The sequence below is a fragment of the Phalangium opilio genome, unplaced genomic scaffold (genome assembly GCF_054372755.1).
Source record: "Phalangium opilio isolate 3A_F unplaced genomic scaffold, DU_Popi_V2 ptg000209l_1, whole genome shotgun sequence".
Taxonomy (NCBI): Eukaryota; Metazoa; Arthropoda; class Arachnida; order Opiliones; family Phalangiidae; genus Phalangium; species Phalangium opilio.
Window position 1 is genome coordinate 5,390,892 of NW_028324217.1, and position 117,373 is coordinate 5,508,264.

Consider the following 117,373-nt stretch of genomic DNA (forward strand, 5'->3'; position numbering starts at 1 on the left):
CATATTGCTATAAGTAAACTGGGTAATTAGTTTTTAATTAACTCAATTTCGCTTTTAAGAAACCTGTTCTTTAAACACTAAAATCGGTAAATGTACAGAACCACACCAATAATTGCCGTGCGAAAGATGGTGTTTGAATTGCTAGTTGTTAAATAACTATCATGTTATCTTCTTCCACAGTCACCTAATCTTTTAAGTAATTAACATTACTTTGGTTACCGTTTGATGTCCTTCAGTAAACACCCATATCTATATTATATCTAACGTCTTGGATCCATATACCTTATGTTCCGCGCTAAGAAGCAAGGTGTTTAAACGCTAGACTTTTGTTTCACTCCCTTCTTTTGAAATGTACTCTTAGTAATAGATCATTTCGGTAATTTGTGTGTTAGTTTCTCTGTATGCAGTTTCCGAAAGGGTCTATTAAAAATATATATTTCGAAATCCAACTTTCAAAAACCATCCAAACTGAAGGCATATAAAGGTCTTTTCAAGGTTACTTTAGATCAACTTGAAGTGGCTAAAGATCCTTCGCTCGAGATTTCCAAAACTTAAATTTACCAGGTCCAATGTGCATATAACAGTTTGCAAGGTCAAGTACAATGGCAACTTCTAACCCCGAGGGGCAGCGCGGTACGTCTATTGCTAAGAAAGATAAGTGGTTCTAGTGTCCGCTTTGTTCAAGTACTTGAACTTCGATAGTAAATACACAAACTCGGCTTTAGCGATAAATGTTGTTGAAAAGAATTGAAAATTATTTACAAACTATATAGGACCGTCATATATTTTCTTAGCGAAGTTGACTCAAGTCGCATGGTTATTTCTGCCACCACAGAATTCAGTTTGCGTTTTTGGAAGTAGTTTAAAATACTTTTAAGTTCGACACTAATAAAAGAGTGAAATGGATTCGGTATTTAATGTTCCATCACTGCAGCGATTATGCCAGTCTAATATCGCGCAAACATTATGGGCCGCTAATGGCGAAAAGGCAACCAAAACCCCGGAAAGTGAAGACAGCAATCCAAACCACGGTTTAGAGCTTCGCCATGACGCTGATGACTTCTTTGCTAAACTGGTTAACGATTTACCACTTCCGCCCGTGATGAAACCGTCAATCCTTGAGCTTGTCTTTGAAACGAAAATGAGTATTTTTAAATGGTTACGGTACTATTTGAGCTGCTACTTGGGGAAGAGGAATAAAGCTGATAGCGGTTTCAAGATTGAAAAATATTTCGGCAAATTCGTCTACAAATTAAATGGTGATGTGGATAAAGAGGCAATGGGAGCTTTGATGACCAAGGATGTAAGTCTGGATAAATTTCATCGATTTCGATTGGCCTGCTTTTGGAGCTTGACTGATGACATCGCTGAGCTGTGGAAAGAGTGTCGTCCTTGCCAATTTGGATCTAAAGAACTTGGAAAAGTTGTAGTGGAGGAATCATTGTTGGTCACCTACTGGATACATCGCATGGAAGGGAAAATACACGAGCTAGAACCAGTGAAAAACCGAAGTTCTGTGTATATACGAGTGTTTTCTGAAGTGCACGAAAACGAAAATTATGTTAATGTGTGTTTTTGTAAAGATAAGATAACTCCGGAACAATATGACACGATACTAAATGGTAGAGTAGCAATTCAAACACCTCCATTCGCGCGGCAATCAATGGAGAGGTTCGGTACGTCTACCGATTTTACAGTGTTAGAAAAAATCGATTTTACAGTGTTAAAAGTGAATCGTGGTTTCCAAGAAGTAAACTGTACGCGAAACAAAAATGAAGAAAAAACTGACTTCGCTGATTACATTAATCAATTTACGTGTGATCATTTTATTTAAAACATGAAATGTAAATTTTCAGCAAATATGTGTAATTTTATAATGATTTTACAGTGTTAAAATAGTCGCGTTTCCAATATGTAATTGAAATGAAAAATTTATGATTTTCTCTTTTTACATATTTCAAGTTTTGTGTTTATTTTATTTAAAGTAACAAATGATAACTCTAAGTAAAATAGAAAGAAAACCAAATATATGTATTTTGATCATGATATTTTAGTACGAGATAAAGTTAATAATATGTTTGAATTTACTTATTATCGATAGTCAAACAAATTTCATATCTGGCTAATGATATATTTTTTGAGTTTAAAATTATCACAGAGAACATTAGATATCAATGGGAATACCTCTGTGTTGGTTTCTCTGTATGTAGTTACCGAAATGGTCTTTTGTAAAAGATTTATTTCGAAATCCAACTTTCAAAAATAATCCCAAAGAAAGGCATATAAAAGGTCACTCTCAACCCCTTTTCAAGGTTACTTCAGATCAACTTGAAGTGGGTAAAGCCCCTTCGCTCTATGATTACCAATACTTAGAAAATTTACCAGGTCGAAGTCCAATGTGCATAGACCAGGTGTGCGAGGTCAAGTACAATGGCCGAGGGGCAGCGCGGTTCGTCTATTGTTAAGAGAGATAACCGGTTGTATTGTCCGCTTTGTTCAAGTACTTGAACTTTGATAGTAAACACACGAACTCGGCCTTAGCGATAAAGTAACAAACTATATCGGACCGTCATTTATTTTCTTTGCGAAGTTGACTCAAGTCGCATGGTTATTTTTTGCTCCACAGTATTCAGTTTGCGTTTTTAGAAGTAGTTTAAAATACCTTCAAGTTCGACACTAATAAAAGAGTGAAATGAATTCGGTAGTTAATTTTCCATCGCTGCAGAGATTATGCCAGTTTAACATCGCGCAAACATTGTGGGCCGCTAATGGCGAAAAGGCAATCAAAACCCTGGAAAGTGAAGACAGCGATTCAAACCACGGGTTTGAGCTTCGCCATGACGCTAGTGACTTCTTTGCTAAACTGGTTAACGATTTACCACTTCCGTCCCTGCTGAAACCGTCAATCCGTGAGCTTGTCTTTGAAACGAGAATGAGTATTTCCAAATGGTTACGGTACTATTTGAGCTGCTACTTGCGGAATAAAGCTGATAGAGGTTTCAAGATTGAAAAGTATTTCGGCAAATTCATCTACAAATTAAATGGTGATGTGGATAAGGAGGCAATGGGGGCTTTGATGACCAAGGATGTAAGTCTGGATAAATTTCATCGATTTCGTTTGGCCTGCTTTTGGAACTTGACTGATGACATCGCTGAACTGTGGAAAGAGTGTCGTCCATGCCAATTTGGATCAAAAGAACTTAGAAAAATTGAAGTGGAGGAATCATTGCTGGTCACCTACTGGATTCATCGCTTGGAAGGGAAGCTACACGAGCTGGAACAAGGGAAGAACCGAAGATCTCTGCATCTACGAGTGTTTGCTGAAGTGCGCGAAAACGGTAATAGTGTTAATGTCACTTATTTTAAAGATAAGTTAACCCCGGAACAACATGATATGATAGTTAATTGTCGAGTAGCAATTCAAACACCTTCATTCGCGCGGCAATTAATGGCGAGTTTCGGTACGTCTACCGATTTTACAGTGTTAAAAGTGAACCGGTTTCCTAGAAGTAAACTGTACGCGTAACAAAGATGAAGAAATAACTGATTTCGCTCATTACATTAAGCAATGTGTGTGTTCATTTTATTTAAAATATGAAATGAAGATTTTAAGCAAATATGCGCAATTTCATAATGATTTTACAGTGTTAAAATGATCGTGATTCCTAGATGTAATTGAAATGAAAAATTCATGATTTTCTCTTTTTACATATTTCAAGTTTTGTGTTTATTTTATTTAAAGTAACAAATGATAATTTTTAAGTAAAATAAAAAGAAAACCAAATATATGTTTTTTTATCATGAAATTAATAAATACGAGATAAAGTTAAATTTGTTTGAATTTATTTATTATTGATAGGCAAACTAATCTGGCTAATGATGTAGTTTTTGAGTTTAAAATTATCACAGAAAACATAAGATTTCAATGGGAATAAAATCAGTTTAGTCAACTTCAGTGTATTGGAGGCACCCATCTTACTTTTCAATAGGGACCAGGCAGTAAGTTATAAAAACAAAAATAAAACCCTCAGGGCCGGATTAAAGGGGGGGGCAAGGGGTCACTGGCCCCCGGGCGCAAGGCTTGTTGGGGGCGCGTTGAGTTATTCTATTCCCCCTCAGCAACATTTACTGTTCCTTTTTTCTCGGCTTAAGGGGGCGCTTACTATCTCGGCCCCCGGGTGCAAAATTGCTTAATCCGGCCCTGAAAACCCTCCTACAGAAGGTCAATCATCTTTATTCCCCCACTAGCGGAGTTGAGAAAATTACCACTAGAGTGGCCTTTGCGTTACCCTGCCTATTGGGGTACGTGGGACACTTTTGAAAACATTGGGACGGACAGACAGCTTCCAGGTTTATCACGCGATGGTGTTGCCATCCTCGAAGTCTAGATAAGAAATGTATAAATACATGTATTCTTGAAATCAGTCAAATTTCCAGCCTTTTCTTTTAGTTCCTGTTGTGTTATGAACTTTAACACCTTTAGATTTGTATAAAAACGTTAACTTTATTGCATTATTTATGCGCGTCTGTATTTGCCTCTACGGGACTTAAAGTAACAACTACAAAGATAATGGGAGGGTACGATATTTATATACTTCTTATCAATAGACTTTAACCCCTATTAAGCGGGCTGATCATAAGCTGATAACACATCCTCTCCCATAAGTTAAATTCCTACATTACAATTCAATATTTACAACTACTTTACAGTAATGATTTTAGCTAATTAATTACAAATTAAGTCTAACAGTTTGTTTCACTTGGCGGCCACTTCTGGTGTGTATTATTGCTGTGTGTTCGTTACTCCTGGCATCCGGAACTCTTGCAGGGTCAAGTTCTTCATTCTGACTAGTTGATGGTTCGGTCGGTAGATTATTCGTCAATGGATCTGGAATTGAATTCTGATCGCCGACTATCGTTGGTTCTGTATTAGTAGCTTCCGTTGAGATGGTTGGTTCTGTATTGGTAGCTTCCGTTGAGATGGTTGGTGCAACAGGATACTGAACAGCGTGGTTTAGGCACATCTCTTTAACTCCAGTGGGATGTGGTATGTGACGGGTTCCATCCTCCGGTTCTTTTGGCATTGGTACCAAGTGAAATCGATTTCTTCTTAGCAAACCATTGTGCGTTTGGATTAGGTATGATCGGGGCTCAGACGTTTGGTCTTGTACGGTCCCTTGTACTCTTAGATCTGTGACCCACACTCTCTCTCCTCTCGAAAGTGATTGCAATGGTTTCACCCGGTGACGGCGATCATAGTCTTCCTTCTCTCTCTGCCTACGTTTCTCTTCACGTTTGAGGACAATATGAAACGGCGGTATTTGTGGCAACAGCTCCTTGTTCGATATGGGTAGGGTTGTTGCCACTATTTGCCAGGGACGGTCTGGGAATTCGCTCGGAGAGAGTGGTTCATGTCGGTTTGTGATTTCTTTCGTGCATGCTGAACATTTCTTTACAGTTTCTTCTATTTGCTTCGAAAGTCCTGGCCACCAAACTGTAGATCTTGCTCTAGCTCGACATTTTGTTATGCCCTGATGGCCCTCGTGTATTCTATCCAAAACGTCGTGTTGCATTTCGCTTGGTATTATTATTCTGGATCCTTTCATCAGAATATCTTGCTGGACGGAGATCTCATCACGGTATGGATAATATTTAGTCAGCTCTTGTTTTAGTTCCCTCGGTTTTGGCCAACTCGATTCCGAATACTTCGTCAACGCTCTGCAGGTATCGTCTTGCTTTTGTGCTCTCCAGACTTCAGCCAATCTTTCGTCAGATACAGGAATGGAAGCCGTGACCAACTGAATGTGTGCTGCGATTTCTTCATCTAGCTCAGCATTACCGGTTTCTGGTAACGGGCCTCTTGATAAGACATCTGCTATGATTAAGTCTTTTCCTGGCGTATAATAAACAGTATAGTCATATCTCATTAGACGGATACGTAGTCGTTGTAGTCTAGGTGACAGATCGTCAAGTGCCTTGGTTTGCATTATGGCTACGAGTGGCTTATGATCGGTCTCGATCATAATCTGAAGTCCCAAGATGTAATCTTGAAATCGCTCGCAGGCCCATGCCATGGCTAAGGCCTCCTTCTCTATTTGGGCGTACCGTACCTCCGCTGGACTTAACGTCTTGGAAGCGTAGGCGACGACCTTCAATTGCTTGTTCTCTTGTTCTTGACGGAGAACGGCGCCGATGCCATATGATGATGCGTCCGCTGATACTATTGTTTTCAGTTTTGGATCATATAGTGACAACACAGGCTTCGATGCGAGGATGGTCTTAACTTCCTGGTAGGCGTTAGATTGTGAGACGCCCCAAAACCAGCTATTCTTCGTGCTTAAAAGTGCATTTAATGGTTGAATGATGTCGGCCATCCTTGGAATGAACTTCCCCAAATAGTTTGCAAGACCTAGGAATCTTCTTAGCTCCGTGGGATCCTTCGGTTCCGGAAAATTCGTAATTGCTTGAACCTTTTCCTCGTCCGGGCTGATTCCATTTTTGTCGATAACATGACCCACAAACTTGATACGATTTACAGAGAATTGGCATTTCTTCAAATTCAACGTGACGCCTGAGTTTTGCAGTCGTCCTAATACAGCACGAAGGTTTGTGTCATGGTCTTCCTGTCCTTTTCCAAAAGGTAGAATGTCGTCCAAGAGATTAACATTCCCGTTTACTCCCTCAAGGGCGGTGGAAATGAGACGCTGGTAATGTTCCGACGCTGACGTTAAACCAAATGGCAGACGATTAAAGTAGAAGCGTCCAAACGGGGTGATGAATGTTGTGAGTAACGCTGATTCTTTATGCAAAGGGACTTGCCAATATCCACTATTGGCGTCGAGTTTCGAGAAGATTGTTGCCCCGGCCAATTGTCCAAGCAAATGGTTTACGGTAGGCAGTTGAAATCTCTCACGTCGAATGAACTGGTTCAATTTGGTAAAGTCGACGCATATTCGTAGATCGCGTTTCCTCCTCAACGTTGTGTCGTTGTTTTCATTACCCTTGTATTCGATCTTCTTTTTGACAATTACCATCGGGGCACACCAGTCGGTAGGCTCCTCTACTTTTGAAATTACGCCTTTCTCGATCATGTGCTCCAGTTCCGCCTTAGTGTCGTCCAGTAGCGCAATTGGCACTCTTCTTGGGGTAGTTAATGCGAATGGAACAGCATTTGGCACCAACTGAATCTTGTAAGATGTTTTCATCTTTCCCAGGCCGTTGAAAAGTGCTGGGAATTCCTTGACGGGATTCACCGTTGATCTTGTCTCTGTTCCGATATCTTCAATCATTTGGATCAGTCTGAGATCCTCGCTTGCCGTTAACCCCAACAATGGAAGTTGTAGTTTCTCGATAACGTAGAGATATTCATCGATTCTTACACCGTGGTATTCCAGCTGAACTTGGATTCTGCCTTCCGTTTTCAACCGTGTTCTTCCCGGTCCATACAGCCTTTTGTCTGATGGTAAGAGCGTCATCTCAGTTTTTCTTGGTTCATACCAGTCCCAAGGTATGGCAGAAACTTCTGCTCCGGTATCCACTTTAAATTTGACCAACTCGCCGTTTACTTTGACTGGTACTATCCATTTCTTGTCCCGTTCCTCTGATACTGAATGGATGTACATGTCTTCTTGCTGCATAATCTTGCTAGCTGAGTTGTCTTCCTCACGAAATAGACTTTCCAGGTTGATATCCAACTCGTGGATTTCCATGTCGTCTATGGAAATGGCTCCTAGGAAGACATCTTCCATTTCGACTTGGTTAATAGTGGTTTTTCGGCAGTACTTCGCAAAATGTCCGACGGCGTGACATTCGTGGCATCTGCTGCTCTTCGCTGGACACTTGTCTCGGGAATGACTTGCTTGGCTGCCGCAACGAGGACATCCTTTACTGTTCTTCGTTGTGTTGAACGGTGGTTGCTTCTTCGTTATGTTGTCGTATGTGCGCTTCTTACGGTTTTTCCAATCCGACTTGTAGCTGCATGCACTTGCGCGTTTCTTGTTCGGTTGGGTTCCAATTCGGTCTACTTGGCTAGCTGGTTTGACTCCATTTAAATCCAGCTGTTCCCGTTTCCGATCCTCAGCGCTTCTGACCGTCTGTATAGCTTGGTCTAGTGTTAGCTTCGGATCGTCCTGTAGCCGCTCTGATAAGTTTTTGTTGCGTATTCCAACGACGATTCGGTCTCTTATCAGTTCGTCCCGTAGGGTACCGTACTCGCAATGTTCGGATAAAGCGTATACTGCGGTAATAAATTCATCCGCCGTCTCACCTTCTCGTTGTGTCCTTGTATTGAATCTTGCCCTCTCGTAAATGGTGTTTCTGCGTATTACGAAGTGTTTATCAAACTTGTCCAATACTACAGAGTATGTCTTCTTTTCCGCAGCCGTCAGTGTGAACGAAAGAAATATGTCATCTGCTTGATCTCCCATGAGATAAATTAACGCGTTGACCTGTTCTTCCTCCCCTTTTGAACTGAGACCAGAGGCATTACGGAAACGTTCGAAACGGCGGCTCCATTTTGGCCACTCGCTCGGGCAAGCAAAGGTGAAAGGATCCGGGGTTGAGACTTGAAACACGGGTGCAGAGGCTGGCACAGCGGTCATGTTGAGTTGTTTTTCTGTTTAAGTAGCAATAGGTAAGCGTTACAGTCTAGCGTCCGCAAACACGATGATAGAAGCTGGACCGCGACGGCACGAAACGCGTTACCGATACTCTGAGAAAATGAAAATTTAAAAAAAACTACGCGGTTATAGAGCGCTCGCGAAAGTTTCTTCTGACACCATGTTGTGTTATGAACTTTAACACCTTTAGATTTGTATAAAAACGTAAACTTTATTGCATTATTTATGCGCGTCTGTATTTGCCTCTACGGGACTTAAAGTAACAACTACAAAGATAATGGGAGGGTACGATATTTATATACTTCTTATCAATAGACTTTAACCCCTATTAAGCGGGCTGATCATAAGCTGATAACACAGTTCCCTTGGTTGCACCGGGATGGCGCCACAAGCGCGTGATATAGTTAATTGGGTCCTCCCGCCTTTTCTTTTAGTTCCCTTGGTTTGCACCGGGATGGCGCCACAAGCGCATGATATAGTTAATTGGGTCTTCCCGCCTTTTTTTAGTTCCCTTGGTTGCACTGGGATGGCGCCACAAGCGCGTGATATAGTTATATCCTAGCGGATGGAAGACCACTCTAGTGGTAATTTTCACAACGCTATGAGCGTACTATATCCAATCCTACTCCTTACATTAAACTTAGTGAACGTTAGGCCACACTTTCTGGGGATTAGTAAAGCTATCTAATACCGTTTTCCTTTGGGCCAATTTTGTGTTGCCGGCGCTGGCGGCAAAAAAACCAAATTTCGCGTAATGCTGTTACAGGATCAAACAAATTATCGACAACTTCAAATGTCAATGAAATATACCCATGACAGTAACATATTTAATCTTGTTTCAATGGAACACACTATTCGTTGGACTTTGGTACGAAATAGCTAGGTTCGGAAGAAGTCAGTTCTTATACTAGTACAAAGTGCGTATTCCATTGGTAGGGTGGAAAATGCCCCTTAAGAACCGATAAATGCAAGTTTGCCATGTAAATCCATTGGTGTTACGATCACGTGATCGTGACGATAAAATAAATGTTGTAATAAGCATATTCCATTGGAAAAATGTCACATTCCCATCGCCCTAATTGCCGGAACAAAAGCGTGAAAGCCGAATTTCTCTTCCGAAAAGTAGTTCAGTTCAGTTCTACTCAATTTAGAGCTTGCGCAGTGACATTCTTTGATCATTTTTGATGCACTTTACCACACCCACTTTGCTTTTCGACCTTTGGGATCTTTGCGGATATCCAACTGGGCCTTGGCTTTACCAACGACATCTACATTTTTTTCTAGGGACATGAATATGCCTGATAATTACACGATCGCTCCGCGTTCATTACATCACTAGTTTCACTACTTAGCACGCCGAGGTTCGAGCAGACGATAATTATGAAACGATAGCCCATGAAATCCTATTCCAATGAACTTTATAAGCGCCATGTTTCGAATTATTATTGCCGTGTTGGCAAGTCTGTAGTGCTGGCAAGGCATGGCGCTGGGAGTTCAAGGCTAATTTTACCAATGGAGCATGCACAGCGTCTCATCACTACTGAGCTTAAACCATTGGAATACGCAAAGGTTTTTCGAGCGCCTCCGGCAGTAAAAACACTGCCCAAAGGAAAACGCCATTAGAATCCCTAAAAACGTTTCCTCCATATAGATTCTTAGTATATGTGCTTATGTATTTGGTTTCCTCAATAAATAATTGAGGCTTAACAGAAAATTGACACTTATTCAGTTAGTATAATAGATGGTATTGGTAGATGAAGTCCATGGAACAGTTTCATAATTCCCGCCTTTAGAAACGTAAATGCTCTTTGCCGTCTGCTCTTGGCCTCGATCACCAGTTCTGCTCTGCTCCTGAAAATATGGTTTTTAGCACCATCGGCATTTCGGCGAATTATGAAACCGGCAGCACTGCAAGCACGCGGCACGTCGAACGCCATTTTCTCTTCCTCATAGGACAGCGGCCACGTTGTGTTCTGTGGCGTTAATTGCACTTCATATTCGGTTATAAAATCGAATTGATAATTAAACCATATAAAAATGAAAGCCAGCGGCTTGGTAAGTAATTAGATAATTTTTATATAAATATAAATCCTAATATTGTACAACTACTATAGTCCATACAGTCATTAACCTAACCCTAAACCCTGCTTTTACCCTAAGCCTTTGCTAAACAATGTGGCTTAATTAAGTTGAAACATTACTGTAGATTGTATTACATTTTTTAATGTGCCTATTGTTAAGTCTATGCCCAATTAAGCAAGCTTAAATGTTTTTGTAACGCTTCCTTAAGATTAAGGAGAAACAGGTAGGTTATTTTGTGGTCCTTTTAAATTCGAACCTCTCTTAGTTAATATTTCAATATGTGTATCGTAAACCTAACTGTTGCTTGCCATATAGTTAAAGCCTTTAGATTCTATAAATTATACGCATTATTTAGGCTAAAATTAGTTGAATTTTTCAGTTAAAAGAATGGAAGGTGATTGGTCGGGGTTTACCTTCGGAAAAGCTGAAGAACCCCCCAATGTACAGGATGAGAATCTTCGCTCCCGATAAGGTTACCGCTAAATCGCGTTTCTGGTATTTCACACGTAAACTGAAGAAGATTAAGAAGATGCACGGAGAAATTGTGGAAATCTCCCAGGTTCGTTGATTAAATTAATTAATTAATGTTGTTTAAATTTCAAGAAAGTCCGTCAAGGAATTAGTAATTAAGTAATTAGCTTCCTCTGGTTTTTAATACAGTACACATAAACATAACATAAAAAAAGCATATAAGGCCTACTTATGTGTGTTCATGACAAACTAATTGTTTAGCAAAGTTAATTAGAATCATTAACACTGTGCATATTCAACTTTGTTTTGGTGTTCCATTTATAGCACCAAGATTATAAACATATGCGAAAATAATCTGCATTTAGGTTCTTTGCTGAGTTTTCCTAACTTAGTAAGCTACAAATTGATGCAAACAGATTAACGAACACTTTAGAATGATTCCGGAAAGTTCTAATTATAAGGAATGTCTCTTGAAAAGGGCTACAGAAATATCTGTTGTAATTTTTTTCACTCTTAGTTCAGTTTAAATCAATTCCCAATCCGCTGTAGCTGCAAAGAGCAATGCTTTCATTAGTTATGTAAAAAATTAGAAATTTTAATGTGAAATTTGCTTTTCAATGCCTTTAAACTTTGTTCTTGCTCTGTTTCGAATTAGGAGAAATAGAAAGTCATGTTGTTAGTTATTTAGGTTAAATGTGCCTTTTTGCAGTGTTTCAAAACATTCACAATATGAAGTAATTTGGGGGTGAAATAATCATGTGAAAAACCACCGCTAGTCTTTCTTAGATCTATTAAAGGGAGTCTGAAGAGCCATATTTTGGGTGGGTCACCCCTAGGTGGCGCCATCATACCTGTTTTTTTACAGTATTTCAAAACATTGACAATGTAAAGTAATTTAGGCGTGAAATGACCATGTGAAAAACCCCCTGCTAATCTTTCTTAGATCTATACATAGTTTACAGGCGTGGAGGATTCCTACCACTAACACAAGGAGACCAAGCGACTTAGAGTGTAAAATCGTCTGCTATTTTACACTCTAAGTTGCCAGGTCTCCTTGTGCAAATGGTATGAATCCTCCACGCCTGTAAACTATGTATTAAAGGTTGTCTGAAGAGCCATATTTTGGGTGGGTCACCCCTAGTCGGGCGCCATCATACTTATTTTACAGTACTTCAAAACATTGACAATGTAAAGTAATTTAGGTGTGAAATAACCACCTCCTGTAATAACGCCGTATGTAACGCGTAAAAGAAGCACGACTACCCTTGTAAACGTGTAAACAATAACTGACTTTTTTATTATGTTACTACTGGCTTTTATACAACTTGAAACGTATTAATAAAAAACATATAAATCGATAAGGTGCAAAGGTTATCACACCTCCCTCCTAAATTGTTAATTTAAGATTGTCCAAAACATTCGGGTGGCCGTGATATTCTGGATGATCTTCTCGGTCCCTGAAGGGAGTATAATTAGCCATATTTTGGGTGGGTCACCCCTAGATGGCGCCATAATACCTTTATACATGCTAAACCTAGAGGTCGCTAGTTGCCTGCAAAATTTCACTTCCCAGCCAGTGATTATTTCCATCTGTATAAAATCTGATAACGCTAAACTTTAAAGTTCTGACAATTTTTGGTTGCAACTGTTGTTCCTAGATGTCACCACACTCAACCGAACAGAATCCCTAGAGATTTTACTAGAACATTTTAAGGTGAATCTATCAGGGTTGATAAAACTAAAATGATAAAGAATATCCCTTAAAGGCTGGCTTATTGAGAACAAGTTTTAGCCAGTTAACAATCTTATCTGTAAATGTATTCAAAATATATTTCCAAAATTTGATGTCTGTCTCTGACTTGGAATTTCCTGGTTATATAATAAAACGTATAATCAGGGAAAGGCCCCTAGATTAGAATTTCTTAAATTTATGCAGTCTGTGGACCCACAAACCAATTTTTGATACCCCATTTCTAACTCTACATCTTCACATTGAGAAAATAAAATGAAAGCAACGTTCATACAAACTTGTCATACAAAATGTCTGGGAAATTGGGAAATAGATTGACTAAGAATTCAGGGAAATTTGCAGTTTTAATTAAAATTTAGGAAAATCGGTAAATTTGAGAAGCTTGAGGAAGTTTGCTCAAACGAAATATAACCAAGCTTGTAGTTATTACTAAAAGAAAACCACTCCTGCAGTTATTAGATGGTCTTGCACCTGGATTTGGAAAAAAAAAACCTCTGAATGCCAGGGAAATCGGTTTTCCAAAAGTTGTATGAACCATGAAAAATACATATGTAGTTTTATAAATAACAAAATTGTTCCACAAATCGCAGTTTAAGAAGCACAGACAAATATTAAAATAAATATTAAACAAAATAAACTGAGCATGTGAAGACAATATTGATACACATTATAATAAAGTGACACTACTTCAATTTGCCATAATGCAAAATTTCTTAAGGTTTGTCCCCATGTGAAAATGGTATGGTCTACCTGTACCTATTTGCTCTGCCTCACCAGGTGTCATGTTTAAGGTCGAGCTAAAGCCAACTTGGGAAGGGGGGAGGGGGTTGCTCATATGCCTTTAGTTTCTGCTCATTTCCAAGCAAGTGTTTCAAATAAAAAATTTCAAGACTTTACAAACCGAAAGACAACATTTCAAAGATTACAACAAAATTGTGAAAAACTTTTATTTTTGAAATTACATTAAGTTAAATGACATTAAATTTAAAGTTACTAATTCCAATATATCTTGTCTTTCCTTCGTTTAAATTGCATAAAATTTTGCATACACGCGCATTTACACCTACGCTAGTGGTTAATCGAGACACCTTTGCAAAATGTCAATTATGTAACTAATTAAGCGAATAAATTAATTTAATTAGTGACTTAATTAGTTAAATAATTGACATTTTCCAAAACTGTCTCGATTAACCACTAGCGTAGGTGTAAATGCGCGTGTATGCAAAATTTTATGCAATTTAAACGACGGAAAGACAAGATATATTGGAATTAGTAACTTTAAATTTAATGTCATTTAACTTAATGTAATTTCAAAAATAAAAGTTTTTCACAATTTTGTTGTAATCTTTGAAATGTTGTCTTTCGGTTTGTAAAGTCTTGAAATTTTTTATTTGAAACACTTGCTTGGAAATGAGCAGAAACTAAAGGCATATGAACAACCCCCTCCCCCCTTCCCAAGTTGGCTTTAGCTCGACCTTAACTTAAAAATACACCTCCATTGAGTGTTATAGTTATTGCGCATTGATAGATAATTATTCTTAATATAAGGTATCAACTTTGTAATTGCAGGTTTTCGATAAATCTCCGCAAAAGGTGAAGAACTTTGGTATCTGGTTGAGGTACAACTCGCGTACCGGTACCCACAACATGTACAGGGAATACAGAGACATGACTGTAGCTGCTGCTGTAACACAGTGCTGTAAGTAAAAAGTTGATCGAAGGGCCATATGGGAAAAGGGGAATTTAATAAACATTGATTGCACTTCACTTGAGACTATTTCTCAAATATGAGAAATTGACTAGAAACATGGTGCATAGAATGAAGTTCAAGGTGCCTGTCGCCTCCTTTTGCTCTTTCATTGCATTTGCGAGTGAAACCAGGTTTCTACAGACTTAAAAGAGACTGGGTTAATACAAACCTGGAAGACCTGGAAAAATCAGGGAAATAAATAGTTGACAAAAACCTCAGGGGAAATTTAGAATTTTTAGTAAAATTCAGGGAAATCAGGGAAATTTGTGTCAAACAGGGGCTGAGTAATTAAGCAAAATGTTCGTGAACATTCCCTCCATAGGGTTAACATTACACTATACTTTGGAGGCTCACAACTCTTGTTATATTAGAGATACGGGGATGTCCTTTGAGTATGTTATAGTCCAATTTGCCCCCCATCCAACCATACTAAAAACTTGGGGCTACGACAAACAGGGGCCGAGTAATTAAGGAAAATGTTCGTGAACATTCTCTCCATAGGGTTAACATTACACTATACTTTGGAGGCTCATAACTCTGGTTATATTAGAGATACGTGGATGTCCTTTGAGTATGTTATAGTCCTATTTGCCCCCCATCCAACCATACTAAAAACTTGGGGCTACGACAAACAGGGGCCGAGTAATTAAGGAAAATGTTCGTGAACATACTCTCCATAGGATTAACATTACACTATACTTTGGAGGCTCGTAACTTTGGTTATATTAGAGATACGGGGATGTCCTTTGAGCATGTTATAGTCCAATTTGCCCCCCATCTAACCATACTAAAAACTTGGGGCTACGACAAACAGGGGCCGAGTAATTAAGCAAAATGTTCACATGAACATTCCCTCCATAGGGTTAACATCACACTATACTTTGGAGGCTCATAACTCTGGTTCTATTAGAGATACGTGCTCTGAGATTTAGCAACAGATTTTTTAAGGGATTCTTAAATTAATCCAATAGTGGTGTTTCATTTTGAGTTTGTTTCAAATTTTAGACCGTGATATGGGTGCTCGTCATCGTGCCAGAGCTGACTCTATCCAAATTATCCGTGTTGAGTCGGTTGCTTCATCCAAATGCAGAAGACCACATGTTAAACAATTTCACGTAAGTTTGAACTTCAATTTAGACCGTGCTAATTTCGTAACGCAGATAATTTTATAAGATGCCAGTTCTTAAATTACTTAGTAATTGGTTCTAACTTTATCTGCGAAAATTAACGAGAGCCTGTCGCCTCTTTTAGTTTAATTATACTAAATCGAGTGAACTCAGGTTTCAACAGTCAAGATTGTCACCTGAGAATATTTGGGTGCAATTTTTAGAATTTGTCTGAGAATATTTGGGTGCAATTTTTAGAATTTATCTGAGAATATTTGGTTTTGTTTGTTTGTTAACAGGATAGCAAGATCAAGTTTCCTTTGCCATCGAGAATCAGTCGCAGGTTCCATAAACCTCGTTTCACCACTGTACGACCAGTCGCCAAATTTTAGGGATCTTAAAGACTCTTTTGTTTGGTGTTTTTCAGTCGTTAAATAAAAAAAAAACGAATTCTATATGGAATTTTGTGTGTTGTGTTGATTTATTTTTATCATAATGTTAAGAAAAAACCTTTACATGATCATGACAATATTAAGCTTACAAAGGGTTCGCCTGTGTTGAGACAAGACAATATTAAGCTTCAAATGGGTTCACCTGTGTTGAAGACATGACAATATTAAGCTTGAAATGGGTTCACCTGTGTTAAAGACATGACAATATTAAGCTTAAAATGGGTTCACCTGTGTTGAAGGCATGACAATATTAAGCTTAAAATGGGTTCACCTGTGTTGAAGGCATGACAATATTAAGCTTAAAATGGGTTCACCTGTGTTGAAGGCATGACAATATTAAGCTTAAAATGGGTTCACCTGTGTTGAAGGCATGACAATATTAAGCTTAAAATGGGTTCACCTGTGTTGAAGACATGACAATATTAAGCTTAAAATTGGTTCACCTGTGTTGAAGACATGACAATATTAAGCTTAAATTGGGTTCACCTGTGTTGAAGACATGATAATATTAAGCTTAAAATGGGTTCACCTGTGTTCAAGACAAGACAATATTAAGCTTAAAATGGGTTCACCTGTGTTGAAGACATGACAATATTAAGCTTAAAATGGGTTCACCGGTGTTGAAGACATGACAATATTAAGCAGGGTTGACATAGATCAGGAAAAACCTGGAAAGTCAGGGAGTTTTACGGAATAGCTCGGCTTCAGTGGATCCCCTACAAGTTGACTTTCCTTACGAACTCCAGTTTTGGCTTGGCGAAGCTAGAGGAGTTTGTGGGCGGGATTTATACCTGCACTTATAAATCCCGCCCACAAGCCTTTGCCAAGCCAAAACCTGGAGTTCAGGAGGAAAGTCCCCTTGTAGGGGATCGACTGGAGCCGCGCTATGCTTTTAAGAATTTCAACAAATAAGGGGTTTAGATTTTAAACAGATTTCCTCACATGCATTCTTTATCCATTTAAATATTCATAAAATGCGATTTAAACGAAATTGTTTAGGCCTACTTGAAAGCAACCCTTATATTTAGAACAATAACAATTGGGTCTTAAAAACATCATGAAAAATCTATGAAAAGGTCTGAGAAAACGTAGAAAAGAAAGGGAATTTGAATTTCTAGTTTGGTGTTCGGAGGAAATAGAAGGGTGTATGATTTAACATGTTTGATGTCAAAAACCGCTTAGCAACGAATGGAAGGCGTACATTTCCAATGAAAAAATTTACCCAATTTTTTTGTAAAGCTTACTAAGCAATGACTGCCCGGCCTCTTTTATCATTTTAGGTTTTAAAGATAACCCCCAAGAAAGTGTTTATATATTCTTTTTGACGTATCGAAGTCTATTATCAGTTAAGTCTATCGACCCTCGCGTGGTACGCCAGCGTCATTACACAGAGAAAAAACAACCCTGATAACGAGAAAAATTTTCAAAAATTGCCCTTGGAAACAGTCAAGGTTATTTGTTTGACAATAGTTTACAAGTATTCGTAGTTCTAGCAAAAAGTTAGTAAATTATTTTAACATGAAAGCCACTGTTGGAATTGAAGTCCCGCTCCTTGTAAACCAAGATGCATATTCTATAAGAGGATCACGTAGCCTGAGCAATTTCCATGAGTAGTCATGGGATTTATGAGGAAATATTGTGGAAAGTATTTTATTCTGGGGGAACTTGTGAACAACTATGCAAAGAGTTTTTGAATAGGTGACAGATAGTATGTGAAGTTTTTTAAGTTTACGATTTTGACGCAATACGCCAATGTTTGAGGTATTTTACATGCAACATGATGTAATTAATCTACAAAAGATAACAAAAATGTCCCCAGCATCCTAAATTTACTGATTTGACTTAATAAACAATGTTTGCGTGGGCAAACAGATGACCATTCTGGTCAGGTGTATTGCAATTTTGCAAATGTTATTTTACAATTTCGGCAGTAGTCGTGTCATCATGAATAGTAACAAGGGGTTTTAAAAGTTCCACCGTAGAAAAAAATTATGGAGGGACTTTCAAACTACACATAAGTTTTTCATATTAAAGCTTTAATTTACTGATTTGATTTATCAAACAATGTTACGAAGTTTTATACTAAATTGTTGCAACAGATGACCATTCTGGTCAATTATATTGCATTGTTATTTTATAATTTAGGAAGTAGTGTCATGAACGGTAATGCGGGGCACTGCATGTAAGGGTTTTTTTAAACTTTCGAAGTTCGGCAATATAAAAAAGTTATGGAGGGACTTTCAAACTACCCACAAGTTTTTCATATAAAATCCTTAAAACGAAGGCGCAAACATAAATTTTGTTGCATGATTTTTGGTCTTAAATTTTAAGCATAATATCTCAAAAATAAAGAAAAAATTATTTCTTGTATGTCCTCTTTCAAAGTGCCTCTGATAGATACGCTTATCACAAAGTTCAAGGGCACTTGAGTTATTGGCCCCAACAGTACTTCAAAACTCCACTTAAAAGGGACTGAGCGCTGAAGATGAAAAGATTAATTGTACATTAAGGACGCTAGCGAGTGACAGGCGCTAGGGAGACCCTTTTAATTTATTATTTGTAATTAATTATAGCATTAAAATTAGACATATAGTTAACATAATCCATTAAAAAAGTTATCTACGATAGTTTGACCAATGGTTTACTGCATTTCTGAATGTGATCGGTTGCAACTTTGAAGGTCATTTATTATTCTATTCTATTGTCGTGGGATGCTCCAAAGACCTCCCTGAATTCAAGAGCGTCGTGAGAAAACTTGTGATAAAATAGCAAGAGATGGTACCAGATGAATTATAGATAATCAGTTCCAGTTTGACATCTGGAGCATTACAGATTCGACCAGTTAAATCAGGTTCTTGTTTTTAATAATTACACGTCTTGCGCCATTTTATAACGTACGTTTATAAATCTGGAAGCTTAGAGATGGTTAAATATGATAATGAATGATTCTAGACGGGAATTGACGTATGTAGGAATCTATACAATGGAGAGTTCGAGTTTGGTAGGCGTGTCTTCGAGACCGAATGAAAAGCCAGGATCTGAAATAGATAACCCATAATCTCTGAATATCACTCAGCCAAGTATATAAGAAATATCGCGGATCGAGTCTCCAGGCTCAATAGAAGCGAAGTTTTCCAAACTCTAACACTAACAGTCCAACACTACTCACGATGGCAGCTAAAAAAGTATGGAGCGAAGCTCTACTTCATGGTCGAACTGAATTTTAATGAACATTGCTGTTTCAGGGTTTATTGCAGAGACTAGACGAAGGCGTCGTTATTGGAGATGGTGGATTCGTTTTCGCCCTTGAGAAAAGAGGTTACGTGAAGGCAGGTCCATGGACTCCCGAAGCGGCTGTCGAACACCCAGAAGCTGTACGTCAACTTCACCGGGAGTTCTTGCGTGCTGGGTCCGACGTCATGCAAGCCTTCACTTTCTACGCTAGTGATGACAAACTCATCAACCGCGGTCATAACGCCAAGTCGACTTTTACCGTAAGTTAATTTGCAATGTCAAAGCGTGGGTGGCATTATTTTACTGATGGTCACTTGGGTTTCAGGGTGCCGATATCAATGAAGCCGCTTGCAGACTCGCCCGAGAAGTAGCCTCGGAAGGTGATGCCCTCGTTGCTGGAGGCATTAGCCAAACGCCAGCTTATCTTAGCCAGAAGAACAAGGCTGAAGTGCAAAAGGAGTTCGAGAATCAAGTCAAAGTTTTCGTCAACCAGAAAGTTGATTTCCTTATTTGTGAGGTAATTGGTATTTTTGAAATACGTAACCGCATCTTATTAGCGCAAATGGTTTAGTACAATCGCTATCTTTTGAAACTTTAGTATTTCGAACATGTCGAAGAAATGGAATGGGCTATTGAGGTCTGCAAGAAGGCTGCCCCACAATTCGCCGTTGCCGCTACTATGTGCATTGGTGTTGAGGGTGATATGCACGGAGTGTCCGCTGGAGAGTGCGCAGTCCGAATGGCGAAAGCTGGCGCTGAAGTTGTTGGACTCAACTGTCACTTCGACCCATTTCACTGCCTGAAGACCATCAAACTGATGAAGGATGCCTTGCACGAAGCTGGTCTGACTAAAACACATCTTATGACGCAACCTCTTGCTTTCCATACTCCTGACGCTGGAAAACAAGGCTTCATTGATTTACCCGAGTTTCCTTTCGGTAAGCGATGATCTACTATAGAGCTACCGAAATTGCGAAGGTCTAAGGTCTAACAATGTTTTGCTTGTCAAGCTTTGGAACCAAGAATCTGCACCAGGTGGGACATGCAGAGATACGCCCGTGAAGCTTACAAACTAGGAGTTCGTTACATTGGAGGATGTTGCGGGTTCGAACCCTACCATGTCCGAGCGTTATCCGAAGAATTGGCTCCAGAACGAAAGAGACAACCTAAAGGTTCAGAGAAACACGACGCTTGGGGTGAAGGATTGAAAATGCACACTAAACCTTGGGTTCGAGCTAGGTATGATAGTTTTATATCTATTTGAAACGTGTGCATGTTTTAACTCCAAATATTACAGAGCTGATCGCGGTTTCTGGGAAAACCTCCAACCCGCTTCCGGTCGTCCACTAAGTGGGGCGTTTTCTCAACCAGATAACTGGGGTGTCACTGTAGGATCCGAAGAGCTAAAGCAACACAAGGAGACTACCAGCAAGCAAGAAATTGAAAAGTTAAAGGCGTTTAAGAGAAATCCTACGTCAGCTTAAAATAGTTTAATAGATAAACATGAATATGCTTGACTAAAGCATAGTATTTTTAACACGATTAATATTTAATTGTGAGAATAAACATTTTTCTATCGAAATATTGGTTGTTTGTCAATGACTTTAGTGCCTTGCTTTTCAGCTCAAATTTCAAAGTGTTGTATCTTTCATTAACGACGCAAGATTAATAACAACAGAAAGACTTTATTAAACCCGTATAACTTTAACCCGTACATACGTAGTTAGCTTACATATTTTTCTGCCTACTCATCATAGTCTCATAGCTTCTGGCTATAAGTTACTCTATACAAAATTAGTACACTAGCGCCATCTAATATCAAGTCCACAACACTGCCTTTCCCCAGAAGAAAAGATAATTATAAGTCCAACAAAACGCGTGGCTTGGGTACTCTTTTTGATCTTCGCAAATTCGATGTGTTAGAAGGTTCTGGCGTGGACGGTGTACATGGCTGTGCCTGTTCAGTGTCAGGCGTTAGATCTGGAGCGTTTGGCGTTGAATGTTCCTGAGCTCCCAACTCTTGTATTTCTGGTTCTTGTGCCGTCGCTGAATGATTATGTGGACTGGTGTCATTCCTTAAAGGTATTCGTGGTCGTAATTGATGGTTGTGCCTTCTGACGTTGCCATGAGGTGTCGCGACGTCGAACATAACTTGGCCCTGGTTCCTGATTATTTCGCCGGTGAACCATTTGTCTCCTTGCCCAAAATTTCTAGCATAGACCGTATCGCCAGTTTGAAATTTGAAGGTTTCCTTCTCCGTATGTGGGTGGGGAACTCCGACTGTTGGGTTGATTAAATCCAGCCTGGTCCGGATGGAATATTTTAACATGAGGTCGGCAGGTGACAAACCCGTGGTCGTTATTGGTGTGCGGCGATAGTTCAACAGAACTCGACTTATCTGGGTTCGTAGGTCATGGTCGGATGACTTCGCTAGACCAGTCTTGACTGTTCGTACGGCCCGCTCCGCCAGTCCATTGGACGCCGGGTGATATGGTGGTGTAAAAAGTTGCTTGATTCCGTTCGCCTTCAGAAATTGAACTGTTTCTAGAGCGGTGAACGGTGTTCCATTGTCGGATACGACTAGTGATGGCAGGCCAAATCGAGCAAAGAGGTCCCGAAGCTCGATGATGGTGGCGGATGCAGTAGCAGAGTTTACCACTAGGGCCTCAATCCAATTAGTGTAAGCGTCAACCACGATTAATATCATTTTCCCATTGATCGGACCGGCATAGTCAATGTGGATTCTCTGCCATGGGGCAGTAGACGCTGGCCATGATTCGTACGATGTAGCCCGTGGCATTGGAGCATCCTGTTGTTCTCATGTGTCTCATCCCTGAGTATCGAACCCCTGTGTATATTAATGTATACTTGTTCTCCCATTCTAAGTATGTGGATATAGATTCTTGGTGTGGATACATTGTAAGAAATCGGATATTTAAGTTCCTAATAAATACTAGTTATGTTTGATTATAATTGAGTCAACCTATCATTATTAAACATCACAAATGGCGACGGAGCTTCCTCTTATCTTCGTGGGAATATCTGCCACATATTGCACTCCGCATCTCTTATAAGTTACCTAAAAATATCTTAATCATCGTCGACGACGCCAAGGCTTAGGTGTCTACCTTTGTTTACCGCCATTTTTCTACCTTTTATCTGCATCACCAATGGCATTATCTTTACCACCAGTTTTACCGTTTGACATCACCACCGATAACGATAACCTTCACGCCGCTTGGACAAAATGGTGTCAACGGTTTGAAAATTATCTCCTTGCATCTGGAGTCAAGGATGCAACTCGACAAAAAGCCCTTTTGCTTCACTGTGTGGGTAATTCAGTTCAAGACATCTTCTATGCTTTACCAGGAAATGAAATCACCAACGACTATCAAGACGCAAAAACCTTACTAACCAATCACTTTGCGCCTAAACAAAATGTTGATTACGAAATCTTTAAATTTCGAGACGCTAAACAATTAGAAACAGAAAACATTGATGCCTATCATGTTCGTCTCCGAGCTTTATCACAATTCTGTGCTTTTTCCGATCCTGCACTTGAAATCAAGAGGCATATCGTTCAAACTTGTCATTCAAAGAAGCTGAGACGTACCGCTTTACAAGATCCTTCACTTGATTTAGATAAGTTGATACAAATGGCTCGTCTTATGGAAATATCCGAAACCCAAGCAACAAATATCGAAAACACCACCAACCCATCAACCACAACTCGTACTATTTCTTATCTTCAGAAGTCTACCTCCAAACCACCTTCGAAGTTTGTTACACCTCAAGCTTCACCTCATCGTAACAACCACCAACCACAGACCAGTACCAAGTCTCAATGTGGACTATGCGGAGGTATTTATCCTCATCCAAACAATTGCCCAGCTAAAGGGAAAACCTGTAGTAACTGTGGAAGACTAAATCATTTCCGAAAAATGTGCCGATCATCTTCCAATCAGTATTATCAATCACAGAACGTGGCTAGTCAATCCTCTACCTGTCATCCAACCAAGAACTTCCCTAGTCAATCATCAAGGGTGAAACCCAAACACCAACCACATATTCGCGTGCTCCAAGACCAAAACGAGGATGAAACCGAATTCCTATTCACGTTGGACACACGAGAAGACAACTCTGTCTTACATAAACCTCTCCTTCAAGTTCAACTAGGAGAAGACTTGCTCATCCTTCTCATGGATTCTGGATCTGACGTAAATGTACTCAACTACTCTACTTACCAAGCGTTATCACACAAACCAATACTGCATCCGTCCAGTCGCTCAGTATTCACTTATGGATCTCAAACACCTTTAAAGTTCATTGGATCTTTTGAAGCAGAAATTCGTGTACCAAACCATAGCACTACAGAACGGTTTTATGTCACTAGTGACACAGGTCCTGTTACTCCATCATTGATTGGCTATCCAACACTAACCCGATTGCACATTCTACCATCACCTGAAGAATTACAATCACTTCATGTTCTAAATCAAGAAGATCTCATTGGCAAATATCCTACACTTTTCCAAGGTATTGGAAAATTCAAAGGTGTGAAAATCGACCTTGCTATTGATGAATCCGTCATACCGGTGGCACAGCCTCATCGACGAGTACCTTTTCATCTACGAAAGGCATTAGAGGAAGAGCTTGAGCGCCTTCTTGCTGATGATATTATTGAACCTGTATCTGGACCTACACCTTGGGTGTCACCAATAGTACTAGTCTTAAAAGGCAATAAAATTCGTTTATGCGTTGACATGCGAATACCCAATACCGCCATTATTCGAGAAAGACACATTATGCCAACCATAGAAGACATAATTCACAAACTAAATGGCGCCACCATATTTTCCAAGTTAGATTTAAACAAAGGTTATCATCAATTGGAAATTGCAGACAAATCCAGACCAATCACTACGTTCAGCACTCACCGAGGTCTTTATCGTTACAAAAGGCTAAGTTTTGGCATAAACTCAGCCGCCGAAGTCTTTCACCATATCGTATACTGTTTGATCCAAGACATTCCTGGTTCTGTAAATGCTTCCGATGATATCCTAATATATGGAGCAACTCAAAAGGACCATGACATAGCCTTGGAAGCAGTTTTACACCGTCTTCAAGACAACAATGTTACCCTCAATCGCCAAAAATGTCAGTTTCATCAAACCCATCTGGAATTCTACGGACATATTTTTGGACCCTCAGGCCTATCGCTTCAACAAAAGAAAATCCAGGCCTTGAATAACATCCAAACACCTACCACACCCGATGAAGTCAGAAGTCTTTTAGGTCTCGCCACATATTGTTCCCGATTCATACCTAACTTCTCGGATGTCACCTTACCATTGCGAGCACTCACAAAAAAAGATACTACCTGGAAGTGGGATAGCACACACGATACCGCGTTAGCTACCTTAAGGGACTTTCTCTCCAAGGAAATTACTCTTTCTTACTTCGATCCTACAAAACAAACGGTCATCTATGTGGATGCTAGTCCCACAGGGCTGGGCGCTATTCTATCGCAAGTGGACTCATCTGGAACTATATCTATCATCTCCTTTGCCAGCAAATCGCTCACTGAGGTGGAATCGCGATATTCACAAACAGAACGCGAAGCTCTCGCTGTCGTGTGGGGTTGTGAACATTACCATCTTTATATTTACGGTGCTACCTTTAAGGTTATAACGGACCATCTTCCGCTGCTGACATTATTGGGTAACCCAAAAGCTAAAACATCCGCACGTATTGAACGTTGGAATTTGCGACTCATGCCATATGACTTCTCACTGGAATATAAACCTGGCAAACTTAATCCAGCTGACTATTTGTCACGTCATCCTATTGCAGCCACCACCAAACCCACTGGATTATCACCAGCCACCGAGCGTCATTTATGCATGATACTTCAACACGCCATACCAAAAGCCATCACTTATGATGAGGTCGTCCAAGCATCCCACGCCGACTCTACTGTTCAACGTGTACTTCAATGTTTGCGTACCGATCAATGGAAACTGAACCCTTCTGAAGCTGACTATGACGTTCTAAAAGCTTTATCACTGGTGAAGAATGAATTATCCGTCGTTAACGGAGTTTTATTGAAAGATCATCGGATATATATCCCTGCATCTCTGCAAGATCGCGTTATCGCTCTTGCCCACGAGGGACATTTAGGTCTTGTAAAGACTAAACAATTACTACGCACCAAAGTCTGGTTTCCAAAAATGGATACACGCGTCGATTTTATCATCAAAGCCTGTATACCTTGCTTGGCTGTAACTCCAAACACATCAACCGAGCCCCTTCGAATGACTCCTTTGCCTAAAGGACCCTGGACTGAAGTAGCTGTGGATCATCTAGGACCTTTTAAAAATGGTCACTATCTATTGGTTATTATGGATGAATTTTCACGCTTTCCTCTCGCCGAGATTGTCTCCTCTACGTCTGTTGATGCTAATCTCCGCATTCTCGATCGTATCTTCGCTATTTTTGCGAATGGCACAGCGGAACGTTTTATGGCGTCACTATCAAAAGCTCTCCGTGCCGCTGACGTCTGTGGAGACGATTGGAAAGATGCGTTAACAACGTTTCTACGCGGATATCGTATGGCTCCTCATTGTTCAACAGGAATACCCCCATCGCATCTCATGTTTGGTCGGATCACCAAAAGCAAACTTCCGTCACTGTCTTCACCCGCTAAACCCGACTTTACTACTTTAGCTGCCAGAGACCAAGTCTCCAAAACTAAAATGAAACGCTACAGCGACAAACGTCACCAAGCCAAACCTCACTCATTGAAATTAGGAGACACCGTTATTGTGAAAAATGATCGTACCCACAAACTTTCACCTTATTTTAACCCGCTACAATATCGCGTCACCAATATCAGAGGCCCCACCGTTACTGTGGAACGCGACGGTCACTCAATTACTCGCAATGCTTCTCATTACAAACGCATTACAACTCTACCTGCTGAGGAACATACTGATACCTCAGACTCGACTGTCTCTCACGACCACTCATCCGAAGCGAGCCTATCCAAGGAGTTACCATCACCACTTGCATCTCCTACCCCAACCGCAACATCACCTCTTGCTCCTTCTACTCCTTGCAACGAACCGCGTTACAATATGCGCCAACGCCGCATCAAACCAAAACGGTTAATCGAGTTAATGTAGACATTCATTAATACCTTAAGTCATTTCTCAAGAAGAGGGAAATGTAATGTTCTCATGTGTCTCATCCCTGAGTATCGAACCCCTGTGTATATTAATGTATACTTGTTCTCCCATTCTAAGTATGTGGATATAGATTCTTGGTGTGGATACATTGTAAGAAATCGGATATTTAAGTTCCTAATAAATACTAGTTATGTTTGATTATAATTGAGTCAACCTATCATTATTAAACATCACACTCCGTATGTGGGTGGGGAACTCCGACTGTTGGGTTGATTAAATCCAGCCTGGTCCGGATGGAATATTTTAACATGAGGTCGGCAGGTGACAAACCCGTGGTCGTTATTGGTGTGCGGCGATAGTTCAACAGAACTCGACTTATCTGGGTTCGTAGGTCATGGTCGGATGACTTCGCTAGACCAGTCTTGACTGTTCGTACGGCCCGCTCCGCCAGTCCATTGGACGCCGGGTGATATGGTGGTGTAAAAAGTTGCTTGATTCCGTTCGCCTTCAGAAATTGAACTGTTTCTAGAGCGGTGAACGGTGTTCCATTGTCGGATACGACTAGTGATGGCAGGCCAAATCGAGCAAAGAGGTCCCGAAGCTCGATGATGGTGGCGGATGCAGTAGCAGAGTTTACCACTAGGGCCTCAATCCAATTAGTGTAAGCGTCAACCACGATTAATATCATTTTCCCATTGATCGGACCGGCATAGTCAATGTGGATTCTCTGCCATGGGGCAGTAGACGCTGGCCATGATTCGTACGATGTAGCCCGTGGCATTGGAGCATCCTGTTGACAGCGTTCACAAGCGCTAACGACGAACTCTATGGTCTTGTCTATTAACGGCCACCAAAATTTGTTTCGAGCGAGGCCTTTCAAGCGGGTCATACCCTGGTGAGTGCTGTGCAACTCGTCTAACATTGCACGCTGTAATGGTGGTGGTACAATAACCCGTGAGCCCCAGAGCAGCACTCCATCCACGCTCGTTATTTCCGCCCGCTTCATCCAATAAAAACGGAAACCGTCGTCAGCGAGACCCTTCGGTTGCTTTGTAGGCCACCCATGGTGAGTGTAATCGAGTACTCTGGCGAGTGTAGGGTCCTTGGCGGTTGCCACTCTGATGTCGTCAACAGATACTGGGGAAGTAGGGTCGGATAAGGAGCGTACAAGCAAAACTATATCTTGCGGTACAGGTGGGTCAACCTGCGCGGAGTCCACTGGAAGACGACTGAGGGCGTCGGCGTTATTATTTTGGGTACCTTTCCTGTATTTAATTACATAATGGTAGGCGGCCAACGTTAACGCCCACCGTTGGATCCGAGACGCCGCCGTGCGAGGAATTTGTTTCTTCTCAGATAGAAGTGAGACCAGAGGCTGGTGGTCAGTTAATAAGGTGAATCGGCGACCAAAAAGGTAATCACGATTCTTGGTGACGCCAAACACCAATGCTAGAGCTTCTCGCTCGATATGCGAATAGTTTCGCTCAGCGGGTGTGAGAGTTCTCGAGGCAAACGCGATAGGGCGATCGGTGTTCGCGGGCCCAGGATGTGAGAGAACGGCGCCTAGGCCGTATGGCGAGGCGTCGCAAGCCAAAATCAGTTCCTTTGTTTGGTCGTAATGAACCAGCACTGAAGAGTCCCGTAGGGTTTCCTTTGCTTTCAAGAATGCAGTTTCTTCGTCGTTCGACCAGTTCCAACTCGTATCTTTACGTAAAAGAGCGTACAAGGGTGCTAACAATGTTGCTTGGTTGGGGACAAACTTCCCATAGTATGAGAACAATCCAATGAACGACCGTAGTTGTTCCACGTTTGCAGGTCTTGGGGCCTGCATGATGGCATCCATTTTGGACTCAAGCGGATGTATTCCCATTTTGTCGATACGATGACCAAGTAATTCGATGGAGTCTTGGAAGAAACTACATTTGTCTGGCCTAAGTCGCAGGCCTGCATCTTGCATTCGCTTAAGTACTTCGTGAACAGATTGCAAATGTGTTGCGTCTGAAGTGCCTGTGATAGTGATGTCATCTTCGAAATTGGTTGCCCCCGGAATTCCTTGAATCAATTCCTCTAGCGCTCTTTGGAAAATAGCAGGCGAAGAGGCAGTGCCAAATGGTAGTCTGTTGACCCGAAATAACCCCTTGTGGGTGTTAATTACCGCCAACAGCTTGGATGCGTCATCCAACTCAATCTGGTTAAATGCTTCTCTAAGGTCCAACTTCGTAAACCTTTGGCCTCCAGACAATTTGGCAAAAATATCCTCCACCTTGGGAAGAGGGTACCGTTCAGTATCCAACTGTGGATTCAAGGTAACTTTATAGTCGCCGCAAATTCGTGGTTTGGAGTCTTTCTTTAGGACGGTTACAATGGGCGTGGCCCAATCTGAATGTCGTACCGGCTCAATAATTCCCAACTCCTGTAATCGGATCAGTTCCTCGCCCACAGCATCTCGTAAGGCATAGGGTACTGGTCGAGCGGCCATGAAGCGGGGCGTAGCGTCCGCTTTCAAGTCCAAGCGAGCCTTATAGTTCTTCAATAACCCCAGTCCGGGTTTGAAAACGTCAGAATATTCCGTAAATAGATTGGTCAGCTCTTTGTCGAGCGTCTGCTTGGGCAGGGTTCCGCCAACGAGTTGGTTGATACTGTTCCGATCCAGAATTCGTAACTCTGAGAAAATCCAACTGCGTCCGCAAACGTTTGGACAGTGTTCCTTGGCGACTAGTAGCTCCAAGGTTTCAGAACGGTTTTGGTAAGTAACTAGTACCTGTGCCGCGTCCAGATCTCCAATTGAGTGTCCGGTAAATGATTCCAATACCGGGTCTACAGGACGTAGAGCGCTGAGACTACCGCCAGATAAGGCGTTCCAAGTCTTACGTGAGATGATCGTGTATGCAGCGCCGGTATCCAATTCTAGTTCGACTGGTTTGCCATTAACCCGAAATGGAAGTATTACAGGCGTCGGTGCCGGTGGCAGCGATCGCAGATGAAACATGGTATATTCCGGATTAGAGTTGCATGCGGCTGTTGCTCCTACCGTGTTAACTTTTCCCCTCGCCCTGAATGTTTGGTTACTCTTGGCTGGCTTTTGATCGGCAAGACATTTCTTTGCGAGGTGCCCAACTTTCTGGCATTTTCCGCAAACGGCGGATATAAAAGGACAGTTGGGTGGTGGGTGATCAACTCTTCCACATCGGGAGCATTCGCTGTGATTCTTGGGTGTAGAATGAGAGTTGTTCTGTGGCTTTGCCTTGTGGTTGAATTTGCGGTAGTATCTTTTTCCAGCGGTAGGTTGTTGTGCTATGGTAGTTTTGTTTACCTGTGGGATAGCGTTACTTGCAGGAGCTCCAGTCACTTTTACCTCTTGAGTATAACGTGAGGCTGACTCCATAGCTTGAGCTATCGCTACAACCTTATCGAATGTCGGGGATTCTTCTTCAAATAGCCGTTGTTGTATCATCTCATCACGAACTCCTAAGACGAACTGGTCGCGAAGTTCCCGATCCAAAGCGGTCTGGAAGTTACATGTTCCAGCCAGTCGCCGTAATGTAGCGACGTACGTAGGAATAGGTTCGGCGGGTGATCGCATACAGCTACGAAACTTGAAACTCTCCAAAATTTCCGATGGTTTTGGGCAGAAATGTGCCTTCAATGCGTCGACTAATATTGTAAAGGTGTTACTTGCATCATCCGGAGAATTCGGGGCCAGCAAGTCGTGCAACAGATTGAATATTTTCGGACCCACCGTCGTTAAAAAGATAGATTTCTTTTTACCTTCGTCGGTAATATCGTTAGCGGCAAAATAGTGTTTCAGCCTAGAGGAGTACCTCTCAAATGTTTCTATCGATTCGTCAAAAGGAGCAATAGTCCCGTGGGACGGCATTTTGCACCGTAATTCCGATCGCGGGCGTACCCGTCGACAACGAAACAAAGAAAAACAACAAGGCCGAGGCCTAACCGAAACGAGCACGAACCGAAAAGTCCGAAAGAAACACGGGGAACCGAAACAACATACGACAACCCGCGGGAGCACGAGAAGATCCGTCGCCAATTTCTGTTGTATCTTTCATTAACGACGCAAGATTAATAACAACAGAAAGACTTTATTAAACCCGTATAACTTTAACCCGTACATACGTAGTTAGCTTACATATTTTTCTGCCTACTCATCATAGTCTCATAGCTTCTGGCTATAAGTTACTCTATACAAAATTAGTACACTAGCGCCATCTAATATCAAGTCCACAACACAAAGTTTCATCAAGTGACGTAAAAATTATTTGAAAAACGTCACAACGGGATCATATTAACTACATTTTCCGTTGATTATCCTGTACCATGCCTGTACTCATGTAGCACCTACTGTTCTAGAGTTTTTCAGTTTCATTTTCTCGAATGGAGCAATTTTCGAAGAATATATTTTAAATTAACCAGCTTATTGTGTCCCTTAATAAATAAATATAAGCCGGGTTCGGTGCATTCAATGCACTGGGAATCTGCGATTTGAATTTTGAATTTCGTAAGTGATCAACAATGATCACTGATCAGTGAAAGCGCCATCTAGAAATTCTTAAATATACGCAAACAAAACATTTTCTAGATAACAGAAATGGCGGACGACAGCAGTGCTTACAGTGGGACATGGAAAGTAAGTGTAAAATTAGTTTAAATATGATTGCATTAATTTACTAGAATGCAGATTAATTATTATGGTTTGTTTTATTATTGTTTTTTGTTTATAAACTAGATACACGTAAAATATTATTTGCAAATATCGATGTGTTGTTTTCATAACCAAGGCTTAGCGCGATTTAGGCGAGAGAACTGTCAGATTTGAGTTTTGAGTGTTGTGATTTAAAAGCCTAGGCCTAAATGCTTTAATGAAATCATTGAAGAAAATCAATTCCGATGAAAATTTGCATATATTTTTAAATGAGGGTCTGTTATTGCGTATTTTATAGGGCAAAATAAAATTTTTATGGTGGACTAAGCCAATTTATTTATGCTTTAGAGATTTTCCTGATGTAAACAAACATTAAATAACACCTTTTCTGATAGTGTTTTCCAAAATACACCCCAAGTGCAATTTGAGATTATTCCTGCAGATATTTAGTTTTTATTTAATGCAAATGCTCTCATTTTCTGTACTCCAAAATTGCACTTTCACAAAGATTATTATTTGGGGTATTTCAAAAATTATTTGCTTCTATCCCTACCCTGCTGTGGAGATTTGTGAGGTCACGCTAAAATTTCAGCGTGATCTCTATAGAGGGTTTCGGAAAATGCTATAAAGTATAATTTGGGTGGGAAACTAACAGGGGTTTCTTTGAAAACCATAGTTTATTATTATTATAGCTTAATTTTGTATCCATTGGTAAAAATTCAAGATCGTGTTATCATAGTTTTTAAACCCAGTGTTCAGAATATTTTGTCATAGACATATAAGCAGCAAACTGACCCCTAACCACTTCAAAAGTTGACCAGTAATCCCCTTTTAATCTGTGTTTAATTTAGGATTCTTTAGATATTGTCTGTTTTTGAATAAATTAAAAATGTTGTATTGGCTTTTTATTTATTTATTTATTATCATGTTATGTTACATGAATTCCATCCAATTAGCGGAGAAAGTACATTGTACTGCGTTTTCAATGATTTTTTAAGACATGATTAATTATTTTTCCTGTACAGATTGTTAAATGTATGTCCTTAGCAGATCGAGGATCAGATGCTTCTGATATTGAAGGGTGCGTTTTTATTGGCTTTCTAATTTAATAAATTCAAATTTATTACAATTTGAGGTTGAATTACAATTAGTAACATCACTTTAATTAATGTATTATATTCATTTTTTGAACTTCCCCATTAAAAAAATAAATAAATAAATTTTAGAACTGAATTTACTCTTGATGAAAGTGGAGATGTCACGTGGAAAGTGGCTGAAAATGCCGAAATTATGCCAATATTTAACTGTGAAACATACGAGGTTATTGAAAATTATTGAATTATCTTTAGAAGACATTCTAACGAAGGAAAATGTATATATTTAAATTTGAAAAGGTTTTTCTTGGTAATCCAAATTTTCTGAGATTTTTTGGTACCGTAACTGGTCACGTCATTGAGTTCAAAGTAGACTTGCCTAAAGAAGATTGTCTGCAATTGACTTATGAGGGGTGGTGTGTTTTACAGTGTGAAAAGGTCAGCACCGGTTAGGTGTTAAAAAAAGCTTGTTATTTTTGAATAGGCATAGATTAGGGTGTTTCTTTTTTATGTATTGAAGGTTTCCAGCAACGAAGCCAAACATGATCATCCATTTTCTTTCCTCTGTGCCTTAGAAGAAGGTTATTTCTCAGATATTACTGTAACTGCAGAAAATGGAAAAGAGGTATATACTTCCTTTAGATTTGTGGTTGGACATTTAGAACTTCATTACTCGGGTTGTTTAGGAATGCCTTGATCACATCTCGGGTTGTTTAGGAATACATTGATCACAGCTCGGGTTATTTAGAAATACATTGATCACTGCTCACGTTGTTTTGAAATACCTTGATCACTGCGCGGGACACCTAGAAATACCTTGATCACTGCGCGGGAAATTTAGAAATATCTTGATTACTGCTCGGGACATTTAGAAATATCATGATCAATGCTCGGGTTATTTAGAAATACATTGATCAGTGGACAGGTTGTTTAGAAATACATTGATCAGTGGTCAGGTTGTTTAGAAATAAATTTATCAGTGCTTCTAATATTTAGAAATACTTTGATCAGTGCTCGGAATATTTTGAATGCCTTGATCAGTGCTCGGAATATTTTGAATGCCTTGATCAGTGCTCGGAATATTTTGAATGCCTTGATCAGTGCTCGGAATATTTTGAATGCCTTGATCAGTGCTCGGAATATTTTGAATGCCTTGATCAGTGCTCGGAATATTTTGAATGCCTTGATCAGTGCTCGGAATATTTTGAATGCCTTGATCAGTGCTCGGAATATTTTGAATGCCTTGATCAGTGCTCGGAATATTTATGAATTATATTATCCATGCTCGGAATATTTATGAATTATATTATCCATGCTCGGATATTTATGAATTATATTATCCATGCTCGGATATTTATGAATTATATTATCCATGCTCGGATATTTATGAATTATATTATCCATGCTCGGATATTTCGGAATTCTATGATCATTGCTTCAGATTTTAGGAACTCCATCAGTAGTTGGCTCATATATTTAGGAATATCTTGATAAGGCATTCTTATATATTTCTCTAATAACTTATTCTATATAAAAGAGTTTTGGTGACATATTTTTATAACATTGTAGTTCAAAGCTCACAAGGTGATTTTAAACTTTGGAAACCCTGAAGTTGATTGGAACAAAAATCCAACACCGATGGAGGGTCTTCCGGATGACGTTATACAAACCCTTCTTCACTACATGTACAGCGAATGCTTACCCGAATCTTTAGAAGAAGAAACGGCGCGCAAATGCCTACTCACTTCTAAAGATATTCCTGGTTTTGAAAAGTTTACGGAACTATGCGAGTTCTTTCTTAAAAACACTGCCCTTAAACAATGTAGGCGAAAAGACCCAAAGATGTATAACGATTCTACCGAAGTTACAATGCCGTTAAAACTTTTTCTTGGCAGTGATAATTGGTCTGGTTACCGATATGCACAACAGGGGGAATCGTATTATCGATTACTTTAGTGGCAAAGCTTGCGAAGAAGATGATAATCCCGAGGCCAAAGAGATTGGTGTAACAAATCCGTTAAATAACGGACCTTTGACTAACGGAGATGGAGACAATTTAGCTACTAATCCCGCTAAATTGTGTTATGTTATAAAACAAGCTTTGAGAGAAGGCGCCATTAGTGAGTTTTCTTACTTTAAAGGGTTCCGAAAGTGGTTTGCGCTCTTTTGGTTTGCAAATAGTCCTCCAGGGTGGTAATCCCGGGCGGTCCCCAATTTGCCTTTTAGTTTGCAAATAATCCGCCAGGGTGGTAATCCCGGGCGGTCCCCCAAATTTGCCTTTTAGTTTGCAAATAATCCGCCAGGGTGGTAATCCCGGGCGGTCCCCCAATTTGCCTTTTAGTTTGCAAATAATCCGCCAGGGTGGTAATCCCGGGCGGTCCCCCAATTTGCCTTTTGGTTTGCAAATAATCCGCCAGGGTGGTAATCCCGGGCGGTCCCCCAATTTGCCTTTTAGTTTACAAATAATCCGCCAGGGTGGTAATCCCGGGCGGTCCCCCAATTTGCCTTTTAGTTTGCAAATAATCCGCCAGGGTGGTAATCCCGGGCGGTCCCCCAATTTGCCTTTTAGTTTGCAAATAATCCGCCAGGGTGGTAATCCCGGGCGGTCCCCCAAATTTGCCTTTTAGTTTGCAAATAATCCGCCAGGGTGGTAATCCCGGGCGGTCCCCCAATTTGCCTTTTAGTTTGCAAATAATCCGCCAGGGTGGTAATCCCGGGCGGTCCCCCAATTTGCCTTTTGGTTTGCAAATAATCCGCCAGGGTGGTAATCCCGGGCGGTCCCCCAATTTGCCTTTTAGTTTACAAATAATCCGCCAGGGTGGTAATCCCGGGCGGTCCCCCAATTTGCCTTTTAGTTTGCAAATAATCCGCCAGGGTGGTAATTCCGGCAAGCAACTTGAGGAACCCTTTGAACAGCTCGTTTTTGAAAGTCGACAACTGACATTTTCGAAATACATTTAGCTGGGACCAAACTAGTCATGTTGTGTGATATTTTTTCACGGAAAAAGAATGAACTTTCACGAGAAGAAAGACATGAAATTATGAAGTATTGTAAGTCAAGGTAAATTTGCGTATAATTGAAGCAAATTTGCTGATGCAATGAGTAATAATGGATTGACGTATCCGTTTGTAGATTACCGCATTTTTTAAACCAATTGCACAAATTGCTTGAAGTGATAAAACAGTCATTCAGTAACTTATCCGACAGAGAATGGCTTGAAATTGCTTCGTATCTTGAACCCGAAGTAAAGAATTTTTAATTAAAAAAATTAATTGCAGTTTTTGATAAATGAAATTTTTTAAATTAAGTTTGAAGCAACAGTCAGTTCCATGTCGCAATTTACGATGGAAGTGAAAGTTGCGGTGGAACAAATTATAAATCTTTCCAATGTTGGTATTGGTTCCGAGAAGAGTTTTGGTTCCTCCTCTTCTTTGGATCATTCGCAACGTGGCAATATTGCCGATCAGTTAAGCAGGTCGCTGAAAAAAGTGCGTCTGTTTTGTGTAGTGTCAAAATTAGAATTAATTAAGTACTTGATCATTAAAATTTTGCTGGTCGTGGTTTTAGGCACTACATATAAGGGAAATGATGAGGTTACGAAGTTTTCACGGAAATGTTATTAATATATTCTCCCAATTAGTCTACAGAAAGTAAGTGACATTGTGTCATACTACATTGAAGCAATGGCTACACAATGATTCCTATTGGCTACATTGACTATTTTGTAAGTGATACGTACAAATCAGGTTATGTTTACACTTAGGGATAGATTTGAACGCCAAACGTCTTATGAGAAAATAAGGTATATGGCCAGGAACTTCGAGGAGGTGATTGAAGAGGTAAGATCAACACCATGCAGTTGTCAGAATGTCTGTTAAAGGGACTGCAAAGAAGGCATCGGCGGGTGGGTAAAAATTATTTGAAATACGTCACAGACATCACGTGATGCCAAGATACAAAGACTCCTCATGGAGTGGAACTGGACATCTAGTACTTGTTTTTCGCGAGATTGCAGCGCCAATTCCATGAAGTGGTGGTTTTCGAAATAAAACGAACTAAGCTTCTTTGAACCACGCCTCTCCTTGGTCACGTGCCTCTGACGTATTTCAAATAATTTTTACCCACCCGCCGATGCCTTCTTTACACAAAAAGAGAATAGTACTAGAGATCCCCATTAAATTAATTCCACTTAGTTAATTATTCCAATTAATTAATTAATGTACTATGCGCTTTGCATAGATTCCATTATTAATTCTAAGGATAGAGGAGTTTAAAGCGGCGGTTGATGAAAAATTAAGTTGGAAAGAATGGAAATATCTTTTTAAACTTTGCACTTCCAAAGTGGTGAGTGCTGATCGAAGTTTCACGTAAACCAACTTTCCGTTAAATTATTTGTCGATTGTTTGTAATTTTGTCTTTAGGCTTGGGTATTGAGTAAACTGGTGCACCATCGTTCCATTCTTAGGAACATCATGAATAATATATGCGAATTTGTGAATCGAGAACAGTTCACTAAAAGTTTAGTTCAACTCGGTCTCTTGGATCCCCCTCCTCCACCGCCTACACCCCCGCCCCTTTCAACACCCGGTTCAGACGCGACTGGTTCAGTTAATGGTAAAACCCCTCCCTTATCCCCGAATCAAATCAGGAAATCATCGGTGGCAAATGGCGTAGATAAAGAAAGTTGCGCAATTGCCACACTGCCAGATATTGATGATATTTTTAAATCACCAGTTAAATCAGATATAACACCTCCAGTAAGAATATTATTGGCAGCTTTGGTTGGTGGTTTTTAACGTCGAGATTTGACGTGACGTTTTTGCTAATTGTTTTTTAGTTAGCAATGATAGAATCTCTTTGTCGGCCTCCTTTGTCGCGAGATAGTACTTTAGCCAAAAATTCAGTACAACTTCTCAGGAGTGGACAAGGAACAGATGTGAGCTTTGAAATTAGAACCATCAATGGTAAGTTTTAGGTGTAATTAAATATCTTAGGCACTCGTGTATTTGTCCGAACATTAGTCTTACTTAACGCGTGCGTGATTATGTACGAAAATTTTAGGCTGGAATACTATAAACGCTCGCATATTGGAAGCGATGGTTAGTCATAAGTCTATAGGGTCTTTGCGCGTGACGTCAAGTTACCTACCCCCTTTCCTCTCCCCTTGCCGGCTGCCCGCTCTGGCCACGTTAGGACGCCATGTTGACATCCCCTGAAAACCGGTTTTCGCCCCCTATTTCTTCTCCCTTTTTACTCTCGCGGAAACACCTTATACACCTGTAGTTCTGATGTTGGATTCAATCCAATCTGGTTGGACTCATGCTTTTGTCCTCATGCTATAATAATGCATGTACACGCGCAGTTCAATACGTACAACCAAGAGAAAGCATACGCGCTTAAATACGTACAACTATAATAATAATGCTTATGTCCTTCAATGCGTACAACTATAATACTGCGTATACGCGCCTCAATACATACAAATGTTACAATACATACAACTATAATAATGCGTATACGGGCTTCGATACTTACAAATGTAACAATACCTACAACTATAATAATGCGTATACGCGCTTCGATACATACAAATGTAACAATACCTACAACTATAATAATGCGCATACGCGCTGAAATACGTACAACTATAATAATAATGCTTATGTCCTTCAATGCGTACAACTATAATACTGCGTATACGCGCCTCAATACATACAAATGTAACAATACCTACAACTATAATAATGCGTATACGAGCTTCGATACTTACAAATGTAACAATACCTACAACTATAATAATGCGTATACGCGCTTCAATACATACAAATGTAACAATACTACAACCATAATAATGCGTGTATAAACTCACAACTTTAATAATGCGTATACGCGCTTCAATACGTACAACTTTAATAATGCGTGTACGCGCTTCAATACGTACAACTTTAATAATGCGTGTAGACGCTACAATACGTACAACTATAATAATGCGTGTACGCGCTTCAATACGTACAACTTTAATAATGCGTGTAGGCGCTTCAATACGTACAACTATAATAATGCGTGTACGCGCTTCAATACGTACAACTATAATAATGCGTGTAGGCGCTTCAATACGTACAACTTTAATAATGCGTGTAGGCGCTTCAATACGTACAACTTTAATAATGCGTGTACGCGCTTCAATACGTACAACTTTAATAATGCGTGTAGGCGCTACAATACGTACAACTATAATAATCCTTGAATACGCGTTTCTATTGTTACAACTGCAATACCGCGTACGTGGTAATATAAATGCTCGCTTGCAGTACGAATTAATACAATAATGCGTGGTGCACGCTTTCAGTAGGCACGACTACAATAATACAAATGCGCGCTTGCAATACGTTCGACTACAATAATGCGTGTACACGCTTTCAATACATAATGAGTGTTCGCGTTTTCACTATAAGCCCATAGGCACAAATACCCGCCCCAGTGTCTGCTTATCCTCAACGTTAATGTTGCTAAATCGTATTCGATATTTGTTTCAAGCCGACACTGTAATCGACCATACGCAAGGTGTTCCTTCTGTGGAGGAAGAAATTGAATCTTACGTTGTTCGAGCTCACTGTGTAGTCATCGCAGCTAGATGCGACTGGTTTAGAAGAGCTCTATTAAGTGGAATGAAAGAATCAATAGACAAGTTACGACTGTCTTTCAACCTCAAACTCTTACTTAAATTAATAGAAATTTTAAATATAATTTCTTTTGCGTAGGAGGATAGTGGTTCACGATACAACCCCAACTTTATTTAGGATTTTTCTCGAATACCTCTACGGAGGACATTTAGATTCTAGTCAGCTAAGCACGGAACAGTTAGCCGATCTAATGCAACTTAGCGATCGCTACGAAGTTGACAACCTTAAAGTTATTTCTGAAGATGCGCTTAAAAATCATATTGACGATGACACTGCGTTGTTTCTTTTAAGCATTGCCGATCAGTTTAATGCTAGGAATTTAAGGGTAAGCCAATATTTCTCTTAAGCATAATAAAACAGATCAGGCTAGAACTGCGCGCGCAACTTACGCAGTGGTGATTTTAAACCAATTAGTGTTAGTATGTTTATTTTTCCCATTGAATTTTTCCGTTTTTAAGAACGCAACTTTAGAATTTATCGCAATGAATAAGGAAATAATACGGAGCGAAGTGTTTTACGAATTGCCCGAAGATTTGCAATCTGAAGTTGAAGACATGATAACTTGGGCGGAGCTAAGGTAATAAATACTGACGTGGCTTCTACACTATTGGCTTTAGTGTAACTAGTTGAAACTTTAAGGTGGCCCTTTCCTTTTAATTTTATTTTTGCTTATAGAAGTTCAGCGCGCAGTGAGTTCTGCTCCCTTCCTCCGTTTCTGGGTCCTGATAGTCCCAGTTCCATGTCATCTAGTCTCTTAGATATAGAAGAACTCACCTCGGCCATGAATGTCTCGGGAAAAGAGGTTAGTTCTTGTGTCTTTGAGTAACCTTTTGACAGTGTTTAGGACATATTACACGCGATTCTAGCAATTTTGTTTATTTTACCCAATAAGGGCGACGTTGCGTCGGACTCGAGCTCCTTGGAAGATCTGCCTCTGACACAAGATTCAACTCAGCTGGAAGCTTGTGTAGCCCAATTACGAGATATAGTCGGAGAAGCCGTTCCTAGAGAGGAACTCGTGCAAGTATCTTTGGCTGCTGATTATGACGTTAATCGGGCTCTCAATTTCTTCTTTTCGTCTTGATGAGCGTACGGTAATTCTTCTGTCTTAAAAATAAAGGACTTTGGTGAATAATTCCTTTTTAATACATTCCCTCCCTGTCCACCTGAACAACTTTTTAACGAAAGAGGTAAAACAAACAAAAAAACAAAAAAAAGTGAAACAGTTAACAATAATTAATTGAGTGCTCGTTAATTGTCTACAAATTCTCTCAAAAAGTTATTCGCTTTAAAAGGCTTAATTATTAATTAATTAATTATTGAGTTCTAATTTAATATCAACGTGGAAGAAATATAGTTTAGAACGCAATATACGCCCAAACACTAAGATATTCGATAGTTATATACTACTTACTGGTACTGGTAGTAAGTAGTAATTGGATTAAAATTGCGTAATATTTAGATTTTTTAGTTTTATTTTTTTTTTTTATTATTGACAAGTGATAAAATGAACCCACCCAACTCTGCTAGCTTTACAAACTGATTTCATTTTAATTGGGTCAAAATTTTATTTTTGAATTAGGTACTTATAGTGATTTTTTTATTACTCTTGGATTTTAATTTTTTTTTTAATTAACCGTCTTTCTGTTCAATATTATGCAAAGTAAGTAAAATCAGAAGTTCATCACTCAGAAAGGAATATGATTAACAGGTGGCGCTCTTTTATTATTGCGTACGTGGCATACTAGTCGCTTCATTTCAATACACCTAAAAATAAATAGACCTAAAAATAAAATAAACAAGCTGGCCTTATATATACGCCCGTTAAGGGGCAGATTGAAAATGAAGCAAGCGCCATCTAGTGAACAGAAATACAAACTCAAAGGTGACATTTTTTCATTGGCTGAAAACATTCTGACACTAAAATTCTGCCTCTGCGCATTTCTAAGCGAACCAATAAGATCACCCCTCATTCGTGAAAGCCCGGTTTAGAAACTCGTAAGGCCGTTGTAAATTTTGAATGAATACACCTAAAAATAAATTCATTCAAAATTTACAACAGCCTTACGAGTTTCTTTCGGGCTTTCACGAATGAGGGGTGATCTTATTGGTTCGCTTAGAAATGCGCAGAGGCAGAATTTTAGTGTCAGAATGTTTTCAGCCAATGAAAAAATGTCACCTTTGAGTTTGTATTTCCGTTCACTAGATGGCGCTTGCTTCATTTTCAATCTGCCCCTTAACGGGCGTATATATATAAGGCCAGCTTGTTTATTTTATTTTTAGGTCTATTGGGACAAAATTTTGTTTTTAAATTACTTATAGTAATTTTTTTATTAGTCCAGAAAATGAATTTTTTCCCTTGGATTTTAATTTTTAATTAACCGTCTTTCTGTTTAATATTATTGAAAGTAAGTAAAATCAGGAGTTTATCACTCAGAAGGGATACCTTAACAGGTGGCGCTGTTTTATAATCGCGTACTTGGCATTCAGTAACTACTAACGTTAGTTAGAAGGAATTAATTAGTCACTGCGCAGTTTTTAACCTCGTCTGTAAAGAAGGCATCGGTACTGGTCTGGTAAAATTATTTTAAATACGTTATAGGCACGTACGTGACATTAGCAAAGACGCGGTTCAAAGAAACTTAGTTCGTTTTATTTCAAAAACTACTGCAAACTCGCGAAAAAACAAAGACGAGGTGTAGTCTTTATAAAGAATCTTGGCGTCATGTGGTGCCTGTGACACGTTTCTAATAATGTTAACCCACTTGCCGATGCTTTCTTTACAATCTAATTAAAGTTTACTGTCCTAAAGGGAAAGGGGATAAAAATGTGTCAGGATCTCTACGGTGCAACTTTGGCGCGAATGGCACTAGGCTCCCTAGACACTAGCTCCTTAAAGCTGGCAGATCGCCTGTGCCAAACTCACGCCCCCAAATTTCTCACCGTGTTTCCTCCTTCCTTTCCTTCTCAAACGTCTTCCCAATGGTACGGTAGACATTTCTTTTATTCATGGGTGATGAGTTCCTGACGAAATGTGATAGTTACAATAACTGTGTAATTCGCCCCGCCTATGTACAATGTGTTATGTAGGGACGGGGCCTATAACAAGCTTATCTTCCATCAAATAGAGCGTAACTGCGCATGCGTGTATTTTGTAGCGTTTTCAGTTCATTGGGAATGGCCACTGGCATTTTCGATGAATCTATCGTCCGAGTCGTTTCATGCTTATTACGTTTAAGCAGACGACAGGTAGTGGCGTGGCATTGCCCACTCACTACTCCGGGAAATTGTAACACTACTACAAACTATAGTTCTTGAAACGCGACGCCTCTGCGTATTGCATTGTACATCCCTTTAAGTCCTCAATTCAGCCTTAATTCCATGCTTATTACGTTTAAGCAGACGACAGGTAGTGGCATGGCATTGCCCAATCACTACTCCGGGAAATGGTAACACTACTACAAACTATAGTTCTTGAAACGCCCCTGCGTATCGCATTATACATCCCTTTAGGTCCTCAATTCAGCCTTAATTTGCTGGAAAGTTGATTAGTTTTACTTTAATTTGATTTAAGAAACTCGTGTACAACTTGGCTAATTTTGCTTTCTAAACTATTTATCTTTCCGTATATCTGAAAACGTTTTATAGCTGTTTAAAAAAAAATAAAGATGGATGGCATTTAATAAAAGTTGGAATACAATTACAAAAAAAATCGATTAAGAGTATTAATAAATTAAAAATTAAATACTATTTAAAAACAGCGTATATCGTACATTGCAAGAAAAAGAGATTTAACTAACGAAAATTATTACTTAAATGTCGTTTTTTATATAGAATTGTTATCACAAAACTATATATTATTAAGACCCAATTACCAGTGCTGTTGTCAATATTTTGTGATTTATTTCATAAAAGAAACACTTTTTTAAGTTAACGTTTAGGTGTAACATTAGAATACGAAATGTTAGCGGTTTGCATGGCTGTCTACGGAGCTTATAGGTTTTTTAATGTGTAAATGAATAAGACGTTACGTTTAAGTTTAATAGGTACACATGCTTTAAAGCAGTGGTTACGATTAGGAATTAAGGCCGATAATTATATACTTATTTCGCTTTAGAAAGGTTCTGATTGGTCGCCAGTGTATAATGCCATACCCGCGTAAGTGTGACATCATATACTACGCGGTGCCTCTGCTGAAAAAATGGGGAATATTGTTTAAAATCTACTTACGTTTGTAGCATAAAGATTTTAATTATCGGACTTAAATGGACTGTATAGAAGGCATGGCGCGTGGGTAAAAATTATTTGAAATACGTCATAGACACCACGTGACTTAGGAAAGGCGTGGTTCAAAGAAACTTAGTTCGTTTTATTTGGAAAATTACCACTTTGGGGAATAGGGACTTGGCAGTACTACGTCATGCAACGTCAGGCTACCTTCCACTAGTGTTAAAAAACATACCAGGAGGAGGGGCTTATATAGCTTTGATTCTGTTAAAAAACATACCATAATGGCGCTGGGGGCGGAGTTAAGCCCGAATTGCCAAGTCCCTATTGACACTGAAATCTAGCAAAAACCAGGACTAGCTAGGTGTCCAGTCCCACTTCGCTGGCATCACGTGGTGCCTGTGACGTATTTCAAATAATTTTACCCACCCCTCCGATGTCTTTTGTGCTACAGTCCCTTTAACCTATGCGCTAAAGCATGTGTAGCACAAAATTACGTTCTTACTTGGGTGTTTAATCAAGAATGACTTTTAGCTGATATCATGGATTAATTCTGATATTTTTAAAATTAATTTTAGTATTTTATTGTTAGAGATTTTAACGGTTAATCGTTTAACGTAACACTAGATGGCGGAAGTTGTTTGAATAGACCCGCACGTCACGACGCCACAAATGGTGAAGTGAAAGAAATATCTTGTACATCATGTACGTTTGGCAACTCAAATCTAGTGCCCCTTTAAACATTGAATTAATTAAGGTACCTGAAAATTTATGAAAATTCTACTAATTAACATTGACATTATTAGAAAGGTAGGCCGAAAACTATCACGTGATAGTCTTTTAGCGTCGTTAATTGACCTTATTCCTGATCAACGCCACCGAGGCGTAGCGGCGACTTTTGGAACTATAATAATACGGTAGCCAATTACAGGTGGCGGTGGAGTCGATGGACTCTGATGGAGATCTGTTATTTTCTATGTTTTGTTGATCTTTCTGAATCATGTGAATAGCCAAGGCTTAACAAGCGATATGGTTTCAAAAGTATTAAAAGTTGATTTTACCTTTCTTATTCTGTCTAATATTATGAAATAAGACTTTCGGAGTAAGTTTTCATTCGATTTTGGTCTATTTGGAGATTATTAGGTGAATAATAATTAGTTAAAACATGTTTTTTGAAGTTGAAGCGGTAATAATCAAAACATAGAAAATAACAGATCTCCATCAGAGTACATCGACTCCAGCGCCACCTGTAATTGGCTACCGTATTATTATAGTTCCAAAAGTCGCCGCTACGCCTCGGTGGCGTTGATCAGGAATAAGACCAATTCTTTCCAGATATCGTCAATGTCATTTTGTAGAATTATTCATAAGTAAACATTCGAAAAGGCAAATTCCAAGACATGTAGATATTTCTTTCAAGGAAAAACAAACTAATTACCTTGTGATATATACTAATTAACTAATTAATTAATTAATTAATTCAAGTTTATAAAGTAAATCTTAAATATAAATGTTTATTTCAGCATTAATTAAGCTACTAAGAGAAAAAAAAGGAGGTAATTAACCTATTTCAGAAATCCACCGTAATTTTTCCTCACACACAATAACCCAGTAACAAATTAACTAATATTGGTAATAGAGTAATCATAGATTTAGTAAAGTTTAATTTAATTATTAACTATACTTTAAAAGAGCCAATTTTTGAAAATCTGGCAGCTATATAAGAATAGACCCTGCTGTAAATCAGTTTTAAACATGAATTGAACATAGTTTTTAAAACTAAAACCATGCATTATCAGGAATATATAGAAGCACGTACCACACTTGGTAGTCTTGTTGCTCCGCGATGATACTTTGAAATGTGGGAGGAGCTTTATTGACGTCATCATGGCCCAAACATCGTTGGTTTACTATATAGTACCGCCCACATAGTGAAGCTAATTTCTAACACAATGAATGAAGAAGTGGAGATAAATATTCCCTGTGATCTATAATTCATCTCCAGAGTGTACGGATTAAACTGCGCGTTTTGGGGCGGGTACTCCGGTTAGTTCCGCCCATAGTGGCATCAAGCTCCTCCCACTTCTATATTAATACTATATAGTACCGCCCACATAGTGAAGTTAATTTCTAACACAGTGAAAAAGTGGAGATAAAGATTCCCTGTGACCTAGAATTCATCTCCAGAGTGTAGAGATTAAACTTCGCGTTTTGGGCGGGTACTCCGGTTAGCTCCGCCCATAGTGACATCAAGCTCCTCCCACTTCTATATTAATACTATATAGTACCGCCCACATAGTGAAGTTAATTTCTAACACAATGAAGAAGTGGAGATAAATATTCCCTGTTATCTATAATTCACCTCCAGAGTGTAGGATTAAACTGCGCGTTTTGGGCGGGTACTCCGGTTAGCTCCACCCATAGTGACATCAAACTCCTCCCACTACTATATTAATACTATATAGTACCGCCCACATAGTGAAGTTAATTTCTAACACAATGAAGAAGTGAAGATATAAATTCTCCGTGACCTGGATGGAATTAATCTCCAGTGTGTAAGCATTAAACTTCACGTTTTGGGCGGGTACTCCGGTTAGCTCCGCCCATAGTGACATCAAGCCCCTCCCACTTCTATATGCGTCATTCATTGTGAAACTACAAGAATCTCCAGTGTCACTTCTATGTTTTCCTGATAAGATAGGTAGTAAATTAAATATGGTTAACCATTTAATATATTTATAGTTTTAGGATGTGTTTTAAGAAGTTTAATTGTTGTAATTTTTAACTTTATTTTATTCAAAAAAATGTTTTGCTTTTTCAACATTTTTGATAAATTTGATTGACTTCGGGGGTTTTAATTTAGCTAAGGTTTTTAGTTGTTAACTAATGTACATATAGATATTATTACAGAGCAGTTTTACATAAGTTACAAAAAAAAAAGAAATTTCCATACTGAAGATGTGGTGTAAAATATAAGTAACATTTATTTGGTCAATAAATTATCGCGAAAAACTTCTTTAAAAAGAATGTAATGAATGTATTTCAAATTGTTGCATCACAAGTCCAATTTCAAAACTGTTGCGTCAAAAGTCCTATTTCAAAACTGTTGCGTCAAAAGTCCTATTTGAAACTGTTGCATCAATAGTCCAATTTCAAATTGCTGCACACAAGTCCAATCTCAAACGGTTACATCACAAGTCCAATTTCAAACTGCTGCAGCAAAAGCCCAATTACAAACGGTTGCATCAAAAGTCCAATTTCAAAACTGTTGCGTCAAAAGTCCTATTTGAAACTGTTGCATCAATAGAGCTATTTCAGTGGGGGAAAAATTTCGTCTGCTACGAAAATTGGGCCTGCCTTTGAGTGTAGGGCGGACATTTTGTGAGGGTTTTCTCTATGGGCAAATAGCATTGGTGACGTAGCCATTACCCCCTCTGAAGTAGCTCTATAGTCCAATTTCAAATTGCTGCACACAAGTCCAATCTCAAACGGTTGCATCACAAGTCCAATTTCAAACGGTTGCATCAAAAGTCCAATTTCAAACTGTTGCATCAAAAGTCCAATTTCAAACAGCTGCATCACAAGTCCAATTTCAAATCCGGAGGTTCATCATTTTCAAAGTCAGTTTTTATAACTTTCAAAATTCGTTTATTGGGATCGGTTTCAAAGACCTTATATCCCTGACTTTCTAATTTTGTTTTCATTTTCATTGTAGTGTGATAATTTTTCAATGCTTGGTAGCCTTTCAATTTCCTAAGAGCATGTTGTTTGGCTACTCTTAACTTCGTTCGAGTATTTTTTGCTGTTTCTTTATTTGTAGCAATTTGGCTTTTCAGTTTATCCCTAGTAAGTTGGATTAACGGGTTTTCTGGTAATGGTTTTCTAACTGGAACTATTTTGGGTTTTGGCACAACTTCATTGGACAGTGGAATTTCAATGTCTTTCGCGGAATCGCCTTCAGTGCTAGGCCTAATTGTTTCAACTTCAATTTCATTAATGTCAGCAGAGAAAATGTTCGATAATGTTTCTGAAACATTCATGTCTGCAATTTGAATTTGCAGACACCGGCCCTTACTAAGCCTTTTACCTGCAAATAGTTGATCTTACGGTTAGTTGAACTTATGAAGTTAGTAGTATGCTCATCGTGCAGACTACAGATATACCTTGGAGGAAAGAGGTGATATGGAGTGAAAATCACTATAGGCGATCTGCTGCAGGGCCGGAAATAAGAAACATTTCTTATAGGACTTGTGTCCAGTGACCCCCTGTTTGACTGGAAAATTTATAGGACACTGTCCACTGTAGTGCACAAAAATAGTATCGCATCTCCATAGTCAAGCTATCAAAACTTCGGAAAATTTATTGGTCAAATTGTCCAGTGACCCCTCAGTTTTTACAAACTTATGGGACATTTTAAAATTTTATTGGACAATGTCCAGTGTCCTGTGCTTTTTTCCGGCCCTGATCTGCTGCAATGAGTTCTCCCATAGTACCTTGCGGTTATGTAGGGTCGTGGCTACCGACTTGGCTGCTGACACGACCCTATCAAAACGCAAAGGATGCTGGGAGGACTTCGTTGCCGTAGATGGGGGGTACGCCTCCATTGTACCTCATTCCTCCAAGGAGCAACGTCCATAACTTTTTTTAGTGAAGCCTTGGCTATAATTTAATTAACTTAAATTTACCGTTAATATGAATTATCTCCGTTTAAATTATAATAGGATAGGTAACCTTAATAATAAAAAACGGCTTTATTTGCTTTGGAGATATCTTTTCAGACGAATTTGCTTTACAAATCGGTCCATAAAATGTTTTTAAAATTTTGGTGTCTAAATTATCATAATTATTGTTGTAATTAGTAGGCTAAATAAAATTTTAATCTTAGGCCAACTTTCAAATTCAAAATAGTCTTAAAAAACCTCAATCCCCACGATTCAACTAATTTCATTTGTTTCCTAAAAACGTCGTCTGCTAGGAATGGCACGTTGTTAGATTACGCGCCGTGTGCCGCACGCCGTTTTTACCACGCGGCCTTTTTAAATTATATTTATTTATTATATCGTTTTAATTACAATATGTCGTCTTCATCTTGTAATTTACGGCCTTTGGTCATCTGCGGACCATCGGGTAGTGGTAAGAGCACTTTGTTGAGAAAGATATTAGAAGAATTTGGTGATTCCGTTGGTTTTTGCGTATCACATACGACCAGGAAACCAAGACCCTGTGAAATAAACGGGAAAGACTATTACTTTGTCGATAAAAATGTTATGACGAGCAAGATAAATAATGGCGATTTTATAGAAACTGCTCAATATTCGGGAAATACTTATGGTACGAGCAAAAAAGCCATATTTGACGTTGAAAAAGAGGGTCGTTTATGCATTCTCGATATTGAAATTGAAGGAGTGAAACAAGTGAAAAAAAGTCACTTGAACCCTTATTACGTATTTATAAGACCACCGAACTTGGACATTTTAGAGCATAGGTTACGCAAAAGACATACTGATTCGGAGGAAGCGATTCAATCTCGATTGGCTTGTGCCCGAGAGGAAATACGCTTCGGAGAGGAAAAGGGAAATTTTGATCTTGTTATTGTTAACGATAATGTTGATAAGGCTTATAATACGTTGAAAAATTACGTTCAAGACATATTAAAGAATCTATAGTAGAGTAATTAAAGTAGTTAAATTAATTTTTCGGTATTATGTTTTAGTGTTAGTGCGTTTTCTATTAGTAATTTACCTTTGTACATTGGAAATCATTTAAGTTATTATATTTAATTTTAATTTAAACGATTACAAACAATCACATTTTCATAATCTCCCATACCTTTAAACTATTGCGTTTGCATTGTAAATCAATGTTAAGTTACATTACTTCAACTCTTAATTGACATTTTTACGCTGAAATGTGCGGACATGTAAATCCACAATACTTCTTCGTAAACCTTCAATTCGTGCCTTATTCTGAAAGCAATACTCTTAATTTTAAACTCTGTTATATTTAAGTGGTTTTACTGTTTTTGAAATATGTAAACAACAAATTCAAACGTAATTTATCTTGACACAGAAAATGTATTGAAATTCCCAAAGTGTCTCTTGCCTCTTTAACATTCTTTGTACTAACACGACTTTTATGTGTTTTTTTAGATTTAAATTAAATTTGAAAATATTTATTAACATCAGAATAATATATTGTTTTGCAGTGTTCTTATATAAGGAGCGGGTGAAGGTATGAAAATATTCTATGCTAAACGTCTGTTTAGCCAATCAGGTGCATTCGACATTCCCCAACTAGCTTTCCATTCTGTAAAAATCACCGCCATTTTGGCGGAAAGGGGAGGAGCCGTCTTAAACCACACCCCATGGCCTCTTCCTATAGGTAAGTTTCGCAAAGGGGAGTTCCCCACAAATTTCGACGTAAAAAGGGGGTATGCAACCCTCAGTATCGTGACATACAAGGCGGTATGCTACAATCAGTTTCGTGACATACAAGGGGCTTTATGCATTTCCGTTTCTGCGCACTCTCATTATACAAAAATTAACACAGCGCAGGCGCCAAAAATCGAGGTGGAAGACAAAGTTTTACCCCCATGTCTTTCCCTCTTAGTTACTTGTCCCTCTTATTCGGGCCTTAGAACCAGGGCCGGAAATAAGAAAAATTTCTTATAGGACATGTCCAGTGAATCCCCCTTTGACTATAGGGCATTGTCCACTGGAGTGCGCAAAAGTAGAGTCGCATCTTTATAGTCAAGCTCTCAAAACTTCGGAGAAATTTATTGGTCAACTGTCCAGTGACCCCCTTAGTTTTTTAAAAACGTTATGGAACATTTCAAAATTTTATTGGGTTGTGTCCTGTGCTTATTTCCAGCCCTGCTTAGAACTCCACTAAAGTTCCCCAAAAACAATTTAGTTGAAAACATAACGGTGGTCGATCAAGTTTAATATAATTTATTTTCAACAAAAATCCTTTTTAAATATTTACATATACACGCTTATAAGTTTCATAACATAGTGCGTTGTTTTTTATGTTGTTTATGTTACTTTCCATATGTTTTGTTTCATTTATTTATTTATTTTACTTTTAAATTATTGGCGGGTCGGTCAGGATAATTAATTTATAAAACGGTAGTTTTTGAACAGTACAGCAAGCGAGATAATTATTAATTAGTTTTAGTGGACGGAAAACCAATCAAGGAAATAAAGTAAAATTATAGGGCCAAATTAGATTCTATTAATTTTATAACGTTTAAAAGCTAGACATTAATGTTTGCATTCAATAATTTTAATTTGCAAATTTATACCGAACAACGAAATTCGTTAAAAGTTTTAAATTTAATTTGGAAATTTTTTTTTATGTTTGGTCGTGAATCTTTGTGATCAACAGATTTGGAAAGGTCTCTAGTTGGTCATATGATCAATAAGAGGTTATTTACGTTGCTCGTGAAATATAATTTTGTTTTTAATTTAATTTTCACGGCCAGTTTCAAATATTCAAAAATCCAAATTTTCATCTTGAAATTTTAACGAATTACGTAGTTTTTTTTTGGTAAGTTAATCTTATTATATAGAATACTGGAACCGTTTAAATATTAATTAATTAATTAACTTAAAGTGGATAACGTCTCTTGATTGTCTAATAGGGTGTGAAAAAAACCATCTATATTTATTTTTAAATTAGAAAATTTGTTTAAAAAAATCAAAGTATCTGATTTAATAAGCATAGCTTTCGAACGTTAATTAGCATAATTTTATTATATTATAGCAAAATCTCCATATGTTAAGATTTAATTCTACTCTTCTTTCCGCTATATCATTTTAACTTCACATACGTTCATAAGATATGTTCCATAAGTATGACTCCATGGATTAACTAACGACTTACAGTTCGAGAATGACGCGAGAATTGACTACACTCGTTTTGCAGTCCATCTTCCTATTTAGTCTGTACTAAGCATTTGACAGTACCTCACCAGGCGTCGCTTTACCTCGAATCTATGGCCTACGTCACTTCATGACAAGCTCCAGTCATTCTTATGAATGAAACGTATCTTATGAACGTATAATATTACTAAGGCAATGTATTACACAGGAGCTAATTGGGTCAAATAAATTATATTTAATTTAGATGTATTTTGGTTATGCGTAGTATAGTTTAGAGGGAGTAAGGCAGCTATATTGCCAACTTAAGGCACTAGAATAATCACTAGTGGAGCAATTGCTTGGTAAACACCACATGCAAATATTCAAAAAGTTCCTGCCTTGTTTATTTATTAATTTATCTATTAATTTGTTAGCTAGCTCCTAATTAAGATTAATAAAATTAAAATTGCAAACACTTAATCTTTATAGAATAGAAAAGCTTAATTTAAAATTATAAATGTAATTAACAGCTTTAATGGGGTTTTTGAAGCCTTAAGTGTGATCAAATGTTAAACAATTTCGCTAATTAGCGTTGATTTATGTTTCCCAAAAGTAATTAAATTCAATGTGCGTTGTGCAATGCACATATTGGGGAAAAATAAGAGCTATGCAATAATGTTATAGCTGACACACAAAGCGTCTAAAATTATAACTATACCCTAATTGATTCTGCAAATACGGCCACTTAAAAACCCTGTTCTAAATTAATTTGGAAATTAAAGGGACTATAAAGACCTAAATTTTCGGGTGGATCGATTAACTTAGAAGCTACCCTGAAACATTTACACACGTTAAAACCTAGGCTAGATAGCACTAGTTACCTACTTAAACAAATTGTCCGATAACCTTAACGTTTTCCACCACCAAAATCCAGGAGGATCAGAGAAATCGGCCCATGAACTGTGGATCAGTTCAGGTCCGGTGGGACGCTAGAAAATGGGACAGAATACGCGGAAAAAATGGCGGGCTGTCTTGATGATTCGTCTGAAGTAGAACGTCCGCCACTTTCCCGAGTATTCCTCCAGTATTTTAAGCGTCCCACCGGACCTTAGTCGTTCCACAGTTAGCGTACCTATCTCCCTCACATTACCCCATAATCCTTGACTCCGTTTTAACGTTAATTCAGTCTTGATAAAGCATGGATCAGTGCATTTAGCTAAACGAAAACTTATTGCAATGTTTTTTTCAAAATTGACGTACACTATATGCTCCCCGAGGAAATATTAATTTATTTGTTAATCAACACGAAACTTTTGAAGGAGTAAAATTTTAATGGTTGTTGGTTTTAATTGTTATAGTTTTTGAGTTGGTAGTATAATTCATAAGTTTGTACAAAACTTCAATGGAAGGATCGGGACATTATTGAAGTCGTTTAAAGGTTCATGCTGGAAATTTTTATTATACACTAGTCTACTATACAAAGGGGGGAAATTTACATTAAACCTAATTATTATAATTTATTTTTTTTTATACAACTGGGAAATATTACAGATTTTAAATTCAGAGCCTGTATTTTAAATTTATTTTCCGATTTGAATTTTTTACTTTTTTTTTAAAACTTCTTTCTATAATATTTTGGCCACTCGTTAGAAAATTCATTCACCTTGATTGAAAATTTGACTGTTAGAGATACTATAAATGATTAATTAAAAGACAAGTCTGATGAAGATTAGGTTTTTGATTAAAACTATCTTGGGATAAAGCTAATTACTGCGGGACCAATTAGTCAAAATCGGTTATCGTACACTACTAATTACGAATGTAGTTTTAATTTCAATGATATCAGTTATTTTTTAAATTGAATTGAAATAATAGTTACCGTACGTTTAAAAGGTTATAACTTTAATAGTTAAAGGAAAGGGTTCAGGTAACATAACATTGTACCTTAAAATAACGGCCTTTTTCTAAATATAAAAGGAATTAAATATTTAAAAATTAAATGATCACTTATTACAAAATAATTAGCATTTAATTAGTCTTAAAAACGATCGAGGACTACTGCTCCGCCATTGGTTTAATGGCGTCTGCTAGCCAGAACCTTTTACCCCTACCTCACACCCCTGTTAGAATTCCACCAATCCTGCAGAGGTAAGTGGTTCGATTTAGCAGACGCCACTAGTCCTTGATATTTTTTAAGATTAATTAAATGTGAATTATCATATTGTAATAAGAGATCATTTAGTTTTTTAATATTTAATTCCTTTTATAATTAGAAAAAGGCCGTTCTTTTAAGGTATAATATTATGTTACCTCAACTTTTCCTTTAACTGTTCTTTACCACGCAGAATCTCTAACCAAAAACTTAATTTTCACCCGACGAGTCCCTTAAAATCTGTAAAATTTCTACGCACACGTACTCAATTAGTTTTCCAATTTAATATATATATTTTCATAATTTATATATATATATCTTAAACCTATTTAGTTTAATTTTCTTCACAGTACAATAGGAATGGTAAAAATTAATACTGAAATTTACCATGTGTAAAAACTGATAAAACTTAACAAACGCCGCTAGGTTATGATTATTATTATTATATTGTATTTTTACAAAAAAGAAAAAATCTCTAGTTATATAATAACAATGTATGAAATATAGTCTTCTATAGTTTAAAAATATTCATCTCCAAAAACCTTACGCAGCTTTTTTTTTTTTTTTTTTTACATTTCATTTTATAGGGTTTTTTTATTTTAATTATTTTCGTTTTCAGTTAATTAACTCAAAAGCCGTCTTTCATATTTTTGAATTCATTTTCTTTAAAGAGAGCTTTTAAAATTTGCAATAATCTAAGTAACAATAGTTTTAATTTTATTTACGGAGATATTTGCCTACAGGTAACGATGTTTCAAACCGTTTTGTCATAATATTTTAGGACTTTACTGTACAATCAATATTTGGAGGTATGGAAAATTGGAGAAAAGAAACCAATTGGGGCATACATAAAGCTGCCCTTTGACATAATATAACATTAAATCTGAGTATGTAGTAAATATAATTGAAGTATAACTTAATGAATATGGTTTAAAGAACAATTTTACGCGCTGAATTTTTTGGTTTAAATTTCAGGTATTTTTATTTTAAGGCCCGTTTTTAAGTTTAACTTAAATCTTGGTTAAAGCAAATCTAGGCTGTGGTTTAGTTTAAACAAAATGCCACTAGATTCTTCCATAATCGAAGGGTGAAGACCCCCCCTAACCTTTGCTACAGCCCACTCGATCACGCAAGTTTCTGTGAATTTGCAAAGGTTAGTTGGTTCATGCTTTTACCGAGGCAAAATTGGCCTGCAGGCTGCAGCCCTGCATGTTATTGGCGCCACTGGAGCCGAGTCAGCCGCCATTTGCTTTTATGCAAGACTTAAAGTTAGATTGTGAAGGAAAAACGTTAAGTTCATAATGTATATGTTCCATGTGCAAGACACCATAATAACATTTTGTAACACGAGAGCTTCTGACGTTCAAAATCTATTTAGTCTTTGTTAAGCCTTTGAGTGCTTCTTTTCGTCGAAGGGGATCAAAGTAATTTCCGTTAGTAAGCCTTAGTGCCCATAGAACCAAAGCGGTACCAATTTACCAAACATGGCCGCCTGCTACCAAGGCTAAGCCTGTGATGTTTTACCTGGGCACTGACGTCATAACTGAGATAGCTCTATTTGCTATTAGCAAAGCTATTCATAGGTATGCAGCAATTCCCTTCGACCGCTGCCTACGTTAATTGACGTAGGCAAGGCTTCGAGCCTCTATTTGATATTGGACATGCTGCGTCGTTTTACAACTGTGATTAACTCGTGTGACGTGTCATGGAACGTACGTAATTATCGAAAAAAATAACCTGCCTTTTATTTGGGAATCATTAGTTAATAATTGAAGTTACATGAATTGCAACAAACATGTAATTTTCCAAAGAACTAAAAATTGTCGATGTTTGTTTGACAACTCCGCTGCATGCATAAGGTCAGTATTTTCCTTCTGTCTGTTAAAAAGGGCCTTTGTGATAAAAATTCCTTTATTCTAGACTACAATGTGTTTTAATTTTAAGCGTATGTTTAATATAGATTAACAAAAACAAAATATTTCAGTAATGATACACGCGGTAATAAATAAGAATTACTATTGAGGGCGAGGACATTGGTATTTGGTAAAACCTGCTGATCTATTTTATCACAATTAAAATTTTACGGAAAGGGGGGAAAAATTGTAACGAATTTTTTTTTTCAAGCGGCGGCGTTATAATATTAACTAGATATAGTTTCTTGGTTAGTGGATTTGTTGTCCATTTTATATTTATTTGCCAAATCCTTATTCACAACCTCGTGCAAAAACCTTTCCCTTCCCTCGTTATTATTTTCGAAATTTAACGTATCTTTATCGTGGCTTAGAAAGTTCCCATTTACAATTTCGCTCGTATTTAACAAAGTATCGGTGCACTCGATAAAATCGCGACTGTGATTATTTTCAATTAAATACTTATCACTCTGATTATTAATCTCTTTCGTATCTTCTAGATCAGACTCGCAAATGTCAATATCTGAACTTAACGCTGGACTACTATCGTTCAACTTTGGCAGGCTGCTACCGGTACCGGAACTTTTGGATTCGCTAGATTCTCCTTCAAAACTCAAACTTTCTTCTCTGAATTTCAACAAGGATCGTTTTTTATCCTCTTTGTTGGTTTCTGTTGCTGTTTTGTACTGATCTTCCGGTAATGGTACGGGTTCAGGGGACGCTATGGCAATATCGGACATTGAAAAGCTTCGTTCCATTTCGAATAGAATTTCGTCAATCTCGAGAGGTATATCTTGGACAATATCTTTGCGTTCATTTAGATTGTAGCCCAATTCGGTGTTTACTCGCTTTAATGGACTGATTCCGAAGTTTTTTTGCGGTAGAGATGGGACGTGGAACGCACGGTCAACGTTAAATCCTTGTAGAGATTTTCCAATAACCGTCTGTTCAGGTTGGCCAATTATTCTGTCATCCAAATGATGATCGAATATTTGACGGTGCGGGTAGAAACTGTGTTCCAAATCGTCTTGAGATTCGGAATCATCTTCTATGTATTCAGAATCGTCATCAGTGTCTCTGTCTAACGCGTGAATGATTTTGGGTGATGTATTGTCATCGGGCGAGAAAACCTCTCCCTCTGCACCAGTAGGTGACAATTGAGTGACATTTTGAAGTAGTTTCTCTTTAATAGTCGTTAACTGATAGAGTTGTGGTGAATCCACTTGCACATTTTGAAATTCTGCGTTGTCTTCTTTAGTTGTAGGTTTTGATAGCTCTGGTTTCAGATCCTCAATGTTATTAGCAATGTCTGTTTCGACACCTTTATGATCTGTTGTTAAATCCGAAGAAAGATCCTTAACCTCTTCATCGTCATCTTTAGTCTTGCAATGATTCATGTCACTAACTTTATGATCTGTTGTTAAATCCGAAGAAAGATCCTTAACATCTTCTTTGACATCTTTAGTCTTGCAATGATTAATGTCACTAATGTCAGGCTCGTTGTTAACTGGACTTATCTGAGATATTGTGTCTTGTGAATTGCCACGTTCATGATTAGCAATATCTGTTTCGACAACTTTCTGATCTGTTATTAAATCTGAAGAACGAACATCAACATCTTCTTTGACATCCTTAATCTTGCAGTGATTAATGTCACTAATGTCAGGCTCGTTGTTAACTGGACTAATCTGAGATATCGTGTCTTGTGCAATGTTATTAGCAATATCTGTTTCGACACCTTTTTGATCTGTTGTTAAATCTGAAGAAAGATCCTTAACTTCTTTGACATCTTTAATCTTGCAATGATTAATGTCACTAATTTCAGGCTCGTTGTTAACTGGACTAATCTGAGATATCGTGTCTTGTGCAATGTTGTTAGCAAGATCTGTTTCGACACCTTTCTGCTCTGTTGTTAAATCTGAAGAACGATCATCAACATCTTTTGTCTTGCAATGATTCATGTCACTAATCTCAGGCTCGTTGTTAACTGGACATATCTGAGATATTGTGTCTTGTGAATAGAATTCACGTTCATGATTAGCAATATCTGTTTCGACAACTTTCTGATCTGTTGTTAAATCCGAAGAAAGATCCTCAACTTTTTCTACGTCATCTTTAATCTTGCAATGATTAATGTCACTAATGTCAGGCTCGTTGTTAACTGGACATATCTGAGATATTGTGTCTTGTGAATAGAATTCACGTTCATGATTAGCAATATCTGTTTCTACAACTTTCTGATCTGTTGTTGAATCTGAAGAAAGATCCTGAACCTTTTCTACGTCATCTTTAATCTTGCCATGATTAATGCCACTAATCTCAGGCTCGTCGTTAACTGGACTAATCTGAGTTATCATGTCTTGTGATTGAAATTCACGTTCACGATTAACCACTGTCGAACTAACTAATGTTGACGTCAACTCTAGTGAATTCGCGGCTTGAACATTAACATCTTGTTCGTGATTTTGAATTGTAGATTCTTCAACTGGACTAATTAATGTTTTGCCTTCATTGAAAATACTTTGGTTTATTTTAAGTTTCGTAGATGTTGATTGTTCCGATGTGTTATTATGGTTTTTATGGTTTTTATGCGTTTTGACTAAATCATCGTAGTCTTGATTCTCAGTCGACTGCGTACCAAATAAATCCTTGCAAATATCAGGCAGTTGTACGTTTTCTCGTGGCTCATGTTTAGCCTTATCATCGAGAACATCCAAGTTCGCAGTTGCGTTATTATCATCTAAACCCTTGGTGGGAGAAACGTCTTCGGACTTGTTGCTGGTTTCCGGTTCTGTTGTACGTGTTGCTGAATTTGACTGCAATTCTACATGTGTAAGTGTATTCCATGATGTTCCATTGGCTTGCACTGTCTTAAGCGTGCCATTCGATTGTTCTACTTCGTCTCTACCATCAATTGCATCTTCTACTAAATTTATTTGATCGCAATCACTTTCGGACTGATCAACATTCGGTAATTCCATCGATAAGTCCATAATGAATGGATTAACAGTTTCAAGGATGTTATCAGCGTTATCATCTGGACTTGTGACAATCTCGGGGAAATCATCAGCTGGCCAATTCTCTTGACCTTCCTGAAAGTTATCCATTGTCTTCTCTTCAACAGCGTAATTCAACCATACTCTTCTTGCGTCTAGGTCATCTTCAGTACTACGGTTCACTTCCGTCATTTCAGGGTAGCCAAAATTAACTAGTGAACCTTAGGATGAGTAAAGCAAGTCATTTTTCTGATGTACTTGAGATATGTATCCATAAATGTAATTACCATTATCAATCCTCATTTGCGATTGGCTATCCAGACTATCCAGCATGTCATCATCGCTTATATCTGTAATGCTGTACATTATACTGCTTAAATTGACAGGTGCTAAAGGTGTGGGTTGAGGGCTATCCAAGTCATCAATTTCAACAATGTCCTCGGGTATTTCTTCGTCATCAATAGGTTGGAAATCCCAGTCTTGAAACGAAAATTATAGTGGTGGATTAGGTTTCAAATGACAATAGTTATTATTATATCTTTACTATGAACTTACCAGCGTAACTAGAGTAATCAACGTGCCAAGTGAATTCCGGAGCCTCTTCATTGCCTTCATCATCGTCACTATCCGATTCTGGTGGATAGCTAAAAATGTACGCCGGACCTTCTTCGTGGAACGAAACGCTTTTCTTCATGTCCCCACTCTGCGAAGATTTTGAAAAGAATGGTTACTAGTCATTTAATCAACTGTCCATATCGTTGTGAACGCATCAGCAAAAAATGTTGTCCTTTGTGACAACGTAAGTTCATAAGATATGTTTCGAACATATCTTATAAACTTACTGTGAGATTTGCGTATATATTCTGGATGTGTCACTAAATGAAGTCTTTCACATACCATCTTTCTCACCTTTTTCTCGGGTGATTTGATAGCGCTCTTTGTTGGAGTGATGGTGCAGTCCCAAGCCGTTGAAAATATTTTAACCGGGCTTGTCGGTGTCGTATCAGAGCTGCTCTTTAAAGGGCTTTGTAATGGTGTACTGGATTTAGCTACATCCTCTTCCTCCTCTAAAGCGTCGTTAGAGCATTCAAAACTTCCAGATGTTGATGATTCCGAAGTCCCAGTGCTGCTTGTTTCGTCAGTGTCGCTATCGAAATCAGGAGTGTAAACCTCATCTCGTTTCTCTTTTGGAGAAATGAAATCTTCCTCATCCGTTTCGGAAGGTGATTGAGAATGAAAGTCTTGGAACTGTTTAGCCAGAAGCATAGAAGTTCCTGGTCTTTCAATATGGCTGCTATTTTCATCTTCTTCGGGTTCTTCAACATCGTAATCGTTGAATCCGTCATCCGTTTCGGCACCAGCCAAATATTCCTCTCCTTCTAAAATTAACACAGGAGGATTGATTTTGACTTGGGGCGAGTTTTCAAGAGAGTCTACGCTTCTGGCGCCAAAATTTGTAGAGCATTCGTCATCTTCATCCTCGTCTTCCGATAAAACCACGCAGGAACACGCTTCGGATATAGATTTGTCCAGTTCTTCTTGACTGTTGAATCCGTAATCATTAATTTTCATTTGTAGGCCACTATGGTCAAAGCTTCTTTCGGGTGATGGATCTTCGGATAGATTTGAATTGCCGCTATACGCTGGTGAAGTTGCGTTCGAGTTTTCTTCAAACTCTTCGACAATACTTTCCAATTTAGTTGGACCGTAGTAATTGTCTGGATCGTAAACTTCGTTAACGTACAACTGCCTTTCGTAGAATGCCAAGTTTTCTTCTTCCATCGCGAGGGTTAGTCTTTCTTTCGAATCTAGCATAACGGCTTCGTTGGTTTCGGTATCGACAATCAGTACTTCATCGTCTAAATAATCTTTCAATTCATCGGAACAGTGAGCTCCCTGATTAACTTCGTCCAGTATAATGCTGTTATCATCTTCATCGGCCATTGACGAATATTTGCCGCTATCTTCAACTGGGCTGAAAATTGATGGATTAGTTTCAACGTCATCTTCGTTGTAAGCGGGGTTGTCAGTGCCACCATTCGCGTCATCCAAACACGCTAATATATCTTCTAGTTGATATTCTTGATTACGGTAAATTCCCAATGGATTTTGATATTTTGGAGCTTGGGCTCCAAATTCTTCCGAAATATCTTCGACAATACTCTCTTCTTCGTCATAATACGATGTTCTTTCGTAATTGTCGCACTCTCGATATTGCGGAGGAGGTTGGAACCACGAATTTGTGTGATTTGAATTGACAAAGACTAAAGAATTGCTGGTAACTTCCGGGTTACTCTGTTCAAAGTCGCTGTTCATATAGGAAGAATCGTACGAGCGTCTGTGTCCGCTTTTGAACGCGAATGAGTCCGAGGACATTTCTGGGTTACTTTGTTCAAAGACATTGTTTAGAATCAATGAATTGCTACGATTTTTATCGTAATTTGTTACAAACTCCGGTGGTGGTGGTGGTGGTTTCTCGGAGTTAAGCGATTGAAACTCGCGGGAGAATGAAATACCATTAAGTTCTTTCTGAAAAGCAAAACTTGCCAATTGATTTTTGTAATTTGGTCTACAATTTCCTTCGTCGGTACGCATAAATAACGTTTCATTAAAGCAATCACGGTCAAATTTAAGATTTTCCGATGACGGTAGAGAAAGCATGGATGGACTTTGGTCCGACGGTGTCGATTGGGTTAACCTATATACCAATTCCGAATTAACTGCTTCGATATATTCCCGGTCACCACCATTACCGTCACTGTCCTGACCTAAAAAACCCACTTGATCTTCGAATGATTCACTATTCATATTATCAGTGTCACTATTCGGGTCTTCGTTAAGTGTTGGCGTTTCCGAATGGCACGTATCAAAGATAGTATCCGTTTCAATATCTTCGCAAAGAGTTATTTCTATGAATGGCAAAACACTAGTTTCTTCCAGTTTTAAAGATTCGTCCAAATGTGATTGGTCGCAAGCGGTGTAATAAGTTTGTCCTAAACTCGATTCTGATAACGAAACTGAAGGTTTGGAGTGCTCTTTGTTTGGTGTACTTGTTTTGCGTGTTTTGAGAGGTGAGCATTCGTAACCTTCCCCTAAGCTTTCTAAATCAGAATCGCTTAAAATATTAAGTTCCATGTCATCGGTGCATCCTTCCATGACATCATCGGTATCGTTATCGTTAAAACTACATTCTTCTTTGGTGGCTCTGGTTATTAATATATTCGGTTTACACGGACTATTACTGATAGCATCGAGGGAATCGAGGCTTAAAGATAGGTAATTGTTTGTACTAGAGGTATTATTCGGATCATTCGCGTCGCTACTTATCAATTCCGATCTGAAACCACAATCAATTTGCGTCAATATAGCGTCATCCGAAGGGGATGATGATTTTTTGACAGGTTGCGTTAGTAAGGGTAGAGTTACTGTAGATGAGTTAGTAGTAGTTTCGCTAGCGCTAGCCATTGAGCCACCATCGTCACCATTATTATTATTATAATTACCACCCCGATTCGCCATGCTTGCAGCGGTGCTACCAGGGTTACCACGGGTTATTAGAGGTTCGTTAAGAAGAGCGGACGAGTCACTTGCGAAAGAATTAAGAAGGGCTCGTGAGGGAGAAGCGTTTGTACTTACGTACTCTTCTGTACTGACTTCATCAACCGCCACCGTATTTTTACTGTCCAAATTTTGACTAGATAATTTGTTTATTAGTATCTCATTCACCGGCGAGTTTGACAAACAAATTTCGTCAGTTTTTGAGCTAATTGACGAGGAACTCTCCGATTCTAGCACTATGGCACTATCCCTATGAGACTCCTTTTCCGGAAAGTTTTGAATCGGCGATGAAGTTTGCGAGTTTCCGCTAATATTATCGGCTTCGTATGTAAATACGGATGTGGACGTTGCATTCCCGTTTAAGTTCTGCGTAACAGGGGGTGCGTGGATTATGGCTTCCGATGTAATTTGCTGCTGTTTTGGTATTTCCATTACCGGCTTTGCGTGATCAGATTCAGATTCGGGTGACAATTGAGATTTATTCTTCATCCATATTGGGTCGGGGTCATTAGTTGGTGTGGCGATTTCTTGCCTATCTAGGTCACTTAATAAATGTCCGTGTAGGGAATCATCACTACTATCTTTTGGCAATGTTTCTCCGGTTCCGGTTTCGGTTCCGACATCGGTTAACGTTGTCGCGCTACCATTTTTAAATTCAGATTTTCCCAATTTAACTTTAGAAACGAAATCGTTTTTTAAATCTACTTCATCCTCGTCACCGCTTTCGTTTCTTTCGGGAGTTGTATCTTTGGAAACCTCCGAAGATGTCACTTCCCCTGCCAAGAACTCATCCAAATCTTTTATGGCCTCGCATATTTGATCGTTGATAACTTTATCATCTTCCGCCATTACGCTTTTGTTTTCATTAACTTTATTATTATAGTTATTTGGATTGTTAGTTACGTTAAGCGGATCCCATTTACGCTCCCTTTCCAAGCTGTTGTTACGTAAAGCTAAATCTTCGAGGCTTCCCCTAAGATTTTGTAAGCTTGGCGATATTGTGGCGCCGAAATTGGCTTCGAAACTTTGAGTTAGAGAGCAACGCGATGAAGAAGTTTCTCGCAATGAAGATACGTCAAAATCAGAGGATAGGAAATTATCGTTTTTAGTCAGTTTTTGTATGGGATTATTTGGTACAAAGTCACTTTCGAATGTCAGGGCGATGCTATGAGGATCGTGCATGGATTTGGGACTCAAGTTATGTTCTCGGATAACGGGTTGCAATGCGTTCCATCGCGTTTCGAAAGCTATCGAATCGGAGGCTACGTCTTTGTTTTCGAACAAGTGTTCCAAAAGAGACGAGATTTTTTGAATAGAAGGACGATTTTGAGGACAATTCCAACAAAGTCTCATGACTTGATACCTTAAGGAAAGAATGAATAAAAATTTTCGCAACGATGTTAATGATAAGTTCATAAGATGTGTTCCATGATAAGTTTGTCACTGGTTACAAACTGGAGCTTGTAATTTTGAAGTGATTGAATTGAAGTAGGTCATGGATTCGAGGTAAGGTGACGCCTGGTGAGGCTCTGTCAAAGGCTTAGTACAAATTACTAAATAGGATTAGATGGACTGCAAAATTAACCACCGAGTGATTGAAGTAGGTCATGGATTCAAGGTAAGGTCACGCCTGGTGAGGCACTGTCAAATTTGGGCTTAGTACAGACTAAATAGGACCTATGGACTGCAAAATTAACCACCGAGTGTAGTACTTCCTCTCAGTAGCATTACGAACTTGTGTAGGTAGTGACGTACTCATGGAAGGAACATATCTTATAAACTTATGCCTGTAAATGGACAACAACTTACAACTGATCTTTGTGAAGGCATGGCGTTTTTGGTCGTTCCAACATAAGGGATTGCTCGGTAATAGTCTTTTGTAGCACCTCATCATCACTAAACTCCATATAAGGTAGTTTACCTAATTCTATCATCTCCCATAATAACACACCAAAGGACCTGCAACGAAATATTACATTGCAAGAACGTCGATCCCTAAGACTAAGTTACTACGCATGATTTAACACACGCTCTTACCATATATTGGCTTCGGTCGTTAATTCTTTGGTTCTAATAGCATTATCAGAATAGACTAGAGATTCGGGAGAGCACCATCTTATCGGTAAAGCGATTCCTCCAACGCAATAATAATCTTCTTTAAAGGCATTCACGGATATGCCATAATCACCTATTTTTACACTACGATCGTGACCTACTAGACAATTTCTAGCAGCCAGATCTCTGTAAAACGTACGAGATAGTTTAATATGAAGCATATGCTTTGAAAAGACTTCATACGTACGTATGAATAAAGTTATGTTCGTGCATATGGTTCAGTCCTTTGGCAACGTGGCAAGCTGCCCTTAATAGTTGACCACCTTGTAATATAGACTCTGGGTTACTACGATGTTGAATCAAATAGGTTTTCAAGTCCATATGACAGTGTTCTAATATGATCAAAAACGGATCAACTTCCAAACAGCGCCCGAGTAAGCGCATGATGTTAGGGTGTCGTAGATCACGAAATAATCGCACCTATTGGTCAATATCTATTTTTTAAAATGCTCTATCGTAAAGAGACTCCATTTTTTTTAATACCTCATGAAGAAAATAAATGTGTTCCGAAGGTGAGGCATCTTCACGCAGTATTTTGACAACTACTTGCGTTTTTTTCTCTTCCGGGGTTATTTGTTGAGCCTCACCCTCGACAACTTGACCAAACCAACCACTTCCAACTTCGCTAAAATATTGTAATTGGCTTCTTGGAAAATTTGACTGAGGATCATCTAATTGTTTAAGATATATATCATCTTAATGAACTTTTCCAACGCTATTAATTTTTTTAAAGGAAAATTCAGGTAACATAACATTATACCTTAAAAGAACGGACTTTCTCTAAATATAAAAGGAATTAAATATTACAATCTTATTACAATATAATTAGTCTTAAAAAATAATCCAGGACTACTGTGCCATCCGCCATTGGTTTAGTGTCGTCTGCTAAATCGAACCTCTTACCGATACGGGATTGGTTGAATTCTCATAGGCTGAGAGAATTAAGGGCAGGGTAGGGCCGGAAATAAGCAAAGGCCACTGGACATTGTCCAATAAAATTTTAAAATGTCCCATAATTTTTCTAAAAACTAAGTTGGTCACTGGACACTTTGACCAATAAATTTTCCGTAGTTTTGATGGTTTGACTATTTTGCACAAAACAATACAGTGGACAATGTCCCATAATTTTTCCAGTCAAATTGTTCGTCATGGACACATGTCCTATAAGAATTTTTCCTTATTTCCGCCCCTGGGTAAGGGAGGGTAGGAGGTTCGGGTTAGCAGACGCCACTAAAGCAATGGCGGATGGCGCAATAGTCCTTGATTATTTTTAAGACTAATTCTTTTGTAATAAGAGGTCATTTATTAAATTCCTTTTATATTTAGAAAAAGGCCGTTCTTTAAAGGCATATTGTTATGTTATCTGAAATTTCCCTATAAGCGTTTGAAACGTACCAAACCAATCATGAAGCGAAAGACCTTTGTTGACATCGGAGCTAAAATAAGCTGGTTTTGGAAAATACCCAGAAGCAACTGGACTACTGAATTTCCTTAACCTGATGTCGGGTAAAGGTTCAAAAGTGACAGAGTCGTCATTTTGGTTGACAGGTTGTTTTAAAATCGCGTGAGGTGGTGGAAAAATGGCAAATTCCGAAGCATTGTTGCCACTTTCCAAGTTGTTACTGTGGTGTTGAGGGAGTGGTATACCGTTTGATTGACTACTTGAACTCTGTTTGTTGACATAATTGCAATTGAAATGACGTGTTCTTTATTCAATCCATTATACACATGGATATGTATTCTATTTCTTACATTAACTTTAAATCTTTGGTGTTGACAACATATACAGCCAAAGAATACTATGGCCAATGAAACTATGGTTCCCAATGCAAAAACAGTTGTCAATGCTGTTTTGAGAGCGGTCGTTGTTGTCGTGGCAATGCTTGACTGGTCGTCTGTAGGATAAGGTTACCCTTTTCATTAGAGAAGGAATCTCAAAACGTTATGGATGCACGATTGATGGTAATGACGTGTCACGAATAATTTTAAGGTGCAACAAATAGCACGGCGAATTATTTTAAAAGCTAGCTTACAAACAACGTGGTGGATGGGTGTCTAGGATAGGAATTTGTTGTAGTAAGTGCAAGAAAACCGACGGCAAGCTTACTAAATCAGTGAAGAATAAGTTTTTAAGCAAATGTCGGCTCCTGTGGTACCCCTAACATTCTGGTTGATCTAACTTCTACACACCAATTTTACCTTGGCGAAGGCAGGAGCCAATTAGAGCTCGTTCATGAGCTAAAACTTGCCTTTGCTAAGCTTAGAGGGCCAGTTAACTGCACCCCTCGCTTATGGGAGCATCTAAACCACAGCCGAGACTTGCTTTAAAGGCTCTAAAAGTGGCTTGTCAATGATAAATAGAGCTATCTCAGTTTCGGCGTCAGTGCCTAGGTAAAACGTCAAGAGCTTAGCTTTGGCAGTGGGCGGCCATGTTTGGTACCGCTTTCGTTCTGCAACCCTGGTGGATTTTCCGAGAGGTTCTAAGTATTAAAAGACAGATTGGCCAGACGTAGGATATGGCAAGCCACTTTTGGAAACCCTTTAACACATGGGAGCGTTGTTGATTGTACTAATTAAGCAATTGATATTCAATGATGACCGAGTTTCAAAACAACTTTTTTATCTAATACATCATAAACAGGTATTGTTTAAAACTTCGTTTGATATGATATCGGAACAATCTTCACAGGTAAGATATCGACTGATTATTTTATTTTCATTTGTGTTTGAAATCTAATACTGAAGGTCAAGCTGTTATTTTTTCAAATTTCATGTTTCTCATAGGTAAGGTGCTTTCCCCAAACGTAGAATTTTATCGTTCCATTTGGTACGTGAATTATTAAAATTAATTGTTTCTATTAAGTTTAACTTGACCAAGCAGAAGCGAAATTACACTTGCACCGATAAAACTACATTCAAAATTCTAACGATTCAGCTTTGTTTAATATTTTTAAAAATGATAATATCGTATTTTAGGTCAACACAACACAACAACAAAAAATATTCCAAACATGCTAGGCCTACAGTGTTATTAAATTAACCAGGGCAAATAATTGAAGTTAATTCACATTTCTGAGTAAATAGGTTAAACTTCGGTCTTTCGCTTTTAGTTTAAATTACTTATAAATTAAGTTTTGACACCATTTTATCAAAATAAACATAAGAGTCACTATTTTTAATATCGCCGCGTAGCATATAGCCAAGTGCACGCCGAAATTTAATTGTACAAATGTAAGACATCGACGATAATTGCTTAAGTTATGAAAGCGTGCAGATTAGAAGCTAGTCCGTCATAGGTTTATGTGCATTTATTTTCCACAACACGATTTTATTGGGCTTTTTGTATGATACGCGGATTGGTCGATTGATACCCGTCATGGAGAGGTACTACACTGGACGTGTCTGTGTGTCTGTCACCGCGTTCGCAGTACGCAATTCGGAGCAAACCGTAACGTCAACAATAGCTATGTTTAAAATTATTTTAGGAATAACGTTTCTTAAAAAGATTTAACTAGAATTAAGCTAAATAACTGACGATTAAAATAATATCTATTAATTATTTAAGAAAAACCTCTTAATTGCGTCTCGACTCGAAGAGGTTTTTTGGTTTACCAACTTGTTTTTACAAGAACAACGTTTAAAGACGACACATAATATGTATTTGCCGGGAGTGTGGCGCACTCCTGTAAGCCAAGCTACTGGGCGGCAAAGTTTGAGGGAATAAGACACATGTCGGCGATCCTACCCTATAGGTGCCGACTGCCCCGTGTCCGCCGGAGGTGACTTGACCCCCACACCCCGTCCGTCACCTCCCAAGTAAACCTCATTTCCTTCCCCTGCTTACACTCCTACTGAAACCTGAATATTCACATCCTTGCCGCGGTCCATAGACCCTATTCGCATTGAAACCTCAAAAAAAAAAAAAAAAAATAATATGTATTTCGCCGTATGCTTCAAGCTTACTACTACAATAGTGTATGTACTTATGACAATCTTACAAAATAGCCTTGTCAGGTAGGTAATATCGCTTTGAAATAAGACTCAACTAAATTAAATATGCTTTAAAGCATGGCTCGGGTCACGTGGTTCCTCTACAACTTGACTTTCCTTGCCCAAAACTGGAGCTCGTAAGAATAATCAACTTGTCAGCGAATCACGTGACCCGCGCATTGTTTTAAATGTAAGCAACTATTTTCATGCCAGATGGGTCACAAATAAAGCGAATACTTGATAAACTGTTAAAAAAATTTAAAACAATTTATGGAAGTACTACTACCAAGCATTGAATAATAAACTATCTGAACTGTGCTATTGGCGCCATAGCTGTAAATACGTACAGCCAGGGAATGGAGAAGGGTTAGTATTTACTTCAGTCCGACTCATAGACCACCCAGTATAGAGCCCCTCCCTCCAACACGTAACGAAAAGTTAAAATTATCTTACTGGCTCAGTTTTAAACTACGTTTTGATGACGTTGCTGACGGGGACGGCGAAAAATACTAAATAATTCCTTTTACCTCTGCCGCTATAACCCGCCTCTTCTTTCATACCCCCCCCCCCCGGTCCCGGGGATCCGGGACTTTGACGCGCGCGCCCACGTTACTCTGTTGGTCTCCATTCCTACTTCTAAAATTAAATCTATCCCTGATACAGCTAATAGAGTAATGGCAGTACTACGTATGCAAACGTCATACCCTTCTATCTCTTAGCTCATTGTCACCCCCATAATGGCCGCGTACAAAATCCCCTCTTACAAGAGCACGCGTAGAGGGAGAGATACAGAGTCTACACCCCCCTCTTTAGGTATTGTGACCCCATGTTAATTTCTACGATTATTTGGAACATAAAATTCGTCACATATAATGATAAGTCTAGCTCCTCCCACAAAATCCGCCATGATACATTGAGAAAATGGTTTAGCAATGATTCTTACTACCTATATTATGTACACCTGGTGGCATAAACTAGGGAACTTTCTATTTTTCACAAAAATATAACTAGCATTGTAAGAACATATTGAATTTCACACAAATACACGTAAAAACATCAGTCCTAAGCAATTTTTATCATTTAAAACTATATATAAAATAACAAAGCAGGTGCATCGCAATTTTGATTTTGTTAACAAAGCTAATTACAACTTCATTATTGACAAATGATAAAAACCAGGGAAATAAACTTTTATTTTTCAATTTTAAGTAATTAAGCAACTACAATTTAATATTGTGCAACATGCAATATGAGGCAAAGTTTAATTATAGTATTCTCTCACTTATTCCATGTGGAGCTGATGACACCAGCGTTATGAGAAGAAGAACTTCCAAAAGCAGGATTTTTATGTTGGTAACAATGAAGGCCATTCTTCTGTTATGTTTTTATTATGACTAGGTCAATATCATTTTCTTGTAACTACAAATAGATGAAGTACAATTAATACAACCCCATTTAAGACTTGAATTGCAGTTAAGGGTTAATTGTTTCTAATTAAGAATTATGCTCAGTAATTAAGAGTCTTTATTAAGAATGTATTATTTCACATAACTATGTCTAAAAGAACATTTGTTCTAATTAGAAATATCTCAGTGATATATTAGCCACTACAAATAGCTTATGAGCGCAATTTGAAGCTCCTTTCATAACTAATTAACATAAAATTGAGCTCACAAAGTTCAGGCAACGATAGAATAAAGTTAAAGCTTCTAAAGAAGTTAGCAACTCATAATAAAGTACTTTATCTATGAGGAATTGTTTTCCCTACAATATTAAACTTTATAGAACAAAATTAATTCACTAATTAGCCTATATTAATTAGGGATATATGGTCAAAACAATCGCACCTCTATAACTGTACCTTATAAAAAAACAAAAGCAAGGCTTCACTGCTTCTAACTTATTTATTCAAACGAATTAAACCTAACAGTAAAACATACAGAGGTACTATACTGTTCAATCATTTAGGTCTCTAGTAGTCCAAGGTTTAGGGGTTAATCCTTTCACTAGGCCTAGTGGAACTGTGGAAGTTTCTTACCTTTTAATCCAGTCTATTTTTTAACGATCGAAGCACTAAGTGGTGGCGATTCTAGCTAAAAAGGTTCAACACATTCTTTCTGAGGGTATTACACTTCCGTTCACTAATACCACAAAGCCTACCATGGCAATAAATTAAAAAAAAATTGGATTAATTTACTGGCTGCTGTGTGGTGGTATTTTCCTCCTTTTACAATGAAATCATGAGGCGGAGTCGTGAACTGAGTCAAATTGACGAATTCTTAAAAAATTAAAGATAACGAACGAGAACGGCCTACTTAAAGCTGCGTCACAGACACCTTAGTTACGCAAGTTTGGCCTTTCCATTCCAAGTTTCCAACAGAAGGGGAGAAAAATAATTTTTTCCAAAGACTAGTAATGGTTCTTTGAGCTACTCCGGCATACTGAAATAATATACCTTCTTATTGAAGTAAAATTAATAAAACCATACACGTATTGTTGTGGAAAACAATCAAAAACTTATTTGGGTGTAAGAAAACTTCATTATATTCTTCGTAAATTTCGAATATTTAATTTTATTGAGTTCCTCATTAAGAGGCTAAAGTAGCACCATCAAACATTCGTGGGTTATGTTTAGCCCTGAGTATGTCGTTTTCTATTCTCTGCTAGCAATCTGTAACCATGGAGCAGTAATATAGGAGACGAAATTATAGTAATGCAGTTTTAAAGGAAATTAAGTTGTCAATCCAAGAAAACTACTCCATGGAAAATGTAAATGAAAAACGGCATAAGCCGCAATTTTATGTTTTAACACACGACAAGTCAAGTCGGCAGTCTTTAAACACGCGTCATACACGCACAATTCTAGTGTCCGGTGATTGGTTCACTGTTCAGTTTAGACTTTTGTCAGTGGTTCCACTTGCCAGTATTCGGGTGCAGCCCTGAGAATATTTGAATATGGATAATGTTTATAAAAGATAACGAAGAAATTTGTTTGTATCGGTATTTAATAACCTAATGGTACTGAATAAATCAGTTTAATTGTAATCTGAGCAAAAGATACAATCATAACAGTGAAAAGTGAAAAATAGCCAAGGCTTCGATGAATATGTAATCAGTCTTGTGACTCTTGTCATACATTCGTCTAAATTATTAGTCATTGCTTAGAATCTTCCATAAATTATGTGAACTTTTTGGAGTATTATTGACCCCTGTGGTGTTAAAATATCTAAATGACTATGGGCCGTTACGAAGCAGTTTGGATTGTGTTACCAGCTACTGTTACAAAAATCACCTTTGACTTGTGAAAATTTCAAGTGAACAATTCAAGGATTATGAGTGTTACCGCTGCTATGCAAAATCATGATCCTAGCGTTTTTGCCAGATCAGGTAAGATTATCATTTGTTAATCTGCTATGTTTGAATTATTGGGGTATTTTAAAGGTACCAATGTAGTGGTACACATAAACACCAAAAATTGGTTTGTTACCAATGGTTGTGCAATAGTAGATAGATCTTTAAATTACTGCCACTGTTTTACAGTATATTGATGCTAAGTGAAGTTAAAAAAATTCAATCTTGGGTTTTGTACTTATTTTACACCCCATTTTATTATTAAGTCTTTTGCCAAAGAGCACTTATCACTGACATTTTTAGTGATAAAGAGTAATTAAAGGAATTGAGGATAAGAGTAATCTTAACCCTTTTAACATAATTAAACATAAAATATAAAGTGTTTTACTTAATTTAAAAAAAACGATCATAAATGGATGTAGAGTATCAGTGAGGTATCGCCACCTACTGGTGTAAACCAGCAACATTACTTCCCCTATCCTCTTTGGTAAAGGTGATATATGGGCAATATATTATCCGCGGAATGATTAGTTATTTACCTTTTAATTGCATAGAAAGTTCCTCTCTAAGTTTTAATCCATTTAAGATAAATTAAATTTATCATACTAATTTCGTGAAGACTTCAGTTTACAATCTTTAATGGAAAAGTTTAGGGAACATAACATTATACCTTAAAAGATCGGCCTTTTTCTAAATATAAAAGGAAAAAATATTAAAAAAATAAATTATCTCTTATTACAAAAGAATTAGCATCTAATTAGTTTTAAGAAACGTGGACTACTGCGCCGCCAAGGGGGGGGGGTGAAAGGAGGCCGAGCTATTTCGCCTCCCCTCAATCGGAAAATATGACTAATTTTCGTCATTCGCGTCGAGCTGACGTGAGTTTTCAAGAACCAATGAGTTGCTGGCTGGTTGTAATTTAGAGGCGGGGATTAACTCCGGACCCTATACGTTTGGAAATTGGTCTGGAGATAAAGCTAGAAATGTGGCCAATTTGTACCTTCTCCCTAATATACTAGATATCACTTCTTGGTATTGAAAATATACAACAGTATCTAAGCCAGAATAGTCTGCTACCACGGATTTTCTCGTGACGTCACACCCTCCTATCTCTTACCTCGGTTTTGGCGACCATATTGGAAGTCGTCAGCTTAAGCCATACAATTTAGACCCCCAATATTGACGTCACGTTCCCGTAGCTCCTCCCTTCTCAGTACCACTCTATAGCATAAAATATGAGCATTTTTGGTTCTTTATTTTCCTATAAAAATACATGTAATTTTTTCTCCTATAAAATCCTATAATTCCTGAATAAAATTCACATTTTCCTGTAATGAACTTAAATTTTTGGCTGCGCTCTCTGCTTAACCCATAAACATTATTATACACCTATTCACCTACCTTCATATGCATGCATGACATGTGCAGCGTAATGACGTAACGCAACAATACATAACATACTGAAAGTGCAGATGGAGAGAACACGATAGGACCTGGGCTGGCTCTAAAATAGGGGGGATAGTTAATAATATCAAAATGCCTTAGGGGTATCACATAAGAATCGGACGGCAGCTGGTGCTGTTGGGTCGGGAAACGCGGGGTTAGGTAGGTAGTTAGTTTGGCGCGCTTTGCAATCTGCATGACCGGAAGTTTTCTTTGACGGGGTAACCCCATAGGATAGGATAGAAGTCTAGGTGCAGAGTGAGAGTGGGAGAATTTAACTTTCGTCGCATCTATCATAAGATATCTTCCATAAGTTTGTTAATCTCTGGTAACTAGAAACTGGAGCTTGTAATTTTGAAGTGATTGAAGTAGGGTCTTAGATTCAGGGTAAAGCGACATACGCCTGGTGAGTGAGGTGGCGCTGCTGTCAAATTTGGGATTAGTAAGTTCAGACTAAATAGGACCTAGATGGAACTTGGTCCTGCAAAATTAACCATTGAGTGTAGTTACCGTTACAAAGTACTGTTGAAGTAGGTCATAGATTCAGGGTAAAGCGACATACGCCTGGTGAGTGGGGCGCTGCTGTCAAATTTGGGCTTAGTAAGTTCAGACTAAATAGGACCTAGATGGAACTTGGTCCTGCAAAATTAACCACAGAGTCTAGTTACCGTTACAAAGTGATTGAAGTAGGTATGGATTCAGGGTAAAGCGACATACTACTGGTGAGGCGATGCTGTCAAATTTGGGCTTAGTAATGCACAGACTAAATAGGACCTAGATGGAACTTGGTCGTGCATAATTAACCACAGAGTGTAGTTACCGTTACAAAGTGATTGAAGTAGGTCATAGATTCAGGGTAAAGCGACATACGCCTGGTGAGTAGGGCGCTGCTGTCAAATTTGGGTAACTTAGTAAGTTCAGACTAAATAAGACCTAGATGGAACTTGGTCCTGCAAAATTAATTAACCACCACCGAGTGTATTATAGGACTTCAATTGACTCGCTTAATTGTCGTTCTCCTTCTCGAACTAGTTATCTCGAGTACTGTAAGTCCATCTCAGTAGCATTACGAACTTGTATAGGTAGTGCCATTCATACTTAGGGGAAGAACGTATCTTATAAACTTATGGTTGCATCTATTGAAACTAGAAAGGGGATGTGATGAGATGAACGTTTATACGTTCGTATCTCAAGCGTGGTGGACTCTTCTACCGACTAATAAAGAAGCTCCTTCGTGACGCGCTGTTGTTACAGGCTGCTAGTCCGTCCCTTTAACGGATATTTAAAATTTTTATGCCTATTTTCCTTCCCCCTTTTTTTCTTTTAACTTAAATTTAATGGCGAATGATTACGCTCTATTGTTTCGCGTCTGTTAAACCTTAATAGTGACAGCTTGCAACGAAAGCGGTGTTGTGTTGTGTTGGTTGGTGGCGTGACGCTATCATCCGTTATTGAAGTGTTTCTTTTTTACGTAGAAACGTAATGTCGCGTCATATATGCCCGGAATACAGTTCGTGTTATCAGTTAAGGCACCACGCGTCTAAATCGTTGATGTGAAGATATTTATTGAATTATCTTCTGTAGTTGAAGTTCTAACTCGTTGATGTGAAGATATTTATTGAATTATCTTCTGTAGTTCAAGATAACTCGTTTATGTGACGCTATTTATTGAATTATCTTCTGTAGTTCAAGATAACTCGTTTATGTGACGCTATTTATTGAATTATCTTCTGTAGTTCAAGTTCTAACTCGTTTGTGTGACGCTATTTAGTGAACTTGCTTCTGTAGTTGAAGTTCTAACTCGTTGATGTGACGCTATTTATTGAACTATCTTCTGTAGTTGAAGTTCAATTTCGTTGATGTGACGCTACTTATTTAACTATCCTTAGTTGAAGTGTAACGTTTGCAATGTCTCTCTCAATTTGAAAAACAGTTTGTGATAAAGCAAATTTGTGACAACTTGCGTCTAACTTAAGTTGTAGTTGGTGTTACACTATTTTATTAATTTATTGAACTGAACTGTGACAACTGTCTTCGTTCGTTGAAGTGTAACGTGGTGATCATAAATTTCTTCGTATTTGCCAAAATACAATTGAATTCAACTGTTGTTTTAATTTTTACGTGAAACGGTGTTCGGGAATTGCCAGTTACGTAGTATTTTAGGCAGTAGTGTAGTGACAACAGAACAGAACAGGGCAGGTGCAGTTTTTTACGGAGCTCGTAGATTTAGTTGTTAGTGTATAGAAAAGAAGGATTGTGGCGGCAGATTTCCTTCGGTTGACGGGGGTGGCTTAGTCAGTTTATTTATAGTAGAATAGCTTAGGGATTTCACTGAGAGCAAATACCGTATACTGTACAGTTGAGGTGGATGAGAGGAGAAGTTGATTTTTGTGCGGTGATGGTGAATTCGAGTTCGGTTGATATTGTGCGTGAAGAAGTTCAATGGAAAGACGGTAATATGGTTACGTTGGAAGTTAAATGTAAGTTAGTTTTTTTTTATTTATGTCATGAGGTCAATTTGAGATGTGTCGGTCGGTATTTCAGCGGTTGTAACTTACCGGTAATTTAATAAGTACCCATGTAAATTACTTATTTTTATCATGCCGTAATTTTACAATGATAAATTACCAAATAGTTTCCAAATTTTTGACGCTCTGAGACAAAACCTTTTTGAGTAAAACTTAAGTGCGCTAGACGGCCAGAGATTATAAAAATTAGCATATTTTACTTTAGAGTTCATTAAGTCAATTTGAGATGCGAGTCAATGGTAATTTACCGTCCGTAAGTTACCGATAATTTAACAAGTACCACCGTAATTTAACCGATTTATATCATACCGTAATTTTACAATGATAAATTACTAAACGGTATTCAAAATTTTGCGCTGAAACTAAAAACTATTTTATGTACAACGAAGTGTGCTAGAAAATGTAAAAATTAGCCAATTTTACTTGAGATTTCACCAGGTCAATTTGAGATGCGAGTCGATGGTAATTTATCGTCCGTAACTTACCGATAATTTAACAAGTACCGCCGTAATTTACCGATTTATATTATACCGTAATTTTACCATGGTAATTTACTCTTAAACCACTTTTGAAATAAGATATAGTGAAGTTTTAAAATATCAAAAATTATTCGAAATTACTTAACCTCACGGCAATTTAGGTACTATTTTCAAAATTGGAAGACAGTGAAAGTAAATGGGTACTATTTTCAAAATTGCAAGCCAGTGAAAGTAAAGAAAATCATTGAAAATGAAAGTGAAATAATTTTACGAGTCAGAAATCATGCATTGAAGTATTTTTCCAAGTCAAGGTTTTGTTTGTTCTATTACGAATGGTTTTGCATTGAGAATGAGATTCGTCCGCGAAATGTGTGTTCTATTTGGGGCGTTACCGTGAACTTGACAGAAAAATAACTGGGTGGGGAAATACCCTTAAAAAGTGTCCCTGTAATCGAAATATTGATTGCCCGACATTTGGCTGGCTATTTAAATCGCGGAATATAACCCTTGAAATACTTTCTTTTTTATGTAATTCGATAATGGAGACTTTGGTTCCGGTACCATGCGAGTGAACTAAATTATGATACTCTTCTATATCGATTTATATAATCAAATGTTAGATTTATTGATTGCGGATATAGACAGTTAAAAATATCTTTGATACCAGGAACAAATACAGTGTTGCCAAGCCGTTGGTGGGTCAAGAGATTTCAGAGGGAAAGATAGTGGCTAGCAGTTAAGTTTCACTTGGTATTTGAACAACTTGACTCACAACACTGCATTGAAGTTGAAGCTGAGATTTATTGATTAGGGATATAGACAGTTAAAAATATCTTTGATACCAGGAACAAATACAGTGTTGCAAGGCCATTGGTGGGTCAAGATATTTCAGAGCGAAAGATAGTGGCTAGCAGTTCAGTTTCACTCAGTATTTGAACAACTTGACTCACAACACTGCATTGAAATTGAAGCTGAGATGGGGGAAGGAATTTTCTGTAGCCAATATAGTGAAAACTGTGTATAGGTATAGGATCTTGGCATTACTACGTCATGCTAAGTCATGCTAGCTTCCATTAGTGTTAAAAACCAGACCAATAGGATGAGCTGAAATACCTTTCATTCTGTTAAAAAGAAAAACACCACCGTAATGGCGCTGCGGGTGGATCCAATTAGCCCGAAATGGCAAGTTTGTAACGACCCAGTGAAAAGAAATTCTAAATTTAATATTCAAAGTTATAAGATGTTAAAAGGGTTCTCTAAACCTATGCTAAAACAAAACGGGTTTCCATTTTCCAATGTTGTAAGAAAATAATAATTACGTTCTTGTAACCCACTATATTTTGCGTCTAATACCTTATTTGGAGTTAATTTCTCTAACTCATTAATGAACAAATTTTTTTAAGAAGTCCTAGTAATTTTATTCGCTTCATATATGTTTATCTCGTACGGTTGCCCCTGGCAACGATTACCCGATCAATTTTTTATCTCTAGCGGGTACCCCGTTATTATTAATCGAGTTTTATAAAATTAATGTCCTTAATTAAGTCACCATCATTCGGGCAGCGCCCCCGCACCATCATTTTATGACCCCCTATATAAGCTTGAAAATGTGGGCGGAGTACTATGTGGGCTATTGGCTGATGGAGCTTTTTGACAAGGCACTTACTTGCTCTGCCCTCATAATTTTTCATATTTTTCTCCATTAATGGATTCGTTAAAGTTCCCTTCATTATAAATTGGATGATCGTTTTTGTAAGGGTTATTTTTAAAAATAGGGGTTTTACAGGGTTTTAGTTGAAGATGGGAGTTGGTAGTGATTGCTAAGATATGTTTTACGTTAAATATTCTTAAAATTGCCTTACTTAAAGGGCTATATAGATACACCTGGCTAGAGTTTTGTCAGGGATGTATTTAATTTTAGAAGTAGGAATGGAGAACGGTCAGTATCGTAATATGCTACAGACTTACAGTTCGAGCTAGTTCTAGAACGACGGAAGCGAGAATTGAAGTCCTACACTTTAATTTTGCAGGACTTCCATCTAGGTCCTATTTAGTCTTCACTAAGCCTTTGTCAGCGCCTCCTCACCAGGCGTCGCTTTACAAGAATCTATGACGTAGATAAATATCAGGGAAAAGTCATGGAATTATTTTATTCTTACACATATTTCGTGGCAACCCTATTAAATCATTATTTCCCTTTAAAATTAACTATTTAATTTATTTCATCACAATAATTAAAAAATTTCAATGAAATCAAATATTTCAGCTACTTGTAAATTAACAATATTCCAATATTCACTTCCGATTTCTTAACAAATTTCACGTTGAAAAGATTAAATCAATTGATGCAATTATTGGGGTTTAACCATTTCTTTTAATGGTTAAAAGTTTGGGGGTGGGAAATTCGACATAAGGGCGCCTTGATTATTACTAAATATTTTTGGCGGCCTTTAATTAAACAAAACGTTTATTTATTCGAGGAACAATAATTTATCTGGGAAAAACATCCGCGTCCAATTCCGTTTTGTTCTTCTGTCTCATCGACAATTATCTAACTTCCCGACACGCGTTTTGCTTCCGTTGTGGGTTTTTCCGTTGAACTCGGCAATGACGTTTCGTCAAAACTAATATTAAGTGTCCGAGACCTCGTTATAGTTAACAAGTGTGTCATCATTTTATAATCTAATGAAGAAATTGAGCTCGAGGTTAAGTTGTATATTTGAACATATTTAAAAAGCACGTGCTGTAAACATGACAAGAGTAAATCAAGACCAAGGAGTGAGAAACTTGGGTGTAATTGAGAGTGGCTGGGAAGATTCTATGGGTCGAGTTTGGTTTCAAGCTTAACATGGTCGAATTTATTTCTCTCTTTATTCCGAACCTGCTCGTCTATTGATTGCGCCTACTGTGGAAGGCGAATAAGAATAGGAGTCGGGGGCGGGTGGGTAAAAGTTATTTGAAATACGTCAGAGACACGTGACCGAGAAGAGGCGTGGCTAAATGAAACTTAGTTCGATTTATTTCGAAAGCTAGCATGCACTTCAAGGACTATGTGTCCAGTCCCACTGCATTTGGAGTATTTGCATCTTGGTCGTCACGTGGGTGCCTGTGACGTATTTCAAACAATTTTTATCCACCCGCCGCTGCCTTCTTTGGAGACCCTTTAACCTCCCTCAGTGATTAGCTCTTTCTGCTATTTTCTATTTGCCCTTGTAATTAGTACTTACAGCTCCAGCTAGTTCAAGGATTGAAGCCTTACACTCGGTGGTTAATTTTGCAGTCAATCTTCTCCTATTTAGTCAGTACTAAGCCTTTGACAGCGCCTCACCAGGCGTACATCGCTTTACCCTCAATTTATGACCTACTTCAATCACTTCAAAATTATAAGCTCCAGTTTGTAACCAGTGACAAACTTATGGAAGGAACATATCCTATGAAACCTTTAATAGCTAGCATTGCTCGACTGCATTTATAAAGAAATATAGTCATTTAATACCACTATAGATGGCACGATCAAATATACCCTCTTAATGATGTAAATGAAAACAACGGGAAAAATATACGGGAACATTTCCCTAGCATCCTTTGAGAAGAAACACTATACGGAATTTCGTGCCTTGGGGCTATTATGTTTTCCATTATGACAGATCGTCTGACAAGTAATTAGTGACCTCTTCCTTGGCAGAGGGGTCGTTCAAAACCTTACTTCAGTTTCTTTTATTCTTGTATGTGATCTCGTGGTTAGTTGGTTTGAACTGATCCCTCAGGGCACTGATGGATCGTAAGATTGCTAGTTGCCCCCTTACCGGAAACGGAAAATGAGTTTCCGGTCTGTGTTTTCAATGACTCCATGGTGGCACTGCAGCCAGTGTTTGTACTGTGGGCTGTGGGTGGTGGTATGCCAACTTGGGACTGTTGGGTGAGAGAGAGACTTAATGAAATGAGAAATAAAGTTTTTAATATTTCGCGCGTGACTGGATTAAATACCTCAGTGGCTATCTCATCTGGCCAGTGTTAGGCCAATGTTGTTTGAAAAGTATTTGAAATGATTATTATGATTTACAGGATGCGCCTTTTTGGAATGGTGTTCCGGTTGTAGTGCGTGTAATTGTAGCCAAGGTTAATCTTGGAGTTGTGGATTAATTGGGGGATATCCGTAGCTCCATGTTTAAAAATCCCAGCATGCTTTTCGTGGTTAGGCATTATCAGTGGAAATATTTTACTAAAAGGCACGTGTAAATTAAAGTTCTTATAGCTATACCAGGGATAGATTTAATTTTAGAAGTAGGAATGGAGAACGGTTAGTATTTACTTCAGTTATTCTGACTCATAGCCTAGTATAGAGCCCCTCCTTCCAACACGTAACGAAAAGTTTAGATTATCTTATTGGCTCACTTAAACTACGTTTTGATGACGTTGCTGACGGGGACGGCGAAAAATAATGATGACGTAATTCCGTTTTACCTCTGTCGCTATGACCCTCCCGCCTCTTCTTTCATACCCCCCGTCCCAGGGAAGGGGGTCCGGGACTATGACGCGCGCCAACATTACTCTGTTCTCCATTCCTACTTCTGAAATTAAATCTATCCCTGGCTATACTTAGTTTTCAGACGAGGAGGAAAATTAATGATAATATTAGCAGGGAGTAAGGAACGTTAGAGGGAGTATTAAAGTGAATAGGCGCGTTCGTTAGATTCGTGGCTAAAATCGTCTCTCTCTGGCGCTGACTCGGGGACTCAACGCGGTGTCCGCGCGCATGCGTCAAATTTAAAAACCGTCGTGCATCTGTTTTTTAACGAGGTATTTTCCTGTTCTCGCCGTTACGGCAAGCCCGGCCGCCGGCGGCTCGAGATGCGCCGCTCGGCCTCAGCCGATGATATCTAACCAAGGCTTAGTGTAGTTTTCGTGTCTAATTTTATTCTCAGAGCTATATTTATGTTGAAATTTAAAGAAAATGTTATAATATTTAGTTGAAGACTTGGTAAATGTCTCAAAAAATTTCGAAACTTGAGCTTTAAAACGTTGAATATTTTATAACGCCTACCGAACGATACCGCAAATTCGCCTTCCGGGCTTCCCGGTTATCTCGACGGCGAGTCGAACAGAGTGAGTGGGGCAACAGTCGATGGAAGCCAGTGTTTCCACTCGAAGGTTAGGATTTTCGCCCATTTTAGGTGCAAAAGTGCTGTTTTTCGCCCCATCTGTAGTAGATTTTCGCCGCAAAAAATCCCGTAATTTTTTTCTCTTTTTATTGGTCCAACCACAGCCCACTCTATAGGGTTAGGCTGCAAACGCTATGTAAAAGCCGGGATCAGAAATTTTCGCTTTTAATTTTCACATCTCATTTAAATTTCAAGAAATATGAAGCAAATTTTTAAAATAAGGGTCAAAAAATGGTGTTCCTCCCATAGACGATCATGTTAAAAGCTGACTCCTTTTATTTTTCGAGCTAAAAAGCCCAAAATTCCTGATACGCGCATTTACATAGGAAAAATTGTTTGAAGGGGCTTTTATAGCGCGATGGAGTTGGCTGTGCTTGAGAGAAACACAAAGCGTAGCCAAGTTGAGCCAAATCGATCACGCTTGTTGCGTCCCATTATAATTTAAGACCGCCAAGCAATGGCACCAATCACTACCACTTAAGTTAGCCTAATCAGACCCTGAGCCCATAGCCTACTAGATATTATAAAAACTGAGCAAAAATGTGTGATGAAAAGAACTGAACCATAAAAAAAATCTAAATAAAGTTTTCGCCGCTTTTTTCGCCGTTTTAAATGGTTTTCGCCGCATTTTCGCCTTTTCGCCGCTTTTCAATATTTTGGTGCTCAGAGACTAGATTTTCGCCGAAAACGGACTTTTTCGCCGCAAAGTGGAAACACTGATGGAAGCTGAAGCTGGCGCTGGCTGCAGAGAGAATTTTTAAATTCTCTCTGCTGGCGGTAGTAAACGACGTCACTCGCGCCTGCGCGTTAGCAAAAATTGAGGAACGGAGATAAAAATTCCTACCCCCCACTTTCTTTACCATTTGCCACTGTATGATCAAAACTCCCTCTAACGTTCCTTACTCCCTGATATTAGCTAACCGATAGCAAAGTGACAATATGTTTAATCATAAGTTCGTAAGATATGTTCCGTGATAAGTTTGTCACTGGTTACAAACTGGAGCTTGTCATGAAGTGATTGAAGTAGGTCATAGATTCAGGGTAAAGCGAAGACGCCTGTCAAAGGCTTAGTAAGTTGAGACTAAATCGGACCTAGATGGAACTTGGTCCTGAAAAATTAACCAACCACCTAGTGTAGGACTTCAATTCTCGCTTCCGTCGTTCTCGAACTAGATCGAGGTGTAAGTCTCTCAGTAGCACTACGAAGTATAGGTAGTGTCATACTTATGAAACATATCACTTATAAACTTATGCTTTAATATAAAAAAACTGTATATAAAACTTGACTGTACATGGGATCAGAACTTTTTATAATGTCGCAGTTCTAAATCGAAGCTTGGCATATTTTTACATGATGATGTTTTTGTTAGGATATGAATGATATTCTTATGTTTTAATGTTGATTGAGTGTCTTACTTGTGGCGTATTTACAGCTTAATGTTGTTGACATTATTCGCGGTTTTTTAAACACTACTGTCGTCAATCACATTAACAGCTGGGCCTCCCCAAAAAACAGGGGGGATTCTTTATCCAAATAGAAAATGGAATTAAAAAGTCTAAAGAGTTGATAGAATTTATTTCGGCTGAATGGGAGTGTTTTTATAGTTATATACCACCATAAGTTTATAAGATGTGTTCCTTCCATAAGTATGAGTGACACTAGCTATACAAGTTCGTAATGCTACTGAGAGACTTACAGTACTCGAGATAACTAGTTCGAGAAGGAGAACGACAATAAAGCGAGTCAATTGAAGTCCTAACTACACTCGGTGGTGGTTAATTAATTTTGCAGGACCAAGTTCCATCTAGGTCCTATTTAGTCTGAACTTACTAAGCCCAAATTTGACAGCAGCGCCTCACCAGGCCTCCCTCGCTTTACCCTGAATCTATGACCTCCCTACTTCAATCACTTCAAAACTACAAGCTCCAGTTTCTAAGTTACCAGTGACAAACTTATGGAAGGGACATATCTTATGAACTTATGATACCATCAGCGCCTAGACTGCGTGAATGTCTCTATTCTGTAGGCTGCTGTGATTTATTATTGTTTTGTTATTCTTAGCTGTTGCTACCATGCAGGGGTCCTTGTTACACAATAAACGCCATATGGAAAGTAATGACAGAAGGACAAGCGTCTGTCTAGTTTATATTAGCGGGACGGAAATTCCATGTGCTAGCCTAGGACTGTCAATTAGATAATCAGATTCGAGTGTGGGTGTCATTGGAATAGAGCTATAGTAATGGCGTATATTATTCTCAATCTCATTTGCAATGGATTTACAGTGTCTCAGCTCTGATCTCTGTTTTCGTAGACTCGAGTCTCACGTCACTGTGAAGTCAATTCTCGCTTGCGTCGTTCTCGAAATAGTTCGAGCTGTAAGTCTAGCATTACCAGATTTGCCACGGTACCTGGAAATCCTGGAAAAGTCAGGGAATTTGAAAAAGGGTGTAAAAAGTCAGGGAATTTGAAAATTGTTGTTAAAGTCAGGGAATTTCCGCTGCATATCGGCTTGAGAAAATGTGTAGTCACGGCCAACTATACGTACCAGCTCAAATACGGGACAATAATAAGGTTCTATAGATCTACATTAACTGTTTCTGATAGTTCCTTACAAAGTTTTATTAACTACTAAATAGTGGTTTCAATTAAAAACTGTCATAAAATTAGCATAATTGTTAATACAAAGCTGATGATAAATAAGGAATTTTTAAAGGCTGTATTCTTACTTTTCTGTTAGTGTAAGTTTGAAAACTGGTCAGGGAAATTGGCTTTAGAAGGTCAGTGAAAACCAGGAAAAGTCAGGGAATTTTGAAAAAAAAAAATCTGTGGCAACCTTATTACAAAGTATATGTAGTGTCATACTTACGGAACATATCTTACTTATTATCGTTACCTTACTTATGATAATATCTATTATAATTCAACGCTAAAATCTTTTACTACTTTCCTGACTTTCTTTGTAACGTTTAACAGATCCCAGGGTGGGTGCTCTTCTGTGTAGTTTGGCTCTCAGTCTCTCTCACCCTTGGAAAAGGTCGAAGAACCGTCCCGTCCCGTCCCGTCTTTGGCGTGACAAAATGCGCCCTCCTCTCTCCCAATCCCCCCCTCTCTCTCTCTCTCTCTCTCTCCGCTGCTGACGTTTCTGACCTTCTTCTTTTTCAATCCCTGACTGGGAATCTCCCGTGTGAAAATATATCTAAGATTATTTCCATATCATGGGCCTCAATTTATTTGATAACATTTTTTTTTTATTCATTTCATTCTCATAGTTTAGTACCGTTTTTCCTTTGTGAACATTTTACGGATTTTTATTAGCTAACCTGTAAAATTTTACCTTTATAAAGACATTTTTATTAGCCATATCGTAATCATTCGTAGTGCTATTAGTTTTATGTGGTCTGTAGTAGTAGATGTTGTTGTAGTAGTAGAAGTGCAAGTTTCGTTCCGTATTTTCAAATAATACTCAGAAACACCTTTAATACTTCAAGCTTTATCTTCACAAAGAAATTTTATTAGCCACATCGTACTCCTTAGTAGTACTATTAGTTTGACGTGGTCTGTAGTAGTAGTAGTTGTTGTTGTTGTAGAAATAGAAGTGCAGGTTTCGTTTGTTATTTTCTAATAATAATCAGATTCAGAATCACCTTAAATACTCGATGCTTTACCTTTTTAAAGGCATTTTTATTAGCTACATCGTATTCATGCGTATGCTATTAGTTTGGCGTAGTCTGTAGTAGTAGTAGTTGTTGTTGCAGTTGTAGTAGTTCTGTCGTTCGTTATTTTCAAATAGTACTCAGAACCGCCTTAAATACATGAAGCTTTGTACAGCGCTTTGATAATAGACCTTTTCGACGTAAAAAAGGGTATAGACAACATTCAGTATCGGTACGTACATTGCCGTTTTTGCGCACTTTCATGATACAAAACGCCTAGAGCGCAGGCGCCAAAAATCTAGATGAAAGGCAAAGTTTTACCACGGTGTTTTTCCCTTTTAGTTATATCGAAATGGTCTATTGGTTCTGTTCCCTTTAAAACTGTATTTTCTATCAATTTATTCTGGTTTAATCGGGTTTCTACTACTGTTTTGAAAAACGTGTATTAATACTCCATGGTTTATTTTATCTTCGGATTTTTCTCATCCATTTACCTCTCTCGCATCACCGTATATTTTCTACGCGCTGTGGGTTGGTGGTAGAGCGTCTGATTCTAAAATCGAGGGTTGTGGGTTCGAATCCCGCTTAGTTGGGGTTAAAATTTCAACTTCTGTAAAAGTACTATTCAAAGAGTCCATCTTTGGATAGACGTCGCTATGAAGGAGAATAAATGTGAGCTTAGGGTGAGGGTGCTTCAAAATTAATTGATTCACTCCTCAATCTAAGCTCAAACAGTTAATTTTTTTTTTTTTTTTTCAGTTTTTTGGTCAGTGTTTTAGAAAACCTAGCAGACGATTTTTCGCTACAAAGTGTACATGAATGTTCCCAACTTCCCATATTCTTATTAAAGTCTTTTCATTGAAATCATTTTAAATTAGATTTTTTTTTTTTTGAAAAACAATTTCTCCGCGAAATTTTAAATTCATACAAATATCTAGCAGACGAATTTTCAATAGAATCTGTGTTAGGATGTTACCGTACCATATTCTTAATAACGTCAATAAATTCGTGCTTATTTACATTGAAATCCTGCATATCCTTTTAAAATAGGTTTCTTTGAATTTTTCCTCTAAATAGATCTACCCCGCGAAGTTTATAAGGGTTTATAAATAAATCAGAGTTGTTTGCGGGAGCCCAATTGATTATAGGGTCAGTATGCATAACTTTGGACACTTTTTGCATAACCTTGAATAACTTCCGTTGCTTATAGGGTCAGTATGCATAACTTTGGACACTTTTTGCATAACCTTGAATAACTTCCGTTGCTTATATGTTAGACTCAAAATTAAAAAAGCAATGGAGAGAAGCATTCTTAAGACACATTCTCACAAGTTTTCAACTTTTAAAATGGAATACATTTTTCACAAAGTAGAGTTCCCCAAAGGCCGAATTCGTGCTCAACTTTGGACACTTCTATGTAACTTTGGACGCCCCCTTCCTAACTTTGGACACCCCTTCCTAACTTTGGACAGCGAAAAAAGGGTGACTTGGGGACGCATTAGGCGAATCACAATTGTTAAATAAAACTTCGCAGTCTTCGAATTGAAATTGGCGCCAATTTGTAGTTCTATTGTAGCGCTACGTAACGGTTTTGAGAGATCCGATCCGAATCGAACCGCGGAGAGAATCGCGCCGTCTGCTCTAGCCTTTAATTTTGGCGCGCTGTTTGCCGCGTAACAATTTTAACAAACTGAGGACTTTTTTTCTTTTTTTTTTGTTCCGTGTTTATTGACGTGTCCCTTATTGTTTTAAATTCTAAAAAAGGCTAATATCGCGAGTTAATTAGTGTTAACAAACGGAGAAATCGGCCAGCATGAAAGTGTCCAAAGTTAGAAATTTGCCCAGGTGTTTTTAAAGCTGAATATTTCGTCGAATTTCCCGCGTAAGACAGTGTTTAAAATACGGATTATGAAGCCAAAAAGTTGCTCTTTCGAATGGTTTCTAGTTTGTTCAGGTACGATTTCTCTAATTTTCGTCAAACCTTATTTCCCGGGACCAAAGGGTTGACCCCCGTCAAATTTGGCCGTAATTTAAATGGACGAGTTTGGGGAGTGGGCTAATTTGGCTCGTAACGTAGTCGGATGTTATTCTACGACTTTGAAGTATTTTTTTCTAAATTCCTCACATTCTAAGCTTTAAAATAAGCTATTTCATTATCAATTTGATGCATCCACTAATTAAATATGATTTTTATAATAAAAGTGTCTAAAGTTGCAGCTGTCCAAAGTTAGGCACACTGACCCTATTTGGCCTAGACCCAGACAAAATATATCTTCAATAGAGCACCATGATCCAGCCAAGAAAAAGGAAAAAAAAAACATACTTCGGGGAGTTCCTTCCAAGGCCCTTGTTCCGCATTTTCCGCCAAATAATCCATATAGGGGGGAATTTTCACAAAGTTGCAAATCCTTTGACCCACTTTAGTATATATACTCCGTACCTTTATCCTAGACCCCGGTTGGACGATTCCATTTTCATTCCACCCCCATACCCATTGCCTTTGCTTTCCAAATCGCAAATCAAATTCAAGAATTTCATGTATGTGTTAGCTTGAGTTTTTCCTGCGTTTTAGTGTGCGTTTTAAATTTTTTAAAGGCAACTAATTGTTGAAAAACATAAGAAAGGATTGTGTTGCGTTTATTTAACTTGAAATAAGCGGTATTTTAAGGCGGGAACCATGATAAATGCCTGTTTCCGCGCGGTTTATTTCCGTATGACCAAGGCTTAGTAGTGATTGTGGCTTCATTTGGTGCCTAGTGATTATATCGTGAAAGTTTTCGCTGATGTATCTTGGTCCTTTGAACACTGAACAAATATATTTCGTTCCTTGCGATTTCATCATGGGAATTCAAACTTGCACTGGTATGCCAAAATTTCTGTTAGTTTTTGGTGGGGTTTGCGAAATTGAAGTGTCACACACCCTGACAGACATTTTTGTTTTGTTGTTGTTTGGTTTTTGCAAAAATGGGTCAACATCTAGGGCCTACTTTGATAAACGGGGTTTTACGAAGATATTTACTGTCTGGACGTTTTAATATTTATAGACTAGATGGTTTTGTTATTAATGTTTGGTACCAGGTCCAACTATTTTCATAGTTGCGCAATTTTTAATATATTTATGAAAGGGAATTGGCACATTAAATAAATTTATAGTACCGGGCTTTGCTATTTCATCATGGAAATTCAAATTCATGTTGTGAAATTTTTGGTTGATGTTTGGTTTTGTAAAATTTAAGAGAAGTAGCATATCCCCAACATATAAATACTTGTCCTTCGGTGAATTTCATGAATTACGTAATGGTACCTTATCTGTCCTGTCAATTATTAGGCAATACTTCTTTTATTTGGTTGCGGGTTATTTGTTAAAGCAAATTTTTAAACCCTAAAAATTGACAAACTATCTTTTTTCACTTATTGTGATTTGTAATACAAAAGTAAGAAATTTCAATTGAGCATAAATCTGTCAATCCTTAATTAACTATTAGTTTTTCATTACCAAAATTATAACAACAATCACCATAATAATAATGTATAATATATTTCAATAAATACACTTAATTTTGTTGCACTAAGAAACTTTACTTGTATTATCAGTACATGATAAAAATTTATTTACCCAACATAAATTTACTGATAAGAAAACTTTGGACATTGATGAATACAATGCCATTGTGATTTTAGCTCATAAAATGGGGTTCCTTAACCCTTTGACCTTACAGGATCGCCTTAATGTCATTCCCCCTATTTGTTATGTGGACTTTGGGTCCACATTCCCGATGTTTCGTTCCCCCCCCCCCAAATTTTTTTTGAATATTGTAAATAGAGCTTGCAATCGTACCCTTTTGGTAACTAGAGTTGTATATCTAGTATCATTTTAGTATTTTGTCAATAGAGGGAAATTTTTATCAGTTGACCTTTGCACTTAGTTTTGGCCATGATACCCGAGATCTCTAGTATACCTAGAGAGAGATTCGAATTTAAAACCGCATTTCATTTTTAGCTGTCTTTGATGAAATTAAGTAGTGTAGAAAGCTGAATTTTAAATTTTTATTTAGTTTAGTTGAATTTTAGACAAAGTATATTTGACTATATTAGGTTAAAAAAAATATAGTTAGTCTATTCTATACTATATGAACTTAAACGGCATTTGATATATCATCCATTATCGCGATATTGGTAAAATAGTAGTATTAGGCATGGAAGGAATCTTGCAATTGGATCGTACCAAACAGAATAATGCTCGTAAGCGAGTTAGACAATGTGTTTCAACTAGTTTTAAATGCAACAAGTGCTACTTCTTTGGCAAATCGCAACAAGATTTGGAATTGCATCAAGAAACCCATTGCGACGATGACTCGGATGTAGACAAACGTGTTGTTATAGTGCCGAAGAAATCTCGGGATGTGGCTTACAGGGCCAAAATTAAAACCAAGATAAGTGACCATTTCACCCCCCTGCTTCGAAACGCCTACGAAACCTCAATTATAAAGATTGTTGACGCGATAGCCGAGACTTTTGACAAGGGAGGCTATAGGAATTCAGAGGCATTGAAAGGTCGCAATTTTGATGACGTGGTAGCTGAGACTGTTGACAACGATTACAAGGCTGGCAATAGCACTTCAGGGGTGTTGCAAGAACGCAATGCTGATGACGCGGTAGTTCAGACTGTTGACAAGGCTGGCAATAGCACTTCAGGGGTGTTGCAAGAACGCGATGTTGATGACGTGGTAGCTGAGACTGTTGACAACGTTGGCAAGGCAGGCAATAGCAATTCAGAGACATTGCAAGAACAATACAATGTTGATGACCCTGTGACCGGGGTTTCGAAGCATTTTCAATGCAACGAGTGCAATTTCCATGGCGATTCCCAAGAACAACTGGAATTGCACCATGATACCCACGAGGATGAGCCAGCTCCAAAGAAATTGAAATTCCGATATGACAATACGACGCAATTCGACAATATTGCTGCTGAATCTTGGATAAGTAAAGTTGGTGACACGGTATCGAAGGTAGTTGACGATGTTGCTAAGTATGGCTATAGCAGATCGCAAGATTGCGATTCTACAGACGTTGATGGCCATGTGGTAAAAGTTCTGACTTTGGTGAGAATTAAGAAAAATACAGCTATTGAGCTAGAGAACGTTGCTAAAGTAATTGACCATGTTGCGAAATACGGCGGCGATTTTTGTGGCAAATCCCATGAAGAACTGGAAGTACGTCAAGGGGTCCACGAAGAATCTGATGTGGACGATCGTCCTTCGATGGAACTCTGTAGTGATAATTCAGTTCAAGTCAAGAAAGAACCAGTATCGGAGGTTGATGACAACAGCGAATCGCGAGACTTGGACAGTAGCGACATTGACGAGCCTGTATCGAAAGTTACCACTTCACCTGGTACCGTCAAACTGAAGAAAGATACTGGTGTTGAGAACAATCGTCCTTCGATGAAACTCCGTAGCAATAATTCAATTCAAGTCAAGAAAGAGCCAGTATCGGAGGTTGATGACAACAGCAAATCGCAACACTTGGACAGTAGCGACATTGACGACCCTGTATCGAAAGTTACCACGTCACCAGGTATCGTGAAACTGAAGAGAAATACGGGTGTTGAGTTGCAGGACCCTGTCGCGAAGAAGGGTGGTAGATTACCTAAGCGAGGCGAGACCGTCACCAGCGAATCACAAGACTTGGACAGTAGCGACATTGACGACCCTGTATCGAAAGTTACCACTTCACCTGATACCATGAAACTGAAGAAAAATACGGGTATTGTGATGAAGAACCATGTTGCAAAGAACGGTGGTAGATTACCTAGGCGAGGCGAGACCGTCACCCCGTTCAAGTGTTTGGAATGCGATAAGTACTTCAAAACGAAACGAATTCTTAAAAAGCATATGGAATTGAAAAAGGCAGGTAAAAAGTTCAAGTGTTCGCATTGCGAATTTTCGACTCGTTCAGGATACAGTTTGAAAACGCACAATTTGATTCACAATAACGAATATCCGTTCAAATGTAATTCTTGCGATTACGCTTGTCGTCATAAGGGTCAGTTGGCTCGTCACGAACGAGTTGCTCACGGACTTAAACTTCTTTCTTGCGATCAATGCGATTTTAAAACCGCTTCAGAATGCGCTTTATGTAATCACGAATTTAAAGAACACGGTGTCCCCAAACCAAACGAATGCAAAATATGTTCTCAAAGATTTAATAAATCAGACACGTTAAATACCCACATGAAAAGCCGTCATTCGTCTCTAAAGGCACACGAATGCGATATTTGTCAACGGAAATTTAAACTAAGGGATACGATGATACTTCACAGAAGAACGCATTCTAATGATAGACCTTACAAATGCGATTTGTGCGATTCAAGATACATTACTAAAGGCGCGTTATTAAGTCATAAAAGTTTCAAACACGATAATAAGCCGCGTAAAACCTTTCCTTGCGATATGTGCAAGGGGTTTTTTAAATCACCGTTTGCTTTGAAAACTCACAAAATGATACATAGCGGCGAAAAGCCGTTTAAGTGTAGCCAATGTGAATACGCCACCTATAACGAGTTCAATTTGAAAAAACACAATTATTTGCATAGCGGTGCTAAACCTTACAAATGCAAGTTTTGTAATTTCGCATGCAGAAATCCAAGTAATTTGAAAGTGCATGTTAGATCGCATATTCGTTCAAGTAAGAGTTTAGCCGCGGATGAATTTGAATCGAAACCAACTGTTGTTGCCGATATGAGTGGTGCCATTAGGGTTAGGATTAAACATGAATTGGAAGAAAGTGACCACGATGATAAGGAAGTTGGTAAAGGGTTTGGTGATCGTGTTCCGGTTAGAATTTTTTCCAGTCTGGAGGACATGAACGTAGTTAAAAGTGAAAATTTGTGTTATTTGGGAACGGTAACCATTAAGAAGGAGCCAGAAGATTAGAGAAATTTTCCATGCTAAATAAGCATATATTTTAAAAATTATTTATTGTAACATCAATTTTTATAGAAATATATAAATAATTTTATTTATTATCGATTTAAGAAGATAGGGTAAATAACAAAAGATGGTTAGCTAAGACCGTTCGGTTGTGAACAAATTTTTCTCTGAAGGAGCCAGAATATATGAAATTTTCCTGTGCATAAAATATATTTTAAAAATTCATTACTATTTATTGTAACACCAATTTTAAGAGAAATAAATTATTTTATTTATTATCAAATTAAGAATATAATTCAATTTATTCAAAAGGGTAAATAACAAAAGATGGTTAGGTCCGTAGTTGTAAACAAATTTATCTGTGCGCACATCCTTGGGTCCAAAACCGGTTTTTCAATTGATTGGGTCAGTTTTTTTTTAAATTCGTGAATTGTGGGTTACCGGACCTCTGAATCAGATTATGTAATCCTTTTCTACATAATAAAGGGGGTTAGGGAACCCTCCTTATCGGGACATACAATGGGGTTGATGATACCCAATCTCATGATTACAAAAAGACTACAGCGCAGGCGCCAAAAAGCAAGGTGGAAGGCAAAGTTTTGCCCACGTGTCTTTCCCTCTTAGTTACATATAAATGGTCTATTGCATAACTATTAACTACAGGAAAACTATAGGGGGAGGGGTCTGAGACCTGTTTGCTATTTTTGACGGTAAGGGGGGGGGCACTGGTCCCATGGACTATTTTTCCCAGGCTGCTATGAACATGTTTTGAAAGGGCGGACTGATGGGAATCCGTTTTTTCCGGGCCGGCACGTGACGTGTTCTCAGTCTTGCCTTTATGGATAAAGGGGGGAGTTATTGAAAGATACGAGTGTTAAGTACATACCCCCTCCCCTCTTTAGTTTCCGCCTCCCTACATAGAGATAACTTACAATTGAGATTTGTTTACCAACTATTATTTATACGAACAAAGTCAAATAGTATAGAAAACTTAAAAAGCAAATTTCAGTCAGATCAAAGTAAAATAATTTAGACTGTAATTAGTCAAAATTAATTTTAGTTTGTAGTTAAGGGCGTTTAACTATATCATCAAATCCACATGTTGCTTGGTAGAAATTAAGTATCTTTAATTATGGAGGGATATATGACGCAATTAAACAATGCCAGTTTTAATACCAAACGTCCTCGTAAAAGGAAATGCGTTTCAAATAGTTTGAAATGCTACATGTGCTATTTCTACGCGAAGTCTTTGGGTGATTTGGAATTGCATCTGTTAAGCCATTATTACTTCTCGGATGTTGACAAACCTTCTCGTGGAAGGCGACGTGGTGCAAGAAGCTTAAAATGCAACCGGTGCTATTTCTACGCCAAATCTACAGGTGATTTGCAATTGCACCAAGAAATTCACGCTGCTGATGGTGACGACACTTCTGCACTATTGCCAAAGAAACGCCCTAGAATTCAACCTCGAATACGTGGCAAGTTTGCTTCCCATAGAGGCACCCACGAACCCCTGATAAAAAACGTTGCAGAAGCGACAGAAACTGCTGTTATTGGCATGTGTGGCAATAGCAGTACGGAGGCATTGCAGGAAGCCAATGTTTTGCAGTGTTTTCAATGTAGCGAGTGTAATTTCTATGGGAGATCCCAAGAAGAACTGCTATTACACTTATGGACCCACGAAGATACTGGTAGTGATGTCGATAGCCCAGACTCGGACCTTCAAGGCGAAATTAATACAGTTGCTGTTGAATCATCAGTTGCTTGTGTTGGGGACACAGTATTAAAGGTAGATGACAATGTTGCTAAGGCCGGCATTAGCAGATCCCGAGACTGCGACACGACAGACTTTGATGAACCTGTAATGAAAATTACCACTTTGGAAAGACTGAAGCAAAGCACTGATGCTTGCAATAGCAGTACAAAGACACTGCAAGAAGCCAATGTTAATGATTATGTTTCAAAGTGTTTTCAATGCATCGAGTGCAATTTTTATGGGAGATCCCAAGAAGAACTGGAATTACATGTAGGGACCCACGAATATTGTGACATCGATGACTCATCCTCGGTTGAGATAATAGATGAAATTGTTGTTGAAGCACCAGGTGCTTGTGTTAGGGACGCAGTTCGGAAGGTGGATTATGATGGTGCTAAGTATGGCAATAGGAGGTCGCAAGCCTGTGACACTACAGACGTTGATGACCCTGTAATGGATGTTAGCACTTCATTTAATGCGGAAAGACTTAAGAAGAACAGTGATAGCAGTGAAGGTAATGTAACTGGTCAGTCTAAGGATCGTAATGACTCAGAGTTTGGTGATCGCGTACCTGTTAGAATTTATTCAAGTTTGATCGGCATGCTTGTCATTAAAAATGACAATTTGTCTTATTTGGGAACTTTAAATTCAAAATTAAAGAAAGAACAAGATAATTAGTATAAAATTACGATTGTAGTGTGCAATATTATATTATTTTTCACTTAAATATGAAGTGATTTTTATATTTAAATTTCATGAAATATTTTTGTAAAAAACATAATTTTATATAGTGTCATAATTTTTATATCAAAAACTGTCATATTTACATCAAACACTTCATTGAAATAAATGTATTTTATTGTGTGAAAAAATTTTTTAGAATTTAAAATATTTTCTTTGCGAAGTTATTATTCGTATTTGCAGAAGGTGATAATTGAAGAAGGATGACACTCTGTATCCTCTTAATACTTAAGTTATGTAACATGATTATTCCCAAACTTCAGATGGGTATATAACTATCGCACCGTGCTAGGGTGAATTCTATAACTGTTTGGTATTTACTAAATCCTCAGCAATCAATTAACCAACAAAAGTTGATTGTCTTGACATGGGACAAAAATCCACAAGCGCCTGCATGCGCCTTGGGAAATAGTTAAGCAACGCTAATAGATATAGTAATGATGAGGAAACTATTTACATGGCGTATGTGATTCGGTTTAGTAACCTTGCTATAATAAATGTTACTTCTGATGTTGGTTAGGAAGAATCATGTTACAATTACCCCAGCCACTTTGTGATAGGTACACTTCTCTCGAAGAGAAGTATTATATGCTTCTGTTAGTGTTAGCACTGTAATGTTTCAGGCTTGCAAGATCAAACGCTCTTATCTTACCATATCTCGCGCCCTTCATCTGTAGTGGTTAAACAACAACACTATTTCCTACCCTCAAGTCTTTTAATAAATATCGTTTCCTTATTGAAATGTAAGAGGTTTCTTATTTTTATCAGTTTGTTTCCAGAAAAATGAGAGTTGAATACATTTAGTAATTGAACTTTGAACATTTATTTCGAGCAATCACAACGTGAAAACCCATATCTAGTTGAAAGAGAGAACTTAGAATTTGCAATTTATATATTTAGCAGTTGTATTTGATTGTATATCAACGTCAAATAATATAGAAAAACTTTAGAGGGAAAGTTTAATTTAGTGTTTTCAAATATTGAACAAAATGAAATGAAATTTAGCCTGTAGTTAATTTAAAAATTAATCAAACAGATTGTAGGTAAACGCAATTAAATGTAGTATTTTCAACCGAAACGTACCAATATGGATGAAAATATCACGCAATTAAGCAATAACAGTTCTCGAAAAAGAAAATGCGTTTTAACTAGATTAAAATGCAACAATTGCTATTTTTACGCGAAAACTGAAGAGGATTTGAAATTGCACCAAGAAACCCATGATGAAGACTCTGATGTTGACAATCCTGCTCCAGTGCCTAAGAAATTCCATAGATTTCAACCTCGGTCACGTTACAAGTTTGCCACCCTAATAACAAAAGTTGCAGAAACGCAAATTGGGGTTATTGACAAGTCTACCAATAGCAGTACGGACACATTGCAAGAAGCCAATGTTGATAACCATGTTACCAACGTTTCAAACAGTTTTCAATGTAACGAGTGCAATTTCTATGGGAGAACCCAAGAAGAACTGTTATTACATTTATGGACCCATGAAGATAGTGATGTCGATGACCCAGGCTCGGACCGTCAAGGCGAAATTGATACAGTTTTTGTTGAAGCATCAGTTGCTTATGTTGAGGACACAGTATGGAAAGTAGTTAACGATGTTGCTAAGTATGGCACTAGCAAATCCCCGGACTGTGACTCAACAGACGTTGATGACCCTGTAATGACGGTTACCACTACGAAAAGACTGAAGCCAAACACTGATGCTGAGATGGAACACGTTAGGAAAGTAATTGAGGATGTTGCCAAGTATGGTCCTCCGGCGAAACTTGAACCTAAACGAGGAGAAAGCGTGACGCCCTTCAAGTGTCTGAAATGCAACAAATACTTCAAAACTAAACGTTACCTTACAGAACACATCAGACTCAAAAAGGCTGTTAAAAAGTTCAAGTGTTCGCATTGCGAATTGTCATTTCATACGCGCTACACTTTGAAAAAGCACAATCTAATTCACACCAACGAGTATCCGATCAAATGTGATTCTTGCGATTACTCGTGTCGTCATAGGAGTCAATTAACTCTTCATGAACGAGCTGTTCACGGACTTAATCTTTTAACTTGCGACAAATGCAGTTTTAAAACCCATCAGCCATGCTACTTGCATAACCATCAATTTAAAGAACACGGTGTCCCAAAACCTAATCAATGCAAAATATGTTTGAAACGATTCTCCATTAAAAACACATTGGCCGTTCATATGCGAAGTCATTCGTCGCACAGACCTCACGAATGTAACATTTGTCACAATAAATTTAAACTTAGGAATGCCCTGTTAGCTCACATAAAACGACATTCGAATGAGAGACCGTTTAAATGTGATATATGCGATGCAGGATACGTAAGCAAATCCACATTAAACAGTCATAAAAAGTTAAAGCACTCTAATACGCCTAGGAAAACGTATTCATGCGATACATGCTCTGGTGTTTTTAAAACATGGTCCAGTTTGAAAACGCATAAAATGTTGCATAGTGGTGAAAAACCGTTTAAGTGTAACCAGTGTAAATACGCTACCAATAACGAATTCAATTTGCAAAAACACAAATACGTTCATAGCGGGGCTAAACCGTACAAATGCAAGTATTGCCGGTTTACTTGCAGAAATCCGAGTAATTTGAAAGTTCATGTTAGATCTCATACTAAGAAAAAGAGGTTAAGTGTTAATGAATTTGAACACAAGCCAAGTGTTAACGTCGATGTGAGTGGTGGTATTAGAATAAGGATCAAAAATGAATTGTCAGAAAGTGGTGGTGAGGATGATGATAATCGTAATGGCGTTCCTATTAGAGTTTTTTCAAGTTTGGAAGATATGATTTCTGTTAAAAGTGAAAGTGTTTTGGAAGATTCTACTTTGCGTATTTTGGGAACTGTAACGCCAAAGATCGAACCTAATAATTAGTAATTTAAATCCTAATTACGATGCTAAGTTGAGGTTAGATTTTAGCTCAAACTTAGTTATTATTATTTTTTATTTTTTTTATTATTTCACGTTGATATTATTAAAATTTCTATATCACAAAACTTTCAATCAAAACTCTTACGAAACTGCACCTTGTTTTGTCACTGAAATAAATTTTTAATATATTTATTCAGGCAAGTTGTAGTTCATCTTTAAAAGTAATTAAGTGTAAAGTTTTGTTGAAATACGTTTTTATTTTAATTTGGTTTCATACCAATATGCCCTCATTTGTGAGGGCAACATCTAGAAATGTGAATCGAACGGCTGATTGATTTTCATTCAAATTCACTTTCCATAACTATTATAAATACGCATATTTAAAATTCATTTCGTTTCAACTGTGACTAAATGCGTGACCCAAGGAGATCTTTTATTCACTAAACCATAAGTTCATAAGATATGTTCCTACCATAAGTTTGTCACTGGTAACTTAGAAACTGGAGCTTGTAATTTTGAAGTGATTGAAGTAGGTCATAGATTCAGGGTAAGCGAAGACGCCTGGTGAGGAGGCGCTGCTGTCAAATTTGGGCTTAGTAAGTTCAGACTAAATAGGACCTAGATGGAACTTGGTCCTGCAAAATTAATTAAACCACCACCGAGTGTATAATAGGACTTCAATTGACTCGCTTAATTCCGTCGTTCTCCTTCTCGAACTAGTTATCTCGAGTACTGTAAGTCTCTCAGTAGCATTACGAACTTGTACAGCTAGTGTCATTCATACTTATGGAAGGAACATATCACTTATAAACTTATGACTAAACCATCATGCACCATCCAGCGGAACTTCCACTCGACCGTTACCATCGCACCAAAGGCACCTTCTTCCCTCTGTCGCGAACCCTGGCGGCGGTAACTCTCTAAAGACTAATCTTGACTAAGAAACCACGAGCCGGAAAGAAGGGGATTGCGTGTACTTATACCTGAGCTAGCACCCAAATAAATTAAAGCCACTAGGGGTCGCTACATCATTAATGAGCGTGCGAATAAAGAAGACCCCATTAAGATATATGTTTTTAATCCCCCCCCCCTTTTAAGTAATGGGCGTGGTCACGTACGGTTACGCTACGGTAGTTTCCTTTATGTTTTAAAAAGAAGAAAAAACCTTGAAATTATTAAGGGAACGATTTCTCTCTCGCTCTCTTCTTCAGAACCGATTTCTTTCTGACTTTCAAAGCTTCGATTTCTGTTTTGACGTTAAGGCAAGTCGCTTTCGGTCGAAGTACAGACGGTGGTAGTGTTAGTGTTAGTTAGATCGTAGTGTTTTGATGGCTTAATTGTTTGCTGATAATGATTTTAATGAGTTAATTATTGGTTTGTGAGTGTGTGTGTTGACGACAACGTTGTGTTTTGAGTTATAATATAATGGTGGTTCGACCCGTTACCGGAGTTTTGCTTTTTCAAGAGATGTTCGATTTCTGTAAGTTTTATTGTATGTGTTTATATATTGTTTGGGAATTTTAGAATGTGTGGGCGTAATAGTTTGGGAATTTCATAGGTTCGGTGTAGGTCTAGAAGAGCTAATGTTTATTTTGGGTGAGGTAGGCCCTTGTGGGACTAGGTATGGCCTGACACCCTTTCGTCATGTTAATATGTTCGTGGTTTTAGACATTTTTAGTCATAACATTCTGACTTTTCAACAAATAAAAGTGAATACCTTTTTATCAGGGAAAACTGACTGTTTAAATATAGACTATCAGGGAAAACCTCCTAACCCTCAGGGATTTTTGACATCATCGTGAAAAGTTTGTGGCGAACCTTTTAGTTGATTTTAACGTATTTCAGCATTCAAAAAGGTCAGGGGAAAGTTAGGGATTGTCAGATACTTTTAATATTTTATTATGATATCAGGAAGTCTTAATTTACTTGATCTCATTGTAAATAAAATTACAGCATAAGTTTATAATATATGTTCCATAAGTTTGACACTAGCTGTACAAGTTCGTAAATCTACTGGGAGACTTACAGCTCGAGATAACTAGTTAGAGGGAGAACGACGGAAGCGAGAATTGAAGTACTACCTACACTCGGTTGTGGTTAATTTTGCAGGACCAAGTTCCATCTAGGTTCTATTTAGTCTGAACTTACTAAGCCCAAATTTGACAGCGTCTCACCAGGCGTATCTCGCATTACCCTGAATCTATGACCTACGTCAGTCACTTCAAAATTACAAGCTCCAGTTTCAAGTTACCAGTGATAAACTTATATTATGGAACATATCTTATCAACTTATGCTTTAACTCAATCCATAGCCTGTGATTGATAAACACGGTGGCAGGAATGTAGAAATGAATGATTAATAAATAAATAAATAACAAAAGAGGAATTAATTATTAGCTAACTGTTAAACTCTTGTTCTTTCGTATTGTTTCAGATTTGACTCCGGAAGAACAACAATTGCTGGCCGATATCAGACGAAGGAAGGTCGAGTTGGTTCGAGAAATTCAGGTTTGTGTTCTCATAACTTCATTTGAAATTTGCGTGTTAAGCTGCTGCTAACTTACCCCCTTACTGACTGTATGATAAAGAAAGAAATTACAAGGTCAACCGGCTCAAATTTTAACAGTTTCTCATCGTTGGTATACCCGTCGTATAATGAATACCCCGATAAAACTTATTAACCTATACCATTACCCGTTAAGAGGTTTCGGAAATTCCGCTATCTTTAATCTCTCCTGTAATACAGGGTGTGTTTAAACTGTTTAAAAAGAAAAGGGTTGTAGGACCCAAGTACAATTAGCGATTTTGATTCGTATTAAGGTGTTGCTTCAATTTTTAAACCACTTCTGTCACTGTTGCAGTTATTAGGTGTCCTTGCACTTCGGAAAAAATGGGGTAAATCCTGGAAATTTCAGGGAAATAAGTAGGAAAACCTGGAAACATGTGGGAAAACCTGTAAATGTCAGGGAAATGGGTTTTCCAAAAGTTGTATGAACCCTGGTTATGATTAAAGTGTCTTACGAATGACTGCTTAGTTTTAAGTATGAAAATAAAAGACCAAGTTAATGTAATTTTAATTAAGAATGTCATCAATTAAACACTCTTATGTTCGTAACTTGGAAATTCAAATCGCCTATAGAACCCACTTTACTTTAGTCCTACTACCCTTTTTAGGAACACCCTGTAGTTCATTTAGTTTTTTTTTTTTAATTGAAACTCTTTACGTACCACAATTAACATACATTATCAAATGATTTATTAAATAATGTTGCGACAGAACTTTTTTAGAAAATTCTCAGAACGTTTTTTGAAAGTTTAATTTGCCTAAAGGGGTATGCTTTAAAATGTAGCTAATGATGTGGTATATGAGAAATCTTGTACGCAAACCGCTAATGAATTTTGACTAATTAATTAGTCATGTGTAATTTGGTATATTTTCTGTTGGATTTATATTTTTTTATTAAATATTTTATGGTTTTTAGACTAAATTGCCCTAATTTTTACCGATTCAAATTTGCGATTAAGAAGACTAAATTACCATAGACACTTTTCTGTAAATTACTACGCCGATTCATGTGCCTAGTTTGGACAAAATTTTAAAATATTGAATGTATCTCTAGTTTTACAGTTTCAATATTTAATAACATTTTTGAAAGTGAAAGGCGCACTTTCTCTGATCAATTCACGGGCGCTTAATTCGAAACAGGACGTAATTAAAAAGGTGTACCGTAGAGTGGGGCGTATTTTTAAAAGTATAAAATATCACCAAATGGTTGGGGTTTTTTTTCTCCCGGAAATATGACGTCATATAGCGCCAAAGGTTTGTTTGATACAATCAAACGGCGTGCGTTGTTCGTCGTTCATTCGGGATAAGTCAAGCATGCGAAAGCTAGCTAGTTGCTTGCTACCAAGGTGAAAAGCTATAAGAAATAATGGGCGTTTGACAATCATTGATTGCCCCTTATAAATACTTTCCAAAAGACGCCATATTTGGAGATTTGTTTTTGGCGTTTATTTGGTTTTTTCTTCTGATATTGAAGCCATTGACATGTCAAGGTTCACGCAACTTCCGAAAAACAAATTTTAAATTATTTAAATTAATTATAATTAAAATTATAAAAAAAGGTCCCATTTCTACACATTATAGCTTAAAATATCGGCTGCTTTTTCTAAATATAAAAGGAATTAAATATTAAAATTAAAATAAATGATCTCTTATTACAATATGATAATTAGTACATTTAATTAGTCCTAAAAATAATCTAGGACTACTGCCTCGCCATCCGACATTGGTTTAGTGCAGGCGTCTGCTAAACCAAACCTCTTACTCAGCCCTTACCTCTCTCCAAGGTCTGTATACCGCTTCGCATTATTAGGTCGGAGCATCCTTCAGGGGTGGTAAGCGGGAGATTCTCCTTTTTGTAGTAGGGGGGCTCTAGTAATTTTTTCCCTTACTATGACGTCTTACGTGGGCTAGAAACAAGAATCCGCGGTGGCTGCGTCCAGAGAGAAAACGTCTCTCTACTTTGAAAATTGTATACCCCCTTTCTTCTTCACCCCTACCTAACTTTCAATGGTTTAGGGAGAGGGCGAGGCCGATTATCCGTTATAAATTCAAATCTTAGGCGGTAACGGCGCGTTGCTAATTCTTTCTGAAAGGTAAATATTATTTACGTCATGAACTTTTAATTTAATGTAAGGTTTTACAAATCTACGAACTATTATAAGAATGAATTATTGCCATCACCTTTCAAAGCTGACGATGATAAAATGAAAATGAAAAAAGTTACTACTTGAAATAAAATTTGATACAAAATACTTGGTCTTCTCATTTTAAATGTAGGTCTATTATGTGTATTATGTGTACATTATAATTATCCTAAATAACGGTGCACATAATTTATTTAATATAGCAATTTTGAATGCAAAAAGACCTTCGTGTTTACACGTATATAAAGGCCATTAACGTCGATTAACGTCGTTCTCCTTTTTCCGGACATACAAACTTTATATCTCATATAAGACAGATCGCGTATTCTTTGGCGCCCACGTATGACGTCAATGAAAAGAGCTAGACGAGAGAGGTAGCTAGAACGGTAAACCGTAAAATCCCAACACCGAATACGCCCGCCTTGACCTCTCTCAGCCTGTGAGAATTCAACCAATCCCGTAGGGGTAAAAGGTTCTGGCTAGCAAACGTCTGCACTAAACCAATGGCGGATGGCGAGGCAGTAGTCCTTGATTATTTTTAAGACTAATTAAATGTACTAATTATCATATTGTAATAAGAGACCATTTATTTTAATTTTAATATTAAATTCCTTTTATATTTAGATAAAGCCGCCGTTCTTTTAAGGTATAATCAGTTATGTTACCTTAACCAATAAGTGATATCTAGTTTATTAGGGAGAAGGTTTAAGATGCCTAAGTATTCGCGCGCCATAGTCCCAGTCCCCCTTTCAAAATAAAAGGGGGGACGTAAAAGGAGGCCGGGCTATTTCGCGGCCTCTCCTCAGGCGGAAAATACGTAATTTTCATCATCATTCGCGTCGCGGTGACGTGAGTTTTCAAGAACCAATGAGATGCTGGTTGTAATTTAGAGGCGGCGGGGATTAACACCGGACCCTATACGTTTGGATTGGAGATAAACTGGGCTAGAAATGTGGGGACTTTATACCTTACCCCTAACAAACTAGATATCACTTCTTGCCTTAACCTTTCCTTTATGTATAGTTAATGAAATGTTCTATTTCAAAAATAATGCAGCACTTAAAGGTAAATGGCTTTTAAGCAACGCTTAGATAATTTTAATTGTATTATTTTTATGCGGTTTGCATGCTTGAACAAACTTTCATCGTAGTTGGAGTTTTAGGTTAAAACTGCTATAGGCAATAATCTCATTGGATTATTTTGTTATGGGGTCATGCTCGTGATCGCCTAGACATAGACCCCCAAGAGTTCCGTTCCGGGATAACAGGAAGTAATTAATCTTCTCATTAATTCACGCTCTTCTATTGTTTCCGCCTAAAATTAAACTTGACAAAGGCTTAGCGTCGTCTACTCAACCCTCTGTTAATGAGCTATTGTTTTCCCCTTTTAAGTGTGACGTTGACCATAAAGTTATCGTTTTCTCTGTGTCAAAAACAATGAGTTTATTGAGTCATTAATTGAATTAAAACTCCCTCCCGAGCTTGCTTAATTGGGACCGTATTGAAATGCGCCCGGGCCTGCCGTTATCTGATCTATCTAGACCTTCATTCAATGTGTTCTGTTAGGTATTTTTATTTTGGGTTGGTACTTTGGTCTGTCTGTCTGTTAGTGACGCCCTGACATCGTTTAAAGGTGCTGTGAAGCAGCTATCGGCGGGTAGGTAAAGATTATCTGAAATATGTCAAAGGCACCACGTGATTGAGGAGAGGCGTGGTTCAAAGAAGCTTAGTTCGTTTTATTTCGTCAAATTTAGGGTTGGTGCTTTGGACTGTCAGTCTGTTAGTGACGCCCTGACATCGTTTAAAGGTACTGTAAAGAGGGTATCGGCCGGTAGGTAAAAATTATCTGAAATATGTCATAGGTACCACGTGACAGAGGAAAGACGTGGTTTAAAGTAGCTTAGTTCGTTTTATTTCGAAAACTACCACTTCGGGGAATTGGCGCTGCAATCTCTCAAAAAACAAGGACTATGTGCATCCAGTCCCACTCAATTTGTAGTCTTTGTATCTTGGCGTCACGTGGTGCCTGTGAAACTTATTTAAAATATTTTTTTACCTATCCGCCAATGCCTACTTTACAGTCCCTTTAAACGAGATATCAGAGCGTTACTAACAGAGAGACAGAACAAAAATCTGGATATTTTATTATAATATACAAAATTCATGTACGATGAATTGTATTTGAAAATATAATTTGGTTTATTGATTGTTTAAATATTCTTATCATAATTTATAAACCGTGTCTCTTGTTGCAAAGTGTCATTGAAGTTACATTGTCGACTCAAAATTGGAAAACACTGTATTACATGGGAGTTATAATTAGACCATTTATTTTATAACTTCAACAATCTAATTGGGCTATCGTTAATTAAGCATTTCTTATTATTTTTACGCCTGTACCAAATTTAACTTCGAAATTTAGACCCCTTTTCGTTTCAGTAATGTAATTGAGATTCAACAATGAGATACACTATATTACAATCTAAATCTTCAAATACATAATATGAATTTTGAATTTTAAATTTATTTATAGGGCATTGTCATTGTCGTTTATTTTAAAATAAAGTCCACGAATTCAAGTTGAAACAAACAATAATTCTATTTTATTACCATTTTAATAAGATTTGTGTTAGAGTCTTGGTAGGCTACATTAAATTATACTTATTAACATAATTACCGCTACTGAAAAATCGCCCACAACAGAAGGGAAGCTATATACTCCCACTCAAAAATATATAACGTAATTATAGCGAAAACTATGTTTTAATATATATTATATTTTTTTAAAACAATGAAATTGAATGAAACGAACGTTTCTCTAGAATTTTCCCAGAATATTATTATTTTTTCTGTTTATACGCCTGATGAAGCACCTACGAGGAAATTTGAGATTAAAGTGGCTTGCAATCTTGCTACTTGTAATAAGAAAACAAAATTGCGTCCTGGGTTCCATATTGGATATATCATAAGTTTATAAGATATGTTCCTTCCATAAGTATGACATAACCTATACTTCGTTATGCTAGAAACTTACTAGGTTTTGCAGTCCATCTTCCTATTTAGTCTGTATACACTAAGGCGTCGCTTTACGTGAATCTATGACGTTTCACCTACGTCGCTTCATGACAAGCTCTCAGTAACCTTTGACAAAGTTATGCAACATACCTTATGAACTTATAGCCATATCTATATAAGTCAAAAGGACTTACTGACCAAACCCATTAATCTAGAAGGCTGAAAGTTTGCAGGGACGTTACTCTTAAGTAGTAGGTACTCATTAAGAGAGATTTTTCTAATACGCCGCCATCTCGAAAAATGGCGGCCAGAAATGTAGAAAAAATCCTTTATGGAGTAACGTTGATCTCGCGTTTCAACCGATTTCACTAATATTTAGTACACTAGTTCATTATATCTTATCAGGAATAGATTTAATTTTATAAGTAGGAATGGAGAATTGTTAGCGCAGTATAGAGCCCCTCCCTCCAACACGTAACGAAAAGTTTAAATGATCTTATTGGCTGACTTAAGCTACGTTTTGATGACGTTGCTGAGGGGGCGGCGAAAAACATGTAGTTCCTTTTTACCTCTGTCGCTATGGCCCGCCTCTTCTTTCATATCCCTCCTTCCCGTGGAAGGGGGTCCGGGACTTTGACGCTAGCCCAGATTACTCTGTTCTCCATTCCTACTTCTAAAATTAAATCTATCCCTAATCCTATAGACGGACCTTATGACTTTCGGGTTCGATTGCCTCCATCTTTAAAAATGGTGGGCCGAAAATTAATAAAAATGCCCCGACTGACAACGACTAGTTCTGCGTAGTTAACTAGGAACGTCACTTAAGAAATTAAGGTTGCTAGCTCCTTTAAAAAGACCATTTGTTTCTAGGGAATATTATATTAATTAAAGATGTCATTATCCGGGCTTTAATATCGTGGGCTCTTGTTTTTGAGTCAAAACAGAATAATTTTCAAATTCTGGGTTCAGCGGACCGAAACTAGATGGGGTTTTTTTTTTGTAAAACACGTCTCTTGGATGGTCACGTAAATTAAGTCCCCTAATTTTTGGCGGTCTACCCAGTATTAGGGCGGGATACCATGGTTCCTATGTTTATGTCTGGATTGATAGGTAATGGTTTTTATTAGTATTTAGTTCAAGGGCTATCCATTAGAGGGTATTTAATGGTTAAAGTGATAGTTAAGTTTAGGTTCGATTAGCATAAGGTTTTGACAGTTAGTAAATGTCTCGGCTGTGGTTTGGTTTAAACAAACGCCACTAGATGGCTCTCATAGTTGAGGGGCCAGCTAAGCTTAGAGCTATCCCAGAAGCCTTAGTGTGACGTCACCCTTGCTATTTGCCCATAAAACCAAAGCGGTACCAAACATGACCGCCCACTGCCAAAGCTATACCCGTGACGTTTTACCCGGCTAACAAAGGCTAGATTTAGCTCCGCCCTCGACGTTAACGAGTTCTGATTGGTTCCTACTGTTTGTGATATAACATTGGTGTGGAGAAGATTAGCCATCATGTTAGGAGGGCTCCACAGGAACCAACATTTACTTTAAATGCATCAAAATTAACAAATTTGACCAAATAAATTAGTTTTTTAAATAGAAAATATTTCAAAAATACGTGGGTGATGACGTAATAGCGTTGTCACCTTATGGTGGAAAAGCTCTGGAGCTCAAGATTACCAAAGATTATTTAAACCTTTTTCAAAAATGTTTCATATTATACACTACTATCTCTTAAAACTTTACAGGGGAAAATGAGACAGCTATAATTTGTTATTGATTTAAAGGTGTCTAATAATTAGAATAAATTATTCAGACTCCTCAATTTGTTTACGGTTTGTATTATAACGTTAATACTAAAGAGGAAATAAACCAGACTGTCCAGACAGTTTAGTAATTAAACAAACCCAGTAAACAGTTGCATCGCGATCCCCTAGCAAAACACACCATCACAATTATTCACGTAAATTAGCAAACTAATTGATGTGGGCTCCGTTACCGTATCATAACATCTGTAACATTTAATGGGTTTATTTAAACTTTATCTTCCGGTTGCTTTACAAGTTTAAAGGGGCTCACCGGCGCCGTTTGGGGGGAGACCGCCCTTAGTTCAGGGGGAAAACACCCAGCTCTTTGGCCATTGGGAATGTCGCCACCGTCGCGGTGGGCGGGTAAGCAATATGCTAACCAACAGTTTGACCCCCCCCCCCTTCACCCCAACAGCTCCGGCCAGCCCCTTTAATGGATCTGGTAAGGATAGTAGAAACACGCGGTCGCTGTTGTTAGGGTTTGGTTTTCTGTTGGCAGTACAGTTAATGTGTAATCTGACCGTGTAGGGCCTAAGTGGAGTAGCTTCTATCAGAAGGGGGTGATAATAGAAGGATGACACTCTGTATCTTCTTAATACTTTAGTTATGTAACATGATTCTTCCCAGGGCTCATGATCCCTTGTTGGTTTGCTCTCCCGCTCATCAAACTTAATTAAGAAGGGTATATAACTATCGCTCACCGTGCTAGGGTGAATTAACTATAACTGTTTGGTATTTACTAAATCCCAATGCAGCAATCAATTAACCAACAAACCTTGATTGTCTTAATTGACGTGGGACAAAAATCAACACACAAGCGCATGCATACGCCTTGGCAAATAGTTAAGCAGCGCTAATAGATATAGTAATGACGAGGAATTAACTATTTGCATGACGTATGTGATTAGGTTTAGCAATTAACCTTCCTGTAATAAATGTTAATTCTGATGTTGGTTGGGAAGAATCATGTTACAATTACCCACCCCGCTTTGTGGTAGGTACACTTCTCTCAAAGAAAAGTATTATATACTTCTGATGACACTGAGGCGTGTGGTTTATTGGTGATATACGAGTTCTGGAGGTAGAAAAATTATAGACCACCTACCTTGATGGTAACCACGAAAGGGGTTCTTAAAGGACATGTCTTCTTTACATTTAATCCCTCAAATTAATAGTTCTATTGAACCATTTGAGTATACCCTTGCGGGCGTTCTTGTTATTGGTCTGTTCAAATGACCCATCTCTGGTTATTGGCGTCTTAACTTTGATCTTAACACTATTGAAGTCAACCTCTTAGTAACAATTGATTTGGTTTTACGTCGACTTGTGTCGATCTAAGTATAGACTTATTCCAATGGACCACCCACAAATAATACGGAAAGGCTAGTAAATACTTCACTATCATCGTGGCATTTGGTCAATAGGTGGGCTTCCATTCATTGTTGTTGATGGTAATAATAGGTATTCTGTGGTATTGTCAAACGGGGGGTTGGGTTTCACGAACGATGTCTGCGTTATCTTTTGATCTTGGTAACTAGAATGGGTCTTAGGCTTCTAGTCTACAGCAATATCTTGATCTCGTATGCCCCCAAACGTTTTAAACCAATGAGGCTGTTTTATGGCATCGTAAAGGTTCACCAATGATATTGGTGGGGTTTAACAAGTTGGTAAAGATACTACAAGCTATAATTCCATTAAATCGTCGAACTGTTTATTCATAGAAACGGTCTACTACTACATATAATGTATATCATAACCTTTACCATGATATTGGTGTACAGAACTAAACTAGTTTAAAATAGGGCCGCATGGTGGCGTTAGTGGCTCCCAAACCTAGAATAGATATCGAGGTTGGTTGGGGAGGGGATATGAAGCCTTTACGGTAGTACTTGTATACTGTTGTATTTTGTTTACTAAATTTCTATGTATAGTATAGTAGCTTCAGATTACTACATCATGGAAAAGTTGTACACATGTTTTTAGAGACTCAGAAGGCATGTGCTGCTGAAATCATGTCTTTTAAGTTCTTTCGTCGAACTTTTTCAATTAGAGTATAGTTGGTTTTATTTTAAGATTTTTGGTTTAATTTTGTTTATTTAGGTCGGTATTTATTTGGGTTTTCTTAATTTTCTCATTGCAGCAATTGAAAGATGAAATTGCAGAGGTCACGGCAGAGATGGAGCGTTTGGAGGCTCAAGATGACAGGTAAGATTATTTTATTAATTAATTGTATTATCGTTAATTACATGGATTGGATAAAGAATGCGCGTGAGGAAATTTGTTTTCACCGCTATAGGATAGGCAACTCTCTATCTCGAACGACAGCTTATTCTGTATATACTCTGACCCATCGTCGGTTGTCAATTTCACTAAAATTATAAGATTATGTATGATTTAAAATTTTTACCTCTCCGATTGACGATGACGTCACTGAGAGGTATTACAATGGACGTTTCTGTGTGTCTGTCACTGCGATGGCAAAATGTAGCAAACGTCTTCGCAGAGAGCAATGTTGGCTTCTACTCCATTATCATCGTTAGTATGTACGCGGCGTTACGAGAAACGTCTAGCCTCCCAATGGCAGGGCTTCCATCAAAGGTTTTCTTATCATTTATTGTGAATCAATCGCCTTATATACCCTTAATTCCCAAAAACTGTTAAAGAGGCGTACGCTTGAATTCAAACGTCAACAATAGCCATTTTTAAAATGATTTCAGGAATAAAATTTCTTAAAACGATTTAACTAGAATTAAGGTAAATTATTGACGATTAAAATAATGAATATCAATTATATCTAAGAAAAACGTCTTAATTGCGTCTCGACTCGGAGAGGTTTATTTTGGTTTCCCAACTTGTTTATTTTTGTCTTTATAGTAAAACAAATACCAAAGCCAAACAATTATCAATTGGAAAGAAGAAATTTAACATGGATCCAAAGAAGGGCATTGAATACCTGATAGAACATGGACTCTTAAAAAACACTCCAGAAGACATTGCTCAGTTCCTATACAAAGGCGAAGGTCTTAATAAAACAGCCATTGGGGATTATCTTGGTGAAAGGTAAGATTTTCACTTTCTTTCATAAAAACTAGTTTCTGCCTCATTTTTTACTTGTAAGCTTATTCTGTTCAATATCCTTGTACAACAGAACTTTATTAAATATGGTTTTTAAAAATTAATTTTATTACAATTTACCGAAATTTAAGTCCATATTAGATGTATAATATGACTTGCTTCAAGTTACTGATTGCTTTTCTTTGAACTTAATGATCGCGTTTCCCTGCCGCCAGTCGCGTTTCCCTGCCGCCAGTCGCGTTTCCCTGCCGCCAGTCGCGTTTCCCTGCCGCCAGTCGCGTTTCCCTGCCGCCAGTCGCGTTTCCCTGCCGCCAGTCGCGTTTCCCTGCCGCCAGTCGCGTTTCCCTGCCGCCAGTCGCGTTTCCCTGCCGCCAGTCGCGTTTCCCTGCCGCCAGTCGCCTTTCCTCTGCCGCCGGTGTCCTTTCCCCTGCCGCCAGTCGCCTTTCCCCTGCCGCCGGTGTCCTTTCCCCTGCCGCCGGTGTCCTTTCCCCTGCCGCCGGTGTCCTTTCCCCTGCCGCCAGTCGCCTTTCCTCTGCCGCCGGTGTCCTTTCCCCTGCCGCCAGTCGCCTTTCCCCTGCCGCCGGTGTCCTTTCCCCTGCCGCCGGTCGCCTTTCCCCTGCCGCCGGTGTCCTTTCCCCTGCCGCCGGTGTCCTTTCCCCTGCCGCCGGTCGCCTTTCCCCTGCCGCCGGTCGCCTTTCCCTGCTGCCGCCGGTCGCCTTTCCCTGTTGCAGATCGCGTTTCTCATAATTTTTTTCCCTCTCTGCAGAAATGACTTCAACATGAAGGTGCTGGATTCCTTTGTTGATTTACACGATTTCACAGATCTCATTCTCGTTCAAGCTTTAAGGTAAACGTTCACCTTTATTTGAAGAAATGCATAACAATGAATCATGCGCTAAAATGATCCGAAATATTAGGCAGTTTTTATGGAGTTTTCGGCTTCCTGGTGAAGCGCAGAAAATTGACCGTATGATGGAAAAATTTGCTCAGAGGTACTGCCAGATTAACACGGGGGTTTTCAGCAACACGGATACGTGTTACGTGCTCTCCTTCGCCATTATCATGTTGAATACTTCTCTACATAATCCCAGCGTTAAAGACAAACCGTCCGTAGAAAACTTTATCAATATGAACAGGGGCATTAACAATGGAGGTGATCTTCCAAAGGAACTTTTAATTGTAAGTTATTGAACATGATCGAAAATTACTTTATAAAAACCTGACCGAAAAATTACTTTACAAAAACATGATCGATAAATTACTTTACTAAAACCCGATCGATAAATTACTTTACTAAAACCCGATCGAAAAATTACTTTACAAAAACCCGATCGATAAATTACTTTACAAAAACATGATCGATAAATTACTTTACAAAAACATGATCGATAAATTACTTTACAAAAACATGATCGATAAATTACTTTACAAAAACATGATCGATAAATTACTTTACAAAAAACCCGATCGATAAATTACTTTACAAAAAACCCGATCGATAAATTACTTTACAAAAAACCCGATCGAAAAATTACGTTCCAAAATGCTTAATAATTTAATCTATCTTTAAATTCAGAGCTTGTATGACAGCATAAAACAAGAACCATTTAAAATTCCCGAAGATGACGGCAATGATTTGATGCACACGTTCTTTAATCCCGACCGAGAAGGATGGCTCTGGAAGCAGGGTAAATATTTAACCTTTTTTTTCTTACTGTTAAAACGGTTCTACTTTCTTGTGGGGTGTGTTTGTATTTTTTTGAAATTTCCTACAAATTGTTTATTCCTCCACATTTTACTACCTCAGTTCATCTATAGTTGTAAATAGAAAATTGCAGTTAGTGTAGAAAATAGTTTTCACAAAAACATTGTTTAGTTGAATAGCACGTTTTGAACATAGTCCAATCTTATTTATCTGAAACTATATTAGGAAATAGATCCAAAAAATATGTAGCTATTCCTTCAGGCAGACGATTTTTCTTCAATTGAGCTAAATCATAACTTAACGATAACTTTTAAACGTAATTAGATTGAAAATTGTGTGATTTTTCGCACTCCAAAGTTGGATAATCTTATACTGTGATCACTAGATGTATTCATACACATTTTTCAGTAAATTTATTTTTAAAGTAAGTTTATTACGAAAACAACAAACAATTAGTATAAATCGAAAGATTCCTTGAATTAATGGGTTCAAAGGTCATATATGAAACGTTAAATTGGACTTTTCTATGAAAAACGTCCGGATTGTTTTTATTATAACGTGGGATTTCTACTTTCTTCTTTTAATAACTAACTTTGCACTCTGATAATGATAATTATTGATAAATTAACTATGAACTTTCGCATTTCTTTCATAGTTTTAATTATCTAACTAACGAGGTGTTTTTAAAAACCCTTTTTGCTAACACATTGAAATTTTTTTCTCTTGCCTATTTCTGCTCTTATTTGAACTCTGCTCTAATCCTAAAAATATAAAATAAAAGGGAGTTCCAAGATCAGTAAGTGGGTTCTCTCTCTCCTCTCTCTCTCTCTTTCACTCTCTCTCTCTCACTCTTTGTAGTATTTTCTTGTAGAACCCTTAATCCTAAATCTTAACCTCGCATTTTTCCATTCGTTATGAAAACCACTCCACTTTCAGTATTTACACAATTTCATATCTTTTCCTTGGAATTCTCGTAACTGCACGGTTCATTTCTGTTCTGTCTTTTTTCTACGCAATACCCTGTAACTCAAAACCACGTATTAACAATAAATGGGACATGTTAGCCTAGTGTTTTATTTCGACAAGAGTAAGGTTTAAGTAGTTTTAAATGCCTGGAAAGGTGAAAGTTTAGTAGCTGTTATGTTAGTTTCGTTACATCGAATTTGTTTCTATTGCTAAGACCATACGTTCATAAGAAAGTTCCATAAGTTGTCACTGGTTACTGAGAGCTTGTTATGAAATGACGTATTGTGAAACGTCATAGATTCTCGTAAGGCGATGCCTGGTGAATCATTGTCAAAGGGTTAGTATTGCAGACTAAATAGGAGAAGATGGACTGCAAAATTAACCGAGTGTAGGACTTCAATTCTCGCTTGTCGTTCTCGAACTAGCTCTCAGCAAGTCTCTAGCATTATGTAATATACTTATGGAACATATCTTATAAACTTATGCTATTACGAGTTGTGTCGCCTTCGGATCAAAAGTAGCATTTAATTGGCATTCTTGAAGAACGTGGTTTTGAATTCAATGCCCAAAACCCATGTTAAATATGATTTGCAATTCCTGTACCCCTTTTCTGTAATATCCTTGAACACGTTATCACCGTGGAGTCCGACGCAACATTCAATTGTATAAGATAACCCATACGTCCTCTGTAAGAGTCTGTATACGTTATGTTTGTAAAAAAAAATATCGTATTGTTTAAATGGTGAATGGTAACATAAGAACGATTATTAACAGTTTTAATATTCGAATATTTTGGTTCAATTTTTATCGTACGTTAAATGTATTAATTTTAAAACTTGAGTATATACGTCTGTCATTAGCTATATATGGTATTTTGAAATATGTTTTAATTTAATTTAAATTATTTATTACGGTTTCTTCTTCTTTAAAAGTTTAATATTTCAATTCGTTGGAGTTAGGGAATATTTGAATTAAAAATTTGTGTCGTGTTTCAATTCAGGTGGAAGGTACAAAAGCTGGAAGAGGAGATGGTTTATATTAAATGATAACTGCCTTTACTACTTTGAATATACAACGGTAATTTGAATTTAATTTGTTAATGCCTATTTAACAGTATATTGCACGCAATTGCAGAAGAACTCTCCTTGTAATGCAATTACATGGTTCCTTTCGCTGTATTGTACAATTACTATAACACGCAATTTCATAAGAACTCGCGTTGTAATGCAATTACATGGTTCCTTTTGCTGTATTGTGCAATTACTATAACACGCAATTTCATAAGAACTCGCGTTGTAATGGAATTACATGGTTCCTTTTGCTGTATTGTACAATTACTTATCCACGCAATTTCATAAGAACTCGCGTTATAATGCAATTGCATGGTTCCTTTTGCTGTATTGTACAATTACAATAACACGCAATTTCATAAGAACTCGCGTTGTAATGCAATTACATGGTTCCTTTTGCTGTATTGTACAATTACTACAACACGCAATTTCATAAGAACTCGCGTTGTAATGCAATTACATGGTTCCTTTTGCTGTATTGTACAAATACTATAACACGCAATTTCATAAGAACTCGCGTTGTAATGCAATTACATGGTTCCTTGAGGGAATTTTACATTTGCCGTATTGTGCAATTATTTATTGCAGGACAAAGAGCCTCGCGGTATTATACCCCTTGAAAACGTACAAGTTCGAGAGGTAGCCGATCGTAACAAACCAAACTGTTTCGAGCTTTATTCGACTGGTAACGATGTTATAAAAGCCTGTAAAACGGATTCAGAGGGTAAAGTCGTTGAAGGCAAACACACGGTTTATCGAATGTCCGCGGCAACGCAAGAAGAGAAAGAAGATTGGATCAAATGTATACGGTAAGAATTGCCGCAAGCTAAACGGGTGGTTTCTTTTATTTTTTCATTATTACTCGCGAGCTGAAACAATTTTTAGTAAATTAAGCGTTTTAATTATCCAGACAAAGTATTAGTCACAATCCGTTTTACGATATGCTCGCTGCCAGGAAAAAGAAGGCGCAACACGTCAAGTAAACTTCTTTATTTTTCAACGTTTAACTCTCAAGAGATGTTTTTCAGTTCGTTAACAAAAAATAATTAACAGAAATGGTGCCCGTGATTGAAAAAGTTTTTTTATAATTTTTACTGCGATGGGAGAAAATGATCATAATACGCTTGTGAAACACTAAAAAAAAAACCTTCGGAACTTTCCGATAAAAGTTATATAAAATAAAAATAAATGCCATCCGGTGCTTCCATCCAAGGATTCAATTTGAAAGGAACCGTAACATTAAACGCATATCCACTTTTGACATTCAAAGAGTGAGGAAGGTTTAAAAAATATTGAAGAAATACTTATGGTGATTTTGTTTGTGAATCATGAACCTTCCATTTTGGGTTTGTCTATTTAATATGGAAAGCAAAGACTTTAAAATAATGATGAAAAATGCGCACGAATATTTAATGGATGGGAACGAAACATAAATTGAATTGAATTGATTTTGTAAAGCTTTAGATTTCTACTTATTGATTGTAAAAAATTAATTAACGTAAAGGAAACGTTTAAGTGTAGATAAATATATTTGTCAAAAGATTATCAATCATCGATGCTCGAGGTATGTATACACTTTAAATAACTTTAAAGAAACAAAAAGCATGATTAGTATATTTTAATTCCTCTTCTTATAATCCTCAGTTTATTTATTGTTAATAGTGTGTTTTATCGTTCGTTCTTTTTTAATCAGTTGTCAAGTTCAAATTAGCATAATTAGAATATATTTAATTGGAGGTTCATAAATAGTTTTTAAAGTTATATTTTTAAACCTCTTTAACAACCGTAATAATCTTAGAATTACAAGAATTAAATATTTGGGTGTTTTGATCAAAATATCCTGTGATACTAAGACCTTACGTAAAATGATTAATTATCATATATTTTCATGAGAATTAAGAGTTGAAAAACAATTATTTCTATTTAATTATTTCACACACACTATGCCTAATATTAATTTGTTTAATTTTTAATGTTCTTTTTTAATCTACGTATATATTTAAAATATCGATTTCAACACACATTAAAAAAATATAATACGATTGTCGAGATAAAAAAAGGATTATTCTCGATATTAATAAAGTGCCTCGGGAAATATAGAAATTAAAATTAAATTAAATTAAATAAACTGTGATTAGGTAAGTAAAAAGTCATTTAAAATATAATAAAAATTAAAAATTAAAATCAACAATTTAAAAAAAAAACTACAACACAAAAAAACATTAGAAATTTTAATCTAGTCAGGAATTAACTTTAAAAAACTCTTTTGTTTTATTTAATTTGGCTTTTTAATTATTATTACATTAAATCCAATTGACGTTTTTTTTTTCTTCGAGTTTCAACTAATATTAATTAATTGGTTTTATATTTTTTGCTCAGTTTTAATTTAGAAGTAAATAAAAAACAAACAAATAAACGATCTCACAGGAAAAATTTTGTATTTGCGTGAATGATGGGCATGAAAATTTTGATACAATGGATAATGATTAAGCCTAAAAACAAAAGTGTTTGAAGTTTGTGCGAGAAATGTTAACATTTTAATTAATTAAAGGAGGAGGGCGTGGCTAGAGAGGATTTTCATATAAGAAATAAAGGCAAGATATTAATTAAGAAAAAATCAGTATTTTATTCGCGGACAATCTAATGTAATTGTATAGAGAATATTTTGTGTATGTTTATTTCTGAGTTAATAAGAAAAAAAACACTATTATATAGGAAAATTGTATATAATTTCATCTGTATCGTTTCAGACTGTGTTTAATACAAGTAATTTAAAAACTGGTGTGTGTTTGTTTGTCTTATGTTTTATTTTTGTCTATTTTCGTTGGTTCCTTTTTTTTAAGGGTTCCTAAAGTAGCTTGCCGGGTGAAGAAAGGTGAGTGTGTGTTGCCGTTTTCCATTAGTTGCTAGCAATCTGCCACCTTGGTGCAAACTGTGCAATGCTAATACCGTTTTCCATTGGTATTTTCTAATTTTGTTGGATTGAGATCGAAAGTCGCTTTAAAATTGCATTAAATGCATCTAAGCGGAGCCTCCGGGATGAACTAGGCCCATTCGTGTGGCGAAGCGAGAATATTTTTTTAACTAATTTAGTTCGCCGTGTTTTCCCGTTTGGGGGCGCTGATACGACCGAACAATAAACAAAGTTCAACCCCGTGACCCTGTCGACTGCTTAAGTATTTGGGCCAAGGTCGCGGATTGTAAGTATACATTTTTATTACTCTTACTGAATTATTTTAATTGAAATAATTTATTTTGTTGTCATCAATACAATCTAACCGAAAGATTCAGTAAAAAGTGAATAGCCCCAAAAACATTTACGTTAATTTTAGGATGAAACTTTTCTCTATCATAAAAATTTTATGACTGACCCCTAAAATATCAACGATAATTTAAGGAAGACCCCTGTCACAACGGAAAAATAAGCGCCATCTATGGTGAAAATATTTTTCCTGCCACTCTAAGCCACTCTAAACCACTCTTGCCACTCTAAACCACTCTAAGCCACTCTAAACCACTCTAAACCACCTAGCCACTCTAAGCCACTCTAAACCACTCTAAGCCACTCTAAACCACTCTAAGCCACTCTAAACCACTCTAAACCACTCTAAACCACTCTAGCCACTCTAAGCTAAGCTAAGCTAAGCGAAGGGAAGCTAAGCGAAGCACAGCGAAGCTAAGCTAAGCGAAGCGAAGCTAAGCAAAGCTAAGCTAAACTAAGCTAAGCTAAGCTATGCGAAACCAAGCTAAGCGAAGCTAATCTAAGCGAAGAGAAGCTAATCTAAGCTAAGCGAAGCTAAGCGAGGCTAAGCTAAGCTAAACGAAGCGAAGCTAAGCTAAGCTAAACCACTCTAGCCACTCTAAGCCACTCTAAACCACTCTAAACTCATCTAGCCACTCTAAGCCACTCTAAACCACTCTAAACCACTCTAAAACCACTCTTGCCACTCTAAACCACTCTAAACCACTCTAGCCACTCTAAGCCACTCTAGCCACTCTAAGCCACTCTAAACCACTCTAAACCACTCTAGCCACTCTAAGCCACTCTAAGCCACTCTAAACCACTCTAGCCACTCTAAGCTAAGCTAAGCTAAGCGAAGGGAAGCTAAGCGAAGCTAAGCGAAGCAAAGCGAAGCTAAGCTAAAATAACCTAAGCGATGCTAAGCTAAGCTAAGCTATG

General features: G+C 37.8%; 6 protein-coding genes and 1 pseudogene across 15 annotated transcripts; 5 read left to right on the forward strand and 2 right to left on the reverse strand.

Moving 5' to 3' along the window:
• The first annotated feature begins 10,513 nt into the window (after positions 1 to 10,513).
• On the forward strand, positions 10,514 to 16,239 carry RpL18A (ribosomal protein L18A). Its single transcript, XM_089855058.1, has 5 exons — positions 10,514 to 10,673; positions 11,080 to 11,259; positions 14,491 to 14,620; positions 15,677 to 15,786; positions 16,077 to 16,239. Exons 1-5 carry the CDS (start codon positions 10,656 to 10,658, stop codon positions 16,167 to 16,169), a joined length of 531 nt encoding a protein of 176 aa, XP_089711184.1. The 5' UTR covers positions 10,514 to 10,655; the 3' UTR covers positions 16,170 to 16,239.
• A 2,528-nt stretch (positions 16,240 to 18,767) lies between these two features.
• Positions 18,768 to 21,045, forward strand: LOC149618630 (betaine--homocysteine S-methyltransferase 1-like). Of its 2 annotated transcripts, none has more exons than XM_089855056.1 (7): positions 18,768 to 19,123; positions 19,182 to 19,414; positions 19,475 to 19,723; positions 19,789 to 19,980; positions 20,062 to 20,401; positions 20,474 to 20,702; positions 20,761 to 21,045. In XM_089855056.1, exons 2-7 carry the CDS (start codon positions 19,400 to 19,402, stop codon positions 20,945 to 20,947), a joined length of 1,212 nt encoding a protein of 403 aa, XP_089711182.1. In that variant the 5' UTR covers positions 18,768 to 19,123; positions 19,182 to 19,399; the 3' UTR covers positions 20,948 to 21,045. The 2 variants fall into 2 exon arrangements, with proteins under 2 accessions (XP_089711182.1, XP_089711183.1); XM_089855057.1 differs by having other exon boundaries at positions 18,768 to 19,080.
• A 10,199-nt stretch (positions 21,046 to 31,244) lies between these two features.
• On the forward strand, positions 31,245 to 46,339 carry LOC149618631 (uncharacterized). Its single transcript, XM_089855052.1, has 20 exons — positions 31,245 to 31,292; positions 32,333 to 32,388; positions 32,534 to 32,627; positions 32,702 to 32,839; positions 32,922 to 33,026; positions 33,971 to 34,223; positions 34,297 to 34,521; positions 35,363 to 35,462; positions 35,535 to 35,646; positions 35,711 to 35,890; positions 35,970 to 36,052; positions 36,166 to 36,241; positions 36,642 to 36,746; positions 36,824 to 37,159; positions 37,240 to 37,366; positions 38,940 to 39,090; positions 39,164 to 39,410; positions 39,544 to 39,662; positions 39,761 to 39,887; positions 39,978 to 46,339. The coding sequence occupies exons 1-20, from the start codon at positions 31,254 to 31,256 to the stop codon at positions 40,167 to 40,169; spliced, it is 2,865 nt and encodes a 954-aa protein (XP_089711178.1). The 5' UTR covers positions 31,245 to 31,253; the 3' UTR covers positions 40,170 to 46,339.
• Positions 44,280 to 48,216, reverse strand: LOC149618632 (uncharacterized). Of its 3 annotated transcripts, none has more exons than XM_089855055.1 (2): positions 48,044 to 48,216; positions 44,280 to 47,399 (listed from the first exon to the last, which is right to left on the reverse strand). In XM_089855055.1, the coding sequence occupies exon 2, from the start codon at positions 47,350 to 47,352 to the stop codon at positions 46,891 to 46,893; it is 462 nt and encodes a 153-aa protein (XP_089711181.1). In that variant the 5' UTR covers positions 47,353 to 47,399; positions 48,044 to 48,216; the 3' UTR covers positions 44,280 to 46,890. The 3 variants fall into 3 exon arrangements, with proteins under 3 accessions (XP_089711181.1, XP_089711179.1, XP_089711180.1); XM_089855053.1 differs by having other exon boundaries at positions 47,998 to 48,216; XM_089855054.1 differs by lacking the exon at positions 48,044 to 48,216 and adding an exon at positions 47,476 to 47,701.
• Positions 48,217 to 48,255: 39 nt separating this feature from the next.
• On the forward strand, positions 48,256 to 49,502 carry LOC149618633 (guanylate kinase pseudogene; annotated as a pseudogene).
• A 744-nt stretch (positions 49,503 to 50,246) lies between these two features.
• LOC149618634 (uncharacterized) lies at positions 50,247 to 70,285 on the reverse strand. Of its 3 annotated transcripts, XM_089855018.1 has the most exons (13): positions 70,127 to 70,285; positions 69,934 to 70,051; positions 69,178 to 69,314; positions 65,658 to 65,800; positions 65,301 to 65,574; positions 64,389 to 64,576; positions 64,093 to 64,325; positions 63,828 to 64,031; positions 63,600 to 63,749; positions 59,130 to 63,153; positions 58,788 to 58,935; positions 58,520 to 58,711; positions 50,247 to 58,453 (listed from the first exon to the last, which is right to left on the reverse strand). In XM_089855018.1, the coding sequence occupies exons 3-13, from the start codon at positions 69,263 to 69,265 to the stop codon at positions 55,467 to 55,469; spliced, it is 8,631 nt and encodes a 2,876-aa protein (XP_089711144.1). In that variant the 5' UTR covers positions 69,266 to 69,314; positions 69,934 to 70,051; positions 70,127 to 70,285; the 3' UTR covers positions 50,247 to 55,466. The 3 variants fall into 3 exon arrangements, with proteins under 3 accessions (XP_089711144.1, XP_089711145.1, XP_089711143.1); XM_089855019.1 differs by having other exon boundaries at positions 59,142 to 63,153; positions 69,934 to 70,280; XM_089855017.1 differs by having other exon boundaries at positions 69,934 to 70,280.
• A 476-nt stretch (positions 70,286 to 70,761) lies between these two features.
• On the forward strand, positions 70,762 to 115,975 carry step (cytohesin steppke). Of its 5 annotated transcripts, none has more exons than XM_089855176.1 (11): positions 70,762 to 71,282; positions 99,284 to 99,357; positions 108,518 to 108,582; positions 109,252 to 109,437; positions 110,219 to 110,299; positions 110,370 to 110,631; positions 111,029 to 111,140; positions 113,124 to 113,200; positions 113,782 to 114,002; positions 114,104 to 114,172; positions 114,247 to 115,975. In XM_089855176.1, the coding sequence occupies exons 1-11, from the start codon at positions 71,228 to 71,230 to the stop codon at positions 114,263 to 114,265; spliced, it is 1,221 nt and encodes a 406-aa protein (XP_089711302.1). In that variant the 5' UTR covers positions 70,762 to 71,227; the 3' UTR covers positions 114,266 to 115,975. The 5 variants fall into 5 exon arrangements, 4 of the variants coding, with proteins under 4 accessions (XP_089711302.1, XP_089711300.1, XP_089711299.1 ...); XR_016375430.1 differs by lacking the exon at positions 70,762 to 71,282 and adding an exon at positions 75,024 to 75,169 and having other exon boundaries at positions 114,088 to 114,172; XM_089855173.1 differs by lacking the exon at positions 70,762 to 71,282 and adding an exon at positions 75,025 to 75,169.
• Positions 115,976 to 117,373: the final 1,398 nt, after the last annotated feature.

What these genes read in the sequence shown, in the direction of transcription:
- RpL18A (XM_089855058.1), top strand. An exon ending in TGCTGCTGTAACACAGTGCT is followed by an intron (nt 14,621 to 15,676) that starts GTAAGTAAAAAG and finishes TTCAAATTTTAG; the next exon opens with ACCGTGATATGGGTGCTCGT. An exon ending in CACATGTTAAACAATTTCAC is followed by an intron (nt 15,787 to 16,076) that starts GTAAGTTTGAAC and finishes GTTTGTTAACAG; the next exon opens with GATAGCAAGATCAAGTTTCC.
- LOC149618630 (XM_089855056.1), top strand. An exon ending in ACGCCAAGTCGACTTTTACC is followed by an intron (nt 19,724 to 19,788) that starts GTAAGTTAATTT and finishes CTTGGGTTTCAG; the next exon opens with GGTGCCGATATCAATGAAGC. An exon ending in AAACCTTGGGTTCGAGCTAG is followed by an intron (nt 20,703 to 20,760) that starts GTATGATAGTTT and finishes CAAATATTACAG; the next exon opens with AGCTGATCGCGGTTTCTGGG.
- LOC149618631 (XM_089855052.1), top strand. Translation starts at nt 31,254, where the DNA reads ATGGCGGACGACAGCAGTGCTTACAGTGGGACATGGAAA. An exon ending in TCCCAATTAGTCTACAGAAA is followed by an intron (nt 36,053 to 36,165) that starts GTAAGTGACATT and finishes GTTTACACTTAG; the next exon opens with GGATAGATTTGAACGCCAAA. An exon ending in AATCAGATATAACACCTCCA is followed by an intron (nt 37,160 to 37,239) that starts GTAAGAATATTA and finishes ATTGTTTTTTAG; the next exon opens with TTAGCAATGATAGAATCTCT.
- LOC149618632 (XM_089855055.1), bottom strand. Translation starts at nt 47,352, where the DNA reads ATGAATGTTTCAGAAACATTATCGAACATTTTCTCTGCTGACATTAAT.
- LOC149618634 (XM_089855018.1), bottom strand. Translation starts at nt 69,265, where the DNA reads ATGGCCTTCATTGTTACCAACATAAAAATCCTGCTTTTGGAAGTTCTT. An exon ending in ACGACCGAAGCCAATATATG is followed by an intron (nt 63,750 to 63,827) that starts GTAAGAGCGTGT and finishes ATTTCGTTGCAG; the next exon opens with GTCCTTTGGTGTGTTATTAT. An exon ending in TGCCTTCACAAAGATCAGTT is followed by an intron (nt 63,154 to 63,599) that starts GTAAGTTGTTGT and finishes TCTTTCCTTAAG; the next exon opens with GTATCAAGTCATGAGACTTT.
- step (XM_089855173.1), top strand. Translation starts at nt 75,058, where the DNA reads ATGAGAGGAGAAGTTGATTTTTGTGCGGTGATGGTGAATTCGAGTTCG. An exon ending in AGGATGGCTCTGGAAGCAGG is followed by an intron (nt 111,141 to 113,123) that starts GTAAATATTTAA and finishes GTTTCAATTCAG; the next exon opens with GTGGAAGGTACAAAAGCTGG. An exon ending in GATTGGATCAAATGTATACG is followed by an intron (nt 114,003 to 114,103) that starts GTAAGAATTGCC and finishes TTAATTATCCAG; the next exon opens with ACAAAGTATTAGTCACAATC.